A 115,853-nucleotide genomic window follows, 5' to 3' on the forward strand; every position below is an offset into this window, starting at 1 on the left:
GGATTGTACCAGTCTTTACATTTTCCCCTCTGTTGCAGTTCAAGTACTGTAAATGCAGAAACGTATGCAGGAAATGATGTGGAAGCTTGTATATCCCAGCATGCACAGGGGTAACAGGTGGGGGAACAGGCCGGTCAGCAGATAATGTTCAGTTTGTGTTGCTATTGTGTCTGAGAGGTGTTGGTTCAACTCACTGGTAAGTGTTGTGGCCATAATCAGTGCTGCTGTTATGTAAGACGTGAATAAATAACAAATGTGCCAACGCTGCTACAAGCCGGCCCGGTCTAATGTCACACAAGTAAAGCTGGGGATTTTCCCCTGTGCAGAGTCACATGCCTGAAACGTTCCTCCTATTCTGGTCACTGTGGACACGGGCCTGGCCTGTGTGTGTGTGTGTGTGTGTGTGTGTGTGTGTGTGTGTGTGTGTGTGGTATGGAAAATTCCAGGTTTTCTGCAGAAGAGCTGCCGCGTGTGTTTACTTCTCCGTCTCTTCAGAGGCATTAACTAGGTCAGGCGCAAATGAATCTGCCCACAGCCCAAAGAGTAGCGGTGAGAAAGTGTGTGTGTGTGCGTGTGTGTGGGAGAGGGGTGGACTTTCAGTGGACTTTGGGCACAAATCTCCCACTCAGGATGAAACGCTGTCTCCCTAATTTTAGCTCCAGTCTCCCTCATGTCCCGTTAACCGTCCACGGAGGTCTGAATCGGTCTGAGCAGCTCAGCGGGATCCTGGTTAAATTGTTTAATGGACACACAGCTAATTATGTATTACCACAAACTAAAGCCAGTTAAGGACATGTAGCATTCCAGCTGTGTATCCAGCAATAAATCTTCTTCTGAATGATACCACAAAGAGCTCCAAACCGTCCTGAGATCAACTTTTACACGTGGATTCCATATGTGTGTAATTGTAATGTTCCTAGGAGGCAAATTAACAGTTTGTATCGGACGTTGTAATAGTGAAAAACAAAAACTACCTCATTCTGTTCCGTGTGTAAATAAAGATATAAAACATTAACCCCATATTAACCACGTATAGACGAGATTCATGAGGTAATGGAAACCAGTGCAGCCCCTCCGTCTCACGTGCCTGAGCTGCATATGCCGGCCTGGATGTGTGACGACAGGAAGAGGAAATAGCCTAATGTTGACCCTGACAACTGATCCTCCGGAGAACAGGTTTCAACCGAATGTTTTAGGCTAATTTGGGGGGGTGGTGGGTCTGCTTTTCCGCCAAGTCAGCAGGTTCACTGAGTCACAGATGGCTGAGCGTGGAGCAGGAGAGTTGGTGTGTCTGAGTTAAGTCAACCAGAGGGCGGGGGGTCAATGGGTTTGTGTACCTTATGTGTGCGTGCGTTAGTCCACGTGGGTGCGTTCGCATGTAAACATTTATGTAGCACCACGTGCGTCAGTCGAGTCGTTTGCGTCACAATTTTTTTTTAAACACACCGACAAAGCCGATTGTTATTGTTTCAATTTTTTTGGCAAATTATTTAGCTTGAACTTTTGCAGTTAAAGGGATCTTGTGTTGATATTTGTGATGGAGGGACATTTCCTCTGCTGGCTGAGAGGACCTCAGCATATCAGCATGTATGTAGCATGTATGAAACGAGGTCACCAGCTGTGGAATCATTTGTGTATTTTAACAACTTTCTCTGCTGAATCTGAAACGGAAACACTTAAAGTGACTGTGTACTCTGCAGCGCTTAACACAAGTGACCTCTCATTGTCCTTGGCCTCGGCAGACCTTTTCTTTGGGTCCCTTATGAAAACACAAGCTCAAGTGGAATGACTGACATGTACTGAAAACACAGAAGCCGACAGTAAACAGCAACGGAATCCAGTCACACACACACACACATTGTCTTGATCTTGTAGTGGCAATGTATGTTTGTTTTGACCCATTTTGCCTTTGTTGTCCTTGAATTGAAAAGCTGAAATACAATAAGCTACTACAGAAATGAAGCATAAGTCCGTCCCATTTGTGTCATCGAGCAGCTGTTATAGCCTAAAGCCAAACCTGGCCTGACCTTTGACCTCTGCATTTTGAGTAGAACGTAACCAGACACATTGTGAAATACGAGGTCCAGCCTAGTTTAGGGAATTAATGTTTTTAAACATTCATGGAGAGCCGGCTAAAATGTCACCAGCGAGTTAAATATCATCATGCGAAATGAGGTCAGAGGTCAGAGGGTTCACTCTGAAATATGTCCGGCTGTTGAAAGGTGAAGACAACCGGAGCAATGATGGCTGTTCCAGAGATATGATTGCGGTGTCACATTTTGTTAGGCCAAGAGAAGGGACACAGCTGATTCCTTCAGACCGGAGCAGGCCCAGGTGAGACGGGGAGGTTAAGTGCTCGTTCAGGCACAGCTCACCATGAATCATGAGAGATCGTAGCGCTGGAACACAGATTTATAAGGACTCAACAGTCGAGTGTGCAGCCATCATGTGGATGTGTGTCTTGTGCTTGAGTGGGGTAACCTTTGCCACTAACCTCTCAACTTTGACCTCCTCTCAAGCGTTCAAGAGACACTGAGCCTAACTGTCAGTCCGCCCTGCCTGTGTTATTCTTCCATTGTTCAAGGCCAGAAATCCATTAACATGATGAAGCCTTTTTACAAAATCTAATGATTTTCAGGGAAATTACTTCCAAACTAGGGCAGTGACCTTGTTTTTGGAGCATTTTTGGCACCATTTGTCGTTTAGTCTTACCAGGTCTATAAATCTTTGAACGGACCTGGGACCGTGTGTTGTGCTGTAATGATGAACACAACGATGTCACTGACCTAGTTTGGTTGCAATTTCCTGGAGAATCATTAGATTTAAACAAATTCCCTGAGTATCGCTTTCATACTTCTGCGTAACTTTCTTTAGTTTCTCTTGTTCTCAACTGAGGTAATTGACCCTTTCAACTAACTACTAAGAGCAGGTGTTCACTTCTATCTTTAACCTCTTCTACATACAGCAGTCACCGAGTTGAACTGTCAAATTGACTTTTTGCTATGACTATTTTTTCCGCTATTGAAGGTCAGATGCCCATTAAGGCAAACTGTGTTTATTATACATTCCATCGTTGTTCCAAAGCAATTTCACTACAAAAGACTGAGTGCATTATGAGCTTAAGTTGAAAGCCTGTCATTATAAGTATCACTCTCATGTGCTCTGGCTGTGACTAACCAGCATGCTTCAGTCAGCCTCCCACTCCTTTTTGCACATGTCATCTGCTGCTCACTCCTCCTCTACCCATGCTTACATCACAGGAGGCTGTCTGTCCTCCCCCAGCCCATGCAGAGTACGATCCGTTGGGCGCACAGTCTGGTCCGACTATGCAGCCTCTCTGTGAAGGCTGTGATTGACAGCAGACACAGAGGAAACTACAGAGCGGCACTGTAATTATCAGGCCACGTGGGGGGCAAGCGCACAGTACGGCATGTACAATACACAGCTCTGTGTTCTGCTTTCATAAACTCCAGCTCCGGCATCATGGCTGTCCACCCAGGCTCCGCACAGCCTTCCCCTGTAGCGCTCCAGTTACTCCTGACGCTGGCTTTGGCCAAAACTCAGACTTTCAGGATGATCTGACAGACAGAAACAGAAATAGCTCCACAAATAGACCCATCCTGCAGCTCACAGGGGAGCACTAGCCCCACTTTGTGTGCTCTTGCCGCCATCGCCGTGTGCCTCAGGCCAAAACAAGTTAACCACGAACCTGTGGGAAATCAGATTTTGAATTATTAGATTATGCTAGAAGTATCCAGGGAGACAGAGAAATGTGTGAATAAATACATATTGTTGTGAAAATAGGTTGACTCCTAGTTGCTTTGTCTCTGTCTGTCAATAGCAGAGTGCAAACTGGAGCGGTTCAGCTAGCGATGATAGAATAACTGTGAAAGTAGCCGTCAAGCTTTGCGATAAATTGCTTTGGAATCTGCAGCGCTCCAAACCTACACGACAAGAGACAGAATGGAATAATGAAAGGAGCCATTTATCTACTGGATTCCATTAGTGCAGCGATTGGATTACCCGGGACTGTGACCTCTCTTTTCTGTCAGTGACATGTTACATGATGCTTTGTGGGTGATGAAAGCGAGGCGGTGCTCACAATAAAGCGAAATGTGCAGCTTTGTGAGAGTGTGGAGGGGTGAGGGGACAAGATAACAACAAAAAAATGCTGCATAGAAAAGCATATTTCACAGTGTGTGTGTGTGTGTGATAAAGTGGTGAAGTGTGGAATGCCAGTGACTGAGTCAGACCTTCAACCGTGCTGCTGCTCCTTTGCTATTTTGGTGTTTTTGATGTTGTGACAGAGAGAAACGTCTCCCTTACACAGCTGCTGTGTCCTTGAACCAGCCTTCCTCTTCCTCCCATAAGGATGCTCGTCAGCATCTTCCTCTTCTCCTCATCTCCTCATCTGCCACATGACCTGTCTCATTTCAACATCGTGCACAATTCAGTGTAAGCATGGTGTAGAGCTCTAAGCCCTGAGGTTAAGCAGTAACAACCCCCTATTTGACCAGAGGACTTCAATATGCTCTGCAGCTATAAATAGTGATTTTAATTTAAACTTTTTGAAATAAGTAGCCTTGAAAACTCCAGCTCTCTAAATAATTCACCTCTATGGCCTGTGTTAAAGACAGACTCTAGAGAGCGACCGCAGGACCAGGGCCTGAGGCAAGCAGCCTTTGAGTTACTCCAGCTGGAAATGTGGAGAATAAAGTAGACCAGGACAAAAGAGGGGCTTCAAAGAGCTGCTGCATTATTAAAATGTTCCCTCCATCTGTATACCGAGCCCCGAGGACACACACACACACACGCGCACACACACACACACACACACACACACACACACACACACACACACACACACACAGGCAGGTGTACATATGTGTACTGTACTTCAAGCACTACGTACACAGATATACTGAACCCTGCATTATAAAGTCGCATCTACAGTATTTTGAATCAAACTCGGCTATGGAGCTCTGCTATTCTTTTAGCTTCCCAGACATTTAAACTCTCACCAAACCCTCATTAATTCATATATCTTTTATCCAGATATCATACCCAGTTAAGTAGCAGAACGGCCCACAAGCATCAATTAAAGCATGCAAAATTATATCGTGAGTTAATGTGTTAATCGGAGGCCACTCACATACCTCCACCAAGGCTGAACACAGAGACATAGTTAGTGTCCTTTCACAATAAAAAGTCAACAATGTCAAAAACGCGAACAATCATTGGAAAAACAAAACAACAACCACCCAGCTGATTAAGAGCTGCAGTCGACTTTAATTGGTTGTTCTGTCGCCGCCCTTCCTCCCATCCTGTTAATGAATCAACAAAACAATGTGTGAAAACACCACCTCTCAATGAGTGATGGGTAATTAGTGCACAGTAAATTAAACGGCAGGTAACCATAGCAACCATACTTCCGCTTCATCAGGGGTTGCAATTCGTTTGGGCCACTTTGAGGTTAAACGGCTCCACACAAAGTAAAGTGGGTGAAGATTTGTAAACGCTTATTTTTGCACATCAGGGTGTATCATTGTGAAGATATATAAAGGGACTAATAATGTAAACACCAACATCATCATTAACTCTACTCATTATTACAAAAACTCACATTTCCATGGCGCTCATCTCACTTAAACGTATAAATATCATGTAACCTAAAGTGACCTCTCTTTCCAGCAGTATTGTGGATGTATATACTTTAATTTGATTTGTAACATTCATATTCAACACCGGGCTCAAGGTCACTTGCTGAAGAATTTACACCTCCCTGTCTATCATAGAAACGATGGCGACACATGGCTGCCAGCGTCTAGACTTCATCAAACGCCACACTGTAGAGTCCTTAAAGGGGTTTTGGGTTTCCGCCGCCCCAGACTCTGAGACATAAATCTTCTGGGTTTGTGAAAAGCCGCACAGTTGTGTGTGTGTTGGTTCGCATTTGATATCACGCCGAGGCTCAGATGTCCTCTGGAGTGAATGAGGCGGAGATCAGCGCTGCCCCTCCCCTCAGTCAGACCCTGCTGTGTACATGCAGGCATTCACTAACACAAAGTAGTGAAACAGTCAAAAAAAAGAAGAAGAAGAAAAGAACCCCCCCTCCCCCATTCCTTTTCCTTCCTTCCTCTGAAGTCCCCCCCACCCCCCCACCCCCCTCCATGGGTGAGTAATCAGTGGGTGTACTGGAAATGCCTCCCATCTGACCTTATAAGGCTGTCAGGAAACTGGTGATTTCAGGTTTCAGGGCTCAAATAGCTTCTCTCCCTCCATCTCTCCATTCCTCCCTCCCTCTATTAGCGCCAGCATCCTGCCTTTATCATCTCATATTTCACACAGGCAAAGACCTTCTCGCTGCATGAATCCTTGAAATAAAACACTGCTGCCATTTTGTGCGGATCCACACATTATTTTGAGCCTGTGGGCTGTGCCAGCAGCAGGGTGAAGCCTGCGTGGGCCCTTATTCAAATCATCAGTACCACGGTTAATACTGACTGAAGCTATCACACGCTCAAACATGTTTACATGGGTTTACACTAAGCATAACCTGCAGCGGTTCTCAAGATGTGCTACATGTATCCCTGGTTTACAAAAATGAGCAGAAAAAAATTTAAACTGATTAATTTAGGGGAATTCCGGGTTGTAGTCTTGTAGTCACGACTGTAACACAGAACGTTCATTGAGTGTTGCTGTAGCACTGGGTAAATGGAGGGGAATATGATGGGGGGGTAGTTACTGTCCATATCCAGAGAAAGCCCCCTCCCAGCTGTGGTGAAACCTGCCGCCCCGTGATGATGCCAAAGACCAGCTAACAGGGCAGAACATCGGCTCTTCTCTGGACCAAAATTTGACGGAAAGCATGATTTGTGGGGGTTTAGTCAGCAGCTGCAGTGGTAAAGTGGTAAAGTGGTCAGAGCCAAAGCTTGTCGGTGAGGCTGCGGTGTGGAGGATTCTAATAGGTGGGATAACAGGTGGAAAAACAGCAAATCTAACCTTTAACGAAGAACTGTTGCTGCTGGAGACCACCATTCATTATCATTTCCACCATAGCGTTCACTTCTGCTCTTTTAGAAGGTGAAAGTTGAGGAAGCAAAATAACAGGCAGAATTATTAAGACTGGCTTCATATAGGAAGTGCATGAAGGTATAACATGTCCATTGTGATCGCTCATATTCAACCCATCTCTCCTCCTGACTCCACTTGTGGAGAGCCAAGCTGCTAATTAAACCAATTAGACCGTTAGCCATTTCCCTCGACTGATATTTTAATGAAATTTGTTATTCTAATGTAGCAGAGGTAACAAATTTAATCAAAGGCTTTGAAATCATTTTCTGTCTGGGCGATGCCGCTGTTCTTTTAGATCAGGGATATGTGCAGTGTGCAGAGAAGCCTTGATTAAATAGGTCTTCATCTGTTCCTGAAGATGTGTGTTTGGTCTGAAGAAGGGAAAAAAAAAGGGAAGAATCTGAGGCTGATCCAGTTTCTGCTACATTTTCTAACAGACTTTGTCCCACACGGTGCACAGCCACAAGAGACCGGAACCTGCTGGAGGAATTATGTTGCCCAAGCTTCATGGAAAGCATATCAGTAAACAACCAAATGTTAAATCTAAACAAGCCTGCGTCCCCTGTGGGAAAGTTACATAACAGGAGGACAGAAGGAAATAGAACGAGGGGAGGGAAAAGCTCCCAACGTGATCGCCTGGTATGTTTGAAGCGAATCGCTCCTCAGGTGCTGCTGAGAGAACAAAGGTGCTGTTGTTTGATGTCATCAAACAACACGTCGGATCCGCTGAAGCAGGTGGAGACGAATGAAGTCTTTATCAGAGCTTAAAACACGGAGATACTGCTGGAAGATTCTACTCAGGCGCTTTTGAACACGGATTTCCTTGCAGACTGTTCTTATAAAGGAATGATATAATTACTAAGTGTGGTCTTTTTGAAGTATTAGTCCCAAACCCCAAAGGCGGTGCTCTGTCGCCACTGAGAGAGAGCCGTTTCAGCTCCTGCATGCTCCCCTGGGGATGTGGGGGTCGGGTTACAGCCGCCCTGTAATGATAAAGTCATAAATCTAAACAAGAAACCATGGATACAAACATAATCAACATTAAAAGCAACTTTAATGTTACAAGTTCAAACTCCAACAAGAAGCACATTGATGTTATATTTCTAAAACAGCGCTTGATGATCTTTCAAGCATCCAATTCCATTTGCTTGAACCTTTTTAGGGACAAACTGCCCTTTTGTCCATCAGTCCCATCAGGAGTTCCTCGCTAAAATGCCATTAAGAGCAGTGGAGTTGTGCAGCTGCCTCATGTTAGATGTAATGCGGTGCTTTTAAGGACAAACATCTGCGCAACAGGTCTTTCAGGCTCGTCTCTTTTAGAATCAAAACGGTAATAAAAAGTGTGTGTGTGTCCCTTGTGGTAAGAATTAGAGGAATGATGCTTTGATTCAGTCTTGCTGTTACATGTCTACGGCTCATTCCTCTTATCGTGTTGCAGGCAGCCAGATGTGCCTCAGGAGGATTCACACCTGGATCCTATAAGTCATTTACGATTCAGGTCTGATCCTTGATTCTTGATTCTTTTATGGGGCGGACTGAGCGTATGCAGAAGCACAGTTATACTTTGAGCTTTGAGTCTTGTGTTGCCGAAAAACAGCCAGTGGTAATGCTGCTGATTCTGTCCTCACCCACTGTTTGGTCTCCATGGTGTGAGGAGTCTTCTACAGTATTTAAATCCAGTATGAAGACATCGTAAACCCCCCCAAGGGACAAACAGGTGAAGTGAACTGAAGCGCTGCAGCTCTGTAATCGTCAGCGTCTTGTAATTTGTCTCAGTATGTAAATATGTGGCCTCACTGGAAAGACAAACTTACACTTGAATACTCTCCATGCTTGACTAGCCAAGACTGACAGCCAGCCAGAGTTGAATCAGTGAACAAAAACATTTCTTCCTCTACAGTGACCTGTGAGAATACATGGCCGTGTTTCAGAGAGGCAGGCACAGAGCAGGAACGCCCCCACAGCAGCAGCAGCAGCGGCAGCAGCAGAGGCAGCCCACAATAAACTTGTCACATGGCATTTCAAGGCAAACACAGTTGCCTAATCAACCTACTTTCGCCTGTCTCACATTCTTATATAACGTGATACCAAGCGCGGCTCAGGCACGGGGCCACTTTGCCCTTGGAGATCCGTTCTCACAGCGGACTTGTCTTACCGTGACTGAGACAGAACACAAGGGTCAACCTCGCTGCTCGCTCAGTCTGGGCTGTTGCGTGGTGTGGGTGTGTGTACAGTGCCTGTGTGGGATGTACAATACATGTGCTTTAAAATCAAAGGCGTCGTCTCATCTAAGTACAAAATTCATTCATTCGTCAGACGTAGTGGAAGAAACCTTTATTATTATTATTGATCCCTGTGTTATAATAAAGTGAAACAAACAAACAGCAGTAAGGTTGTTTTCATCAACGCCTTGGTATTGGTGTTTTAAAAAATTATAAATAAGGAAATCCATCCGTTGAACAATACATCACATTAGCTGGAAAACATGGAACAAAAACAGAAACTTGTATAAAACGTGAAATATAAAATAGTATCAAAAATGTGTTTCTGTTAAATACAAATAACAAAACAATCCACAAAGCCACACCACTGCACCACAGCAAGTCCTCCAATGATTGGTCCAAACGTTACAGAGCTGCTCCTCCTCGTGCTCGGCGGGGGAGATTTCCATCAGGAGAACTGCAGGACTTTCTGCAGCGTCCTCCTGAGCTGCAGCTTCTCCTCCGGTTTGCTGTCGGGGATCATGCCGCCGCTCCTCTCCGCACTCAACCTCAGACCCGGCCTCCGCTCTCGGACGGCCCGCAGCCCCGCCTGGGTGACGTTCCTGCAGAAGTCCACCGTCACCTCCACCAGACTGACGCCGTGGACCACCGCGGCCTCCAGGATGCTGTCGGTGACGCGCACGCAGTTCTCCAGGTGGAGGCGGCGCAGCTTCCCGCAGCTTCGCAGCACAGAGGTCACATCCCGGTCGCTGATGTGACCGCAGCCGGAGAGGGTTAACGAGAGCAGGTTGGGACACCTGTGACAGAGACAGCAGACGTTCAGGGTTAGTCATCAGCTGGTGTCTGGTCTCCACACGTGTGACGGTGTACAGTCATTGTGAGACCAGTTTAGGACACGGAGGTGAGGGATTACTTTGTTTAGAGAGGGCCTCGTCTTAAGTAAACAATGCCATGTGGCGTTTGAAGATGAGCGCAGGAGAGCTTAAAGAACTGAGCCACATGTGAATGAGGTGTAAGGAACACCGCAGAGAGGCAGCAACCTGATCTGCCTGACAAACGGGCAGTTTAATGCACAGAGCAGCCATCCTTTCTTTACACAACGTCCCAGTGGGAATATAGGTTTCCTTCCCAGCTTTTGTGAATAAAGCGGAAGTCTGAGTCGGACGCTCTGAAGCCCAACAATTGCGAGACGGTTAAATATATATGTCATTCTGCCTAAATTAGTTGTCTTTTAAATGAATGTGGGATTGTTGCAGCCCCCCCCCCCCTCCCCCCCCCTCCTTGCAGCTTGCCGACCTTGACAATCTGATGCAACAGATCGGGGATGTCTTTCACGTTGGCTGATGGAGATTACATAAAGCCTTATATAATCTTCAGCGCTTCACCACACGAGAGCCCAACACATCTCACCGGTCCCTCGCACGGTGGCCCGGGTGTCGTCCCAGTGAGTCCCAGTGAGTACAGCAGGTACAGCACGGCGAGGCCACGCGGCCCTGAGTCTTTGTTCCAAAGGGCCGACGCGGCGCTTTATCACTGGATGGCATTAATGAGAGAGGAAGGCTCAGCGGCTGGAAGGACAACAGCTGATGTTCTCTGTGTGGCGTTGATCAGGGGAGAGAATAGAGGCGAGCATGACGGGAATAAAAACTTCAACCCTGGTTACATAATCCACTCTGCCGTGGCCCCGCCCCCCTCCCTTTGTGCACTCGTTTTTTTGTGTGTGCGTGCATGTGTGGTTGTTCCAGCCGAGCGTAATTACACAACACGTCTTACACGCTATAACCCCTCATCAGATTCCTCTCTCTCTCTCTTACTCTTACACACACACACACACACACAAGTATATGGTGGCAAATTGCAATGATGGCTTGTGTTATCTAATCTCTCTCTCTTTCTCTTTGTCTATCTCTCTTTATCTATCTCTATCTATCTCTCTGTTTCTCTCTCTCTTTCTCTCTCTCTCTCTCTCTCTCTATCTCTCTTTATCTATCTCTATCTATCTCTCTGTTTCTCTCTCTCTCTCTCTATCTCTCTCTCTCTTTCTCCATCTATCTCTCTGTTTCCTTTCTCTATCTATCTCTCTACCACCCCCCCCCCCCCCCCCTCTCTCCCTAATGGCTCGCTCTCTCTTTTTTCTCTATTTCTCTCTTTCTCTCTCACTCTTTGGTTCCCTAACTGTTTCATTCAGTGAATTCCAGAGAGAACGGCGACATGATGTTTAACATTTTAACGTTCATTGCCACTGGCGTCTGAGGTCAGAAGGTTGTGAACACGCTCTCTGTCCCAGTCTATCTGATCTGAGCTGTAAGGGCGTCATTCATAACTGTGCTTGTTCTCATTCAACCAGCATTCTGTGGTTCAGTGGAATCGTAAAGTCATTTTTAATGTTACAATGAAATAATTGAGTTTTTTTTATTGCCCTCATCTGGCAGGAGATTAGCATTCCATTAGAGACACACACACACACACACACACAATCACAACAAACTCAGTGCAGTGCTCTGTTCTGTTGTCTTTTCTATGGAGCAAACAGCAGACACGAGCTTGGCGTCAGTGTGTGTGTGTGTGTGTGAGTCGTATCCAGGCAGGCAGAGACGGACGCACATGTTCATTCCTCCGGCGGTAACAAAAAGCCAATTGTAGGCTCCACCTGTCTGCAGCTGACTGGGAGGTTCTGCAGCCAGATCGCTCTTTATCACACCCCGCAACCGCTCCCCCGGCCCCTCCCACTCCGTCACGTGCCCTGGCTTTCTTCCCCTTTAGATAATTTGGGAGGGTTTGTCAACACGAGCGGCGAGAGACGGGTGGAGGCCGGGGGTGGGAGGGGGAACCCGGGCTAAGTAGGTGGTTCTAGTTTTGACTGCTCTCTCCGCTCTGGCTTCCTTCTCAAGTTTCACAATGCAGGATATCCTCACGGGGTCCCTGTGCCGAGTTTCTTTGCAAATGAAGCCAGTACGCACTCGTCCCGGCCAGCTGCGGCGGCAAGGCTCCTTCACATCACCACTCATTACGTGGCCGACGTGAAGAAATAGTCCAGAGGCCTCATTACGCCTCTCCAGACTCACAGAGGACCCAAAGCCAATAGAACTGACATGTTATACTTTTCAGGAACTTTACCAAATGATCCCCTAATCCGTTTAGCTTTAAGTGATTTGACATCTGAACACACTAAAGTCACATTAGTTAATGTAACACTGTCTTATCAAGCACTTTTCTCTCTGTTATCCAGCTCTGGACAGACCGTCTGTCTCCAAAGACCAGAGAGACAATCAAGGCCGGATGTTAGAAGTGAGTGTGTGTTCGTATCTCCCCTCGCCACAGAGGCATGGAGGTCCAGGAGGAGGAGCCGTCTGGTGGAGGTAAACACCGTTTCAGCTGAATGTTATCAGGCCTCGGAGGCGGATTAGGGATGTGCTACTTACAGGGATGTGTTTGGAACCATTTAAGGTCAGAGCGAGCAGGTTTTATCCCCCATGGTGGGTTTTAGTGAGCCACGTGATAATGAATGACAACAGTTTAGTGTCCTCTCATGGACGCACCAATGACCTCAGAGGACCCATCAGAATTTCTATCAGTACGCTGGACAAAATGCATCGTGGGCCGCCAGGTTCAGCCGGACATTTTTAAGCCAAATTTTTACAGTTTGACACAAAACTGTGAATTCTTCAACTCCAGCAATTCCCTAAACAGTTTGAACATTGTCCTGTGAAAGTCCAGTCACAGGAACCTTTAGATCTCATCCAGGCAATAAATACAACTAGGACCGCCACAGTAAGGTGTCGTTCCAGCACTGTGGTCCTGATTGAGCCTGAGGTCTGTGGTGTTGTTATGCTTGAAGTCATTATATTGTATGTTGTAAGATTTGTTTCTATTTCATCTCTAGCAACCTGGCAGACCAAAAGCAATAGAGGATCACTCAAACACTCACGTGTGGCAAACACGGGCCAGGAAAACGCTGACCACACTTTCATGTTTACTGCAGATGTCCTTCTGGAAGGAGCTCTTCAGCCAGTCCTCGATGTTGCACACTTGCAGGACCCGGCTGGAGTGCCAGCAGATATTTAAATAGCGCAACGAGGGTCCAAGCACAAAGTTGTCCCTCCTCAGCTGACACGGGGAACTGAAGCGGAGTAGAGTCCAGAGGCACGGATCCAAGAAGACCTGACGGAGCCGGTGACAGGTCAAAGACAGGCTCCTCCGGCTGTCCTTGTCCAAGAAGGAGAAGAGGTGGAGAAGGCACTCGCGGTTGAGCTGGGTGACGTGCATGGTGAGCTGTCCCAGGCAGAAAGACAGGCCCGGTCCCAGCGGCGGTGATAGGCCTGCTGGCACCCGGCAACAATGAGCCTGCAGTCTGTATTGTGTGGCCTAGATACATGATGCCTCCTCGGGAGCAGACTGGAGGCCTGCACATATAAGGCCGTGGAGCTGAGGCTATTTTGGGAAAGACAACTGCTAGTACAGTCAAACGTGGAAGTGTTTGAGCCATTCACTGCTTTCCATCTGTCTTATGGCTCCAACAGCCGGCAAGCTGCCTGCTGCACTGCCAGATGTTTACATGGCCCTGGCCTAATTCTCACATACACATTCACTAGAGTATATCTGAGACCTTACTTATACAAATGTAATGAGCCATTTTGGAGCCAGAACGTTCCTGTCTGGTCTATGCATTCTCCTTAAGATCATAATTACAAAACCTAATACTTTCCAAGTCCTGCATGTGAGCCAAACGCACACAAGTACAATAATGTGCAGAACTCTGCCTGAGACGATAATGAACCATGACTCAGTTTGTGTTTGAAATGGCTGTACTGGATGTGGATGTGGACCTTCTGAGATGGTAAATGATCGGTAATATTCCTTTATATCTTTCTAATCAGTCCACGCTACATTACCAGCTATGTTCCGTTTACTTTTATCACCAATTTATGAAAGCGGCACTCTGACAATTTAACAAAATGTCATGATTTTCAGGAGAGCTACATCTAAACTAGGTCACTGACGTTGTGGCGTGTCAGAGTGAAATGTCTCTCAGAGGCAGCAGTGAACATATTTAAATGTAACTAATCTTATAAAGTCATGAATTCTCTTTTGAAAGGTTCCATTAGTTTGCCTTTAAAGCCTTACAGACCCGGTAAGTGAACATCAAATATCTCCAGAATGCTGCAACTTTGGGAGAAAACAATGTCAGAGATCTTGTTTACAAATAAATGACCTGAAAAACATGACATTTAGCAGAGTGTCACAGCCAACGGGAACATGCGAGTGTGTGTCAGGTGATTACAGCCTGACTCAGAGCCACCACGCTCCCAAATGATACCGCCATAGCTCCTAAACCTGATCTGAAGCATCATAAACACGGTGCCATGAAAGCTTATTAGCAGCTGTGATCTAACCCCCCCCAGGGGAACAAGAGAGGCCACTTGTTTCATTAATGGACACAGAGTAGCGAGCCCACGGCCACCTGTGAGCGGCGAGGAAGGGCAGCTGCTCCTCCACATACAGGAGAGCCTGTTCCTGCCACGGCGAGGAGGCAGGAGGCCGACCGGTGCGGCACGTGTCCCCCGAAAGGAGCTCCTGTGTGTGTGCGTGTGTGTGTGTGTGTGTGTGTGTGTGTGTGTGTGTGTGTGTGTGTGTGTGTGTGTGTGTGTGTGTGTGTGTGTGTGTGTGTGTGTGTGTGTGTGTGTGTGTGTGTGTGTGTGTGTGTGTGTGTGTGTGTGTGTGTGTTTGTGTGTGGAGATGCTCACTGAAGAGGGAAAAGGAAAACAAAAACATGTCCCTCTCTCTCCCTGAGGTTACGGTAGGACAAACCAAAAAGCTGTTTACATTTAGTCTGTCCTACATTTGCAATTTGCTACACTAAATCATTCTAAATCTATAATCAGCACTGATGTGACTGATCTGCAATTCATAACTTTGGAAACCTGAGCAAAGTTCAAAGAAAATAACAATAAAACAATGTTTCAAGAGAATACACTTTTGAAACATTGTTTTTGCACGAGCCTCATTTATTTCATCTGAAGTATTTCAACATTTAGAGCTTCTGTCTTTTATAATGTTAGGCTTGACGGTTTGCAATTAAAGGGGAGGAAAGCAATGTTTTGGGGCGATGATTCAGTTTTGTTACGCAAGAGAAAAAACCATCAAAAAAACATTAAACAGGAAAGACTCTTCCTCCATTTCCTCTGAGGCTCTTCAGTCCATTTCCTGGACCTAAAACGCTCAAATCAGAAGTAGAAAAGCCAACAGACAAATATGAATCAATATATTTTCAGAAAGATAATTTTTATTTCACATTGGTTCTGGTAAAGAGGTTAGGACATCTTTTATGACCTTCATCAGCATTTGTCAATCAATATATCCATTGTACTCTAATGCCTAAAATCCCTCCGACTAACCGGAGAACCAAACTACTAATTTCTTCAGAAATGAAAAATATAAAATATAGAACCTTTAAGAACAATTCATCACAATGACACAGCGCTTCCCTCCAGGAAGCTTTTCAGTCTAAACTTTAAACATTGGACCAACTGAGATTTGCCAAGGCTAAAGCTTTATTTTTTATTCTTCTTTATTTTCTAATCGATCACCTTTGGAATCTATTCAATCATCATAAGTCGGCCTCAAACTGAGGAATGCAACATCAAAGAAGTAAATGTAAAAAGAAATCATACTGAACAAATCGACACCGACACGTCCTACAGCGGGGGTCTCCAACCTTATGTTGACCGCGAGTTCCTTTTAAAAAAGACAGCAAAATAGTTTTCTTTTTGTTTTGAGAGAGCAGAGAAGGATAGCTTGCTTGTTTTCCCTGTGACTGGCCCACAAAAACATCACAAATACACCGTACGTTGCTTCCATACCTCAAATTGAAATATCTTGTTCTCGGTTACAATTCAAACATTTCAAGTGCGTTCCACACGTCAGTCCCTGATGTGAGAGGAGGAGCAGCTGACTGTGTCCACATACATGTGACAAGTATGACATGTTCATTCAGTCTGTGTTTGATCCTGATGCAGCTTCTATAGTTCCTCTGTGAGGAGGTTGAGTCACGAGCCGACGTCCGGCAGCAGACTGAATGGATCTGCACAGCTTCTACAGGTGTATGTGTGTGTGTCCTTGTCATCTCCAGCCGGCTCTTGAGCATGGAGACTGAACAATGGTGACGCCCACCTACATAGATTTCATAATGAAACCTGCACGTGGCTCCACTGTGGAGAAATGCGTCATCAAATTCCAGGGGGGGCGTTCCATTCTGTGACCAGAGTGAAGTCCTGCAGTTTCTCTTCCTTCACTTGCTGGAAAACGGAAGCAATTTGACTTTGAAAGCCTTCAGTTTGAGCCTCCACTTTTACCTGCAGGAGCACCTGGAGAAAGCTCTGCAGATTTACTGAAATGTTCCCACACTTTCCTCCACAGCGACGCTCGCCACAATTTAAAATCACTCGCATTCTTTAAAGCCTCATCGTCCCCACACACAAGGATGTAATTGGTCAATCTCCATTATTTGTCATGTCGCGCTATTACGGCTCTCTAACTCCAGGTTTGGGCCTCTTAGATCTGTAGAGACGTCTGAGTATTTCTAAATTTTCTTCACTGATTGGTTCTAACTTCGGCTTCTTCTTCTTCCTTATTTGCTACTTTGTGGAGTAAAACGCACAAACCGCCGCCCCGCTGCTTGTTAATGGAAACTCATTTTGATCATCTTCTCCGTGGTTGCGGTGGCAGCCAGTGTGACTCCTGATCGTCATCTAAGATATGCGGCCTCCTTCCTGCCGCAGCAGCAGCAGCAGCCTGTAGGTCGCCCACGTCACTTCTGGCCTGATAAAGTGCAAATATGTGACTTCACCCTTATCGACAACTACGTAAAGAGCAAGCTGTGCGCTCCCGACACGTGTTGGAGACCCCGGTTATACAAGACGGCGACGCACATGACATAGAAATGGACACTTGCACGTACATTGAATGTGTAAATAACTTTTCAAATCAAGCACAGTGAGAAATGTGACTGAGGTGAGGCAATAAGTGTGAGGCGCTGGTCTGAGGCAGCCGGGGTGTGAAGGCATCACTGTGCGAGGGCCTGGACGGCCTGGCTGCCGTCCTCTGTGGCCGCCTGTTCTGAGGTATCGCTGTCTGCTGTGGCCTCCTGATCCATCGCCTCCGTGGCAGCTTCGTGCATTTCAGCCGTGCCATCTTCCGCATTTCCCTCCGCGGCGTCACGGGGGCTCTCTGCACCCGGGGTGGCCGTGTGTGCCGCCGTCTCTTCCTGAGCTTCTAAGGAAACCCCGTCCGTAGCTGTAGTGTCCATAGCCGGACTGTTGGAGGCGCTTTGCTCGGTGCTTTCCACATAGAAGAGGATGTAGGCCTTGGCCTTCCTCACCGCGTCCTCGTTGGTCAGAGTCACTGTGCTGTCATTGAAGTGGTACCAGCGGCCCTCGTGGCTGCCGTATGCTGTGTAATGCCCTGATCCCACCCTGTCAACACACACACACACACACACACACTACATCACACACTGCTGTACATTTCTTCCTACAGAGGGATGTTTAACATGCCAGCAGTGCAATGTCACCACCTAGTGGCCACATTCAACCTCACAGCACCTCTTCATCTCTCCTGCAGCTCTCACCTCTTTGTGCTCTTCATCAGTTAGTAGCTACATGCAGTACATTCTCAGATTGATGCTTTATTTTCCACATAACTGAGTCTGACTGATTCTCTGCTCAGAGGCAGGCGGAGCGTTTACAGATGCCAGGCTAAGTGTTGTTTTTTTGCTACATAGGGAACCAGATGTCCATTTTGCTACCATGGCAACTAAAGCAGAACTCTCGTGCGTCAGAACACAGAATCATCTGTGAAAGCAACACATTGAGCAAAACTACAGCTGATATTATACAAGATGTGGAAGAAGTTAGACTTAAAGAGAGGAGAATCGATCACAGAGGCGATGAAGACGAAGAAGAGTGTTCGGGGGTTTGACACCCAGCAGAACGTTTGTTTTGAAGGAACATATATTGAAATGGTAAAGGCGTGCGTGACACATGTGACTCATCCACTCACCCAGATCCATGATGCACCACGACGGCAGCGAGGTCATAGAGGCAGCTCTGTGGGAAGGACTTCTCTGGCTGCAAACACAAACAGGCCAGATGAGTGTTTCCTCTCTGGGCTGTACTCTACACACACACCATCAAACCTTTAAGTGCCTCAGACAATCGACTGCATCCACACGTGAGCGTATGAACCCGACATGTGACGGTAAGAAAGGCACATACGGACACTGTGCTACGTCTAAGTGAAAGCATTACTCTGCTCTTGTGATGTCTGTCATATCTGTTTCCCCTTCAGTGTTGGAGAGGGCAGAACAGCGCCCCCTGGAGTTCATGTGGCACGTCTGACAGTGAAGGCTTGAGCTCTGACCCAGGTAGGGAAGGTTCCAAACTATTCTGCAAAGACTTTAACCCCACACTTGCACAGTAATGTATTCAGGCGACTCTGACTCTCAGATTTTGAAGCCTACAAGTATCTACAGTACATAAACGCCTCTGGGGGCTTAGAGGCAATCAGAAAATTGCTCCTCCGTGCATATGATGTTACTTTAAAACGTTTAAGTTCCAGTAAATTGCAAAAACACACACAACAGTCAGCAGTGTAGTTTCCACTGTAATGCTCCAGCTCACCTCCAGTAAGTGGCCCCTCATGTCCAGGCCTCGCAGAGGGAACTCCACATAGGTGTCCACCTTGTTCCTCAGGAAGGCCGTCCAGTGGAACCTCTTCAGGTGCAGACACAGAACCTGCCGGAAACAAAACAAAACCATCACATTACACCAAAACACACACTCTCTATTTTGCCCACTGTTCAGTTTAGGCGTCAGATTTGATGATAAACCGTCTCATGGCCGACCTTTGGGAGATTCTGGATCCAGAACTGCTTGGTGGACTTCTGTCGCTTCTTACACTTGTGGCAGAAGTAGAGCTCCGAGTCGTCCAGCTCCTCCAGATCAGTGAAGCTCTGCAAGCAGTCTGAGGAGAAAGAAGCAAACGCTGCATGAACACGCTCGGCCTGCATCCCACAGGACACACGGTGAGGAGGCGACAGCAGAGGGCGGACAGAGTGACAGTGACAGGACTGACCGTGTAAGGTGCAGGTAGGCCCGGGCTCCTGGTCCTTACTCCTTTTTTGTCTAAACTGGCTGGGAATGTCCAAAGACAGATCTAGAGGGGAAACAGAAAGACAGATCAGTGTTTCCCTCATCCGTGCATCCTCTCTCTCTTAACAAACACACTCGGGTTAAATCATTCACAAGCCTTTCTTAGTTTCCATTTGAATTTGAAATGATTTAGGATGCGTGTTCCCTTAAGATGATCTCTCTTGAATATTCACATGTTGGAGGAGCTGCAGTCTGCACAGTGCCATGATTTATTACACACTGCTGCTGCTTCATTTGAATACTTTAATACTTGAGTTCAGACCTCAGTGACGTTGGGCATTCATTATCTGGGAATGATTCAAAAATGGAAGTTTCTATGTTTGGGTGTGAGAACTTCTTCCTCTGAAACATCACTTTTAGGTTGGATGGGAAGAAGTGAAGCCCGAGTGTGTCTCCCTGCTCCTCTGCAGACACAGAGCAGCGTGGGAACTCAACCTATCTCCTGCTTGTTTTTACAATTGGCTTTATTTGCCAGGATTAACTGGGTGGTTTTGGTTTGTGCCAATCAGCTGTAAAAGCCTCGTTAGCACAACCGAAAATCATCAAGGTTCACAAGTACAAACTACAAGGAAGCAGACTCAGAGTTAGGGAACAGTTACGTGTCGTTCCTTCCGCTGAGCGTATTTGCACGGACAAGTCTTCCTTAAAGCTTCTTTCGTTTCCTCTTTTTCTAAAACTCCTGGCCTCAGTTTAACCTTTGCTCAAGTTTTTTTCTTTTTATTTCCACAAACTTCCTTTTGTCTTTTTCTTTTTTCCTGTTTTATAATTCTGCTCTGCAATCCTATGTTTTCCTCAGCCGTTCCTTTGTTGTGGAGCTCTTTGTTCCTGATTAAGTAACTGCTAAACAAACACATCTTATTACCATGGCGACCGTCTTACCGAGGAATGGGTCAAACTTGTGAGATTCAGTCCCGCATATCAGGCAGTTGACTTCGTTCTGAAGTAAGCCGCCGAATATCGACGTGACGACCGTCGACGTCCCATTTCTGAAAAGAGCCAAACGTAAACACGGATCAAGAACAAAGGTTACTTTGACTCTGTAATCCCCCGTATGAGACAAACTGTAGGGTCAGGGTTTCCTACATGCAGCATTTGCCCTCTGTGGTGGAGAGTCGGAGCGCGTCCCGAGGGGAGACGGCGTGTGGCGCCCCGTTGCGGCTGTGCTGCAGCTCCCTGTGGAGGTGGTCCAGCAGGTAACGCATGAACTCGTGGGCGTCCTGCTGCTGGTAGCCCCTGGATACGCAAACACAACTTTTGTACTTAGACGGCATCAAACAGGAGCAGCAATAAAGGGGACGGCGATGAAACTGTTGTGGGAGAGACGGAGTGAAACCACAGCCCGACTCTCTCTCTAGAATGCTAATGTACCTGAAACTTGGCATGATTTTCCATATGGCGTAAAATAAGGAGTCTGGGCTGAAGGCCGTCTGGTTCCCCTGCCACAGGGAGCACAAGGTTTTCCTGAGCTCCTCCACCAGAGACCTGTGAGGGTCAAACACAACGTTATCACCGCTCAGACATAAACTCAGACATTTACTATCCAAAGCTGCGACTAAACTATCAGGTTAAACTAACAAAGTAAGAAGGGAATGTTTGTGCTGATGTGAGGGACTGGGAGAAGATCGCCCGGTGCCCGTCTGTGATCCCATTCCACATGACTGTAATTATGCATGTTGGGATGAGCGCAGCTTCTCAAACACGTGAGACAGCGCCTGGCTTGAGGGCTCAGCACTACACTGCACACTGAGGGTAACGTTTATGTCTCATTATAGACCACAAGACAGTCAGCCGGGCGCAGATGAGACGTCGATAAGGCGACTCAACCTTTACTATAATGTTTACAGTGCTGCGGCTCAACTTCCACAATTTCCCGCAACATTTTTGCAGTTTTTGTTTTATTTTTCACTGCTATTGGTTTCAGATCAAAGCCTTCAGCCCATAACTCCTCCCTCCCGCCCTCCCTCCTGCAGAAGAAGACCTTACACACTGGTGTCCCCTTGGCTGCGGGTGTGGTACATCCTTCTTCCTGCCGCCTTACCGCTGCGGAGGACCACTGCGGGCAACTCCTTGAAAAAGCAGCTGAACTGCTCAATGTTGCTGTGAAAAGAAAGAAAGAAAGAAAGAGATTTGTGACGCCTGGGAATCGACAGAAACGATCAAAGGCTGCAGCTATTTTGGAAGGACTTGTAAACTCTATCGTACTGTTTATGGTAAATAGAACAAAGCGGTATTGATTCTTTTAGGATTTGGACAAAATGCATTTTAGTGAGAAAATCCGGCCTTTAAGCGCCTCTGGTTTCTTAGCAGCCGGTGTAATCCCCCCAGCTGAGCCCCAGACTGTATTAATAAAGGCTGACTGGTTACAGGGCTCCGCCGTCTACAGGGGCAGAGCTACTGAACCACACTGCACACTCACACACACACACACACACACACACACACACACACACACACACACACACACACACACACACACACACACACACACACACACACACACACACACACACACACACACACACACACACACACACACACACACACACACACACACACACACACACACACACACACACACACACACACACACACACACACACACACACCTCGTGCTCGGCGCCCAGCCTTACCTGAGGGACTGCAGAATGGCATTCATGAAGCACGTGTTGCCCAGGTTCCGCAGGCCTGTAGCGCACAAAGCTGCTCCGTCCTAACAGAAACAGGCAACAAACGTGAAATAACAAAGTCCCCACAGTGAGAACATGTGCAGTGTGTCAAAGTTTGATCTACAAATCCAAACAGTGCGGACAGTTCTGCGGAGAATACAAATGTGGAGTGGCTTCAGCTTACGGTGTCTTTTAACAGTTTGCTGTCTGGAGGGGGACTTTCCTGGAGTTTCCTCTTTCTCTGTCGGTCACCGCTCAGTGCTGAGCTGTAAGAGAGAAACATGTTCATTCATTACTGTGAGACTGTGACTTCATTACTCATAGGTCAGGGATTGTCAAAGTATCAAAGCTGCAGCTACAATGTCATTATTGTCATTTAGATTTGGCGAAGCTACTTTACAGAATTGTACTGTAAAATTATGCTGTTACTTACTTCTCCAAACTCTGAAGATGCTCCCTCACCTTCTGCACCTGTTCAAGTTCGGTGTCATTGACAACAAACTCATCACATCTGTAACTATAGAACCATTCCAGTTAGATTCACACGTGTAATAACAATAACAGACACACACACACACACAGACACACACACACACACACACACACACACACACACACCTGTGAAGCCACTGACACAATGCATTAAGAGCCACTGTAATCATTAAAAACAATCTGATGGATTCATCTTTGATACATAAATAGTTGGTTGCTATGACGACAGTATCAAGTTTATAGCTGTTGCCATTTTATGACCAAAGTGCTTGAAGGTGAGTCACTGATCATAAAGTGAGATAACACACACACACACACACTCACCAGAACACACTGTAGTTGCTGCAGTCCATGCAGACACAGTGATGGCCTCTCTCTCTCTCCTGCTTCTCGCCCTTCTTCTGCCCGGCCGTCTGGCTCTCCTCAAAGTGTTTCTTTGCGTGTCCGTTGACATACCTTCACACAGAGAGATTACTTTAGGACGTGATATCAAACAGTCAAGGGCGGACCTCAATTTATTATCTGGAGTAAAGCTTAAGTGTCCCATGTGTATAGACTCTGACTGACTCTTACCTCCCACAGTGGACAATGAGGCAGGAAAGGCAAACCCACGCACTTTTATTAGATCTGCAAACTGCAAATGGGAAAAGGAGTCGTTTGAATGATTCATTATAGTGTATTTCAAGGAGTTTAGTTTTTTTAAATGTCACATTATAAGTCAAACACAATGCCAACAAAGCTGCTGATGCGATCTACAACATCCTGTCCTACAATATAAAAACGAACAGAATGAGCTACACAGACGCTTTATTGTATTGTAGGTGTAACTGTGTGATCATAACGTAGTAAATAACGTGTCAACAACAATCTGTCCACGTGATGGCTGCGACAAATGACAAGTCTCCCCGCCAGTCGCCTCTCAAGATGCTACAATCACGAGTCTTTATACGAACGCACTCATTTCAATTTTATGTCCATTTCCAAATCAATTAAAGCCGAAGAAACGGCGCATTTTGTCTTACCGTTGCAGCACCAAGAGGACGGAGCGCCATTCGGGAACCGGGTCGCCTCGATGGACAAGCAGACGTTGGAGTTGAGATGAGGGCACTCCATCAATACACACACACACACACACACACACTCACCTCCGTCAGCTAACGTTAGCCAACACTACAACAGGCACGGCGGCTAACAATAGTGAGCTAATTATACTATAGCGGCTAGCAAACGGTTCAGACCAACTAACTACTCAACTGTCCGCTCGCGCACGCTTCCCCCCACCGAGCTAAAGCTAAGACGTTTAATGGCCGTTATAACCTTCTTGTAGATTCAAAGTACACCAGTTTACAGAAAGTATAACTGTGGTTCCTCTTGGACATTATGTGGAAGGGAGGAGGTAACCTACGCTGTATAAGGTGACTGATAACTGCTTGCCTTTTCCACAAACAAATGGAAATAACTTGAGGAAGTGACGTAGCATCTGCCGGTTAGGCCCCCGGCCAAACCAAAGAACGGAGATGAAAGAACTTGCGAGAGATGCTTGTAAAGTACTTCCGTCTTCGCTTATACGACACAGATATGTTGGGACCGGCAACTTTCAATCCCGGACAGTATTCCTTTAGGTTTTGTATTCTAAATTCAATTCTAATGTACTCGAATACATGTACGCCAGTCATTTTTACACCCATAAGAACAACCTCAGACGATGAACACACTCAAAGCTGCGCCCAAGGTTTTTAATTGGCTATAGTTAGCGATATCAGGTGTTTGTTCTGTTCATCACATCGGCTGTTCGCCCCAAAGTTAGGAAGTTTTGCTTTGGTCCTACTAAAAACTAAACTAGTGTAAACAGAGACCCAAAACACAGGTTAACAAATATTATTTTATTTAGCAAATCAATCTGACAATTGTGTACTTACGGTGCTGTCTGAACTGAACCATTCATTAAGCCACTTACATTTTGGAAACAGTGACATCACATATTCTAATCATTTTGTAGTCATTTTGCACATGGTGGGTCCCTGGATGCATAGTGTTTTGAGAGTTTCTTTTTATTACACATTGACAAAGCATTGATGTATTTAAGTATGGGAAGTTATACATGTTGTCGTATCTTTACAGTTTGTTAATATCCAGAATATAGCACACATAATAGAAATGAAACAGAATACAAAATGAACACAATAGTGCTCTGACATAATGTCAGTAAAAAATGACTAATTGATGTTTCATGTTTCAAGGGTTTCAGTTCCAACACTGATATAAAGATAAAAATGACATAATCATACAATCTTCTATGCCATTTCAATCGCTGGTTCCTGAAGAGGCAATTCCGCTGCAGGTTCTTTACTTTTCTTTACTTTTGCTTCCTTGGATTTCTTCCTAAAAAAAACAATCAATATTCCAGTTATTATAGGAAACATTGCCAAAAGTGTAGATTGAAAGGAAGAAAAGACATCTGTCTCTATGACGATGGCTTACTTTGACTTTACGGTCAAGACCACCACAACTGTGATGATGATGGCAGCAATGACACCTATCACAACTCCACAGATGATGCCTGTGAAGATATAAAGGGCAGAAGTTAAAAAAGAAAGTGTGGATTCATGATTACTCACAGAAATTAGATAGACAAATTGTTGTCCTATTGTAAACTGATTCGGTTTAGTCAGTCACGACTTTCAGCTCTCACTGTTATAGTGAATTTGTTAAGAAAGAAGAAATCACATTTCTGTCCACTCACCAATAGGAGTGTCTGGCTCATCTTCCTCCAATTCATCACCTTCATCTTATAGAAACAAAATGCAAAACCGAATGTGTCACACACATTTGTGATATTACTGTTATTAAAATACAATATTCAGAAGATTTGAGATGTGTGCTCACCATGGATGCCAGCACAGGTGTCATTGCACATCTGTTGGTTTAGAAATCTGTTCCCATTTCCGAAGCAGCCAGACCAAATGAAGGTTTTGCATTTGTCATGAATAGAATCGTAGTAGTACCTCAAACTGTTACCCGAGCATTTACCAGGGGTGTAACGAAAGTGGCACGCTTCTTTCACTGTGAAGAAGAGACCACCATCATCATCATCATCATCATCATCATCATCATCATCATCATCCTAAACAACAGCTGCAGCAGTAGTTGATTGTGTAAAGTTACATATGGTGAGTATATTTAATCTTTTCAGACAGCAGAGTGTGTGAGAGTGCAATCGACCAAACTTCTTCCGCCTGCTTTGAAAAGCCTCAGGCACTTGCTCACACACTCCAACGTCTATGTGTTGTTTTTCCCTTTCACCACTTGATGGCACATATTGCTGATGCTTGATTGACTGTGTGTGTCTGTGGCATGTCTAGAAAAAGTATTATTATTAACATCCTCATTTTGCATATCCTCATGCTAATGCAGGGCTGACCCACCACACACACACACACACCGCACCCCTCCTGGTTTTGTCTCTTTGAGGAGGCGGCTCGTTTCCTTTCATAGTCCTTAAGTCATAAAATGCTACTTTAACAGCCAGTTCATATTCCAAAGTCTACCAGACTCCATCTTTTACTACCAGAATGAAGAAATAAAGGGCGTTTGCCAAACTAGACTGTGCGCTTTCATTTATGTAAATACTGGACATCATGTAAGTTCATTAAGCGTTCTCACCATCCAGGGGGTAGATTTGGTTGACCCTTGAAGAACAATTTCTCACGCACTCTATTTCATTTTGGAAGCGGTTGGCGTTCCCTCCTGCTCCTTTGTACAGGAAAGGTTCACAGGTGTCTTCTGCAGCATCATAAAACAAAGAAAATTCGAAGAGGCTGCCTTCACCCGCATCCTGTTTCAATAAACAGAAGTCTGTGGGATGATAGAATACAAGATATATTAGTTAATTGTTGTTAGTTAACTGTAATGTATATTCATAGAAGATAATAAGATAATGATAATATCTAGAAGCTAAAGGGAGAGGTAGATATCATTAAAAGATACTGTATCATACAGTGTCTCTCTGATAGTAATGTTTAATGTTTAACTAACCTCCTCACACCAGGTCCACTCCCTGTTTTTATGACAGCAGTAAAAAAGCTCATTTATGGTGCACTGTTGTTCCACCCGCCATAAATTTAGGAGGAAAGTATTTTGAAACAGTTCCTTGTAGCTCAGAATGCTTAACACTATTCTATTACACCATTTTGGAGGGAATGACAGTGAAGACTGCTGACATGTGTATGCACGGTCAGATTTTTTTGCTTTTGCTTCCCCAATCATCTGCCCAGAAGTGAGACGAGAGCTGTGGAGCACGAGACGAGCCGACTCAGACAGCAATGATCTCAGTTTTTTAAATCGTTGGAATTATAGAGGAAGGAACGATGGAGTCAGCTCGGAATAATCATCCATAATGTGTAAACACCATTCCCCTGACAGTAAACATGCAGTACCATCTTGTTTTTTTGTCAAGTCTGAAAGCAGTCATTGTTGGAGGACATCAAGTTTCAACATGAAGAGAGAGAGATGATGAAAATGTAAAAGAGAGAAGAAAGAAAGAAAGCAAACTATTTCCATTCATTGTAATACAATCTGAATTGTAATGAATTGAATTGTTTTACATTATGACTTAAAGTTTATTCAGTCCATAGTATGTCACAGAAAAGAGCTCTAACGGCCAAACCGCCATTTTGACTCAATGGGCGTGAAAGGACCAAAGGTGAATCTTTATCTTGTCGTGTTAGTTTCAATGAAACTTAAGTAAGCAGATGGTATCGATCATATCAGTGAAATGATAGAAAACACCAAATTCTTATATATTCCAGGCAACAAAAAGGACAAACTCTTCATCATTTTTCCCTGAAGATGAGCATATCCGTGCACGGCCTACTTCAGGCTTCTACATCATCTCAGTTAGGACCGTTGAATCAAAAATATGTATAATATATGTCAAAAGAAATTAGTCTGACGTACCCGGTTTTGTTGATTGGCTGGTGTGGAATGCAGCAAAAGCAAGTCCAAAAATTAGAAGGTGCTTCATTTTGCCGCTGGTCTGGTCTTTGTGCTCAGCTTTCTAGAGTGAGTCAGTGTGTGAGGGCTGTAAACTATCTGCAGTGGGCTGTCAGGCTCAGACTCTTTTTTTGAACTTTGGACCGCTATATCCATATCGCACTTCCTTAGCGTGTGACTCAAATCGAAACAAATTTTTACCACAAGGAGGAACATTACAACCTATGAAGAGCATCAATAATCCACCTACATCGGGAGGACAACAACAACACCAACAATCTCATTCTTAATTAAAATAAAAGCAATCATTTGAAGCTCTTCTTAATGCAGACAGATTTATTTGTGAGTAATTTGCCACTTCAACAGATTTTCCATAGATTTTGAATTGTTTTGATGGCAGATATTTCCAATTATAACACCAGGGGGCACTTCATGTACTATTGTGGTACATACACCACCTTTTGAGAACCTCTGATGTAAAATGTTTGATTTTTTTCTTTAATATATAATATATTGGTATTTTGAATTTAAACAATTTTATTTCTTTTCTAATTTGCCTCATCCCTGCATTCACTTTTATCTGTGATGTAATGGATAATACAGTAGAATATGATATAGTGCGTGTATGCGTGCGTGTATGCGTGCGTGTGTGTTCATATTCAGTGAAAACACACTTGCACCGCACATGAACCATCCCCACTTCAGTCACCGGCAGGAACGTCTGATGTTGCGCCCTAAAATGAGTGATCAGTCTCGGATGCGGTGGCCGCTGTCGAGCTGTCACTCTCCGGCGGAGGCTGGTCTTGTCTGTTGTGGCTATGACGTCTGTCCGAGCTACAATGGAACCGACAACGTGACTATAAAAGCAGTCTGGAGCGCTCACGCCCGCGCCGCGCTCCGAGCTCCAGCGCTTTCACATCAGGATGAAGTTTCTGAGCTTGACACCCATCGCGTTACTTCAAGCGACCCTGTTCACCGCACTGCACGGTAAGAGCTGCTGAGGAGGAGAAAGTTTACAAGCGAGTGCAGTGGGCAGTGAGGGAGATATTAAGCAGGTGCAGAGCTTCACGGCAGGTGTTTGGTCCGACTCCATCCATCTACCACAGGACTTCATCAGCCTAGTTTACATGTGTGGGAAGTTCAAAGTGTATTTTAAAAAGTTCAGTGTGGATGTTTTATTTAAAAAAAAAATGGAATAGAAACAATTTTCCTCTGTGTGTTTCAGGTGCCAGATGGACATACAGTGGTAAGTCTACTCATATTTTCCTCACTATGTGTTCGTTGCACATAATAAACCGTTTTCAAACCTGCTTTTAAACAAAGTTAACACGCAGGCATTTTAGTTGAAATCTTTTCCATCACTTTCATCATTTGGCTCCAAAGCATTGACTCAGGATTAGAATTCACCGCAATAGCTGGATCAGACGGTGTGGCTCAAGTAGTATTGCTTTACAAAGACAAATACAATGATTTGAAAGGGAAAAGGTGATGCGACCCTTTGTGACCTTCAAACTAAAGTGCCCTTCTGTGACGCAGAGTTAATTACAAAGAACTCTTGTCTTTGTAACTTTGTAAGCAGCTCGCTCTCCTCCGATCTGCTTTGATGTGAAGGGATGCCTGTGAAGCATGACAGCCTCTTACACACACAAAACACACAGCAAGACCTCTTACGACTGTGCCACTGCCCCTTCAGAGACGTGTTGCATTCAGGGACTTTTAAATAAAGCCAGTAAAGAAGGCAGGTGGAGGTGGAAGAAATCAATGAATTGCAGTATTTCTTTAAAGAATAAGTCTCACACTCCCATTTGCAAGAATTCTTCTGCACTGACACATCAGGGATGAATAAGGAAAGAATTGCTTTTATGCAATTATGGTTCAATAATTATAGTTGCAGTAAAATTATACTCGCTTAATTTGGGAGAAAGGCAGATCTGCTCTGTTATTATTGTAATTGTGGCTTGGCATTAATGAGCGCAGCGGAGATTTTAAAAAGGAAAACTCACACAGGGAATAAAGTAATGCAATTCAAGGTTTATACCTTATAAATATTTAACCGCCATAATGGTGTACACACAATGATTCATGCTGTGCAGAATACTTAAGTGGATCCTTCCAAAAGTACACAGACGACATTATACATAATAAATACAACAATGCATCAAAATGGCAAAGTTTGTGAAGAAAAGAGGGTTAGCGCATGAAACAGAAGCCCTGGATCCTCCCCAGGTCATCCTCAGAGTCAAATAGAGACGTCCGTTGTTGTCAGGAGTCTGCATGACTGATGTCCCTTTCTGATGACGAGGCACAACTGACTCATAAATCCCATCTTCACCTCAAGAAAATCTATAAAAGAAGATCATTCATTACTCACACTCATTTGTTTTTTAAATAAACGCCTTGGATCATCAAAGGCTGCTGATAATTATGAGAGAGTGAACTTAAAAGATAAGCAGATAAGCTGCACACTGAGGTATTATTGCCATCAGAGTCATTTTCTTTCTCAACCCTATACATACTTTGCTTGGACTACAGTTTTTGAGTTTTCTCTCCAGTAAATATTCAGTGACTCCACAGCCTCACAGCCTTTTGAACGTTTCTCTGGCAGGTGACTGGTGACGGTTAATGCTGCATTATTCATGTTTGAGTCATCTAGATCATGAATAGTCATCATACATTAATGTCATCATGATAGGCAGACAAATATGGATTGATTGATTGCCATTGCAGTGAAAAGCACGTTGCTACATTCAGCATCTCTAAGGTGTTTAAAATCTCAAGTGTTTTGTGTCACTTTATACGAAGCATCAGCTGGAAAGCTCTCTCTCTCTCTCTTTGTCTCTGTCGCCCTCTGGTTTTCCCATGTGCCCCTCATTTGATCCTCACACCCACTTTTAAGAGACATAATGTAAAGTGCACGACTCGATCTGCACTTGTGGCCGTTCTCGGTGTCCTGCACTTTAACAGAAACCTCTCATTTGGAGAAAATTATCAGCTCAGGGGTTCTCCTCACTCACAGCTGCCTGGTGCTGCACACAGATTATAATATTAACTCAGATTACATATGAATATGCAGTACAGGGCAGAAAAAGCCTCCTTCTTCTGAATGTATGCATCCAAAATGCTTGAAAACCAACTTGATGTTGATGAATGATGATTACTGCTGTTTGGCTGTACATTGTTTATATTAATGACTCAATGTGATGCTGCTGCAGGACTGAATGGACAGCAGGAATGGGACAAACACTACCCTTATTGTGGCGGGGCCTTCCAGTCTCCAATAGACATCCGTTCAAACCTGCTGAGATTTGATCCAAAGCTGTATCCAGTTGAGGTTGAGAACTACAACCTGTCACCTAACCAGCAGCTCACCCTCGGAAACAACGGACATTCATGTGAGTGCGGACGCATCATAATAAACGTACAGTACAATGCAATGCTGTTTTTGTGTTGCATGCTTTGAAATCACATTGTATCCATGCATTCATTAGAAATGGACACTCTTAAATGTGGACTAGTCCGCCGTTACGGTAGAGACCTAATTTCTGGGTCAACCCTGAAGAAAATGAGGGGAGGATCTTATTTCTACATCAAACACTGCAATTTTCCATAATCACTCTCTTATTATCTTAACTTGTCCTTTCACCCAAAGACAGAGCTCCGAGTTTAGTCTGGGAAAATGTGAGCAGAGATTCGTCATCACTTCTACTTGGTCAGATGACAGACAGACGCAGGCGACGTTTCTATTTACCATCTATTATATTTGACTATATGTATTTGTCTAAGGTTACAGAACACACCTTTATAACCCTCACAAAGCAAATGATCATATGAGGTATTCCATCACTTGATTATTATTATAATTATGTGAAATTGCCTCCAATTTAAATGTTTCTGGCAAAGGGAAGTGCAGTTAACTGTGGCACTGAACAGCAAACTTTAAGCCATTTCTTGCCTGTTTCTTGAAGCATTACATGAGATGTCTGTCATGTGTAGCCTACCCTGCTTTTATCCCTGCACTGACGTGAGTTGTGAGGACCAGACAAACGCTTACACGCTTGATGGGCCACACACTGTGGTAAACAGAGTGGCATCATCGGCGTGACGTGTGACTGAAATATGCTGACCGAGGCTGAAGAACATGAACGTGCTGCAGACTGGAACATAAACACAGCATCATCACTTTTAGAACTGGAGGACTTTGTGAAGACTGGGACATGTTGGCCCAAATCCTTCAAAGATTCCTTGATGTTAAATGAAATGACACCTTTGATCCGCAGTGCAACTCTCTCTGCCCTCCACCATGTACATCTCCAGCCTGCCTCATTGCTACACTGCAGCCCAACTGCATTTCCACTGGGGCTCCTCCGGATGGCCAGAGGGCTCAGAACACATGGTGAACAGTAAGCGCTATGCAGCAGAGGTAAAGAGCCTTCCCTTGACTCATGTTTGCTCTTCATCATCAACCTAACTGACAGGTTTCTGTTCTCCGTGTCATCTCAGGTCGATGAATGTTCATAATATTTGTTTGTTACGACTTCTTGCCTGCAAACACATGATTGAATGACTTATGGATGTAATTAAAGTTTGACATTTAACTGGCAGAGGAACCAAAGCCTTCAAAGCTGGCTGGAGGTGAACGCGTCTCTGTATCCGCAAATTCTAATCACTTAACATTTAACCTTTAAGTACAACTCAAACATACTGTACATGTCGCTGCGATGTGTTGTCATCATTTGGATGCGGTCGTTGCCGCTCAGTGTCGTCTTGTAAAAGGAATCCATCACATTACCAAACAAATCTACACATTTTGTCTCATTGCTGCAAAATGAAGCTGAGATGTACGTTTAGTCTGCCTCAGTGCGTACGTCTGCATGAGTTGTGTTCTTCAGGGTTTGAAGGGATCACAGTAGCAGGTTGTTATAGGCTTTGGTCTGGAAAGGAGTGCCTGTCTGTGCTATTAAACGCCTAAAGCCATCTAAGCATTTTTAGGCACTAGTTAGGAAGGATGGAAGGATGGATGGATGGATGGATGGATGAATGGATGAATGAATGGATGGCAGTAAAGCTAAACCGGTCCTAACCTGGGACCTTTCTATGACCGATCCAGAGCCACATGTAAGGTGCTGTGGTTTGACCTGCGTTGTCATTGGACACGGGAGAGCACTTCTGTGTTTTCAAGTCACTCCAGAATCCAGAACCACAGTCCCTTGCTTCTCCTTTGATGACATGTTTTGGAGGAATGGAATGATGGGAAATTGAGCATTTCCCTGAAAGGGTATGGATCTGCCTTAATCCACTGGACAGACCATAGCCCATAAGTACAATTACAGCATATTTGTCATGAATGACTAACATGCCACAGCAGGGGACTAGAACATGTAAAAGCATCATGAAACAACTGACAGTCTGCGGCGTTTCTTTATGTGTTTTTGCTATTTTCCAGCAGTATGGCATCAGATGAACCCTTCCATCTGTTGACAACACTTTCATGAAGGACCTGCTGTGATTAGTGACTGCAGTTAGCACAAATATCTACTTATAAAGCAGAAAAATGGCACAAGCATTCACCTGCGGGACAAACCAAATGTTACAACCTCTAAAAACGACACAATATCAGTAAGACGGAGCCAAACAACTGTAGGCTCTTGACTTATTTCTGATTTCTTTTGCAGATGCATGTGGTGCACTTCAATTCAGACAAGTATCCTAACATTTCCATGGCTGTAGACAAATCGGACGGCCTAGCTGTGCTCGCTGTTCTGATAGAGGTGAGATGCCGTGTTAGACGATGAGCTGTGAATGCATGTAGAGCAAAACCGTCTCACTCCCATTCTCACACAGGTTGGGGACTTCAATCCGGCTTTTGAAAAGTTTCTAAGATTCATTGGTGGCATCAAATACAAAGGTGAGACCAATATGAACGTTTACTATCAGATAACCAATGACGATTGCCCTGGAGATTCTCTATGATTCTCTACGATCCACTCTTTTAGAGCTATAACAATGTTTCGTTGATTACCTTGCAGGTCAGAAAGTGAAGGTTCCAGGCTTCAACATCAGAACGCTGCTGCCTGCACGCTTGGATCAGTATTATCGCTACGACGGCTCCCTCACCACTCCCCCCTGCTATCCGAGCGTACTGTGGACAGTGTTCAGCAACCCTGTTCAAATATCCTGGAGACAGGTTAGCATCATAAAAACATAAAAACATATTTAATTAATCAAACATTTAGCATTTTCCTACCATGATTTCCCCTTTGCTGTGTCACCTCAGTTTCAGGCCTTTGCCACAGCGATCTCCTCCTCCTATGCTCAGGACTCACACTCCCACATGCCTCTAAACGGCAACTACAGGAAACCGCAGCTCATCGACAGCCGAGTTGTCCTGGTGTCTTTTAAGGAGGGTGTGTATGGTCTTCACATTGGGCATCTTTTATTTTTGGTGCATGAGAGCAAAGGTCACACTGGCCGGAGCGCCACAGTCACTGCATTGCTTCAAGGCAGCTTTACTGTGTGTTTGAATGAGGCGTGTAGTTTCTGTTCTGTATGACTGTTTCTTACGCAAAGCTTCATGGTTTCACCTGCTTGCGTTTTTTTCTCTTCTACATCCACGTCACTCTTTCTCTTCACAGTTAATTGCATTTGCTTTGTGGGAAAGCAGGCCATCCTCTACCATGACAACAACGCCTCCGGTCCATAAATATGTTTTCAGTCTGCAGCAGTTTCCCACAGTGAATCTCAATGCATCTGAATGAATCTGCATGTTTTCCTTTTTTTCAATGCTTCCCTGCCAGACGTGGCTTCTGTACTTGTGGATCTAGTTTGACATGGCAGTGTGGATTCTCCTGCTGGCGTTCATCAGGGGCATTCAGCAGATGATGGCATGTGCTTTGAGTTTAGAGCTCCAGACAGCATGCTGCTGCATGCTGGGCCTTAAGATCATCGCCGTTTCCAAGAAATATCCCATGGATTGGGTTGTTTAATAAGCTGTGATTGGCTCTGTGTCTGATGCAGGCAGAGGACTGCATGGTACTCTGACAGTCGCCAATTCAAAGATGAGGAAGCAACTCATTCAGCAGCTTCTGGTTGGTGACCTAGCAGACCTGGCTGATGAGCAGCTCTACCAGCTCCTACCAGGCGGCTCAGAGAGGCTGAATGCTGGCAAGAAGAAGAGCCAGCAGAGTCACACCCCGTTCAAATCCAGACAACAAACATGGAAAGCATCTCTGAGAAGGAAGAGCCAGACATCTGTGGGAAAGCCCGGTCTGGCCGAGGAAACACTGTGCTACGTCTCACTTGAGCAAAGCCTTTTCCACAAGCTCAAACAGTCGCACAGTGGGAACCATTTGGCTCAAAGTCTTAGAGATCTCGTTTTCCCCAAGCTCAACCTCAGAAGCTACCTGGACTGTAGGTCCGACTTGGATCTGGCCACCATCAGATACATTCTTCGTGGACGGCCAACTGACGAGGCTTGGGAGTTGGATCAGTCTCTGACCAAAGCGCTGATGATTCAGAGGAAAACCGCCGCAGCCACAAAGCCGAGCGTGCCGACGGAAGAGTATGATGGTCCATCCCGTCCCGCTGTTCTGGAGAAATCAAAAAACCAGGTTGATCTACATCCCTGGCTTCTGCCAATGGAGTGGGAAGATTAGAGAGATTCCGGATGACATCGCACATAACTGAGGCGCAGATTAAGTCCATTTCTGTAGCGGACATCCAGTGTGTCCAGAATGAAATACAACTTTCCTTTCCAAACTTTCCAAATTTACAAAGAAATATATTTATATTAAGTTATTCTTTCCAGCATTGGGCACATAATCAGGGTGTATTTATGAGAATAAGATTGTGATTTTGCTTTATGTGCCTGCTGCTCTCTGTACTAATCATCAGTGACTTTGTTCAGTGTTGTAAATGATTATAACCTTTCTGAACCGTTACATTAATCTGTGTCATAACAGTTAAGAAACAGAAACAGACTTCAGGCCTGTTTGGACACTTTTGCCAGCCATAACTTTACTTTACTTACATTACCTAATAATAAACTAGGATCAAGGCAGAATTGTTCCTTTTCATGCTTATAAATCTATTTGCATTAAGCTCCATGTAAACAGAGAAACATAAAGAGACAAACGGGGCCTTACAAGGAACATTTACATGGCGAGTCTAGTTATGTCATATGTTTATTGTGGAGCAGCGCTGTTGTAATTATAGTTATTGTCTGGAACAATGGAGCGAAGCAGTGACACCAAAAGAATCTAAGACATTCTTAATCATGCGTGCATCCTGTTACAGTTTACAGTTTGGTCTCCTGTTTTAGGACTTTGTTGTGTGAAATGAGCAAAGAAAATCCTGCGTTTCTCTAAATAAAGATCCTCTATATCAAGCATACACAACAGGCTTCTTTGCTACTAAATCTGCACCTTTGATTTAAAAATTAAATACTGATTTTTCTCCACCTGCTTTAGCGTCTTCGGGGTTAAGCATACAGTTGGCATGGAAACACCCCTGACAGACACGCCCCATAATATGATTGTTATACAGAATCATCTTTTTTGATCATAAATGGTCTGACAGTGGATCATAATTCTGTCCCTTGAAAGTAAACGGTGGTGATTTGCTGAATAACGTCAGCAAGAGAAGACGTGGTGCATTTAAGCACATGAGCAGATTTGGAAAATGACAGCATCCTTGTCCAAATATGTAAAATAAAAATAGTGGAGAACAAAGGAAATGAATAGGTATACGCGCCATTTGGTATCGCAAATGATGAAAAGAAGGACAAATTAATATACCTGAGGGAAGAGGAGGCGGCCATATTGTGTTTCCACCCACAAGCTCGGCGAACAACAACACAGCAACGCATGATTTTGGTTTTCAGATTCCTTTGGCCCTCCTTTAGATGGCTGAGTTTTTGTGTGGTCAGGAGAGGATCGCCGTGTTTTGGTAGAGATCATGGGGTCAGCATCTGTGACTGTGGCTCTGATTACACGAGATGGGACGTGAACCAACATGAAGGAGGCGGAGGGGGGCGGCTGATGTGGCTGACATGATGCTGAGTATGGCCATCAGTGATTTGGAATCTTGTTCGTGTTCGAATCGTGTTCTTTTGTCTTTCCTACTTCTACCTGCACCTCTTCCTGATTGGTCCAAATATCACACAGCTACTGGAGCCTCACCAGTGACACAGCCAGACCATTGGTGAAAATATCCAAAAATATGATTCTAAACTAAAGTGTTCCCTTAAACTCTTCCTCTCAGGATGGAGCATCAGCTGAGGTGTGTTTTCATTAAATTCCTGCCTTGTTCTCTCTCTGTTTCTCTCTTACTCAGCTGTTCTATCTTGGATCAGCGTTGGTATGTTCCCTTTTGGTACATTTTTGTACTTTTACACTCCCTTTTGTGATTCTCTGTCTGTGGCCTGTTAACATCCTTCTAACTCTACTGGATAAATGAACTTAACCTTTAATGCATAAATGTGTACAGCATTTATGTCTCCACATGTGGATGTTTTATGTGTTGCAGTTCAGATTTCTGTGATGTTTCTCTAAGCCAGTGACCTCCAGTGACATTTTCCCCACCCACAAATTGAAACCACACGCCTACTTAACCGTACTTAACCGTACTTAAACGTACCGCAGAACGTCAGAGCGAGACCCTAATTATCTCATCATCCATCCTATCTTTTGGTGACGAGTGCTTGTATCGCTCCCGTGCTCTGCAGGTGGGCTGGTTTCCATAGCGCTGGGCTCTGCACTGGGACTTGCTCTCGTTGTTCGTTTAATATGCCGCATATTAAAGCCAAAAAGGTGGGTAAAGCAGAAAAGCAAGACCATAATTATAGACTATTTCATATGAAATGCTGTTGTGTTGAAACTGATTGACCATAGCTGGTAAACTGGAGGATTTGACCCTTATGACTTGATTCAAAGGCTTTTTTTGTACTGATTTGCCGTGACAAACGTATAGAGCTCTGCATGATTTATTTCAGGGCTGAGATGTATTTGAAGCAGAAGGTTGCAGAGGTTGTTTGAAGGGAACGGCTCGTCTGGACTGAGCTGAGCGTCTGTCTGGTGGTCACAGTTTTGAAAAAAGAGTGATGGAGTTTTAAAGGGATGCTGCTGCCTGAAGTGAGATGGATGCTTTAGGGGAGGAATGCACTCTGACTCCTGCCACTCACAGTCTCACTCCACACTGTGCCATCTCATCACTCAGGAGCCCATTTTGTATCATTTTCAGATTAGAGGTCTTCCTGAGAGTGATGCTACCGCTATGCTACTGCACTATTCTGGTCTGGGCACTAGACGTTCAGTCAGATCCAGATTCCGGCCAAAGAGTTCAGACTTGGTTTCACAGAGCTGTGTAATTGTTTCTAAAAGCCAGGAGTGGCGGGTGTCTAGTCACGCTACCAAAAAGGCCTGATCGGTTTTGGCCTAGATGGTTGCACTTCTTCAGCCATCAGCTCAGAGGATCTTAGAGTCGCCATCAGCTGTTTTCTTAATTTGCCGAGGTCAATGTCGTCTCGGTGGGTCCATATGTCTTCACTGTGCCCTGACACGGTCGTCATATGTTTAATCTGACATATATTGTGTATCTAATTTTGTTTAGGAGATGCAAACAACTTCAATCAAGTTTGAGATATGTAATTGACAATTTTGACTCATTTCAAGGCTGCTTAGCAACCCCTAAAGCAAACAGAAGAATATTCTGTAGCAGGAATGGTGGACTGTTTTATCTAAAGTTTTGTAAGTATGTATGGCTGAAGGAAAGATTGAGAGTCCTCCAGTGTCTCTGCTATGTTCTACCCATCAATTACATTTACATCCAACTGGAAGTAAATGTAGAAAGGCTGAAAATGTACATGTAGGCCTTTGTATGTAATTTTCATGTTTTTCATAGTTCCATGGCTGAGCTGTTGAATTGATGGTGGATTTAAAGTTTTCTCTACACAGGGAAAACAATTTACCAGCACTATGTCTAGATTTGTAAAAGGTAAAACACATTCTGATATAAACTTTTAAAAACATTTTTGATGGTAACAGCAGATGAAAATCACAAAGACTGTCAGAGCTTCTTTTTATCATAAATTTTGCTCTGAATTTACAATGTAGACAAATTTGGAAGTTTGTGACAGAAGGGGACAAAGTCAAGGAAGTGAAAAAAAATCACAGAATCAAAGCTATGATGTATGACATTTCAATTAGTTGAAATTCTCATTACATCCTGATTGAATTCCATTTATTTAGTGGAAGTGGATGATTTGTCATTGTATCACTTTCTAATGATGGAATCTGATTTGGGAAACACCTTTGATCTTTCCCAACATACCACTGTTTAGCTGCAGGAGTGGGTTAAATGTTCTCCTCAATTTCACCAGGAAATCATGAATTAATAAATGAATTGTGGTTGTTTTATTCCCTTAGATCTGGTGCTGAACAGGACAAAATTGAGGGATAATACAATCAAGAGGAACAGAGATTTGACTCCAGAACGTAGCGCAACAGACTGGACCTCGGCTCAAGGGAGTCAAACAGAAGAGAGCTTTTATATTGACACTTTGACATCAACAAGACCATTGTCCTTGGACTTCACTCATACTGTATTTGTGTTCAAATGAATACATGCAGAGGAACAAGGGTTAATTCAATCAGAGATCAAGTTTGCATGGAACACTGGCATTTTGGGAGCCATGCTATTTCCTCAAACCTCATTCTAGCTGGACTTCCTTTTCAGTTTGCTGTTGTGGCAGGCAGAACACAGTCGGCAAACACGCTGGAAGTGAAAAATGGTGCTTATGCTGTATGGCCATTTCCTCAGATCAAGACCAACTGCTCGTCCTGTCCAAGTTCCCATCATTTTGAACATAGTGTGCTGAGTTTCTGAAGGAAGAGAGCTTCCAAGTGCAGTCCTGCCAGAGCTGAACTGGTGAGAATCTCGGCCCAAATCAAACTGTGGCATCCTTCCCCTCCGGTCAATCCGTAGAGAGCCCAACCGCAGTCCAAACAATTGGGGGACAGGAGTTGACAGACATCCACTGATGGTAGGTTGGCCGGAGAAGGATGGGCTATGCCACGCTTTCACCAACCCTGTACTTAGGGCTGCTCTATGGATTTCATAATAAAAGGGCGCTTAGGTCCATGCAAACACACTTACACACAGCTCCTTCTCTCTGAATAATGCTGAGAAAAAAGGCTTTTGTGTCTTCAGGCTGCACGTGGGCTGACCCCTGACCCCTCTCTGCCAGTCTAATCACAAGACTGCCTCCCCAGCACTCCTATGAGACTCTCTGTTACACTGAAGCTGGTGAGAGTAGAATGTGCATATTATCATGTCGGCTTCACAGGGTTTCTCTTTATCTCCTTGTTTTGATTGTAGTCATACATTTGTTAAGGGCATTCATAGATTCTTGTTCAGTAGATTCACATGCATATAATGTAGAATGTCATAGTTTTAAAGTGATAGTCTGGCCATTTCTAGATATAAAGATATTTGCCTGAGAGAACGTTGAATGAACTTTGTACAGGGTGAACAGGGTGAATGTCTTAGCAATAAAAAATGTATTTCACATGAGAGAATTACTTACCAGTCGTCTAACATTGGAGCAATGTGTCTGTGGGCCCATTTCTCTCCCGTTTCATGTGTCTTCAAACTGCAGTACAGTAAAGTACAGTATTTGTCAAACTGCAAGTGGATGGATGTTTTATGTTAAATGTAATTATGTGTAGGATCAATGTGTTTTAACGGTTCGTGTTGTGGACGGTAACTTAAAATATTAAAATATTGATGAAAGTTGATGGCGAGTACATGATTTTCTTTTCCAGGCAGTCCGCCGGTTACAAAAACTCTTCTAATTTATACATCAGTGCCATCTAGCGGCTGCCTTCTGCAGGTACAAAAATAGTGAGTTGTGTTTCCGGGTAATTGGCATTCTACTTCCGGCGTTTGATAGTGCTTTGATAGTTGGATTGTTTGGCTGTCGACAGACCGTAAGTGTGTGTGGCCGCAAGTGTGTGTGTGTGTGTGTGTGTGATGTCCCGCCAGGCTGTGCTGAAGAACAGGAGGACTCTGCTGGAGCGAGCAGAGAAGTTTATATCAGACATTTATTTCACCGACTGCAACCTGAGAGGACGGTGCGGCTCTTTATCCATTCATTCATTCATGCTCAGACTAGTTCGCTTTTTTTTCTGTCTTAATATTACACACAACCATCTTCTATAACCACGGCAACTGTGCTTCACACGGTTCGGTGCACATGTAACAGTGTTTGTTATGACGTGGCGTTTAAGATTTTAGCTTCTAAATGGTCGTCAATAATAATATATTTTTTTATTTCTATTGAATCTGTTGTGCTGTTGTTTTTCACTTTATTATGCGTACAGTTTTGATCAAACTCGTCATTTTATAGGATTTGAACAGTTCATTATTTGTTGCTGTGTAGTTTCTGTTTGTGTAGTTTGATCTGAATTATAATTTGCAGGTGTTTACTCTCTGCAGGCTCTATGGAGACTCTTGTCCACTTGAATCCCTCAGCTCTTTCTTGTCCTCTAAACGGATCTCATTCTCAGAGGCGTCCAAGCAGAACTTTGCACCTCATAAAGTGGGCGACACCTTTGGACCAACGTGAGTGAATCTTTTATTGCCCCGTCGCTTAATAAAACAATTCCTTCAGATCTGGATGATACTGTCTGATGTTTTGTTGCAGGTGGTGGACCTGCTGGTTTAAAGTGACCCTGAAAATCCCAAAGTCATGGAGAGGAAAAGAGGTTCATCTCCTGTGGGAAAGTGATGGGGAAGCCATGGTTTGGAGAGACGGACAGCCAGTTCAGGTAACGGCCTCATCTGTTTCCAACAACCGATGTTTTCCTTCAGACTAGATTTCCTTCCGCCACTGTGGTTCTATTCCCTCATTACATTCATATGTCCCATCTTGACCTATAGGGGCTGACTAAAGAAGGTGAGAAGACCAGTTACATCCTGACTGACTGTCTGACAGACGAGGAGCCTCAGAGGTCAGTCAAGCAAGAGTTATGAATGCATTGCTTCTACTGTAACCAATGGAGACCTACTGAGCCGTCATGTTCTCTGCTTTCCTAGCATCACTCTGTATGTAGAGTTGGCCTGTAATGGACTTTTTGGAGCTGGTAAAGGGTCCATGATTGCAGCTCCGGACCCTAACAGGAAGTTCTCCGTGCAGAAGGCTGAGCTGGTGGTGTTTAACCGGGACGTGCAGGAGCTGCTGACTGACTTTGAGATGCTGGTTGATATTGTGAAGGTACAGTCATGGAGAGATTTAATTTCACTCTAGGGAATGGAAGGTTGAAGAACATTGAATTGGATCTTAATCTCCATGATCACAGGATCTAGGAGAGGGAGAGCAACGAGGCTACCAGGCTCTGTACACCGTCAACGAGATGGTGAACATCTGCGACCCATCTGATCCAAGCTCCTTTCCCAAAGCTCACACTCTGGCTCACAAATTCTTCAACCAGCACAACGGACAGAGCCAACACACCGTCCATGCAATGGGCCACTGCCACCTAGACACAGGTCTCAGCTTCATCTCTTCATTTTAATACAAATTCATATCTTTGCATTATAAGATGATGCATTTGCAAATCTTGTGATGTTCCCTCTTTTATCAAACAAATTCATAATTCTGCGTCCTGCATCCACAGCCTGGCTTTGGCCTTACGAAGAGACTATACGCAAATGTGGCCGCAGCTGGGTGACGGCGATCCGATTGATGGAGAAGAACCCAGAGTTTGTGTTCACATGCTCTCAGGTTATTTACCTCTACTACATATGATCACTACAGATCTACAGCTTCTATATCTGGACATTTCACCCCAATTGCTTTGTCATCCAGGCTCAGCAGTTCCAGTGGGTAAAGACCTGGTACCCTGGACTCTTCTCCCAGATTCAGCATTACGTCAAGAAAGGCCAGTTTATACCAGTTGGAGGAACGTGGGTGGAAATGGTAAACTGATCTTTGAACGCAACAATGTTTCGTACGTCACATGAGTCCAAGTGTGTTCTTGCTGGTTGCTGTGGCCTTTCATGGCCACTCAGCTCTTCTAAAAACAAACTGTGCTATTTTTGTGCATGTTGATATTAACAAAGTTCATGTTTACCTTTCAGGATGGCAATCTGCCCTCAGGTGAGTCCATGGTCCGGCAGTTCCTGGAAGGCCAGCGCTTCTTCCAGAAAGAGTTTGGAATCTGTTGCAAAGAAGTGAATATTCATTCATTCATTCAATTCATAAAACTCATTCATCTGCTGCATTTATGTGCATTTTAATTTCCCTCTGTCTGTCCTCTTTTAGTTCTGGTTGCCAGATACCTTTGGCTACTCTGCACAGATTCCTCAGATCATGCAGGGCTTTGGCATGTCCTTCTTTCTGACACAAAAGCTCAGCTGGAACCTGGTCAACGCTTTTCCTGTAAGTAGGAACCCCAGCACTACACACACACACGCACGCACACACACACGCACACACAAACTGTAAATGAAATGGTTTTGATTTTCATTTCTGATTTCTCTCTCCTTCTCAAAGCACAACACATTTTTCTGGGAAGGTCTCGACGGCTCCCAGGTCTTGACTCACTTCCCACCTGGAGACTCGTACGGAATGGAAGGAAAAGTGAAAGAGGTGAGTGTGTTTCCTGCATTGTGCCTTGTTAGTCTCTGTGTGGGGGCGGGGGTGTATTTACAAAGGCCTTTTCTCTGCCATCAGCTGGTCAACACAGTGAGGAACAACAAAGACAAGGGCAGAGCCAACTACAGTGCGGTGCTGTTTGGCTTTGGTGACGGTGGCGGCGGGCCCACTCAGCTGATGATAGACAGACTCCAACGAGTCCAGGACACAGATGGACTTCCCAAGTCAGTTCCAGTCCTACCACTTTAACTTGGAGCTCATCAGCATTACTCACAGCTCCAAACTAACCCAGAAACGCCTTCCAGTAATATCAGTCATGGATATTACATTTGCTTTTCCTTGGGCGTGGGATTTGTTTGTGACGCAGGATCCAGACACGCATGTTATCCACCCACATGTGGCGGGCATTGTTAAATACTAGAGGATATGAATGATCTCTAGTGATGTCATGGTCTTATGTTGCCAATTCATACTCTCACCACAGCCGCTTTGTCTTTCAGGGTCCAGATGTCGTCTCCGCTCAGGCTTTTCTCTCAGCTGCAGGCTGATTCAGCTCTGCTCTGTACGTGGAGTGGAGAGCTCTTCCTGGAACTACACAATGGAACCTACACCACAGAGGCAAAGGTGGGCCTGAAGTCTGGACAAATGTGCCTCCACAGCCATAAAAGGGAATAAATATGTGCACACAAATATAATAAATACAGTATAGTATAAATAATAGATAGTAGATTAATAGAGAGGGGAGCTATGGGACACAGTATAGATCCTTTACATGCCCTCAAATGTGGCGTACTTTTTGTTTCATATTCAAAAAAAGTTCAGTCTTCAAGCCTGCTGTGTTGTTTTCAGATAAAGCGTGGGAACCGCCAGTGTGAGACTCTGCTTCACGACATTGAGATAGCCAGCAGCTTGGCACTGGGAAGCGACAACACCTTTAAGTATCCTGTGGAGAAGCTCCAGGAGCTCTGGAGGTACACACACACACACACACACACACACACACACACACACACAACACAACACACAAAAGTTTGATGACAGGAATTTGATATGTGTTCCACTTTGCTTCTTTGTTTTCCTTGCAGGTTGTTGCTTCTGAACCAGTTCCATGATGTGATCCCTGGCAGCTGTATAGAGTTGGTTGTTGAGGATGCACTGAAGTATTATGAGGGCAAGTTTCTAATTATAGTTTCTGCCCATTAAATCAAAGTCCTATTGAGCTTCTCCAAAATGAAGAAGAATCACACTTTATTTTAGATATCCGCAGTGCCGGTGCCAGACTGCTGCAGGATGCCTGTGAAGCTCTGGGGTCAAAGGGCAGCGGCTCCCCTGCTGTTTTCAATTCTCTGCCATGGGAACGCAACGAAGTCGTCCAGATTCAAGATGACAGAGGCCAGGCTGGTCTCGGTATGTTTGACATTCACGTGTTTAGGTTACCTTCCGTACAACACCTCCATGCCTCTGTGTGTGTGTGTGTGTGTGTGTGTGTGTGTGTGTGTGTGTGTGTGTGTGTGTGTGTGTGTGTGTGTGTGTGTGTGTGTGTGTGTGTGTGTGTGTGTGTGTGTGTGTGTGTGTGTGTGTGTGTGTGTGTGTGTGTGTGTGTGTGTGTGTGTGTGTGTGTGTGTGTGTGTGTGTGTGTGTGTGTGTGTGTGTGTGCAGCTCTGGTGAGAGTTCCCAGTATCGGTGTGGCCCCTGTGAAAGACACAAAGCCTGCAACTCAAGTGTCTGTCACTGTGCAGGTATGCTGGCTTCCTGATTACAGAGATCTGTGAGTCAGTGCTGCAACAAAATCTCTCTAACCAAAGTGGGGTGTAACATTACAGACCGATACCGTCGTCATGGAGAATGGGATTTTCCGAGCTGTGGTAAATAAGGATGGCAGTTTGGCATCACTGCTCTTACTTAATGCAAACAGGTACGAACCACATGTGAGAGGCCTTTGTGTTGTCCACTGCAGTAACTACTGGCCCTGCTCCTGTGTCACAACTCTGTTTTGGTTTCAGAGAAGCAATCTCCGATGGCTGTCATGGAAACCAGTTTGTCATATTTGATGATGTCCCTCTCTACTGGGATGCTTGGGATGTAATGGACTACCATCTTCAAACAAGGTGACGCTCATCACTGTTACATGAAACCTTAAGGTCATCAATCAATAAATAAGGAGAATGGTAAACTGAGCTGCAGGCTTGATTCCACAGGAAGCCGGTGGTGGAGGTGGAGCAGCCTGTTGGTGTGGTGAGCTCAGATGGGCTCAGAGGCAGCGTCAGCTTCACCCTCAGGATCAGTGACAAGAGCACCATCACACAGGAGATTGTCATGGATGCAATGTGTCCTTACTTAAAGTTCAACACACAGGTAGATGTGATCTATGTGCAGTCATCACTAATCTCAAACAGAGAATGGAACACATCACAAAACAAACGTGTTGGGGAATCTGTTCATTGCAGGTGAACTGGGCAGAGTCACACAAGTTCCTTAAGGTGGAATTCCCGGTGCGAGTTCGTAGTCCCAATGCCACATATGAGATCCAGTTTGGCCACCTGCAGAGACCCACACACTGGAATACTTCATGGGACTGGGCCCGCTTTGAGGTATGACACTGGGGTTATGGGCTTGGGTTCACTCTCTGTCATTGGGGCCCTGAACACATCATATGCTGGGATGAGCTCTCTCAGAATAAACAAAAGCAATTCTGCCAAATTCTATTTGAAGCTCATGTCACTCACACCCACACACCCACACACTGTGTATCCTCTTTGCAGTTTTGGTCACATTGTTTGTTTCTCAGGTTTGGGGTCACAAATGGGCCGACCTGTCAGAGCACAATTTTGGAGTTGCACTGCTGAATGACTGCAAATATGGCTACTCTGTCCACAAGAACGTCATGACACTATCATTGTGAGTGTTCCCAATAAAACATCTATACCACAAATCAGTAAATAGGTCAAATATAATGACACTAAATTAGTAAGTCTCTCTGTCTCTCTCTCTCTTAGACTGCGATCACCAAAGTCTCCAGATGCAAACGCTGACATGGGGACTCATCAGTTCACCTATGCAATCATGCCACATACAGGTAGAGTTTGATATATAGTTAATACATTTATCAAGTTATCCTTCTTGATGGTTGATCTTTGACAGTGTGCACAAGCATTTCCGTGCAGCAGAAGACATCGTGGGGAAAAAACATCCTAACTATCCTCGGGGATCTTTGTCATCCCCTCTAATTGTCTGTTGTCTTGCAGGATCATTCCAAGACGCCTCCGTCATCCAGTGTGCGTACAACCTGAACTTCCCTCTGAGGCCGCTGCGTCGTCCGGCCGACGCCGCTCCATGGAGCGCCTTTACCGTCAGCGCTGCAGCGGTCGTCCTGGAGACCATTAAACAGGTCCACGAGCTTGACCTCATTTAGGATAATCCACTTTACTCTGTCAAGCTGCTTACATGAGCACTGTTTGCCACTGTTTAGGCTGAGGACAGGAAGAAAGCACTTGTTGTCCGCCTGTATGAGTCACATGGGAGCACTGTGAACGCCACTCTGTGCCCCTCCCTCCCTGTCCGTGAAGCCTGGCAGTGAGTATTTTGGTTTCGACATCAGTCACTTTGGCTTGCCGGCTGTTGCGCTGTATTGTGTGTCTGAATCCGTTTCCTTTCCTTTCCAGTTGCGATCTGATGGAGAACCCAGATCTCACTCGGCCTGCACTGATGACATCAGAGGGAATCACCTTGAACTTTAACCCATTTCAAATCGTGTCACTCCTCCTCACTTTGTAATGCATGTGGCTCAAAGTTGTCACATGTGGGACTTTGAGAGCCGGGGGAATTAAAATGGAATACAAAATTACACATTATGAAAGTAGATCTTTTAAAGAGTATAAACTGTTGATTGATTGATGTGGTTGACAGTAAAGAGTCATTTGGGAACCATTTTCTACTTTCCTATTTCTATTAATGGGCAAACATGTAACAGCATTACTGGCTTTGCTTTGCATGGATCTGATCATTGGGTGAAGAATTAACAAAACATTTGTTTTCCCCAAAAAACTTTTATTGTATAAAAACATAAAATGATCTAAAATGGCAGTGGCCTTCCGTTTACTTGTTGTTCTGTCTGCTCAGTCTTGCACTCCGCCTCTGTGGACCTGTAACATGGGAGGACTCTGGTTAGATCTGTCAGCACTTTTTTACACTTCAAATATGACTAACAATTAACAATTGCCGTTTCCGGGTAAAGAAACCAGCCAGAGCTTTTGTTTGGGTGACTTATTTAAGCTTTAGATGGGGAACTCACCTCCAGCTGCCTCAGCATGACTGTTCTTCCTCCTACGTGCAGCGGAGGATTTCTTTTCAGCCTGAGGTTCATCGACTTCCTGACGCTTTTTCGGGTTTCGTCTCTTAAGTCCGGTTTCCTTCAAAAGTGCATCCTTTTCTTTCTTCGACTTTCTTGCAACAGTTTCCAGTTGGCCCGCCTTTCCCTTTGTGCCACTTTCAGAGCGACGTCTGGCCACCTGAAATGAACCCAGACTCGTTATAACTGTTCCCTTTATTGATGTTCAAAGAGAAGAACCACATTGTACCTTTGTGTCCTGTGTGTAGTCGTGGTCAATCTCCTTCTTTGTCCTCTTTTTTGCCGTGGGTTTTTTTTTGGAATCTGTGGTGTTAGAGGTTAGGTGTCAGATATCGGTCAGTCAGATACATTTCATCTTAAGTTACTCGTTTCATGTATTCTGTTCTGTTGAAAGTGTCCTTTACCTTTAGGCGCCATGGGACCTGGATCTCCCTGAAATGACAGCAGTAGTTGTAAGTAACACCGATGTAAAAACAAAATCTACAAAAAACTGTTTTTTCTGTCCACTCACTTTGAACCACATAGTTCTGCCATTGTGGTCTCGGACAGATTTCATTCCATCCACATAGTAACACTGCAGCCACGCCTGAAAGTCAGAGTAGTCTGCCTTCTCCGGATCATAGCCTTTTCCACCTTGGAGAAAAAAATAGAAGATTAGAATAGAAGATCATCAAGAAAACTAACAAGATTCAAGTTGGAGAACGAGCCTGTAAACGCCCAGTAGCCCACCTAGGTTCACCACCTCCAGAGGAACCGCATGACACTGTCTGAGCAGATCCCCTGTGTCCTCTTTCTCTGTTTTCCTTTTAGTTCTCTGGAAGTTCTTTCACCAAACAAAGAAGGATCAGTGTTAAAAGATGCAAACTGAATGGAGAAAGAATCTAATGAACTGACAATGTATCCCTTGCCTTGTCTTTCACCTTTGTGTCTGTGATCTCCTCCTTCACAGGCTTCTTATTTTCGCATGAATCTTCCGAACCGAGGCCTTCCAGTACAGACCGGGCTGGGACAAAGGGGGGGATGTCCAGTCTAAAACAACACACAAGCGTAAGGTCCATTCTTTCATTACAATAAGCTCTTGTGTTGTAGAAATAGGTCTCAATCACATAATGCCTTCCATGGAACGCAAGGGAGTGACTCCAAGTGAAAGAAAGTCATTCATTTGGTATCTGTAGGAAGCTCATGGAACTCGTGAGAGCTGTTGTTTCTAAATGCCGTTCAGAGGAAAATACTTAACATTCACATTTGTCTAACAGCTGCTTTTCAGTCCTGCTAATCCAGGTGTGTGCTCACTCTGTTTGCATGCATGAATATCTTTGATTCAACTCTACTTAATGGCCACCTGATTCATGAACACATCTGAATTATTTGTATTGTGCACCATGTGTGTGAAAGGGTTAATAATATTCCAATACAATATCCCAGAATACTTTTGAGGTTGGCTGCTTTGTGTTCATCACCTGAAGAGAATTTCGGCCCTCAGGTAGTTTCCGATGCCGTTGAAGTACTTCTGATTGAGCAGAGCTTCACAGATGGGCCGGTCGAAGGCTCGGTCTGACAGATGGGACAACACGTTCTCCCTGTGAAAGGACGCAGTGCAGTGATTGAGCTGTGAGGAAACCGTCTGGGTGAGTAAATGACAGAACAAGACAAGGCAGCGTTCCTAACCTGAAGCTTTGGTAGTCAAACATGATGCAGGGCCCTCTGCCCGGCTGCCACGTCCCGCTGGGCTGCCAGCTGCCGAACCTGCGTGTGTCCACAAAGCTCAGCACTTTGCACGGCTTCTCGTTGGAGTAGAAACGCAGATGGGCATGTTTGGGGACTTCGTCTTCTGGGGTGAAGCGGAAATATCCCGACATTCCAAAGCGGAACACAACGTCCATGGGCTGGTCAGCTTGCCCTGTCACAACTTTCCGCTTGGACTCATCACTTTTCATGGGCGTCAGTGTGAGCTTCACCTCCTTCCCTCTGGAGGCGGCGGTGATGCGGTAGGCCTCACAGGTGAAGGGCACATCTGGACTCTTGCTGACTTCCGATTTCCTGACCTGTCCCGTGAAAACAACTCCAGCGCACATCCTGTTCACATACAGACTGGCTAAGTGGAGCTCCGGGCCTTCAGGCATGTTATCAGATGAAGCTGTGCAGAAGAAAGAAAACATTTAATCACTAAATATATCTTGAAAGCACAAATGCAAGGCCTTGGACCTCACAATTCAACCTCAGACCCAGACAATAGGCTTCCACGTGTGTTAAGTGAGTCATGAACGCGTTAAATCAATCATGAATGGGGGATAAATACACAAGTGCGTGAAAGTATGCTGAAAACACATGCACACGAATTCAACACATTGAACAAGTGAAGCCATTGTTGCTTCATGAGTTGCCATAGAAATCAGCTGAGCGACTTACCCCCACACACACACACGCGCGGAAATGGCCCTAGCACGGGTTTCGGGTGATTTTTAAGTGGCGCAAACTTAATGTAGCGCTGAACTAAAAGTAGTTCTCTCTGCTCTTCTGCAGTGTTCTCACGATGGGACGCGCGCGGTGATTCAAGCTACGTGCGGCTTACTAAACAACTTGTGTAACAGCGCCGTAAAACTCGTTCATTCGTTACGTAAATATCGCGAGACTAGAAATATCAGCGAAAGACGCGTTCATTATTTACGGTAATATCGCGAGAGAACCTCAACCTCAATTTCTCCACGCTCGCGTCTTGTAAACATGCACACGCGTAGGACTGCACTTCTCTCTGTGATATCAAGGTCATGGTAACTATGACGACATGTTTCTGGACAATGTCGACATAAAACCAATTTGTTCTTGAGCAGACTTCAGCACTACAAGGAAGAAAACGGCACCAGGTGAGCGTCGCGCACAAGGTGCATTATGGGACTCGTAGTCATTGAGGAAAGTACAACGGAGCGGAGTTTTGGTCTTTTATGTTTTATTTCTGGATTTGTAAACTGTAAAACACAAGCATATCAACATAGTTCGCTTTTTACAAACTTATATACATCGTTTTACAAAAATGGTCCATTTAACATCTTTGCTTTAGTGACAAATCACCAGGGAATACTGAGTTTGAGGCAAAAACCACATATCAGTCAGCCCAAATAAGGGCACTGCCTTTAACTCATGGCCAAGCTTTGACATTTATAAGTACACATGAAATCGTCTTTGTTCAGTATGGCACAGTCGGTATCTATCTTCATTTGAATGAACTTTGGCAGTGGACACTCACTCTTCACTGCAGTGCATTCATCATAGTCTGGGCTTGTTTAAGCTCTGTAGAAGCAAGAAGACAAAAACTGAAATTATAACAAACATAAAATCACCAATTTGTTGTTGTCATTTGCAAAATACGTTGAACTAACCTGCGAGCAAGACTTTAAACTTATCAGCAGACACAGTAACGACCGTGGTCTCAGTGGAGCCCGACTCTGCCCCCTGTGCCTGCAGTTTAAGCTGAACCACCGGCTCGTTCACCGTCCTCAGCTCACTGGAGCTCAGTACGTAGTCCACCCGCCATGACACAGCCTCAAGGCGACCCACTGAAATTCATTATGGAGCATAGAGTTAATGGTCTTCATTGATCTAAAGAAAGCAGCACTCAGCAGCAGCTATTTTTATCTTCCTCACTTAAAGGGTCTAATTAATTAACAGGACTACTTACATCTCAGGCTTGTTTCTCTTAGTTTGTCTTGCAGTGCAGAGTGTTTGTCTTCATAGGATTTGCACAGCCCTGTTGTGTGTTCTGGAAGAATAGGTGTATAATTAATAACTCAGTGGTGTTAAAATAAAATGCACATCATCTTAGAAGAGAATTTACAGTAGAGGAGACAACAACAACAAGCCCTGTTTAACTGCTCCTTTAAGTGTTTTATACGGAATCTGTAGGTCCTGCTGTGTAAATATACATTCTACCATAGACAATCATAACATAGACATTACATTTTGTGTGGAGGGCCTGCATACTTATAAAAAGTAGACACTATTGGGGACAGAAGCTAAACTTTGATCTTATCTGCATTAACACTTGACGCTTCTCAACCTTTATATTGTGTCCATAAAGCAGCGTGACCTCACTTTTGACTCTTAATTGAATGCGGGAGAGGTGCAGTGCGCCATGCAAACACAAAAGAAGTGACATCAGGTGACCTACCCTTTGGCAGGCCGAGCTGCTGCAGCTCACTGGACAGAGATTCACTGTCAACATCGTGCTTTGCCGCACTGCTGAAGATGAAGCTCAGCACTGCCACACTGGCTTTGATGTCTCCACTCTCTGCAACACAAAACAAAGAAGAAATACCCAATGCTTTGTTTAGTGGGGGGAGTTTAACTTTAAATGTCTTCCAATACAATAAATCATTACGAGCAATGTGTAGTATGATTTCTAACTTACCAAACTTTGCATCTGCAGTGAGCTTGCCAACTTTGTCATACTGAGAGAGAGGAGATGGCACAAACGAACCGGAGTGAGTATAAGTTATAATATTATATGAATTACGCAAATTCTCCCTCACAGATCGGTTAGTACTTACATCGATGCCCTCACCAAGCAAATCCTTTAGCACTTGAGCACAGAGTAGCTTCATCTTCACACTTGACTGTTCAGATTAGTGAGGAAGGGGGGGAAGATTGTTTTTGTAAATAAACAACAAATGAAGTCGTCATCATTGTGGATTTCTTCTAACATCTGGTTATTTGTTTATTACTCACAATTTTTGCTAGCGTGCTAATTTCAGCAAGCACCCAGTCTGGGCAGTCCAGGTCTCCACAAAACCGGAACCGCTAAAAAATAATAGCAGACTATGATTAAACCCCTTAAACGGCAAGAAATACATTCATCTACCATCAATGGAAACCACCACATTAGCACGTCAGCTAGCGATAACCCGTGGTTAACACACACATCGCGAGGTAGATCAATAATCAATGCATGAATTCTTTACGTGGTTTAAGTGTCTACATAGTCTGCTTTATTCCAAACAGTAAAACGTCACATAATATCATGAAGGATCGCGTATTTTACCATAGTTGTGTCTCGTTTGTAGCGGTGTCAGCTGAGGAGGAGGGATAGCAATGAGACGCGGAAGTAGTTTCCCTGATTGGACGAAAAAATAGTGGGCGGGGTTTTAGTTGAGGCTGCAGATTTAGATAGGGCTAGGAGCGAAATGGCACTAATACTTTCTCACGGTGTTAAGCAGTTATCCTGTTCGCTTTCACGGTTGCTGAATATCGAGAAACGGCAAGGTGGTGGGATAGAATAAAGAAAACGACGACTTTATTGACAGTTTGAAGCGTGAAATTGACAGTATTGGGAACCATATGATAATCCTGGAGTTAATATAAGTATCAACAAGGACACGACTCGGTCAACTTCTGCAGCCCCATTTCTATCGACCCACTAGACACACAGTCTGGTTTCTGAATGATAGCGCCTGTTTAGTCTCTTAAAAACCTTTAAATATATACCTAAGATAACCCTCAGTGTTTACAATGGCCCTAATAGCCATTAGTGATGGGTCATGCGCACAAGCATCGGCTCTGGGAGCCGGCTCTTTGTAGTGAATCAGAAGAGCCGGCTCGCAATCGAGTGAGAGCCGGCTCCCAGTTTTTTTCCATTCGCTGCTTAGGTTTCACCTTCAGTGCTCAGTCCCAGCTCTGGTTACGACAGAGCTTTGTTATTATTGGCCAGCATGGCGACCAGCATGCGGCATTCACGAGAATTGATAAAAAATAATAATAATAATAATAATGATAATAACTTAAGGATGTGTAAACAGAGAGGGGGGCGGGGCAGACACACCACTTGACTCTAGAAATGGGCGCTACCTGGTATTTGGTATCGATCCGATACCAAGTAACTACAGGGCCAGTAGAAGTGTGAAGTGTGAAGTGTGAAGTGTGTGTGTGTGTGTGTGTGTGTGTGTGTGTGTGTGTGTGTGTGTGTGTGTGTGTGTGTGTGTGTGTGTGTGTGTGTGTGTGTGTGTGTGTGTGTGTGTGTGTGTGTGTGTGTGTGGGCCAGGCTGAGCATACCTGCAAGTGACAGGGCAACGTCAAAAGATGAGGAGGAAGGGGGAGCAAGGTGTGATGCTCCGCAAAGTGTGATGCTCCGCAAAGTGTGTGTGTGTGTGTCGAGGGGAGCGCGCTGAGTGGGCGGGCCAGGCTTAGCGTACCTGCATGCTTACATTACGAGCATTTGGCAGACGCTTTTATCCAAAGCGACTTACATTACATTACATTACCACCCTTCGCAGAGGGGGGAGCAATTGAGGGTTCGGTGCCTTGCTCAGGGGCACCTCCCTCGGCAGGCGACCCTCCGGTTCCCAACTGGAAGCTCTATCCACTGAGCTACTGCCTCCCTGGACGAAACGGATGAAACCAGCTTATTTATTCAGAGTGATTTACCGCCGCGTTGTCTCCTGAAGGAACGTCAAGGGAACAGTCTGCTTTCAGATAGATGTTGATGGGAAATCCAGGAATGAAATGGACGGCCAGGAAAGGAAAAGGGAAAACAATTAAGGTTGATTGCAGTCATGGAACATTTTTGAATTTGTTTTTTATATACAGACAGAGGGGGAGAACAGATAAAAGAAAGAACAAGGGGAGAAATATTGATTGGAAAATATTGATTTGATCTAGGAAATGTGATTTACATGTCGACAAGATAACATAAGGAGATGAAGAAACGGTGACTTGAGCTGGTGACATATGTATTCTGTGTGTTTAGGTGAGTGACGCCACATTGTCATGGTTGTTAGCTGCTCATGTAATAAATACGTTTTCGCTCCACCCACCCACCCACTACCTTCAGTGCTCACGCTCACACACTGGTGATTTGACGAGCTTGAGACTCCGCGGACACACCGGCGCATGAAATGAGGCACTTAGTTCTTCTTCACCTCTGGCTCGCTGCGCATTTTCAGCCGATTCTTATTGTTGGATGCAGCAAGACGCCATTTCTGGGAGAGGGAAACATACCCAGACTTCTTCTGAGCAAAGGTAAGAGTTTCAAATCATTTCTAAATTAAACTGAATACGATAAGGATTCTGAGAACTATTGGACATAAATAAATCTAGCGCCTCCGTGACGAAGAAGAGTTTACAGAGGAGTTCAAATCCTCCTCGGTCTGCGTCTCTTCATCTAATGTTACTCTCTAATGGAGCGAGTTGATTTTCAAAGTACAAGGTTCCAGTTGCATCTTCTAGTTTTTTCCTTTTCAGATGGCATCAATACCGCATTGGAATATGATGTTTATCAGGACCATACGGTGTTCTTTTATGACGAGGAGTCTGAAGAGTTGTATGTTGGAGTAGCTGGCACTTTGTTTAAACGTGGGCTGGACAAATTTGATGTTATAGAGGTGAGTCATTCAAATCTATGTTTTATTATATTAGGTTGCAAAAAGTTGATATTATTCTCAGTAAACAGTTGTAGGTCCATGAGTCTGACATGGGGGGCAGGGGGGGTTGCATTGCAGCCCACTCATGATTAGTGGGCATAGTGTACCAGCTGTCTGATACAATGGGGTGGTAGGCAACTGCACACAAAAAAGCGCTGAAAGCTGCAACCTTTCAGTGCCAGATGATGCTGATTAAGAGCAGGTGGAGGGTGCAGACAAACAAACCGCAAGGGAAACATAAACTCTTAATATGAGGGTCCCTGCATTAGGAGGAAAATTGTGTAATGTTTGATGAAAGTGATGTCATTATGTAGGTCTTTGTGGATTTTAGCTGCAATTGCATATCTTCAGCTTTTGGCATTAACTTCAAATAAATAGTTAGACGACTGTTTTCCATTAAAGATAAATCCATTTGAATAGAAATATTGGGTGTGATGAGAAATAACATTGGCTTCATTTTAATCTCAAATATTTAATGAGGTCCAAAATCTCCATGTTTCTGGCTCCAGTTGTGATGCGAAAGTCCTCACCGTCTAAAACAAATGATAAGAAAGCTTCCAGCATCTTTTAAAACTCTAAAGAGAACAAGGATTTGAAGGTAACACAGGAGTTAAGGCTGATTTGTTTATTGCAGGGATTTCCCCTGGAGCAGAAGGAGCAGCAGCTGCCGTGCTCACAGGTCGGTCCCTTCAGAAAGACGCCTTGTGTCACTCTTCCCGAGAATCTGATCATAAGTGTGACTTTTTTCTAAATCTTCTTAACATCGTTGTAGGGCAGCTGTGCAAACGTCATCACCGTCATCGAGAAGCTTCAGGGCGACCTGTTTGTCTGCGGTACGAATGGAGTCAACCCGTGGTGTCGGAACCTGGTGAGTTGACGTGGCTGAATATATGTTGCACTTAATGTCTCTTCTGTTAAACATTTACAGAATTTATAGACGTTGGGGCTTGTGGGTAGCCTGTTCGTCTTCCTGGTAAGGGCGGATAGGATCTCATTAGTGTGTGGCTTGTGTTCAAGTTCCTGTGGTCTGATTAAACTTTAATTTAGGGGTCTTGAGTGGTGTTGGGTTTTCTGTTGTGAGGCATTTTTCCTTTACCTCTTCCAAACATGTCTAGACACACTAACAAACACGCTGCTTGGATTTCCGTCCTTTTCTGCTCTTTTTTTTACCTCATCAGACAGTCGTAATCTTAATCTCATAATATAAAACGTCTTTGTTGTTCCGTCTGCAGCCTTCCCCTGAAAACAACCAATCGCAGGACATCAAGATCTACAAGGCGGAAGGCATCTCTCCGGTTGTCCATACGCACAACTCCCTCTCCATAACAGTAGGTGTGTAAAATACAGCTTCTGGCACAACCGTGGAGCCGCCGCCGGTGTTGTTGAGGGCCTAAAGATCAGTTTCATGGAGGAGGTGGCACGCTTACGTAACACATCCCCTGCACACTGATATGCTAAATAATAGAACGTGTCTCTGCTATTTGTAGACGGGGTTCTGTATGCAGCAGCACCTTTGGATGGCGAGGGCAAAACAACACAGTTCAGAAGGAAACTGAGCGACACTGATGTGTGGATGGATGTCAGCTGGGTCTCAGGTGAGTAGATGGTGAAAATGAAATGGTTGTCATGCATGGAGGCACATAATTAGCTGATGTGTCTACGTCCACTAACACTGATTCATTATCTGGTTTGTTTTCCTTCTCCCTGCACGGCTTCTTGCGTGACACGCATTAATCAGAGGGCAGGCGGTGCAGTAAATTACCGGTTGGTTCAGTAAACATCTTCTTCATCCTCCTCCTCCTCCTCTTCTCACAGAGCCCACGTTCATCTCCGCGGAGTGGGTGAAGCGTAAGGAAGACCCAGACAATGAGAAAATCTTCATCTTCTTCCGCGAGAAGAACGAGATATCCAAGGATCGCCCAGACACCTACCCTTGGATAACCAGAGTGGCCAGAGTTTGCAAGGTAAAAAGACGCAAAGTTCATAAACAACCTTCTCATATCGCTATCAAGGGAACCCCACCAGACTCACGACAATTTAACACTACGCAAAAACAAAACGATCAGTTTCCCCTCGATTGATTGACGGTTATGCCTATGATGCGCTCTGCAGCTGCCTGCACTGTGGTATGATGTCATCCTGTAAAAACTATACCTATGAGATCATCTAACTAATTACATTACATTACATTACGATCATTTGGCAGACGCTTTTCTCCAAAGCGACTTACATTACATTACCACCCTTCGCAGAGGGGGGAGCAATTGAGGGTTCGGTGCCTTGCTCAGGGGCACCTCGGCAGGGGCTCCAACCGGCGACCCTCCGGTTCCCAAGCAGAAGCACTACCCACTGACTCCCTAAATTTTTTTTTTCTCTTTTGTCGATGACATCATCACTAACGACACTGATGTCATCCAGAGCTCTGTGTCCACACTACTGTGTCATTGCTACATAACCTTCAACGGCCGTGGCTTTCTGCCGTCGCCCTGTTTGTCAACCTACTGTCTCTTCAGGGGTTCAGTTTCTCTCTCTCTCTCTCTCTCTCTCACACTTACTCTCTCTCTCTCTCTCTCTCTGTGGTGTGTGTCTCTTACTGCAAGAAAGACGCAGAGTTCACTCGAGGAAACCCAACAAGTGAAGTTCATCCTCAGCAGCCATATTCTTGGTCTCATATGAGCTCCAGTCAGCAAATAATGAATAAAAATAAAAGCGGTTAACCCAAGAGGTTATTAGATTTTAGAAATGTCCACTATTGCTTAACGTTGAGGGCACACAAGTTCATTGAAGTTTTCACTGGAGCAAGCAAAAGGTGCGGCTGCAGAGTTCAGCATCTCTGTGTGAGGCACCGTCTGCTGTTTTTCTGCTGAATTTGCATGACATGCAAACACAAATGAACACCGGTCTAAATGGCGTCCTTCTGTTCTTGACCTTTAATCATTGTTTCTTCCTGAAACACTTGCAAAGATCAGCCACTATTTACCGGCAATCTGTGTTTTTACTGCTGCTACCATTACAGCCTCTGCCATTACTCACCACCTGTGGGATCGGTGGTGGCTCAGCTGTCTGTTGCAGGTTTCCTCTCACACTGCTAACCTGGCACAGCATTGGCTGCTGCAGTGAAAGAGCTTTGTTAGGCTTATTTGATATCTTTGCAGCCCTGTAAGGAGGGCGAAAAGCGCAAACTATCAAATGACTCTCCTGAGATTCTTCCTGCTCTAATTTGCTGATGATCATTTTGCAGGTAGACGAGGGCGGACCAAAGCTACAGCTCCAGCAGAAATGGACGAGTTTCCTCAAGGCTCGGCTTGTCTGCGGGTTTCCAGACGAGTGGCTGTACTTTAATCGCCTCTTAGGCGTGTTTGTCCTGCACGCCGAAGACTGGAGGGAGACCAGGGTCTACGCTCTCTTCACAAGCAGCTGGTTCGACACTTTCTCTTCCCTTATTATCAGAAAACAGAAGCAAACTTTTGAAAGCTCAGCATTTCTTCATTTGGGCTTGTTTACCCAACATAGCAACTCTGCCTCAGGGTTTGATATGAACTCGTTTATATACTGCATCAACCAATAACATTGAGGGTGAAGACTTAAATTAGACTTAGATTTCAATGGCAAATTAAGTAATGGAGTTTTAGTGTTGTACTTGTAGCTTTAAGCTGAGGTCTGTGTGTGTGTAGATATAGCCGTCTGATGTTTGTTTTAGATTGCAAAGTGATGAATCTGAGCGCGACGTTGATGAAGCTCACGCAGATTGATTTTTGAAAGCGAGATGCCAGATGTCAACATTTGGATAATGGGTTGCCGTGGCAGCATCTGCTCTATATTGAATGGAGCAAACCAGATCTCCTGTTGGAAGTAATTCATTTACAAAGGTGATCAGATGTGTGTTGTTGCTGTGGCTGATTTGACACTTGTCTTCTAGGAAATCTACAGCAGTTTGCGTTTACTCCATAGAAGCCATTGAGGACGTATTTGCGACCTCAGACTTCAAGGGCTCCAGCGAAAACCCTCCAAGAACTGTAAGATCGTTATTCTCTTCAGTTCAGGGGTGGTGGGGGTTTGATGCAGCTTTGTCCAGATTCTGACAAAGACTTTCCTCTGAGGGGGTTTTGGTTTTTCTTCCACAGCTTGATTTAGTGCAGGCGCATTTAGTCTGCCACATGGAAATAAGGTTCAAAATAGCAAGAACATTTACTCCATCATGCTGAGCTCATTGTGTCCTGATCTCACATAGTTGTGGTCCACCCATAGTAACGCATAAGTGTCTCTAAATATCCTGCCCTGTCCTGTAGTCATGAGATAAACTGTTCCCCTCTCCTCTCACGTGTCCAGCACTTCCAGCTTGAGCCCAGTCTGTATATTCTGCTTGTAAACTATAAGCTCTTTCAGCTTTATACACCTGGAACACATTTTTCCAGAGTAGACCTAAAACTGTACAGTTTATATTCTCACTTCTTGCCCCTGTGCCTGAGCCAAGCGACCCTCTTGAATGTTTTGCTGCGAATCACAATGAGTCGTTTTTGTGCCAAATCTTTGACTAATGCGATGAGATCTGATCTTCCTTTCTGGTCTGCCTTACCTCACCAGCACAATGTATGTTTCCAATCTGTGAGGGTCAAGAGAAGGACAGTAGGTGTGTGATACTCCACTCTGAGAGTAAAAGGTTTCTCTGTGTGTATTCCAGTGCCGCAAAAACAGCAAAGCTACTCCGACTGCCACTCTGAAAGTGATGAAGGAACACTTTGAGATGAGCACCTGGGTTCACTCCATCCACCCTAAGGCTCCGTTCTTTGTGAGCAGCAGCAGCTACACCAGGATCGCTGTGGACAGAGTTCAGGCGGCCGACCAGAATACGTACAACATCCTGCTCCTGGCCACCGGTATGTCCTCGCCCGGAACCCAGACTTTATTCAACACGCAGACCTCAGTATTGTTGTAGTTCTATTTCTGTGCTGATCTGGCTTGTCAACATGCTCTGTTTGTAATCTCCACAAAGGACAATGGGCTAAAAATATAGCAGAATGTAACATGTGCAAACTGAACTATATCATAACAAAACATCACTATCCCAAAATTACAACCGATACTACAAATCAACAGAAGGATGCAAGAATTATCAACAAATATACAATTAAACAATTAGAATAAAATAGATTCTCGAAGTGGGAATAGACCGGCCCTGCTGCTGCTCTTGTGCTCAGAAGTAGCTCAGTGGGTAGAGCTTCCGCTTGGGAACTGGAGGGTCGCCGGTTTCGAGCCCCTGCCGAGGTGCCCCTGAGCAAGGCACCAAACCCTCAATTGCTCCCCCCTCTGCGAAGGGTGGTAATGTAATGTAAGTCGCTTTGGATAAAAGCGTCTGCCAAATGCTCGTAATGTAATGTAATGTAATGTAATGTAATGTAATCGAACAGATTCTGGAAAAATCCATAAAGTGTTAGAGGTCGACTCCAAACCTTTCATCATCTCTGAAATGCAACTCTTTGAAACACAACTCCCCAGCCAGTCAGCCATACAGTGGATGCATCTGGACTCCAAAAAGGTGCGGCTCATTGAAAACGACTTCAAAATGCAATGTTTCACTTTTGAATTCAGATGTGGATGGGAAGCCTGTGAAGTGCTTTTAATGATCTTTGATTTGTTCTTTCCCTTCTCGCTCTCGTGGTCAGAAAAAGCTAATGGTGGGCTTCCCGGAGAAAATCATGGAGGTGGACCTCCAGAGGTGTCAGGAGTACAACAAATCCTGTGAAGATTGTGTTCTGGCCCGTGATCCATACTGTGCTTGGACTTCATCTGGATGCAACCCGACTGTCCCGTAAGTTTGCACAAACAGGAAACAAGAAGCTTGCAAACGCCTATTTTCTATATTCTTCATTATTATCTTCATCCTCTGCCCATGTGTTTCCACAGCAGAGGCATTCAGAATATCATGGTAGGAAACACAAGTGTGTGCTCCACAGCACAAGAAGGTAACCAATGATGTGCAGCTGCTTCCAAATCCTGTTGGTATTACACACAAGCACTTTGTTCAAATTTGGTCACATCTCCATTTTCCTCTCTTCCTTCCCTTCAGACTCCATGAAGGTCAACAGGAACAGAAGAGGGACCCTCTTGCTATCATCAGTGGGTTTGTGGAGGAATCACAGCGTGCCCCTGGATGTCCCCTTCTATCTGTGGTGTCCTATAGACTCTTATCACGCTAACTACACCTGGGAACACCAAGGTGTACGTGACGGCATCCCTTGTCAGCAAATGCAATCGAGCTGCCTGCACCTCAACCCTGCCATGTCCGAGGAGGACTATGGAGAATACATGTGTGTTTCCAAAGAGAGAGACTTCACAAAAGTGGTGGCACAATATCGAGTGACTAAGCAAATAACCCACAACCCTGACCACAATGTAAAGAGTAAGACCAATAGTGCCGCAGCTGTTGTGCCGCAGCTGTTGAGGACGTTGACTGGACCGCTTCTTGTTCTTGTTGGGGAATTTTTCACGTAGGATTTCTCAAATCTAACTCCAGGCCATTTGTGATTGTAGTTTGTTCAGGCCAGCAATCAGTCCATACCAGAGGAATACCAGAGGAAATCCTGCCTAACACCCGTGAAACAGGAAAGCTGCTCATATGAAGTTAAAACAGTAATTGTATGAGCGGTTACTCAGCTGTGTTTGGTGGATTGGTTGTATTCTGGAATTCTGCAGACACACAGCAGGAGTGTCCCTTTAAAGAGGAGCCAAGCAGAAAGAGGCCTCCTGGTAGGTCAGCAGAGCAAGCAGAGATGAAAGGGAGCAAAACAGGTTGAATGGTCTGTTTGCTTTGAAGGGTGTGTTCGTGTGTTTGTGTGTGTGTATGCGTGTGTGTGTGCTCATGTGTTTGACTGACCAAATCCCACCATCAAAGCATCTTGGTAACTACCTCACATTCCCACGCCTCACTTTTCTGGCTGTTTAGGGAAGGGTGGAGCGTTCAGCGCCCCTTCCTGTCCAATGTTCTGCTCTGCACACACTCCCCTAAGCTCCAGTGTGCATTAATTGGGGGAATTCTTGGGCGTGATTCATTTAATCAAACACCCCATATTGGTAATGTCAGCATGAATCCTCAAAGGCTACATCCGCCCCAAACCTGCAGAAGAGCTGATGTGCGACGGTTGCTGAACGTTTCCACTGTCAGGATGCATCTGTGTGTCTCTTAACATCTATGATGCCTTTCAATCTATGCTAATGACCTTACAGTGGCTTATTTATATCAAAGCACATTCAATCCTTCCATGTGTAAAGACAACTACTCTAAATATATTTATTATTACTATTTTGGTACTTTAACTTATATTTTCCTATTTCAATGGAAGTTGAGATATGCTTTGCGTTGTTCCTGTGATTAAAACAATGATTGATCTGAACCTAATTTGTGTCTCACGTAATTTGAAGGATTTGTAAACACTGAACAGATGAAAAAAAATGATAAAAGATAAGACTAAATGGTTCTTAGATGTATACAAGATTAAATTCCCCAGCAATTCCTCAGCATGCAATTAACCACACAGTCTGTTAAGGAACCTTTCAGTTTGATTCCACTTTTAACACTTAATACTGGCAACTGCAGCGTGAGCACATCTTGTTTACGGGAGGATGAACTGTAAATGAGAGACTCCCTGATCATAAGATTCCTAGACGGAATGGGCTGTTGTCTTTTGTTTGTCTGCATATAACCCCTCTCGCTGCTGTGCTGTGTTGCTTGTATACAGTTGGTTGGTGCTGTTGGACCATTTACCCTAAGTAAGGACTGAAGAATAACAATTTTTACAGTGATTTGAGTGTAAGAACTTAGAACATGCTCCCCACCCAAAACCACTCCAACCAACATTGCCCAGCCTACATTCCTGTTGGTTTGGTTGGTTTTCAATTACAACACACTTCTGCTTTTGATACTGAGTCCCTACATTAAACTGAAGCGTAGACACAAGTTGAGACACAAGTTTTGTTGTCTCAGCAGTGTAACACACCACAATAACAGAAGGCCACCCACAGCTGTTCTCTGAGTCCGATCACTTGGAAGATTCTGCAGTCTGGTGCTTAAGCTGGAGGTGACGCAGCACCTGTCTCAACAACACTCTGGTCTGGTTGGCTGATCCGCTGATGAGGTCACTGGTGCTTCAGGTGGAGCCCTAAGAGGTTTAAGTGCGCTTGTCTGGTGAGCAGCCGAGCTTCCCTACTTAGTCATGAGATGAACTCTCTGCTGAATCTGCGGAATGAAAACAAAAAGGATATATTTTGTGTGGTGACAACCTTTTAGTTTGGCTTCTTACGTTTTCATGCGGTGGTTTTCCATTAGGCCAGGCAGCAACTATCAGCACCACCGAGACAAGGCGCCATTCAATCGGCTTCATTGTCTGGGATTACAGTGACCGTGAGCCCTTGTGTGTGTTTCCTGGCAGGCTGCCGATATGAGTGCATCAGACCTTGAGCCCCAGAGGTCTGGGAAATGTAGCTCCTGCTTCAGCATCTCCTTCCCGTTGTGCAACCAAGGTCATGGGAGCAAAGCCAAGATAGAGAAACGTTTGAAAATAAATCAAAACCCAGAAGTTGAAATTGTATTTATTTTGATTGGGCTTTATGACTTTTGGCTGCTTGGGTGGAATATGACGATGTACAATGGGTTTGAAATATTCTGTAAGTTTCATCACAATTGAATAGCAGTTATCGAAGAGAAACCTAGACCTTAAAACTCAACACAAGTAAGGAGAAATAGGTGATTAATTTATAAATGTATTACATTTACACACAGCATGTTGAAGAGTGGACTCCAGTGCAGTCCCAATCCCACAGGGTTTCTATCCTGTAATGCGTTCTCCCAGATTAATTATATAGAACGATATAGAACTTGGAGTGTTTGGGGCTCAAGTTGGACTTTTAAGATCCTGAAGATTCTCAATTTACAAGAAGGACGCTGTGTGTAATTACGTCTCCTTCACGCTAGAGGGCACTATCCTCACACAGGACGTTCGTTTCCGGGTAAAATACATTCACAAGAGATAACAAATGTGTACAACTACTATTATTATTATTATTATTAACTACTATTAACTATTATTATACTTTTAATAAAAGTCCTCCATATTATACTTGCTGACAGACAGTAGACTGTTGTGAATGTGAGAGAGAGAGAGAGAGAGAGAGAGAGAGAGAGAGAGAGAGAGAGACTGACTGACTGACTGACTGACTGACTGACTGACTGACTGACTGACTGTTCTGCAGATGCACCACAGGGTGGCAGTATTTGTACAGCAAATGAGGTCGAAGCGCCTCCTGTTGTGACACAAACGAAGAACAGGAACAAACTACAGTGATTCATGATGAACAACGATGAGTGATGTTGATTTTTAAAATAGGCTTTAAATTAGGACGACGTTGTGAATTTTAAACAAATCTTAGGGAATGTTTCCAGTTTGGTATCATTTGTCCTGAGGCCCACAGCTCCACGGATTTCAGCCTGGGCTTCTTCCCGTTGTGCTGTGGCTTTTCCGTTGTTGTTGTTTTTGTTGTTGTTGTTGTTGTTATCGTTTATCGTTACAGCCAAAAAAATTAATCCAGGCGTCACGGTGCTAGCAGAGAATTCACTTAACGAGGATTTGTTGCAGTCAAAAGTCCAGACAGGTGGATCGTTGCATTGTGAAAAGACTCCATGTCCATGTTTTTTCTGCAGATTGTTTAATTCATCCTATTTTTATTCTCTCAAATGTAGCCTACATAAAATCCAGTTCTTTTTCATTCTTTCGATCCTTTTCATCGCGTTTTGAAACTTAAATCAAAGACAATGAAGCCAAACCGAATGAGGTCAAAGATGAGACTTTGGGCTGAGGTCACTAAATTAATCATCAGATCCTAAATTATGAATATTCTTTGAGGGAAGGACCCGGAGCTTCTGTATCTTTAATACTGAGGAGAGAGAGAGAGAGAGAGAGAGAGAGAGAGAAAGAGAGAGAGAGAGAGGGAGAGGGAGAGGGAGAGAGAGCAGGGAGAGCAGGGAGAGGCTGCGCGTTCACGACCCCCCTTTCCCCCCCACAGCTCGGCAGCGGCGGGAGCGCGCATCGCATCTCCACACACTCCTGAGCGGAAAACACGCCGTCGGACCGCAACAGCGACTCACCGGGGGAAAATGTGCCCTCCGCCGCCCCGCACCAACGCCGCAGAGCCCCGCCAAAGTCGTGCGAAAGAACCCAGCACATGCGACGACTCGATGCTTTCCGGCCATTAAAAAGTGTTTTCAGAGGACTTAAACCCGCGGGAGTGATTTATAAAACCTCAGGAACTGGAAGTCAAACCCGGACAGGTAGGATGCTTCAATAGTTACAGGAAACAGTTTATATGATGGGGAGGAGATCAGCCGGATAGATCTAAAGTGGGGGTGGATGCGGTGTTTCCATGAGTGCAGCCGGGTTTGATCCGATGTGAGATGAGTTGGAACACTTGGACGCAAAAGTGAGAGTAGAGCGTTCTGAATACGGGTCACGTCAAACGTTTCAGCACCGCGGACAGAGACGGGTTGCCCGCAAAGATCTGAGCTCGGGACAGCGCCTGGTCCTGAATCTGCTGGAAGTGTGTGTGCGTGTGCGTGTGCGTGTGCGAGAGCTTGTGCGCGTGCGTGTGCGCGCGCGCGATACAATGAAGCGCATCAGTGTCCAAAAGTCGTAAAATGTGCGTGTTTATATGTGTACGGCGAAAAAGGGAAGTTTTTATCATCTGATACTTGAAGTCAGACTGTGTGGCAGCAGCAGCAGCAGCAATAGTGTTAAATAGAGTTAAATATGATATAATGCAATGCTCTGATGCAACATTTCATTGTTGAGCCTTCATAACCTATAGAAGCATCACACACACACACACACACACACACACACACACACACAAGCCAGTAATACACATCTGAAGTGGCAGTGATATGAAATGCATCAAGGTGTCCTGTTACATTACTGCTGGAGTCTATGGGCATAATGGATGTAAACTGCAAACCTAACATTTGGTAATTGATACTTGCAGGTGCAGAAAATGGCGAGAAGGCTCCTGCAGCTCCTGGCTTTGTGGACGGCCGTGATTAGCTTTGTGCAGTGCTGTCCAGAGCCCTGCATCTGCTTGGATAAATATGCCCGGCAGTTTGCTGATTGTGCGTACAAGAATCTACTTGATGTGCCTGTAGATCTGCCCTCCAACATCACCACCCTGAGCCTTTCTGCCAATAAAATCAAAATACTGAAAAGCAAAAGCTTCGTCAATGTCACTCAAGTCACCTCCCTCTGGCTTGCCCACAATGAGATAGTTACCATAGAGATGGACACCTTGTCCCCCCTGGTCCAGCTTCGCAATCTGGACATCAGCTACAACAAAATTGTGAACTTTCCGTGGGAGGATCTGCACGACCTCGTTGCCCTGCAGCTGTTGAAAATGAATAACAATGAAATGATTTTCCTCCCCAAGGACGCCTTCTCCAACCTCAAAGAGCTGAAGTCAGTGCGTATCAACAACAATAAGTTCACCACTATAGCACAGGGAACCTTTCATGCTCTCTCCTCCATGTCCCACCTTCAGATTTGTAACAATCCCTTCACCTGCTCCTGCAGCCTGGAGTGGCTGAGGGATTGGATCCCAACAACCAAGATTTTAGCCCCTGACTCAAATTGTGTTGTATGCGACTCCCCTGCGCACCTGAATGGCACAATGGTTACAAAGATGCCCAAGATGGACTGTAAGGCCCCTACTGTCGCCATAACCTACCAGCCCAACATCGAGAATACAGAGCTCTACGAGGGGTTCATGGTCATCTTAAACTGTGAGACAAAGGGGAGCCCCAGACCACAGGTCAGTTGGGACGTGACAGCCGGAAATCAGAAGTTTGAGTTCATATTACCATCCAACGGCGTGAACAGCGATTTACCAATCAACGATATAACAACTAACAATCGATTCCTCGTCTTTCAAAATGGCACACTCATCATCCCCCGCATGAGCAAAAAGGAAGATGGGAATTATAGCTGCTCTGCCATAAATGATTTAGGGAAGGCAGAGAGCGGTGTTAAAGTGGTGATGGCAGGCACCCAAAAACACGCCAGCAACTCAATGCTGGATTCCACCGTGGACAAGATCCAACCGTCTGTTAACAAGCCCTTGGGGCCAAAGACCTCCAAAAACAATGTGATCGACTGGGCAAAGCCTGACCAAAAGCCCATGAGCAATCCCACAGGCTCGTCAGCCAAAACCGGAGGCAAAGACCAGGCGGCGGAGAATCCCACAGTGTCAAACAACTGCGGCATAAGAGACGGCAGTGAATACATCTCCAACCACGCTTTCAACTTGACCTTGGACGACCTAAAGCAGTACACGTTCGATTTTGGCGTCATTGCTTTGGAAGTGTCGGAGACGGAGGCCAAAGTTCAGCTGAACCCGCTGCAGCTTCCCAAGTCCAACCTTCACCTGAGTCAGAGTCAAAGCTTGGAGACGGTGAACAAGGAGCCCTTCAGTCTGATCCAGGCCTCGTCTGATAAAGCCCCACTGGACATGCTCTACCTCTGCATAAACACTGGTAATGGACACTCCATGGTTCAGTGGTCCAAGATAGAGGATGGAGTTAATGCCTACCGCTTCCACGGTTTACAGCCTGGCACCAATTACACACTCTGTCTCACCTATGGGGGGCAGGACTGCCAAGTCCAAGTTGTCTTCACAACAAGGAAGAAGATCCCCTCCCTTCTTATAATCGTGGTTGTCAGCACTTTCCTGCTGGCTTTGGCCACCGTCCCTTTACTGGGAGCCACCTGCTGCCATTTGTTATACAAGTACCAGGGGAAGACATACAAGCTCATCATGAAGGCTCAGAATCCGGATCAGATGGAGAAACAAATGGCCGGAGATTTCGACCCCAGGGCGTCTTTCGCAGGGTCGGAGAAAACCTTCAACCCCAGTGAGTTAGGCGAGGGGTTGGGCGAGGGGGATGGAGAGGACGCGGAGGGCGAGGGGGAGGCCGAGGGCAGCGTGGTGACGGAGTCCATCCCGGGGTCTTCAACCAAAACCAACCCGGAGGAGTTCGAGGTGGGCTCGGAGTACAGTGACCGGCTGCCGCTAGGGGCCGAGGCGGTCAACATCTCCGAGGAGATCAACGGCAACTACAAGCCGCCGAGCCGCTGAGCCGCTGAGCCCCGCGGACGGACGCCGGCGGGCGCACACACTGTAACATATACTTCTCTTTTAAGTAGCCAACATTCAAGCAGGTAACTTACCCAACATTACTGCACGGGAAAGCGATGGCTTCTGAAAAAAAAGGTGGATTTTTTTTTATTGTTTACCTCAGAAAGTACTCCGTCTGTCGTGTGGCATTTGTAGTCGATGATAAAATCAGAACAAGCAGCACTCGTCAACACGTGTTTACAACGCAGCACAACTCTTTACTATTGATCAGACCTCAAAACAAGGAGAATGTGGCGTTCAATTGTCTCCTTCACTCACACAGGGCACAGACTTTTAATGCTCATTTTGTGACATCGGGACCGATTTCTTTGCTTAAATGTGTTGTTAAAAGTGTATAGTTGCGGTATTGGAGCACAGAGAAGCTATAAGCAAAAAACAAAACATACGACTGCCAGAAACGTATTTTTGAAGCCATATGATTAAAGGAAAAATCAGACATCAGGGAGCAGTTACATCTTTCCAAGCTGTGAGCGTCTGTGCGAAACTGTCTTTAGCTTCTTGTACAAAAATAAATAAAATAAAAGACAAATAAAATAAAAACAAATCTCAGACCAATTATCTTCTCAGGCAATCAACCAAGATTTATAAATAAAAAAAATAAAAAATACTAATATTGAAAAATTAGTGACGCACACAGCAGCGCCCTGTTTGCGGTCCTCTCACATCAAAAAGGGTTTTTTCTAACTGTCGTAAAGCGTGTGGTGCTTTGCTTAAAGGGGTGAGATATTTACCAACAGATGTTATTACATGTAACGTATAAGGCTTTAAAAAAATGTGCGACTTTAACCTCTTAATCAACGGGTGCTTGCTTTGCTCTCGCTTTTTACAATGGTCCTTAAAGTGTCCATGGCATGTCACACGTGTTCCCTTGTGTGCTTTGATGAGTGTTTAGTCTATAGGGGCTGTAGGTGTTTCTGTCAGTCATGTGTTTTAAACATTATTCTCTTTTTCTACGACGGTCAGTGAGTTTCTGTGAAGCCACGACACAGTGGACGTGTGTGAGCGTCCGGCGGCTTCACTGTCTTGTAATTTGATGCTTAGTGAGTTTTTTGTGAACTGTTGTAAAATAATAATAAATTAAAAAAAATTAAAAAAAAAGTAATCGGTGATCTTTCGGGATTTTTTTGATATCATTTTATGTAAGTGGAATTAATAAAACATCTGAAACTTTATAGGTTATTTTTCTGGTTTTCTCTTTCACCGCCGGACACTGTTTAAAAATAAGTGAAATTATGTGATATATATATTTTGAAAAATGAATTTGTTAAGTCGACTCAATTTCACAACACAGTCAATTTGTTAGAAATGTAGAGCGTAAAATATAAACGTTTTATTTATCTTTTTTTTTCTTTTAAAGAGAGAATGACTCCTTAGTTGCTTCACTGTCCATTTATGGACAATGTACAGAAAAACAAAATGTCTGCGGCTTTTTGTCTCCTTTCTGTCCGGTTAATTCATTTCGCTATAACGAGCAGATCGTTGCACATCTGCATGAATCTACATTAGAAGGACGTATTTAAATCAGACAAATAATAACAAATAAAAGACGTGTTTTGTTTCAATTTTATTTTCACAGTAATCACAGGGAAACATGTGGGCGTTCACCTTTTTCACCCCAAATTGCTGCCACTTCAAATAAGAGACAGAACTGATGAGTAATTAAGAAAAGCATCAAGTGTTTTAAGACGTAAAAGGTCTACAAACGAAACAGGAAATACAAACCGTTTAATTTATATGGCGGCTCCTAGTCTGCTGCTGCCTGTTAATTACACCAAACGTGAGTGGAATTGAAATTGAACATGACTCACATTCTCTGAGCATTCATTCTGTAAGTTCATAAATAGTGAAATATTCTATATATAAATACTCTTTGAAAGATGATGCTCCTCCTTCCACATCCATGCTTTTACTTTGGGGGAGAAACACATTTGATTTACTTGCACTAACAACACATCGGCAAAGTGATCATCTTTCACAGTAATGCAAATGTGTATTGTCCCCATATAAGCCCATGAATGTGTTGAAAAGGACGAGTGTGGTTAGACTCATACACAAACAAGCACAGACAACGTGAAGAACCACCTAGACACGAACGTTCTTGACCCACGGCTGAGCTGTAAGTGCACTGACTGAACATCTACTGTGAGTACAGACTCTTAATATGACTTAACATTCACAGACCAGTTCATTAGATACACCTTCAGTCAAGCAAAAGCCCCACATATAATCCCATACTTGTGAGGTTTATAATGTTCAGATTGTGTTAATCCAACTCGACCCTCAGGCAGCAGTGTGTATTGTACTAATGGACACACACTAATACACCGTGTCACAATGGAACCATCACCACTAACCACAGCCTGAACGTTAGAACCATCATGAAGTTAGAATTGTCTATATTGATGCAATTGAATAGAAGTGTATGATGTGTAGGTGTACCTTATGAACTCCATGTATCAATTGTGGAAAAACCCAGAGAGACCTTGCAGCTGATCCTTAACCAGGGTCATGTTCACTTTCAGTTAGTGGCGTCGGCCTCAGTCTCCTTGTTCCCGGCCTCTTTTCTGCTCCCCTCCTTGGCACTGCGGTTCAAGCTTCCATTCACCAAGCTCTCTGCGGCCTGACGGTGGAAGTGCTTCCTGGTGCCCACCAGGGACGGGTTGTTGACCAGCGTGTAGAGGAGCTGCCAGTGCCGACGAGCCCTCTTGGCGCTGGACACTTTCTGTTTCTTCTCCTGATGGACCAGCTGAATCCCTGAAGACATGCAGATGTCATGTTAGAGCTAAACACGTGTGTGTGTGTGTGTGTGTGTGTGTGTGTGTGTGTGCTCTGCCAGCAGACACACACGAGGTCCTTTAACAGGCCAAGATAGGCTTTTCTACTTTAAACTGGCATGGGAGAGGGATCTTTTGGACAAAGGCCACAGAGGGCCATTGAGATACTACAGAAAGAGTAATAATAGAAAGCAATCATATTTTAATCCTCCGAGCATGGTTGGAGCATACTGGGCTTGGCATTAACACAGTAAAAGCCTGAACCCCCTGGGCAACATGAATATGAAACAGGCAATTAGAGTAGCTCTTCTGTGTAATCAGCTATTCCAGCACTAATCTTTGTAATACAATAGATTATCAGTGATAATGCATTGTTCTCTAGATGAAAACAAGCAGCATCACCATCATTTGTAATTGGATTCAGCTGTGCTCAGATACAGCAGTGGATTTCACAACAAACGCTGAATCCGGATGCATTTGCCTGCAAATTGCTCACCATAATGTACATCACTCGAATGTCCATCACTCACTTCCTGCTTGGATCAGTGTAACCTCTCTATACTGCAGATGGCACAGAACAAATCTGGGACAGTGACCTACAGAACTTTAGTGTCTAGAGTTCACATCAGTGTGCATATGCCAAAGGATGGGTGATTAGATGTGACAGATGTGATGGACACCAGCTGCAGGACTGTAAATGATTCCACACCCAGACTCAATGTTCCTGCGCCATATTAAATCAGAGGCGCTAAGCTTTCATCTCTTCGCTCGTGACAGACAGTGAGATGATCTCATTATGTTTTGGAGTGACCTGAGACTCTAATTCAAAAACATCTCTGGAGAAATCAAAGAACCCCGCACTCCTTTTGATTGTAGAGCTGAATCGTTATCGTTTACAATCAACACAAGTTGTTTTTGCAGATTACCAAGCTTGAGGTGAGTCATGTGATACATGATAAAGCATGTGGTCTGTCATATTGAGCTTTGTGTTACAGACCCTCCTCAGCGTCCCGCGTTCTCTGCACTGTGATGCCCTCCTGGCCCGCAGACTGCAGCAGCAACCCACAGAAGGCCTTCATCACCGGGTGAGACTGGCTCACCTCAATCTTCAGATAATGAGCATAGCAGCGGTAGGCTGGAGACAGACACAGGAAGGGGGTGGGGATTGGAAGGGGGGGGGGGTCACTCTCACTGGGCAAAAGCAATAAACACATAGGACCGCACCCCGTGTTGGCTCTGAGGCAATCGCACATCCTGGCCTTACAATCACACTTCTATTTTTTTTTACCCACCTGCTTTTCCTGACAACAGATGCCGTATAACTACAGCCATTTCGGAAATCGGTGTGTAATTAGAGTCCCTGGCATCGCACAGAATACAGATATCATGTGAGCTACACTGAGCTTGAAGCATACTTAAGTGGGTGGGATACACGTTTATGGCCTTTAAGTGAGATCAGTAAAAGTGCATTTGCTCATAGAAAATTGCTTTACTTTACGCTTTTACAGCAAAAAGAACCCACTGGCAACTGGAAAGGTGAACATTTTTGTAGGCTGAGGCTGTTTATATCAATGAATACACTCACATTTTGACTGAAACACAAAATTGTACCATCTATTGCACTTTTTACATTTTGTAGGAAAGGGAGCTAAGGTGTAACATTTGTATTGCAGTGAACTACAGTATATTTTCTATGCACAGGACAGTGAGCCTGAGCCGATGGGAGCGTTGCTGCAGTGTGATTGTATTGATCACGTGTCTACCTCACCTGGGTCAAATGCTTCCACGTTGCGGTTGAGCAGACTGATGTCCATGCGTCCCATGTGGACGATGTTGAACAGGGACGTGATGATCATGCGCCACAAAGCGAGCAGCACCCCGATTAGAACGTTGGCTGGAAACAGCAGGTACGTCAACAGAAAGAGGCAGCTCCTGTAAAAAAACAGATTAAAACAGATCAAACACACACGCTGCAAATGTGTTTGTGTAACTGAACATATAACAACAGATTCAGTGTGTTACCTGTTGTCCAGGTCTCGTGTGCCTGCTGTTTTTTTGATGAAGCAAAATCTGGCAGTAATGTGTTGAATCAATACAACCAAGACGATCATCAGCCAGAAGGGCCTGGAAGGACAAAATCAACACTTGTTTCCTTTGGCAATATAAGGAAGAGAGAAGGCAAAGCAGTTCTATGAGTGACAGGACAATATAAGGTCCAAATGTATTTCTACACAGCATGAGGGAGGGAGAACAGCGGCCACAGCTTTATGACCAGAACCTCTTTTGAGAGTTTTGCATCACGTCAAATCAGTGATGTCATTTTATCAAACCATAAAAGATTCTGACTTATTCAGTTAACAGATGTGTTATGGTTGGGAAAGTCATACAAGCGTGAGAGCAGAGACGTTACAGCAGGGAGTGACAGGAGTGAAACAGGATGTGGATGTGATCACACCCACCACATTCTCCTCATCATCTGAAACAGCAGCAGATTCTGTCCATGCAAGACAGGTACAATAATGAGGAAGACGGCGACCAGAAGGCTGAGGAAGAACACCATGGTTTGGACGATCATGCCTGAGGGGTGAGATCAGAGACACTTCAGACACTTTGCCCAACATCAATCAAAAGGAGACACTTTACATCGCAGCATTTCTGGCAAGAGGCAAACAACAAAATCCCATTAAAAAGCGAGAAATGGGGAAAGATTCTGAGGAACAAAAACGTGTCTCTGTGTTACAGCTAAATGCGTTAGGAGAGCGTACCGAGGCAGATGTGAGCTGCAGAGAAGCCGGTGTATCCCATCCAGCAGACCAGCGCTGGCCGGGACGCCCTGATGTTCCTGTGGCAGTTGTAGACGTTGTAGATATCTCCTCTGTACAGCCCCTTCAGGTTTGACCTACGGCGGGAAAAACGCCATCAAGTCAACGAGACGCAAAGCAATATGACATAAATTAATCCATAAAATTGTGTAGTCAATTAAAGTTGTACATTAGAGTGGGATTAGATACAAATGCAACTCATTTCTTATGATACGGCACTTTGTAGGATAAAGACACAGGATTTCATTTCTTATCTTAATAGGCATTTTCAATTCTACTGCGGTTCACTCAGAGCAAATGCTATTCTGTCCGTCTGGATGATTAGCCCTCTATTATGTTACAATAACTCAATGGTGTGAATCATTACAGTATAATGAAAGAAGCATCATAATGGAGCTGTGCGGTGTGGATGTTCTTGAAAACATTTATTGGAGAGAAAAATAAGAGAAATGGAGGCGTTTATTCTGTTCTAGTCCTCAGACTCACCGGTGCAGAACCATGGAGCGCATCAGCATGGCCAGGTTGACCAAGCAAGACAGGGTCATCGCTGAGATGTAGCACACTGTCACAACACAGAGCACACGGCAGCCTGCTTATGTTTGTGGAGATACAAGCTTCTCTCTCCTCATATGCAGCTAATATGGATAGTGGGTTATGGTGAATATTCAAACGTATGTGAGAGAATGGTTAATGTTATCAGTATGTGTGTAGTCGGTAAGTACTTCTGTGATGATTCTACACATCTGCTTTGCTTTCACTCACCTTCTACACACCACATGTAATAGACCACTATTCGGACCACTTCGTCCCGATCAGGAGACAGATTAATCCTGAAGCCAGCTAAAACGTTGGCGATATCTTGATCCACTCCCATACGGGCGATTTGTAGACTCGGCACAACCCCCATGATCAGTAAGAGTCCAATCTAGAAGTGAGAGGGGCATCTATTGGAAACATGTCCAGCTTATATTCTCCATCAGCACCATGGTGTGTTAAGACTGAAGGTTACCTGATACAGGGATATAAACGATACTACAGCAGATACTGCCAACTTCAGTGGGAAACGGAAAGCTGGTGGAAAGAACAGGAAATGTTATGGAATTTTTAAAAGGCAGACAAAACATGAAGGCAAAACCAGAAATGGAACAAAACCAAGAATCCTATGTACCGTCCTCTGGTGTGTAAATGTACGACTTCACAGCATCAGCCATTCTTTGAGTGATTTTGGGCTTTTCTGTACTCGACGGGCTGAGGGGAAAGAGACACACACACATACACCCACATAGTTACAAGTCTGGATACTGTATAAGCGCAGTAATCATGATACTGACCAATCAGGGGCGACCAGTCTCACCTGATCTTGCTGCTTTTCTTCTTCAGAATTTTCTTCACGTATTCTCTGTAGTAGCTGCTGCTTAGATCCTGACAGAAAAACAGAAAAGAGAACATATGAGGGTAATTTGAAGGGAAATCAAAAGAGCCAAAGACAGCAGCAGGTATGACGAGGCAGCGATTTGAGTTTAGTATTCATCATCTCCTACGTCCGTGTGGCAGCTTCGGACACAGCAAATAAACAATCAGAAAGTCTAATGATGACTAGTTCAAAGCTGTGATTGCAAACCATGAATCCTGACTAGTAATGAGATCTGGTTTAGTTCCTGTGGGAGGGGACGAGTCAAACCCAGGGGTAATGGCCTCGCCTAGCATCTCAGCACCCACGCTGAGCTTAGCATCGCATGAACACAGCATTGTGTCCATCAGAGAGAAAGCAACGCGACCTTTTCATAATCTGATCATGAACATAACGTAAACCAATTACATCAAATCTACTTAAAATGATTAGGCCGCTGGCATGCTGCAGTGGAGTTTCATACGCTGCTTTGCCTGCAGCGTATGAACACACAAAGCCCCCGGATTAGTGTGTAGTGTACAATGGCCTCTCACATGCACGAGTTCAGACCAAACGTGTGATTTTTTTTTTTATATCTCCCTTTTGTGTCCGAGCTTACAAAATAAGAAATCTGTACCGGCAGTCTTACTCGTGTGTTATGTGTAATCAGCAGGACGCACAATCAGTGTAATTAGAGCTTTTCGGGCCGACCTGGGACATGAAAGAGAACTTGCTCTCCGATCCGAACTTACCTCGGTGGCATTGTTTTCCTCTGTGCCCTTTAAGCCTTTGAATAAGAGAAGTGGATACTGGAAACTGAGGAAAGCCAAGCAAGCGATCTGGGGCAGGCTGGAGAAGAGGGAGAAGTACGTGTGTATCTGCAAGGCAAAAGGAAAGAAGACTTTAAATCACACAAACTCATCAGTTTGGTATCAGGCAGCTGACGGTGGGATAAACAAAATCCACGTCATTATTCAAGGAAGAATTACCGTTAGACAATGTGTCTCCTTTACCTACAAACAATAAACTGATTAAGTGAGACAAAGGCTCTTCACAAACAGACACTGGAACTAATTGTTTTGAGTCTGAGCCGTTCATTGCACAGAATATCCAAGCAGCTAAAACTTTGGGTGCAGCCAAGGATTTCACCTTAAAAGCTCCACATTCATCTATTCAGCCTTCCTTGTTTTGGTAATGAATGAGCATCCAAAACTTTAAATATCAGCATTCCACCCGCTCTCCGTCTGTGCTTTAGTGTCATTAAGAACTGTTGCAGTGTTATTATTATACCTGAGTCGTTTTAGGGCAGTCGATTTTCTGCCACACCAGAACGACAAAGTGCGTCCAAGACAAGAGGCTACCGAGAACATAGCCAACTTTGTTATGTAAAGTGCCACATGCCAGGAGAGGGTAGTATAGAGCGGGGTAGTAGAACAGGCCCAGGATCATCCAGCTCTCTGCAAATAACAAAACAGTGTGAAAACCCGCAAACATCAAAGCAATACGTTCACGTTCCAGCGCCACACGATCCTTAATGCCAAATTACAAAAGCAAACTTTATCTCTAAAAATAACTTCAGGATCACAGAGTGTAAAATAGCTGGAATAGATTTCCTCCTCTGCTGAACTTTCTTCTGTTTGGGGATTGTGTGAAGTAGCAGGGGATCAACTCCTTAAATTCTTATGTAATTTCATTAAAAAAAAAAAAAAAGCTTCTTACCAATCTTACAATCCCACGCCTAAGTCCAAAATAGCAGAGACACGTGGAAACAAAACAATCCAAATACATAACACGCATGTTTAACTAAATGATGTGAATGGAGGTGACCTCTACCTGTAATGACCCCTATGTCAGAGCCTTAATGTCGGACATGAGCACTCAAAACAGGGACAAAAAAATGAGCAACTGATAGTAAAACAGAGGAATCATTGTTTACATTATATTGTCAAAAAACTAAAACTAAAAAAGCAAAAAGAAACATAAAAAAGCCTCTGCTGCAAAAGCCAAAGACTACAGGACCAAGATGAGCTCCTCACGTTTGTTCTCCGAGTTGGTGGAGAAGGGGAGGGGATTTGGTGACATCACCAGGCCGCATAGTTTGCAGAAGAGCACTCCAAACACAGCCACTGCCAGGCCCTTGTGCTGTGTATGGTCCAGGAAGTTGACTGGACTGTGAAATCAAGCAGCAGGTATTTAGAGCACACGCGTTACCGGCTGTGTGTTTGACAGAAATTGTTTTTCAGCAGGAATGATCGCACCGGAGGGCCGTGCTGGTGTTTTTTTTACGTTTTAGCACACAGGCTATAAATTGCGTATTTGTCAAAGTTATTTTAAAGTTTTATTTATGTGTTTGCAGAGTATGAAGGCTCATACCTGGAAACTTCCTAACACAAATCACAGCAGCTCCACTGGAGCAGAGTCGGGGAAGTTTCTTGCTCAAGGGTAAGTCAGTAGAGGTGGTAATGAGAACCTTGATGTGTTATGTTATTATTGTGCAATAATGTGCCAGTGTGGTAGCAAGCAATCACTTTGTTGGTGTGTTCAAGTGCTTCTGGGAAAATCTGACATCCTTGTTTTGAAAGTGAGCTGCCAAATAGTAATAGTGTCAATGAAAGAAACTACAGGATTGAATTCAAACTACAGCACACAAGGTGGTGGTGCTGGTGGAATTCCTCCCTGCACTACAAGTGAATGTGTGAATGTGTGACAGTTGATTTTCACGCTGTAAGAAAAATAAATGAAAGCTGAATGAAGGCAGGGAATCTCCCCATAATCTGTGATTTGCTTCGGAAAGTATTTGTATTTAACTTTCTTAAATATGGAAAAGCACCAGCATGGCCCTGTGATAGTCCTGAGCTACTTAATGTCACCTTTAACGACACGATTGTGCAAAATAAGAGCTAAAACAGGGGCTCACCTGAGTAAACCTGAGAGTCCTATCTGTCTGTCTCTCAGCTTTGTACGCCTGGCTAAGATTGCCAGGATCAGCATGACAACGAGCTGGAGGAAGAGACCTCCGTTAGCAAATAGCAGGGTTGAGACAACGATAAATAAATAGAGGGCAGGCCACAGAAGGCCGCACTCATCAGTGAGGATCAGTGGTCAGTGACCTGCTGTGACCTGTGACACATTCAGGAGAAGAACGAGGCATGCGGACCACCTACTAAAATCTTTAACAAGTCAGGAAAAGAAGAGAAAGTGAAGAGTCTGTGGGTATTTCTGTGTTACATATTGGATTAGTGATACCTTGATACATCATGAAGCAATCCATACTTCTGGTAGTAGTAGAAGTGAGTGATTGAGTGATAAAGCACAAAAGGAAACTCACAGATATTGCGGCGATGCATATATGGTAGAGCCTGTCGTCAGCGGTGGGGTCGCATGGTGGGATTATTCTATAAGGAGAAAAACATTCACGTTTCAGAGGAATAATCTCAAACTCAAGGCTGTTGAGTCACCGAGCATACGTGTACCTCACTAAACCTCTCACGCGTCTAAACCTCTCACACGTCACGCTCGGGACCATTTGTTGCTGGAAACTTCGCTGTAACTGAAATCCGACAGCAGAGATTTGTGTTTTAAACGGATTGTGTCAGCGTGACACGGGGGAAACAACAAACCTCCTGTACACTGGAGGAGCAGGAATGTACAGTCATGGGGTAATAATCACAAGTATTATAAGTCTGATGTAAGTAATTAGGGGAGGCTCGCAGATGTTGTAGATGTACGACCTGGTGCACAGAGGGAGGAACTGCGTTGTGGTGCCTTATTTCAGTACAGTTCCACACACACACACACACACACACACACACACACACACACACACACACACACACACACACACACACACACACACACACACACACACACACACACACACACACACACACACACACACACACACACACACAGTATATGGCCTGTAGATGCAGAGAGGATGTCATTGGAGTTTTCACAACAGCGTCTCACCTGCCCAAGCCAATGTATAACTTGGCGGTCGGATAACAGCCTGGCACAAACACAGGCCATTTGTAAAACTTAAGGCACAGTCAAAATTCATATATTTCAGAGCTGAGGAGGAGGAGGAGGGGTGGAGGGACATTTCCACTGTTTACACGAGCAGCAAAAACAGCATCAAAGCAGCCAGTTAAGCTCGGTAGTGACCCACAATAATGGCCACTCTACGCAATGAAAAAAGCTTTTCAACCCCAGCTTTTCCAACTATAACTCACTACAGTGGATTCACTCACACGACAGCCAGATGGTTTATTAGTTAAACATGGCTGCTGGTGATAAACGATGACACAACATTAAATACAATTTGTCGTATCAGTAAATAAGGCTGTCCAATTGTAATTTTAAAATACACGACTAGAACTAACTGAATATACTTTGTGTGCCCTGTTGCATTGTGGGATGGGCCAGAAGAAGAGAGTGATGCCCGAATGACTTTCTCCTCTACTGGAATTGGCTCAGAACCCAGTTTTTATCTAACTTTATCTACTAACAACAAAAGAACTGGTCGCTGAGTTATCAGTTAAACTAAAACAATCTGTATTTTGTGTGTGTTGGCTTTTGTCACACTCTGTTCCCCCATGTTATTGTATTATCTGAACAATGAGCATTCCTGGAGCAGTAATATGACATGTGAAATGAAACTGATGCCCGGAGTGAACAGAGGCAGGGACACACTGGCATTAGACTGTGAGGCAGTGTGTGCCAAGTGTCACCTTAAACCTCTGAGGGAAACCATTATCTCACCGCAGAATTGTTCAGAAACAACAAGGAATTGAGCAACCACTTACACACCTTAAACATGAAACAATAGACACATTCATTGTACTATTACCCTGATTACCCTGTTTTTCAGACAAATGATGACACTTTTCACAGATTCTCTTTAAAAACATTCCTGAATAAACTTAACTTAAACTCAGCAAGTCAAACCTGGAAACATCAGAATGTTAAACACACATGAAGAATGTACTTACTCGTGTTTAATTTTGGTTGGCAGTGGATCTAGATCGGGGTACTCATAATCCACTAGTGCATCCTTATCCATGGTGCTGTCTCTTTGTCAAACAGATCCAGATTTACTAAGGGGCTAAATCACTTCAAACGACTCTACTAGTCTCTGCAATCTCCTGAACATAAAAGCAAAAACAAAAAAAGTGCCACTGAAGTTTCCCCAAGTTGCACTGTGGTACGGCGGCAGTGCCCCTCTTGTCCCCCCGTGCTGGGTCTCCTCTTACTCTCACTGTTACGCTCCTACTCAGCCTGTATTCAGGTGTCCTGGTCCAACAGTAGGGCTGAGAGTAATGTGACAGGTCCTGGCTGCAGCTGGCTGCCTCCACCCTGCAGGCCTTTTCTCAGCTAAGGGTTACCACCACCACACTGGGAGCCTGGAAAGAGAGAGAGAGGGGGCAGTGTGTGAAAGGAGGCAGAAATGTGGAGATCTGGGCAGCCAATCTGTAAAGCCACCTGCGGCTTACTGGGATTATATCTACTTTTGGGGTTGTGTTAGTGGACCTGTGGCTGGTGGTGAAAGGGGTTAGGACTGTGTGGGAAGCTGGGAAAGATGAGTCTTCCCTATCAGAGTGGAGTTCCACAATGATAAGAGGGGAATATTGTTCCTTTTGGTCGTGTTGCACTTATCTTTGGGGAAAGTTACTAAAACTAAATGAGCCAAAATAAAAAGGTCAGGGCAACGATGTGAAGCCAAACAGAGGAAAATGAAAGAAAAGACAACAAAACAACAGCATACAGAATGTTACCTCACTGCTCTGCATGTTCACCTTCCACCTAGTACGTTGTCTTCAGCAGATAAAGCAATTTAGATAGAGGTTTGCATCTTTGTCCGTCTCACTAATGATTTATTTGTTGTACTTTTTAGCCTGAGAGATTTGTATCCATATTTCCAAATATATATAAATGCAAGCATGCAGGTATTCTCAAATACGGTTTATACTTTAGTCAATAAACAATAAAATGAGAGACCCTTAAACCAAAAGGGAAGCACAACCATGTGAGTCCTGCCATGACAGGCTGGGGTGACGGGGTCATGGCGACACCTCGGCTTCATTTAGTCTTTGTGCATAGATTGAGCAAAGCTAAAAAGATGATTAGTTCAGTGTTTAAGTGATTCATCTTTCTGAAACAAACTGATCACTGAAAAAGTGAGCAAGCATTAAATATCTTGTTCTGCTTCAATGTGCTGAAACTCGGGTACTTTTTGCAAAACCGCCAGCCTGTCAGCCTACACTCATTATGCTGGGATTATAGTCAAGGAACACTCAGAAGCAACAAGAACTTCACCCCTCACACCCCTCACACCCCTCACACTCCTGAGAAAACACAGTTTCTCAAGGTTAGTTAGCCACCACATCAAATACACGTCCAAAAAGAAAAAGCAGCAAATAAAGGGGTCACTGAACAAAGAATGCTTTGAACGGCTTTATTACATCAGAGACGTGGCACTTTGATTGTGCCAGATGGTCAACTTGTGTCAGGTTTAGCTATGGGCCTTAGATGAGATGACTCTAGAGCTCTTAGAGAGGACACTAACAATGACTCTGTTACTTTAAAAGGGACCTGAATCTGGCTGAATTCAAGTGAACATTTTAGAATCAATCGGCACCGTGGCTCACAGCGAGTGGGTCCTGGGTTTGATGCCCGGCTTTTGCATGTTCCCCCTGTGTTTGTGTGGGTTTCAAGCGTGTACTCTGCCTCTCGCCCACTGACCGCTGGGATAGAACCCAAGGATGGGACCAGGAGAAATGTTTGTCATCCTACAGTGTTATAATGTTCACAATCTATTGCAGCAAAACAGACGGATTATTGTCGTCCTACTTCCCACAACAACTGATCCTCAGACTGTCTCATTTTCAGTGAACAGTCTCCTGGATTTGGTTTCATATAGACATCACGAACAAATTTCAGGCCTTTGAAGTTGAGCTTGATCTTCTGCTCTTGGTGACAACAAAGAGGCTTTCAGCCCAAGAGCTACAAGTAACTGAGTCACCTGTGCTCTGTTCTCTGTGTGCTGGTCTAAAACGCACTGCATTAGAAAAGTACAAATACAGCAAGAATGAAACTGAGAATAAAATTACTTTTCACTAAATAAAATCAAGGTTAAGGATTAATCAAACAATCTTTAAATCAACCAACAAATAAATGGATTGATTGTTTAAATCATTTGTTGGTTGGTTGTTATATGTGACTATTTGCTGCTTTGATATTTCGCAAATATATTATAAGTTGATGTAAACATAATTTTGGATAATGGAGGCGTTTTTATCAAATAATACCTTACTTAAACACCCGCACAGTCATTTCAATGTCATAATAATGATTAACAGGTGAGAAATGCACTTGACCTACTACTGAGTAACATAGGTATCCTGGGCAAACAACTTGTTTTATTATGAAAGTACTAAAACGGAAATCACAAGCAAATTATGCTAATCATGCTGCTACGCTACGTGTGGACATCTGCAGGTAAGGATAGTCCATTAATGAGCTCAATTAAAGAACAACTGTCAATAAGTTTAGTTGTTACAGTTCTGCTAAGAGCGAGGGATGTTTATTTTTTATGTTTAATTAGATACAGGTGCGTCTAAAATGACCATAATTGACTCAGTAAGCCCAAAACAAACCTGCAGAAATGTTTTTACCTGCGGCTTCTTCTGTGTCTGTCTCTGTCTGGTTCCAGGGAGCTTGAAGTGACGCTCTTCTTCATCACTTTCCTCCACGTTGGTAAACACCCACTTCAGTAAGGTTCAATAATTACACGGACACATCAACAGGCTTACGGGCGTGAGTGTGTGTGTGCTGTTATCTGACCTGTGCGGTGTCTTGTGAGGACTTTGCACCGTCTGTAGCTGCGGGAACATCATAAAAGTGCTGTGAGTGCAGGCCGAGGAAGAAAAGTTGTGAAATATTCTGCAGAGGCCAAAGAATGTGGTCAAGTCCAAGGCAAAGACCAAGATGTGGACACTTTGCAAAACGTTTATTTCTAAAGGCAAATGATGTGCATTTTGCCTTTTGAAATGAATTAAAGTCATATTTAAACCATTTTATCACAAAAGTACATCATTTGTGTTTTTAACTTGACAGCCTATTTAGTTATTGCTTTCCTGTAGCTGCAGCAGAGTAACAAGTGCAGTGAGGCGGTCTGCACCTCCACCAAAATACAGATTTGTCTTCACTTTACTCGGATACCGTGTACAATTGTCCACTGTGAGGCAAGATTGAATCATGATCATGTTTTAGTCTGTAGGATTTTGATGAAATAAAAAAGAATACGTTGGTATAAAGGTTGGGTATCTTGTGTGATAAAGGGCTTTATACCAAAGCGTGTACTCAAACCCACAACACCAAAGAGCTCAACACACCGTCTCTTACTGTCTTTCAGCATTTCATCCCTCCAGACCTTCACTGGCATCCCCGAGCAGAATCTGTTCCAGTAACGCCGCTGATTGAAAGACAACGACTGATGTGGTGAGGATCCGTGACGTTGCTGCATCTGAATCTGTCTACATATGATTCAAAACTACTATAAATTAATTCAGGTCTGTGATACAACAATACCAAAGTCAGCCTGTTAGTACATAAAATATACAGCAATAGAATTCATGAGCGCACAAGATTAAGAATAGTAATCCATGCCTTTCGTGGTAGGTTGGGGAACTTTAATAGGCTTTCCTCAGCTTTTTCTATCAAACATCTGAGTGCTGCTGTTCTAGCCAGAGCAAAGATTAAGAAAACTGAGCTCTTGATCCACTTCTCCAAACTGTTCATAGGCGCAGCATTGTGTCAAAGATATTTCTATGGTTTAGGCCCAAAATACATCTGTGATCTTCTGTGAGCCCACTCAACCTCTTACATCTGCTGGCACTGGTCTGCGGCGCTATTTTTAGCTTCTATATTGCACAAATCTGAGGCAAATATCCAGAAGGTCTCAGACTGGCTTCAACACTTATTACATATAAGCTGTCTCAGATCTGCTCCCTCTGTATTGTTTATTATGATATTCTTACATTATTTTATTTGGGGCCTTTTGTAAGTCTTTCATTTTATTGTTACTTATTCTGTTTCTTAGTCTTGCTTTTCATTTTGACTGTGGTTCCAGAGATTTGTTTGACCTTCTGGCTTTGGCAGAGACCTGTTCAACCTCAGACATCTTATCAGACATCATATTAGAGGGTACATGTTCATATGATTAACATGAATATTCTATTTTGGGCTGGATTTTACATTCACTGCTCATACAGATGGTAGAAATATGACCATACTTGTTTCTGTCTTCCCCGTCAGCGATAGGAAAACCCGAGTGTCCACCCTGTGTGTGAAGCTTGGGAAGGTTTCTAAAGACAGCTGAGACCTGCACATCACGACAACAAGCCAAGATGACCCTGTGACCTTTCCCTACGGCTGAGTGAGTGCAAAGCTTGACTTAATTTTGTTAAAATTTGACTCTTGATTAAAAGGTGTACCTGAATAAATAATTAACCATAAGAGCACACATCATTACAAAAACAAGTCAACAACATGACCAAGTTGAAAAATAAGGGGCCAATTATTGTCTTTAATAATATGTTAGGATTTGTCCATTTTCCCCATTTATCCCATTGCAGTTTCTAAATCACTCCCATCCTTTTTTTGTGGTGCAGAAATATCAGCTTTCTATTGTTCCCATTGTCGACTCAAATCGAATATTATTATTGCCTCAGTATTTAATCACGGCACCTTGAAGGCCTCCTGGGTTTTGGGACTAATTGCGGGGTAAATTTTGCTCCGGCTCAGGCTGCTGCAGCGCCTCTGTCATAATCAATGAGCCTTGTAACAGTCATTAGAACGTAATTGGATTTGTGTGTGTTCGCGGTGGAAAAACGTGTGTATTGAGGTGACATGAACGAAAAGCTTATCTCTGTTGACAGCTGTAATGAAGCTGGACACATGTAAATCTCAGAAATATTCAGTCATCGCGTCCCTCCCACCTCTCCTCTGCCTGCTTCACACTTAGACGCGCGGATGTAAATCTCAATTAACTATTTACACTTGGGCACACTGCCAAAAATAAACAATAATGGCTGTGTTTGTAGCTTTCGCACGGCCATCATTTATATTACTATAGACTGCAAGAAAGATTTAATATAGGCTGAAAAGTTCACCTAGAGCAATCCAATTATGTAACGCTTCTTAATAAAACAGTTTCATTTTGACTTCCATAAGACGATTAGGCCGTTGCCATTGGTAAAAATCATTTCCCGGCTCGCGGGTCATTTCTGTGCTGATTTATGGCCGCTGTGGTGGTGGGCCCGGTGCGAAAGATTGATCTCTGCGTTTATGAGGGCTCAGAATGGTGCTGCGATATCTAAGGAGCCGCTGACAAGTACAAATCTTCCTGATGGTTATTAAAGTGGTCGTGATCACTTGGCTGCAGACGCGCTGGTGTTCGACTCTCAGTCTGTCACGTTCCCGCGTTTGCCTGACAAGTGCTCTGAATTTATGCCGTGCAGACGTGCTGTATCATAATCCTCTTTATATAACAGCCCACCTTGGAAAAACACACTTACTCCAGAGTGTGATAAAGATCTTTATTAAGTGAAATGCTGGTTTTAACTCCCTTGTTTATAAAAAAGTGGGTTGTATTTCAGCAAACTATAATCATGTAGGTTGTCTGCTTGTAGCGGCAAAAGGAGCTAAATTACAGAGTTTAAGAAATCCAAACAAAAGAAGAAACAGAGCCATTCTTTGAAAATAAACAGTTGATATTAATATAATAAGTTATTGCTCTTTCAGATGTGTGTGAGTTTGTGTAGTAATCTAGTACATGTCGGTGTGATAGATAGTGTTCTTCCTGTGGCCTCTGCTCTGTCGCTGTGAGTGTGTGTTTGTATGTCTTTGTGTGTTTATCAGGGAAATGAAATTGTTATTTTGGTGGTGTATGTGCACACTAACGCGCTTGTGTGTATCCCCTTCCACGTGTGCTGAACTGATTGCTGTCCTCGCCTTATCGTTTGACCTGTAATCCTACAGGTTATGATGTTCCAGCATATTGATGTGTTTTTCACAGCTGATTGTTGTTTTCATCTAATCAGTAGATTTGTTGTTTTCCTTCCCTCTAATGTTTCTGTTTATTGCTTGGTTTTACATGCGTGTTTAAGAATGATGTCGCGTTATTTAAGTGTTAAGTTGGCTGTGTCCTTAAAAAAAAGAGAAAAGGAAACAGTCTCATGTCTGGAGACGATTTCACGGCTGCGGCATCAATTTGCACTAAACACGATTCTCATTTACAGAGCCCGTCCGGGGAAAAACACGCTGTGAATTTAGATATCCGTGTCTTAGCAACGGGTTCTGGGATTTGCATTTCTCGCAACTCCGGCTTTTTCATCGCGAACTGGAAATGTCACCCGAGCACGCCCAACATAATTGCTATGAAAATGTGAGATTTGCCAAAATGTCCCAAAAGAGCTAATTGAGTGCAGAGACTACTGATTAGCTGTCTGAGTGTGTTTGTGTGTGTGTGTGGTATTTCAGTAAAGAGACGTTACATATATGCCTTGAAATATTTACTACCATATGTGTATTTTAATGTAATGTAACTTTAATATCTCATCCTAAATGCAGATTCTGCTCATGTCTGATGCCCGTGATAGTTTGAGTCAAAGTGTCTTTTCTGTTGGGATTCAATTCATCCATTGTTTTTGCCACAGGCCCGGAGTTTGACGCCTAGCGATCGTCTTCCTGGTCTGGTATCCGTTATATTTCTCAGATGAGTAACGTCTTGATAATCTGAAGGTCCAGACACGTCTCACTGTGTGTTCAGGGATGCTTGGCTTTCACACGTCTCTGCTGGAATGAGGCTGAGTCAAGAGCGCAGTTATCAGCGGCGGTGGGAGAAGATCCAGATCCTGCCAGGCACAAAAGACTGAATGAAAAATGTGGGCCATTGTTACGTCTTTGGATTGAAGATATTTTCTCCTCCATGCTTTATAAGAATAAGGGTGGGACTTGTGTCTTAATAGAGAAATTTGACTAAATAAGCCAGCAGCAGAGATTTTACCGGGGAGACGTTGCATAATGTCAATTGGTACATTCTAATGCAATCCAATACAACTATAAACCTATAAATCCTACCGTTGTACGGCTCATAATGTTAACTTTTTGCCAAAACTCTATCAGAGCTATATTGGGTCGACTCTGTAATTGTTTTAAGCCCTTATTGACCATTTGCTCCAGTAATTTTCCAATTTTCTATGGATGGATTTTGAACCTGCTCTGTAGTGGAGCCAGATCAATATTACGGATTTCATTGCCTCCACCGGTTACAGAAGTAATGAGATCACAGGTATTGCGGCATAAGAGTGGTTTTCTTATCAGCCGGTCCAATGTTAACTGAAGGATTTTGACCCACAGTCATAAATGTTTGCTAACGCTGGCTTACTTCCTTTGGTTACTTCCGCACAACGTTGTCTAATTATCTCACAGAGGTGATAAGACAATATGGCGCTGTTTATGTCAAAACATTTATGACAAATCAATGTAACCGCTAATCTTTCTGAACACTGTATGTTTATGGCCCTTTGTCAAATATATGACATCATATGTAGCTATACATAAGACATTGTTACTGTTCTTCAGTTTTCCTTTCATGCTAAGAGAGAAAACAAATCACACCGTTCCCGGCGCACCTCAACTCCCTGCAGCGTTCCCTTTGAAGTCAGAGGGACGGTCGACGTGGTGATTTGTAAAAGTCGGCGCGGTACAAATGGTCGGAGGATTGTGTATCTTGGATTCCTGGGAAACTAATGAGAAATCTCAGTGAGACGCGGGTGCCGTGGCTCTGTGTGGGTGCCCTGTAAAGATCTCTCATGCAGGACTCCATTAGCCCCCAAAAAAGCTGTTCTCCACATGTCAGTGCATGAACAAAGACACACATTCATCTGACATTAAAGGACCCACAGCCATTAATAAGGAGTCAGTAAACACAGTTTGACACAAGAAAAGACTAGTGTATGTATTAAATAAACAGAGATCATACAGGCAACTCAAGTGCTTGTGTTTCGCATAGCCCAGCTACATTCCTAGCTTGATCCAAACTAGCATCGGCGCCACAAACTAGCATTGTTTGACTGTGACAAGAAGACTTGTTTTTCTAACAGAAAAGTGATAAGCTATCAACGTCCACATCCCATTCACTATGTTACATTTCACAATTAATGGTAAGGTGCAATTTAACTATAACTCTAAATATGCTGCTGCGATGTAGCTAGCCCTGTGTTGCTAGGCTGTCACAGAGTAATGGAAGCTTGTAATGAGTTATAAATCTGTTTGAAATGTATTTATTTTGTGAAATAATTTATAATAAGGGGATAATATATTACCAGCGGGTGATTATCGTTGAATAATCCCCTTTTTGGATGATTTATCCCAAGATAAACCCATAACATATTGTGTAACATTTACATTAGAGTTTGAAGGTGTGTTGAATTTATTGTACAAGGGCTGGATGTGAAGCGATGCCTGGATTCAAATGGCCTTGCTGTAATCTGAACTGACGTGTTTCAGAGTCCGGGGGGCCGTGATAAAAGGCTGTCGTGATTCTTAAAGACGGGAGTCGATTATAAAGGCGATACATCTCTGTCGTCCCCTGCTACTGTGTGCGTTTCTCAGAGGTCGCCTGCTCTCTGCATTTGTAGTCGGCGATGATCCGTGAGGCTCTGTAGCCACTCGGGACAGGGACGGCCAATCAAACAGTCAAATTAATTAATTTTGACTGCCTTTTTTCGTGGGAAACATCTGCTCAGTATTATGTTACCACATTTGTCATAGCGCTTTCGACTGGTTTTGATATCCACCCTCTGTCACGGTGACATCATGCTATTGATTGCTCAGATGAATATCCCGGCAAACTGAGTCATGTTTCCCGGAGAGGATAACACACTGCAGCCAGTAAGGAAACCCCCCTGTGGGCTTGGCGTGGAACGGGGGACAGAATCCATCCTGTCGCTTCAGACCAAACCAAACGCCGAGCTCTGAAAACACAGCTTCAAAGCGGATTCCTGATCCTGATTTATTAGTGATGGCTCTAACCTGCTTTCCTCAGTAGGTGCTCGCCGCGCTTTCATGTGAACCTAGCCCTTAATTAGCACTGCAACAGATTGTCATTTGCATGTACGTGCCCCCCGCCAAGTGGAAGGGAGGTGGCTTACATGTGGGGGGAGGATAGCAGCACTTCAGGGCCAGTTTGCTTAACAGACCCTAAAGGCAACAGTCAATTCAGAACTGTTGTTATTGTAGATAATTACTGCAGTGGTTGTAATTATCTTTCTTTTGGCGGGCTTGATGGACTTCAAAATGAGAACATGAGCACTTATAGGCTGTATGGATCCAATATTACATATGATAGAACTCTTTTATTTGAAGGTTAGTTGTGTGTTGAATAATTAAGGTACATTGTCTTCTGTTCACCATCATAGCAGCATTTGTTGGAATCTGATGTATACAGCAGATAAGAGTCTCCACAGAGCATTCCTCATTGTTCAAAGAGCGCCCCGTGTCTGACGGAGGATCCTCTCATTCCTGCTGGGAGTTTGTGCTTCTGAAGAGCGGAGCTGCTGCGGCACCGTGCGACTCCTCCTTTTGTTCAGACATAACACGCCTTCGGCTGTGTGCTTTAGTTTAAAGCAAGAGAAAAACCTCCACCTCCGCTTTATTCACAGACGGCAATTTGTTCTAACATTTGTACACATTCCCGTGGAATATGAATGTGGTTTATAAATTGCAGCGCTTATTCATGAAATGTGTAGAAATGTGCTTTCCTTTCCAAAGACTGAATTAAATTAAGTTCTAATAGTAATAATACAAAGGAGCCAACCTGCCCAATGAATCCAGATACATGACCTTTAACTTTAAGGTGAAATCCAGGACTCATTTCAACCAGTATGCACTAAATAGGTGGTTTCAGCCCTCCACTGCAGTTATTGCGGGCTAAAATCATTTTTCCCACAGCATTTATCCTTGCCAGCCCTTATCTGTATCATTCGTCATGGGCGGTTCTCAGTTTCAAACGTGCCACTGGCCGGTTTAATATCGCACATCATCACTCATGCTGCTATTAAGCCGCTAACGACTACGCATGCAAATATTGTCCGCGGCGATTTGCATTTCCGCAACAGACGATGATCAATGCTCCATTGTTCTGTTATCATGGACATGTATATTCCAGCCTGTATTATCTGCTAAAACACATGTTCTGCCAAAGCACTACAGCTCCAAACACTAGAAGGAAAAGCTTCTCTTCACATCCTCCATATTGGCAGTTTTTACACAGAGAATGTGCTTGATTGACAGGTCGAATCCGCCAAAGCCTCTGCTGACATGTTATTGCTCTGGGTCATAGGCAGACAAACAGGAGTAAGCCTCCACACGCCCCAATATATCTCCTCCTTATCCTTTATTTCTTTCCTCACCATCCACTGTCTTTCTGCCTCCTTATAAAATTTCTCGGTCTGCTCTGAATTATTGACTAGTCTGGAGTCCTGTGAGACTGAGCCGATGCCGCGCCGGTGTCCATCCTCGGCAGCACGGAGCTTTGCCTCGTCTCCCCCAGACAAAAGTGAAAATATGCTGGGGTTTATCCTGCACATACACACATGCAGCCATGTAACCACGGCAGCATATCGTACTGAGGCTCAGCAAATGTTCCATTTTGTGTGTACTGAACACATTTGACTGCTTTAAATCAGGTAAAGAAATATATTATTGTAGAACATTGAGCTTAAACGTATCCAAAACTATTTTATGACGTATAAAATTTACTTAATACATTTCCCATTTTATTCAAAATGGTGTAAACAACAGTGTTTTCTCTCAGCAGAGGTGTAACTAATGATATTAATAAATGGCTGCATTCCATTTAGGTGTCCCAGTGCTTTAGGTCTTTTTCACAATGATTCACTGGTGAGCCTAAACAGGAAGCCCTTAATGTTTTTAGTTACACTTTGTTTTTTTTGTCCCTGCTATAAGAAATCCACATTTCAGTTGTGAAACATATTGGTTCGTGTCCGGCCTATCTCTCTGTATGTATTGATTGGCTGCTTGTTTGCATTCACAATCCAATATTCACGCCGTGTGAAGGTCAGCGAGTTTAGTGCGGGAAATAGATTTCAACATTATCAGCAAATTTTTCCAGGAAAATATAGAAAAATAAGCCTGAGTTGATCTGAATGAGATGAATGAATGTGTCTTCAGTCGAGTATCATGGGTTAAAATCAGATGAAAATATGTAATTCCACCTAATATGCGATAAGTTATTATATTATGGAAGAAAAACTTGCTATGTCTTCTGAATGCCCACATTAGTGTTTGTCCTAACGGTCAACCCAAAGGCTCGATGGCCATTTATTGGAAGCTGCCTGGAGTGATTTGATCTCCATCATAGTCATCTGTGCTGGGAGACCGCCGGTTGTGCGGTGGAATGTTACTGCACGTGATGCTGGAAGAAGTCCTTGTGCTGAAGATGAATGCTGCCTCATTTTCTACAACTAATTATTTCAGTGACACGCGTGACGTCGCCCCCAAGCTCTGAACAATAGCGAGTGGCTCAGGGTTGCCATTTGATGTGACTTTAGCCTGAAGTGCGATGAAAAGCTACCGCGCTCAGTGCGTGTTGTGAAATTACCTGTTGCTTAGGAACCAGAGCGACTTGACTGACTGTACTGTGTGTGAAAGGGTTTGCCAAGGTCTGGGAACAGAAATTCTTTCTCAATCTTTTGTTCAGTGTAATCAGAATATTTTTATTTTACTTTTATCCCAGCATGTGTGCTAGAAACTCAAAGAAGCAAACCTAAACTCAGCAGTCTTCTTATCCTGCAGTGGACCTCAGAAAAGATTCTTTCCTTCTTTTAGTAAGGTAATATGGCATATACATGGTTGTTAATGGTAACACCCTCAGCATCTTATGCACTGTTATTCATTCACTCCTTAGTATCAAATAAACAAAGCATGCTGTTTTTATTGTTTCCTCTATTTGACACCCCGTCAATAGGATGTGTGAAAATATCTCCTTCGGGTTGCCGGGGATGCGGAGGATGGGAAGGAGGCTGGCACGGAGGTTGTCATCGTCACTGCGCGAGGTGCCAGAAATCATCCCCCAATGAATGAGACCCATGCTCCGCAGGCATTTACTATAGACTGAGTAACACATTTGTTACCATTGAAGGCATCACCTGAGTGATGCAGCAAGTACAACTATGAGAAGCGTTCCCATCAAGATGTTCCACTGACATGGGAGAGTATAGACATAATATGATTGTTGTTTTTGTGATGGGTGTCTTTTGAATTTTGTTTATTTTATTTTTAACCTGTGACAACTAAAGGAAACCAGGAATTTCTAGTAACACAATGATCACAGTAATATTTAGATCTCGTCTTGCAAATATAGAATAATAATCTGAAAAGAAAAAAATCCTTTTAGTATTTGTGGTCAAAATTATACGTTGAGTATTTTGCACTTTTATAATGAGTGGGTTTTGAACAAAATAATGTGTTAGTGAGAGGAAAATAGATAAGATATAAAATATGAGTATTCAGTATCTGAAATATGAAGGAATTCTGCCCGACTGCCTACTTTATAAGTGAAACATGTGAAGCGTTGCCACAGAGGTTTTGCTAATATTTCCTCTCAAACTGTAAAATTCCTTTCAATAACAAACACATTTTTCTGATATGATACTATCCAAACATAAGAAAATGCAAACAGATTCAAGTGCTGTTAAAAGAAACAGTGTGTGGGAGTCGGTGCCTTTTTTAAAAACATTTAATCAATATCCAATTATTTCATACAAGCCAAGAAAAATGTGTCCTTGATTAGTGAGTCCACCATCCCACCCTGTCTCCCTGATTTGCACCCCCGCTGTGAGGGAAAGCGCCGCTCGAATGAAGAGAGCAGACGCAGTCTCCATCAGCGGGGGCAGCATCAGAGGAGCGGCAGCGCTTCAAATGGGGTGTGAGGGCGTTTTCAAGGCGCGCAGTCATAAATTTTTCATCTGTGAGCGGCTTTGAGGCGAGAGAGGGGGCAGGAAAGGCAGGCTTCTGACAACAAACCAGGGCTCTCAGAGACAAAAGCTAGACGGGGGAAGGGCACTCCAACCAAAAACAACAAAAAGCCTTTGTTTACAACAGATGAACAAAAAGCTGTAAACAAAGTCAAAGTTTAGCTGCATTTATCTGGAGACACGCCGACAAATATCACAGCGATTATCACAAAGATAATGTCACGACAACAATAGTGCGTTCTGTGTGACTCAGTCAACGACTTCTACAACAACAAACGGAACAGAGTCATTCATTACAGTTTGACTTTGGTTTTTGCTGATGACATTATTTATAGAAATACACTAAATATTGAAAATGTCACAATGCATTTCCTGTGGGGGTTTAAATAGCAATGAATCCTGTGTGTGTGTGTGTGTGTGTGTGTGTGTGTGTGTGTGTGTGTGTGTGTGTGTGTGTGTGTTTGTTTGTTTGTTTGTTTGTTTGTGCTTGTTCTTACCATTTAGCAGTAACTTACCAGTAATGGTTATTTAGATAAATTAAATACATACATTTCATAGATAAATCAATCTGTAATTACTCCCTCTGTGTCTAAAATGAGCAACCGGGCATCTGTAATATATGAATGTTCAAGCAATATGAATGTTTTGTCGCACTAGTATTGTCCTATTTGTTAGACTGTAACATATTAGTATGCAGTAAATATTTCATGGGCATTGTTCAAGCGCCTGCTGTGCAAAGATGTTTCTCTTTCTCTGTCCGTCTCTGCACAACTAAACTTCACCACAGTCTTTTCATAACTAGGCCTGTCTGTATCATTTATTACCAGCGACTCTTTATCTGAGAGGTAAATCAGAAATCTGAACCGTATTGTGGCAAAAGCATCCGGACCGTGAAATGCTGCGCTCGTCCCCGAAGCAGACGGTCGGAGCGCCGCAGAATGGCTGCAAATTTAATGACTGATTTCCCGGCACAGCTGAATCCTCTGGGTGCACCGGCTGTCTGGAAGCTAATGCAGCCTGACATCTCCATCCTTGTTTAAGTAAGCCATGTGGTCCTGAATGGGACGCTTACAAAGGCAAATTAAAGGCACCTTAAAAAAAAAATCCATCCAAGAACTACTGCTCCACTTTTAGTCCAGGTCAGATGACACCACTAAAGACAACAAACAAGACTGAACTGTACCAGTATTATGTGTTCATGTATAATTTGTGGAATATGATGCATTACAGTTTGATGTCTCATGCAAAACCTTTCGTAACTATCTTCTAAGCGGCCCGTATACCTTGGTCCATCTACCTTGGTTTCATACATTCTGTTACTAAACTCTTGGTTGTGGGGCCTTGGGTGGCTTTGGGTTCTCGTGTGGCACTGAGCCAGATGATGTGCAGTCTCCCATTTGTCTCCTTCTGTGTATTATCTGCAAGTTATGTGGGAAAACTTCCATCATTACACTGACTGTTAATTGTCAGCCTCACCACATACCTCTAGAGGAATTAGATGTTATGGGATGGAAGGAGATGCAGACCAATGCAGTAAACGGCTACCACATCCATTCTGCATGTAGAGAGGACAGAGGAGGATTTGGCAAAAGAAGGTACCAGCACGGTGTAGGAGTAGTATATTATATTTACATCTTGGGTAATCAAGCTAAATTGATAGAGAGGAGCGTTCTCGCATCAACACAACTCATTAGAACAAAGTTTCCAATTCAAAAAGTGCAACATTCCTTCTGTAATCATGTGTTTGTCTAAGCGATGCCTAAACCTCAGCTACCTCTCTGAGCGTAGCGGCATCTGGACCAAGCTATGCATTTCCACACCAGATTAAGTGCGGCGTGGTGTCACAAGGGCAGCCGGGCCTCAAAGTGCATGAATGGAAGCAGGTGGCACGTTTCATACATCCTCACTAAGAGGGATTAAGACCTCGAAGGAGAGAGCAGGAGAAGGAGCGCATTTGATTAGCTTGTTCAAAGGTTGGGAGAATGGAGGGCTGTTTGCGTGATTAGCCAGGCATTTTGAGCTGGATTCCTGCATTCTGTGTGTTTAATAACAACTTAGGAAAGACGACAGTGGCATTGTTTTGAAGGAAAGGTCACGTGTGAATGCCTACAGTCTTTGTGCTGGATTGGGTTTATTTATAGAGACATTGTGACAGTTAATTATCACTGGAAAATGAGTCTTTGTTTTCTATGCAACGTATTTTAACTGCCAGTATCAGAAAAAAACATTATATATATGTGTATTTAGTTAATTACATGACTTCTTTGTGGTTGGGTAGGGCTATTATACATTTTTTGCAAAGATTAAAAGAGAATTCTGCAACATTTCTGCATTCATTTCTCAGTCCAGTCCAGCGTAACCATGCAGCTAAGCGATTTCCATGTCATCCACATCCATATATTCTTTTTCAGCAGTAATAATTCACTGCTAAAAGCCATGTAGGTACTAGTTTGTGTGGTTGTGTTTGGGTTTCCACTTAACTGGAAGGAATCAAACCTCCGCTTCATTCCTCTTCGTTGCAGGGGCGACGACCCTCTTTTTTTTAGAGAAAAACACGCGAGTGCGATCTTCTCTGCACATTACATATGCTTACATCTTTGCATTTCCAGTAAGTACGGATTGGAGGAGTCATGTGGGTGGTGAGGTGACCTGTTGCACCCGCCTACGCACGCATGCACCTCCTCTCCAGGGAGAAGCGAGACTTCATAGAGCTCCATGAGCTGCAGGGCCGCAGGGAGGGGGAGCTGCTGAGGACTAACGCCACCAAATAGGATAAAGTTGGGTAATGTTGTGTGGGCTTGGCTCCATGTTGTACAAAGAACAAAGAGCACAGCCATGAGAACAATGGAAACGTATCTGTCCAGGTTGAGTTTCTGCAGCCTGTGTGATAGACGCTCTGACTGATGTGCAAATCCTGGAATCCAAACTGGAGGTGTCTCCTTGGTGATTTGTGGAAAATGTTTGCAACAAAATTAACATTTCTGTGAATCCGCTTGCCCTTGATCTGCTCATCAGCCCGGCAGAAGATTTCAGCATTGATGATAATTATTGAGCTTTTGTGGAGCGCGGTTTCTGCCCGTCAAGAGACAGAATAATTACACACTCCTCTCATGAGTGTGGGTAGTGATGGCTGTGGATGTGGAGGGAATACTGATGGTCCAGAGAGAACGATTATGCAGCCTCCTCCCTTTGTCCGAGCCCACGTTTTATTTGCCTGTGGCTGCCTCCTCCCCTTTGCGACGAATCCAGTTCATTGGCGGACAGCAAAGTCACGGGTTTGGCGATCACGTCTGCAGTGTGAAGGATTCTGTTGCTAAGGTATATTGAATGATTAGTTGGCCATTATTCGAGTTTATTTGCAATCTATCTACACCTGCTAAATGCTAGGAGACGCTGTGGAATGTTTGAAACTGTCAAATCTCACTTTCTCAATCGTGGCACAGACGGTTTACACTGTCTCTCCCTGTCTGGAGTGTTGATTGCTTCAGGCTACATGCGTTGGTGAGATTTGACCCACGACGTGTTGGGTTTCTTTATATTGAATGTCTTTAAATACCCTGCCAAGAGAAATTTGGCAAAGACTCCTGCTGTCTGCAGACGGGCCTCCTTTAAATAGAGAGAGAAAAGCGAAGGTTCATCGTCAGTTCAGCGTTCACAGAGAGGGGAGGCTGCAGACTGAGCTCATCACTCAATGCAGCAGCCGCAAGGACTTTAATCCTGCATGGATGCATGTAGAAAAAGAATGTCTGATGTTTAACATGTAACAGCCTCGCAACAGATTCATTTGTTATTTGTTGTTTTCGTTCTGTCTGTGTGTGGTGATGTTTCATGTTCCTGATGCTGGGAGCAGAGAGATCCAGACTGGCTGCCGCCTGCCTGTATCTCACCTGCAGCCCTCACACAACAACCACTTGAAGCGAGGGCAGGTGATCTTACCCGTCCACACACAGACTCTCCAAACACTCAGTCTCAATAACAAACTGGTGCAGAACATGGTGGAACACAGTCTGTACGTACTGTAAGTGAAGGTGCTAATGCGTATGCGTACCTTTCACCACCTCTCTGCTCCCCCATCTGTTAGCTGGGATGACACACTGTCAGCCTTAGTTTTTATCCTCCAGTTACACCAAAGTACACTCAGGCAAATGCTGTCAGAGCGCGTCTCCTGCTCGCTCTCTGCTCTACTACACTTTCCTGGATACCCTAGTTTAGATTTAGGTTCACCTCAGACCACACAGCATCATTATGTCTGACTATAAGGAGAGGAGGAGAGCCCCTGGCCCTGTCTGTGATTGTGGGGGAGCTCATCACGGCGGCTGAGTGGAGCAGCGTGAGCCTGAGCTGACTGGGACTGTTGGTATTGAGCAGGCAGGAGCGCCCCGGGCACAATCCATCAAAAAGGAGCTGTTTGCACTGTGGGAATAGACATGAATAATCCATGCTGTCTTTACCCTTTTCCCGTGGATCTCTGCCTATCCCATTACATTCACTGTTGCCTTTCCTTTCAATATCCACTCGCTGTGTTTGTCTTTAGCTTTTCAAAATTTACCTTTAAAAAATTATATTGATGAAAATCCCTTCACAAGGTCCATCCATCCTACTGACTTTACACATTTTGGGGTTTTTGGTTTGTGGGATGAATTTCTTCCACATTTTCCAAGCTCTCTATTTAATTTTTGTGTAGTTGCAAATACACAATTTAATCACAATACGTTAACTGTGCACTATAAACAACACTCCCAGTAGACTGTATTTTATGATGGCATGCATACTTCCTGTATAAACAGCCATATATGTGTCATTTAGAGAGGAAGAGTAATTGCCTCCAACATTTATGTACTGTTACCGTATGTGTACTTTCCTGTTGTGTGTCCTCCTCTAGTCTCTGTTCTTCAATGACTTGACTCCTCCACTTAGTTTAGCTTCTACAGTTTAGCGTCTACTACTCCTCTATGTCTCCAACTCCAAATTAAACTTTATATTGCCCGATTGAGGTCAGTATCACAGGTTATGAAATTTCAAGCGTTTCATAACCATTGCTGCCTTGATTGGGTCTAAACGTGAGGCTGAGCTGAAGCAGGTACATGAAGCCCTGATGTGGTTTAGTCCGATCGCAGTGTGTTAGGGCCCGATTTTATGGATGAATCGTGCTTTGGGGGTTTGGTAGGTGGCTGTTTTTTTATGGGGGTCATAAACATTGATTTGTTGCTGTGTTAATAATGGAGGACCCTCTTGAGATGTTTCAGCCATAATCACTGTTTGTGAAGTCTTTTTTCTAGCTCTCCAAAGATGCGAGCTGTATGCATGTCACACTTTTTCTTGCTAGATGAGTTAGGCACTGAATGTTACAGAATGGGATTCTAGTTTAATGGACTACTGCCCCACTGTGGCAGTAATGTCACTCTGCCCAGGTGCCACATTGGGCATGTTCCTCCCTGTCCTGCAGTGGGCTGTGATGAGGAAGACCCTCCATTATTCAGATTCTGAGCCAAGTCTAAAATGTTTTATTCTTATGACCATGCCAATATGTACCAGTATAATTCGTCTAGCTGTGCTTGTAAACGGATTTAAACACTCTGTTTTGCCAGCAGGATGTGAGGAGGAATTTATTGGCTGTGAAATCAAGCAGTTACAATATAGAGAAATAATTAGATTTGAGATCAGATAAGATTCCCAATCTCAGTTTTCTGTTATCAGAGCTCTGTGTCTGCAAGATGAAAAATAAAGTGAGAATATGATATGAAGTCAATCTCCTCATTGATCGCCTGCCCACCAGGAGGTAAAGAATAGGATGCGTTCACATGTCTGTGTGTGAGACTGCATAACTTAAAGAGACTGGCGTACATGTGTCATGTTTCAGATTTGCTGGATGTGTGGTGGGCACTCACTTTCTCCTCATATTTTCTTTCTGGCTCAGTAAATCAGCTTTGCTCCAAGGTGCCCTTGTGGCTTGTAGAAAAGCCCCTGAAGAACCCTTCCAGCTCGCTAGTGTCCCACATTTTCTCCCACTACCACACAATTGTCCCCCTCCTTTCTTCTGCCCGTAGGAGCAGAAAAATCAATGTGTTCTGGCTGTATTGTGCAGCTGCTGGGCGAGGCTGGGTTCCTCTAACAGCCAGGGCAAATGCACACCAGCATGGGCGCGTCCTGTACCCCACTAATGCACCGCAGGGCTTTGACATCAATTAAGAGAAACAATGGACAAGTGTCTTGTGCGTCTCGTACTAAAAATAACATCTTCAAATCATGTGGAGGAAGCTTAGGTGTGTTTGAAAGGTGATTAGGTTGGTGTTAGATCTGTGTTTTATGTAATGATATTTTCACTTTTCTGTTCTATCTAACATTAACGAAAGCAATGGATGGACAACAATGGAGTGTGGATTGTGGATCCCTGTGGAGTGCCTAAGTGTGCAGGCTGAGTTTTGGCCTGTCTGGACACAGATGGATTTTTACGTGTCTCCGTCTGCACGGCAGTCGCTCCCTTTCTGCCCATCTAATAATAGTAAAGCTGTTGCCACGGTGCAAATGGTGGAAGTGGATGTTTTATTTATTTTGTTCACTCAAATGGATTCCCAGTGTCAGCACCTTAATCTGTTGGAGGGTTGGTGGTCGACACCCACATCATGTTTTCATTTATGCTTTTAGTGAGAGGGGGTAGTCATTACATATTCTTATTATTCTGGGAATGGAGGAGCGGCTCTCTATTTCCATAGCCACCGTGTTTCCATCACTCTGTGTAAATGACATTTTTCGGCGGTGACAATTGAACATTTTTTGTATATTTGAATGATTTTGTATCCAAACGTTTTTGTGCTCTACAATGAATGAATGTAATCCTATAGTGTTGCAGGAAAGATTATAAGATTTAAAAAAAATAATTTTAATTTTTTTATTATTATATTATTATATTGAATATTTTTTCAGCAGCACGCTTTCCGCCCCTCCAGCAGCAGAAAAAGCCACAACAACAATCTCCCCTCCAGTTTCCACACCTCACCGCACAAAGCTGACCTCAGGTAAGCTTATCAGTCTCTCTTTGGCCCATTTTGATTGGGTTTCCCCCTGAAGTACATCCAGAAAGAGGGCAGGATTATGCGGCCAAAGCTCCCGCTCAAACCAAAAGCTCTGTTTTCTTCTGGTGGCTGCAGTCTGTATGTGAGTGGGGATGGGCAGTGCAGGGATGGCTGACGTCCCAGAGTCATGGCAGGGAGCTGGAGAGCCGGCATGTCTTCCTCTCCTCTCTCAGAGAGCTTTGTTTGTCGCTCCCTATCACCGTCTGTCACGCCACAGAGTGCCGTGGCCACACACTCTCCTCTCATGCGTCTTTCCATCCTGGCCATTATGGAACAGCCCCCCCCTCCCATACTCATCACCTCTAAAGGGGAACATGTCAACATTCCCTCCTCACACGGTGCTAAAAAGGCCCCCCCTCCCCTCAGGGACCCCCACTCTGCCTCTGCTGATCGATCGGCTGAACCTTCGCCATCATTTATCTACCTGTCCATCCGTCTTCCTGTTTTTATGCCTCTCCATTTATCTCCTGTCTTTACTTCCTGTCTCTATATCAACCCGTTCACTGAGGATGTCTCAATACTTTTTGCGACTAATCAATTTGTTTGTGTTGCCTCAGGATTATATTAATAATAAATAGTAGTAGTTATAATGTCAGCTACACATCCTGCACCCGCCTGCACTTCAACCCGGTGAGTGGGATCCCACCTCCCTCATGTAAATCTCTCACTTTGTAATGCACAGCGCCTGTTGTGAATTCTGCTTGCCCCTGCAGTTCTTCTCTTCCAGCTGTTCCTTAGATTGCTCTTTCCTCTGCATTCAACCCCCCACATGAGAAGTATTGATCGTTCCAGTGCACTAATTATCCTGCCTGGCCTTGGATGTTTCTGTGAGCCGCAGTCAGCGTTCGGTCCACATGTCCGCTTGTCTTGCTTTGCCGTTCAGAAGGCGGAACAAAGTGACGGAATCAGGAGTTAAGTTAGGTTTTCTCTCTTGGTCTTTATACGGCTTAACAGCTCCTGGCTTGGCTCCTTGTATGAATACATTACATACATATGCATGCATGCATTTCTGTGCGCGCGTGTGTGTGTGTGTGTGTGTGTCTGCATGAGCATTTGGGCAGAGGAACAGGTCGGTACATCCTGCCCTGCTGCCATCTGTGCTCAGGCAGGCAACAGGCCACTTTACACTCACCCTCTCCATATAGCCTCTCCATATAGCTCTGCTCTGCTCTGCTCTGCTCTGGTGTGTCTGTTTCTTCTGTTGCATGTTTATGATGTAATGGCTCTAGATTTCCAATCCGTATACTAAGATGAACACTTGGCCATTGCAGCAATTATATTTCTACTGCTACTGATGGATGCTGACTTTAATCACACAAATACATTGATCTAGTGATGGTGTATTCTGATACTCTGAATGAAAATAATTTAATAGTAACTCAGTGTCCATGTTTGAGCAGAGGAGGACGATGCTGAAGCGTTTGCCATCTTACCCAAAAAAGCCCGACCTTTGATTGAATGATGGCGTATTGGCACTACTTTACTATTCCGCGGCCGTCCTCACACTCTGAATGTATTTCCATAATTAGAATGTGAGTTTGCTCTGTAATTGCCAGGCGTAATGATAGGAGATTGGGAATCAATACGGAGCTGTGGACGCAGTGTCACCAGTGACCTTTGGGTGAGGCTCAGGAGGCTCAACCAATGACACTTTGTGCTTAGTTGTCCCTGTGGATCAGCCATCAAGTGGCGTGTGTGTGTGTGTGTGTGTAAATGATGCTCACAGTGATCATTATATCTGTCTAAGCATTGCTCGCCCTGGCAGGACATTGTGATGCTGTAGAGCAGTCTGCAGTGTGTGTGTGTTCAGACGAAGCTGCACATATGCGTAGTAGAGTGTAAACGTCGCACAACCTTACAGACGGAGACATTTTAATCATTCATATGTTCAGTAAAGCATGCAGAGCAGCTCAGTGAGCCCTGATGAGCTGAAACATCTGCCTGCCTGCAGCATGCTGTGACCCTTCTTGCCCCTCTCTCAACCGCTCCACTCAGCCTGACCTGACCCCCTGTCCTCACTTTGGCACAGCTCCTTCCTCCTCACCTGCCTGTGCCCTCCCACCTTTTTTTCCAGTGTTGGCTCCCAGGGAGAAGGGCTTATTCCTGCTTATTGTATGAGGAGTCACACCCCAGTAGTGCCATCTGCCAGCTCCCCTCAGGACGCCAGCCAGGAGCTGGGTACGCTCTCACTCCAGCTATGCCACAACAGCAATGCCTGCTGTGATCAGCCTCACTGTGCCAACTGTTGATCGTCATGTCCTCTTATTTGTGCCCAGAGACTCGCACACTGACTCAAGGACGAGCTGAGCTTCATACAGACTCACTGTAGACTCCATGGTATGGTTTCATATTCGATTAATCTTCATTTCCCGAAGCTGAAATGAGTTTTTGTTGTGTGTTGCTGAGCTCCTCCCCTCTGTTTGCTGCAGGTCTCCAGGGTGATCTCCCCAAAGAGCAGCAGCTTTCTCTACCATGTTTTCTGCCGCTAAAGAGCTGCTTCATACTCACTGGCCAAAGTCAAATGTATCACTATATCACTAAATCAACAGTCTTTTCATACTTCTAATGTCCTCTGAATCCCTCCAGTATTGTGAGTGTTGTTATTGTGTTTGTCTGTCTGGTTGTGATAAATGAACTCCGCCTTCTGGGTATTTCTGTATGCAACAGGAACTCTACAGGAAGCTGATGTAAGAGATGTGGATTAGGGGCGAGGCAGAGGAGCTCTCCCTAAGAGTGTGGAGATAAAAGAGCTCTACTCTAGAATATTCACAGGTGCTGTGTAGACATTTTCTTTTCTTCTATCCATTCTTTTCACTGTACAATGTATAGATGTGAGAGTGTTAGAGTGTTCTGTCACTAAGAGCTACAAGTGACTGACACACACAGAGTGGTTTAAATATCAGGGCCGTCTATTTGTCCTCCTCATCCTCTGCCTGTGTAAAGCATCCAGCTTTACGACTCGGCTCAGTCACTAAAACCTGGACGGAGTGCCACATGCCCACAGAGGACACTAAACATACTTTATGGCTCTGTAATAATTGCGACGGAGCATTATTATCTTAATGCAGCTTGGGATAATACCATTTAGTTGCTCAGGGGAGCAGAGGGGCCGTCTCAGATGTGATGTCTCCACCTGGTCTGCCTCCTTCCTGCCGTTTGGCTCCTTCATGAAGCTTGATTCATTGGCAAGCTGCAGCCATATGATATTAATAGATCTTTATACGGCCGGGATGGCTCTCCTGTGTGTCGTCCACTTCATTTCACAAGTGCTATGTTCCTGTACCGTGACTTTAAGAAAGTATTCCCCAGACGTGTGGCATCAGCATGATAATACAAATAACCATCACTGTAGGGCCGTATTCCTTCAGTCGCTTATGGGGCTTATGAAAATGAAGAGTTTTTGCAATTACAATCTAAAGTTGACCTTGTGCTCAAGGTCGCAATGTATAGCTACACCCAAGGGAAATGCATACATAATGTATACATAATATCATTCTTTCCTAATTAGCACTAACAGGAAAGGATGCCCCCTGATTTCCCCCTGATTTGAGTTTAATTTGCATAAATATAATGGGGCACCGGAGAGTGTCAAGCCCAACGTCTGTCCTCCCTCAAGGGAGGAGAGGTGTGACTTGGATCTGGGTGCACAAGTGATAATTGTCAGCTGTTATACTGAGGCTCAGACCAGAAACGGGATGGTTTGAAGCGAACAAAGAGACGGCACCGGCATGAACTTGGTGTTGACTTTCAAAGTCCAGATGAAGCTCTAACTCTGCACACTTAGATTCAAGAAGAGGTGTGAATGTGAATGAGCCAACACTATTTGCACATTTTAATTTGATCAACAGACATATTCCACTGCATGCTAAGAAGTAATTAAATGTAATGCTTGTTTTAATTATTACAGAGGGTGAATGGCATTCCTGATGAGAGAGCAGATTGAGATCAAACATCAGTGGTTTATCTCTGCATCCTCCGTTTAGAAGCCTTTGATGGAAGTTAGGAGTCATAAATGGCCTGAATAATGGCAGCGATTTGGGGATGGGGGTTGTGGTTTGAGGGTGATACATTATTCACAGGGGTGGGGCCCTTAAGTGCCAAATTAATTTGTTTTTTTCCTTTCCAATTGGACGGCAGAATAAATGGGTGCTGTCAGTCGTGCAGTAAAGTGCCGTGCGTTCATTTAGACGAGTGTTATTGCTGCGCTGGAGCAATACGGCTTTAGTGAAGCAGGCCCAGGCTGGTGGGTGGAAGCTGTGTAATTATCTCTGGTACCCATGATGGCAATGATTGCTAAAGCAGCCAAGTGGTCCCAGAGCACAGCAGGTGTGACTGTCAGACTGCAGGTTGGTGGGCTTCTCTCTGGATATGCTGCTGGTGCACATGAGCAGTTGGGGTTTGAATGCATGAACATATCCGACACACAGTCTGTTTCACATCATCTGTAATGGAATTGGCACTCTGGAGGAATATGTTGAATTTGTTCTGTTGTATTGTGGTTAATTTAGCTACAAAAAACAAACATTTCCCTGTGTTTCTTCCATTCCGTCAGTAAACGATAGGATGACTTAACTAGACGTCACCTACATCACCTAGATTGTATAAAATGCTACATTATTCTTCCCCCCTCCCGTTAATTCATGTTATCTTTCATATCTCTAATATTTGAAACATTTTGAACACATCGATGCTGACAGGTAATGGTGGGATTCTGTGTAAAAGCGGCTCGACAGATGTTTCCCCCTTTTTCTGCTTTGAAATCCCACCTTTGCTGCTAAGCTGCTCTGACAACGTGCAAACGCAGAAACACAGACATCTGCTCCGTTTCAAAGCTAGAGTGGAACAGCGTATGAATACTAATGCTGCCGGGCCTGTTTATCTGTCTGACATTCAAACCGTGGAATTGTTCAGTTTATTCTAGGCGATACAGAGGAAACTCTGAGGAACATTTGGTTGGTGTGACTCAGATGGTAACTATAGATCTGGCTTATTTTCACATTTAACTTTCAGTCAGCGGACATTTTATTTATGAATTCATACAAATACATATGGAACTTCTTCAAGTAGTATACACACAAGGTCATAACAGTGTTCTTGTCCTCTCCATACCTTCAGTAAGTCTATGTAGTACAGCTTCTTACCTAGCGAATGCAAATCCAAACATGTTTTTATCTTTTACTCTGTTGTCTCTCTTCAGCCTGTCAGGAGTCAGAAGGAGAGACGTTCCTCTCTACACAGTGGGGCGACGGGGTTACTGTGTGAGATGATGGGCACTTGCTCGGCTGACTAATGAGGTGGACTCAGTACAGTGGGTTGAACGTCTTTGTTAGACAGGTCTGCCGTCCCCCTCTATACAGCTCCGTCCCAGGGGAGGCCTCACAGGCTGCCTAATTGAATCAAGTACACGTGGTTCCTCCCCCTTCACTGCTCGGCCCCTCCCCATATGAGGAGCAGAGCTCGGCGGAGTGCTCCAGCTTTGATGCTTTTGTTCTCCTCAGCACCATGGACAGCAGCACCAGGGGGCTTTGCTGCAACCGGTTGCCTCCTGCAGGACGGGGACGCTCACTATCACTCCACTGACACTCACTGTCTCTGCAGCTGAAGTCACTGACTGTAAGACCTCTGCTGACAGTCAGCACTAATGTATTGGACTCTACCACACAAGGCATTGTTCTTTGCCTTCCTTTCCTGTTTGAAGGGCTACATTTACATTTTAATGTGTATTTGATAGAATAGAAAGTCACATCCTGACAATATTATTGATGTGTGAGTGGGCAGGGGGCCCAGACGAGCAGAGCAAACAGAGAGGAAGGAGACAGATAGGATTGTGTGACCACGCATACCTTACAGCCTCCGATCCTGCCCGGCTCAGTGCTCTCCCTCCGTCCACAGACACAGCCTGACATGAACAACATGTCCCCCGTGCTCCTGGCAGCCCTGGAGCCTTATTTCACTCAGACGTATTGCATTGTCTCCAGATGCCGGGTTAATGACGGTTTCATTTATTAGCCGGAGCCCTGAGATGCTGCCTCCTTCTGCTGACCAGGCTGATGTTTGTAACGGGCTTAGATAATATCTTTATTGACATGAGTTCGGTTTGGTTTCTTTGTTTTAAAATGCAAAACGTTGACCGGCTTAGGACCACGGTAGGCTGGAAGAAATAGAAGAAATTGACAAATAAATACAATTGTATCTGACCAGATAAATCCTTACTATACACTACAACAACTCTAATAATAGTTATTGTAAAGTAATAATAATATAACTACTTTCTATAATGATTTAAGTAACAAATTCAATTCATAAATCCAACTGTAGAATGAATTGTTTGAATTTGAGATGTCAAAGACTTCTAAATATTTGACTAGATTAGTTTTTCCCCCCCCATTAATTAATCATTAAGTCTTACCGGAAAGCACTTCTGCTATGAACTTGGGTCAGATGTGTCTTAGAGGCTAAAATGTAATTGTGGGCAAAAGCTAGATTTATCCTCGCGGTGTGTATCCGCTCTTAATGAGGTTAGATGGGGGTCTGGAGAGTTACCTTCCAGCACACGGCTCTCATTTTGATGAGGAAGGCTGGGCTGGCCCACTGACTCAACCTCACGCCGCCGCATCATCTCAGACTGTAACTCCTGCCACATCTGTCACTTCAATAGGCTAAACCGGATGCTCACAGCTTCTTCCTCTTTTCAAGGTTATCAAGATTAGATAAGCAACAATCTCCTCCTTTAGTTATCAGAGAATAATTTCTGGATCATTTTTATCTGTTGCACTTCCAGTATATGTCTGTATTGATAAACGTGATACCCTGAGCGTCAGTGCTAATGCAGTGTGTGGTCTTGCTATGCGTCCAGAATATCTATCAGCTGTGGTGAACACCAAGCCGGCTGCATTCCTCAGACCCAGAGACAGTGCAGGAGACGGCGGCGGCGGGGAACCTCGTGGCCAAACCACTTCCTTCCGGCGAGCAGACCAGGAGTGCATCACTGATCCCATCCCTTCCAAGCAGCAGTGCCACGCCCAGCCTCTGCTCCCTGTGAGTGTCCATTTTCTTTTAGTGGCTTGCATTTCATTTCACCACCACGCACGTTGCAGAATCTGTGCACCGCCGACACATTTGAGCTCTTTATTGTTGTTAGATTATAGGAGTAGTTACAGTTTTAAACTGCGTATTGATTGTAAATCTACATGGGCTTTCAAAAGTCTTTTGACTGAGACTGATCAATACTCGCTCTGAGTACAAATTTCAAATTCATCAGGGCTCCTTATATGGTATTGATTTTGTGTGATGGCTGCTCTGAGAAGAATCTGATTAATCTGATTCAAGTCAGAACAAATAGAAGGGAGATGACAGCAGTCAGGTGGAGCTGCTGTGCATTATGAGCTCCTCTTTGTCTTTGGTGTTATTCAGGAAATGTGGAAGAAGTAGAGACAAATAGCATCATTTAGTCTTCTTTATGTGTATTTTTTATTAGATTTAGATCATCTTTATTTATATATATACTTTTTTAATCTAAGGTATATTGTCCAGCCTCCTCTAAAGTACTTTAAGCTCTAAAGGAGTGTCGCCTGTTCCGATCGTAGCGTCCTCAGCATTTCATTATCTCAATATTAACAGTAAGCGTATGTGATATCTTTTATGTATTTGTTATTGTCAGGGCTGCGTCGCTCCCCACAGGCTGGACCTGTGGTTCAGCTGTAGCATAATGTATGCAGTCTTACTCCAGCAGGGCAGTGCAGTGTACAGTCATTTCCACGCTTGCCGCCGCCGGCTGTTTGTGGCATGAGAGTGTTGCAGACGGAGGGACGGGAAGAAGTGGAACAGGTCCTGAATAGTAATGGCTACCCGGACACTTTCCACGCCGTGCAGCTGTGCCGTTTAGACACCGCAGCTGAGCATCCCATTACAGAGAGCGGCCCTCTTCTCTCTCTCTCACACACACACATACATAAACTCACAGAGGTTAGTGTCGGTCACTCAGATGCTTGGAGCTGCAGTGGGGCCACAGTGACATCTAGTGGTGTTGTGTTACTCGTAGGTGTGTGAGAATCTGTATAGAATGTGATCAAGCGTTTACCTTTTTACTGTAATTTAGCATCATTTGCATTGTTTAGTCATTTGTAGAAGTTTCTCTTTGTATAAGACTTCAGCCTCTCTGCCTGGTATGTTGTGGTCTGTCAGGATCTTTGTCTCGTCTGTGCTGACATGCAGAAGCAGATTTCTCTCCTCTTTATTTCATTTTCCCTTGAAATGAAAACATAAAGAATGTAATCAACAGCGGCGTTCAGACGTTGAAAGGCCTTGCAGCTGTCTCGCCAAACAGAACATTCTTGGGACTGGAAAAGTGTGGGTAGAAACCAATGTCATCCGAGCCGGCCTTGGAAGACAAAAGCAGAGAGACGGGCAGGCGTGGGGGAGTCATGAATGTGGGCGGTTCAGTCTGACTCTAAAGACCCGAGCTAAGAGCTTTAGAGACCTTGAACACTGAGGGTCATCATAAGCCAAGGCTCTGAGGGCTGCTGCCTGAAAGGGCCCCGGGCACCGGTTTATTTTTAACACTTGGACTGACGCCAAGGATCCCAGGAACCAAAAACACAATGAAAAAACATTTTAATTGGTGTTTCTAGCAAATTAATGGCTGCCGAAATAACAGAAAGAGAGGTTTTTCTTTTCTTCTGGGACCAAACCTGTGTACATTCCTCCCCGATCCCACTTCCCTAAATGGACTCCACACTCATTAAGACAGCTCTTATCAGGCTTATTTACTGCCACTTCCTCTGCTGTGTTTACCTTGTTCTGCTGTGGTCCTGTGATAAGGGAGGCGCGGGGGTGCAGGGAGCTCCGGTGTGCTTGTTTGCCATGCAGGCTGGGTCGGGGCCGCGTTGTTTGAAGTGCAGTGCAGAGTCTGTATCTCCGCTCCACAGCTGGAGGAAGGCCGTGTAGAACAAATTTACTGCCATTCTCACTATTCACCGCCTCGTCGCCGGCTGAATGCGTAACCCCGCGCTCGCCTCAGCATACTGATGTGCCGCCTCACAATGAAGCTGTCCCCACACTGTGAGCTATTGTCTAACTGTCTTGTATCAGCTCAGCTCCGGCTAATGGCCAATCATCCATCTAGCTACGCTGCGCTGTCTATCAAGAAACCCCGGTGAATAGCCCGGCGCGCTCATTAAAGAGCCGAATATGGTCCCACACAAAAACAGGGTTGAAGGGTTAACTACTTCATTCCACGTCCTTATCTGATTTTGGAAATGTAAATGGTGTAAGCAGAGTGCAGAGCAGCCCATCAGTCTCCCTCCCTTTGATCCTCCGGGTCGATACGGGGCTAATGTAAGTCTTTAACCCTCTGATGGACCCCCGGCTAATACAATTAATTCCACCGTACTCGTGATAAAGGGCCGTTTCCAAGGTTCCATACAAACTATGAGTGATAAATGCGTGACAAACACCGGTTTGAGCCGTCTTCTGCAGAGTGCACATGCTGGAGTGGGAGGGATTTATGTGCTCGTCATTCGGTCCATTGACCCTCTCTTTTACGGCCGTTGCTCCACTGACCGGGGGAATTGAGATGCAGGTCGGCGGCTGTCAGACGCAAAGTGTTCCTCAGCGCTCCGGCCTTACTGCAGATATCCATCACATCACAGGAGACGGGATTAAAGTTGTGCAGTAATCACATCAGCTGAGTGTCTGACCTCAGACCTGTGTTTTTGGGAGGAAAGGGTGTGTGCCTGCGTGTTGACATCATTTGTCCGCCTTCTGATTTAAATTCAATCCCGGTGACAGCGCTGCCAAAATAGGAATGATGTATTACTCCACAGGCGCGCCCGCCGCCCTCTCATCCGTCTTCCCGCCCTTTCCACAGCCTCAGACATTTAATCCTCGTGTTGAATTAATTTGGATGTGTTTGTCTTCATCACATTACCGACAGACCACAGAATTCACTTCAGGGTCTGTTATTGCAGCAAGTCCTCATTTTCATAATTTAGATTCTTCTTCTTACAAACATTACAACTAAACTTCCTCTCTCCACTTCTTTCCCTCCCTGGGGCGCGGGTGGGGGCCCCAGTTGAGTTCCAGTAACAATAGCGTTTTCATGTTTCTGTGAGCGACTAGGCGGCAAGCTGGCTTGTGTAAATGTCAGCTGATGTGTAAGTCATTACGCTGGGTTTGTGTAGCATTTTGGAAAGGTCACATCAAGCCGACGGGGAGCGGCACTTGCCGATACCGCTGCGACTGTGGCTGAGTGCGGCCTGGCTACCGGCCCGACGGTGCTAAAGCTTTGAGGCTGGCTTTAGATTGATTCTTTGTCCCTGGAGGCTCACTCGTACTTCCTGTGCATGTTTGATTAGGATCGGGACATCTGCTGGTTCCACAGCGGCTCTGCAGCCTCCATTAGAGACATCGGAGACGTCGGCTCGCCGTTTTGCTTTCCTTCATAATTGTAACACATTTCAGTGAGCTGCTGTGAGAGGAGTTGGTTGGATGTCAGAGATGGCGTTCGGCATCGTCGGCCATTATGGGATTTTGGGAGGACTCCACAAATTCCTGGGAAACAAGCATTAATGTGATGTCACAGTTTTGACCTTTATTTATATTAAAAACACAGTTAGAATGAACCTAAAGAGCTCTGAAAAGCCTTTAAAAAATGTAATCCATTCATGATCTTTAGTAAGATTGACTTCTGTACATAGTGTGTGTGTGGGGGGGTGTTGAGATCTGGAGTTCATCCTTTAGTGAGCTTTTATGGTGTATTTTGCTTTGTGATGAATGAATGATTTTGTTGGCAGCCTCTCAGTTTATGGCTCTGGCGGCCGACCTGCTTTCACATGCAGGCCCTATTTGTTTATGGAGGTGCGGCCTCACTGCAGCATAACTGTAATTGACAGGCTTTGATTTACTGATAATCCTTGGCTCTGCTCTCCCTGTGAGCCTCGTAGGGAGGGAGCGGCACGGGCTGACAGCCTCACGCGTCCTTGAGTCAAGGCTGCACGTTGCCCTTGACTCTCTCTCTCTCTCTCTCTCTCCCCCTCTCTCTCTCTCTCTTCTCTCTCAGACCCTTTTACTCACCGTCCCCCTATTTCCTCGCCGCAGATGTGTGTGTATATTGTGCTGACAGGGCACAGATATCATTACAAACGAAGCAAGAAGTCAAAATGTCATATTCCCAGCGGAGTCCATTAATCACATTTCTAGGTGCCACAAACACATCTCAGTCCCAGCAATTAGTTGAAATCTGATTAAGTGCAATGTGATGCTGTGGAAGGTTATCTGATGAGGCCTAATGCAGATCAGTTATTACCTAGATAACTCAATTTTCCCAGATATAATTAAACACCAGAAGAAACGAAGGATTTTATTAATGACAGCAGTGAACGGTTTGTAGTTCAGACACTGTGTTTACTACAGAACAGAATATAAAGTAGAAGAACATATTAGCTCTATTCTATTGAAGCTCGGCTCTGCTGCTTGAGTCTGCAGCAGGTTGAAAGTAGTGCAGCCACTGACTTCCTGTGGTGACGGAGAGATCAGCTGTGTAAACCGTCACTTCCCTCTTTTCTCAGTTTTCTCCCCACATGTAACCCTCCTTCCTTCCTCTCCCAGCACCCCTTTCCCTCCCTCACCATTAGCACACCTCAGGTATTTCCGCTCGGCTTGGAGAGAGCTGTTGGCAGGATGGAAGGATGGAGAGTGACTGTGATTTGAAAGAAAAAAGAGGGCAAAGAGGAAGCAGGGGAATGGAAATGGAGCTCAAATGGGGGGGAGGGAGGGAGGGAGGGAGGAGGGCAAAGTGAAGGCTAGGTCAAATAAAGGGATGAACACGAAAGAGAAATAAAGAGGTTGTGTTGGGGAAAGGTGTGATGTGTGAGAGCTCCTGGGAGCTGCCTGGCTCTGGCAGGCTAATTGAAGCTGTGTGTGGCGGCAGGACTCAGCGCTGTCACTCCACTCCAGGAGCACATTTGCTGCAGTTTGCAGGCTGTGTGCAGAATTTTGATGATGTTTCAGAGAAGCCCGACCACAGGCCAGCCCGGGGTCACGGGGGAGACTGCTTCCTGCCACAGAGGGCCACTGCACACACATCTCACCCCCCCTCTCCCCCTCCCCACCCCCCAGAGTTCCACAGATTAAATTTAACGGGGACGGAAGCATTCAGAACACGAGCGAGCGGCGAATGCTGAGCACAGCGCGTGAAAATGAATGGTTTTGTTCTGAGGGTTTTAGAAAATTGTGAAGCAACACCATGCATGATAATGTGATATTAGACTCTGCAGGGTGTGTTTACACTTCCACGCCTTTCCCATGTTGGATTAGCAGAGATTATGCCTTCTGCCAAAAACACACAGCTGCAAGGATCCAGTCAATAATTTATGATGAATTAAAGCAGACGGTTATGAAAGTATTTGAGCTTCAGAGATGTGCATGCACCTGGTTCAGCAGCATATTGTCCTAAAATGTGGTTTTGTTGGGTGTCCAGTTGAGTTGCTAAGTAAATTTTTGTCGAACACAAGTCATTGCTTTATCTACAATGTGAATCCCCACATTGTTGTTACCATAGAGACTTTTCCTCCCTATTTAAAGTGTAAATTCAGCCTCCACATGTTGCTGTAGCACACTGTCTTACATCCTTGATGACTGATCTCCCTGCCCCCTCCTTCTATCAATTAGACTGTCTCAGATCAGGTCTCATCAATGATTGTCTGTCCTGGCCTTCAGCTCTAATGAGGAAGCCAAGCAGCTGAGTGATTGATCCGTTGCTCGCATAGCAAATGAGTTCTGTGTTTGTGAATTTTATTGTTGCCGTTCATCCCGTCTAAGCGGGTTGTGATGTATCATGCATATCGTACTCAGTCACAGTGCTTTGACATCACCCTTGCTGAGTTGAGAGAAGCTGGCAACCGATGCTCAGAGGAAGCCACAGGTGCCGCTCAGCACGCCACTTAGACATCCTCACTCAGTCATCACTGATCAGCTCATGGAGGCTAAGACACCGTTCATCAGGGGACTGAGCAGGAACCTCCCTTTGATATCTACATGCTTTCCAGCTTCACTGTTTGATTCTATTTTAACAATGCTGAGATATAAAACATGGATTTAAACTGCAGGATTTCTTTAGTTTGTTGATTTTCTTGTTGGATTCGGTGTATCAAGTATCCAGTGCAGCACACGAGTCCTTCCTATTGGCCTGGAATGTCGCTAAGCCCGGCTTGTGTTGTGGATACAGCGTGATTGTTCTGACTTTACAATAGAACCCAACCTCAGTTATGTGTTCGTTCCTCTGGTGAGGACGGTGACATTTTCTATTTGATGAAGGCCTCAAAAAAGACAAAGACGCTCTGCAAACCTGCAACTATCAAGGTAGGCTGTTACACCGTGGACCTACAGGAACAGGGTCTGATAAGAGGACAGCCTCTATATTTTTCATCTCCTCCCTCAGAATTCATGCTACCTGGCAACCGTGATCACCCAGTGTGCATTATGTATGCAAAGGCTCTCACACCGAGACCTTTAGAGCTGCCGGCTAAGAGTGCTCTTGTTATGGAGTGGGTAGTGTGTGCATAGCAATCTAACATTGTTTATATTCAGGAGATGAGGAGGTGTAGCAGGTCAAACACAAGTACAGAGAGAGGACTGAGAGGTGGGGTAACATGTTTTAGTTTCTACTTTTACCTTTAAATGTATCTTTACATGCACGATTTAGTCCTGAGACAGTGTGCATGATTTGTCATCAGTGTGTAGCGTTTGATTTCCTCACCGAAAGCTGTGTGAATTCTTCAGCTTCAGCAGGAGAAGTACGACCTCCCCTCCCACGATGCCCTGGCACAGATCTTGCCAGATTACCGGCATTTCTTCGAAGGAGCGAAGACGCAGCTCCAGGACGCAGCGAAGCAGCAACAGGCCGGAGCCACGGAGCGGCCAGAGGCTCCAGGGGGAAACAAAGCCAGCCTGAACCACACGTATCAGATACATCAACCACACAAACGGTACGGTGCAGCAGTATCCTCTTTGGGATGTTACTATGTAGAGAAACAGTGATTCATGTTCGAGGCTGTGTAAATTGACCTACATTGCAAAATCAGCTGTTTCTGACGAGGATCCTTCAAATAGTGTTTTAACAATAAATCAGTTTGGCTCTATTTTATATCATCTCATCAACATTATTCCCACATGGACGCAGTTTTCTTTATATTAAATGTGTTTGTGTTGTAAGGCCTCCTCTCCACGACTTCAAAGACGACCAGCACATGGCAGAGATCACCGACCTCCAAACAAAGGTGATCAATTCATCAACTCTGAATCAATCACCGCCTCAGTCGCCGCCGTCATGTTTGCTTAGCGAGTGACGCCTCGGAAAAGGCCAGCGCGACGCGGACACCCGGCGTGCTCAGCGTGAGACTCGCCGCTCCGTCAATGGGCTCCTCACAACACGCCTGGGAGACAAAATGGCGACCGGTGGAATAGATTAACATTTGTTGATAAAGGTCTGCAGAGTGTTGTTTATGCATGCGTGTCCACAAGGATTCTATGTACGGATATGTCAACGTTATTTGAAGTAGATTTCGATCGATCATTTGAAAGAAGGACAGAATTCTGAGTTCTAAGTGGGCAGTTTCACGCTCATACATTTACTGTGAATACCTCATGCCCGCATTGGTAAATCAGAATTTAATAGTCTGGCTGCCGTCTGCTTGATGCCACGGCCCCAGAGTCTGACAGAGAGTCTGACAGCGAGGCCTCTTTAATGTCCTCAAATCACAGAGTGGGGACGGAGCCCTCGCCGTTCACAGGCACAGCCCTTTTTTTATTTCAACCAGATGATTTAAATTTCCACACTCATCTGGGGGAGCTGTCTTTCCCATCATGCCCCTGGGCCCCACCTCATCTGCCGTCATGATTGTCACCTTGTCCCTGCCCTTTCAATTAGACGCTCAATTTCACCCCAGAGTCCCGCGGGAGTCACAACCACACCATCCTAGATTGGAATCTCCTTATCGTCACCCCCTCCTACACGCAGCAGGACCCCGGCTCTCGCTCGCCATTCAACTCTGGCTATTCAACCTGATGTTGAAGGATGTGACAGAGCAGAGAACAATGCGCCTACATGCTGCTAGACAACATGCAGGCGCTGTGCACAGAGGACATCACAGAGGAGAGGAATCAGAGCAGCCATGCAATATTGGTTATTTGGTTTATTTTGGTTTAAGGCAAAGATGAACAACAAAATATGTGTGAAAAGTAGGAAAACCATTTTTTTCCGGTTTTCATGGTTCAATGTTCTGTTTTGGGCCTTCTGTTAGGTCCTAACCGCTGAGTTTGTTGTGTTATGTGCTTATCTTTAAAAAGATTTAAGACAATTGGTTGTGACTAACTGTTCATCGATATTTTTCACTAATCAGCTGTTCTTTATTGACTTATTCACTCTTCTGCTGCAGTGTCTTTG

At 44.5% G+C, this 115,853-nt stretch overlaps 10 protein-coding genes and 1 long non-coding RNA gene across 13 annotated transcripts; 5 read left to right on the forward strand and 6 right to left on the reverse strand.

Moving 5' to 3' along the window:
* Positions 1–9,260: 9,260 nt before the first annotated feature.
* On the reverse strand, positions 9,261–13,671 carry fbxl22 (F-box and leucine-rich repeat protein 22). The gene is given in 3 exon segments (XM_076138748.1): positions 9,261–10,093; positions 13,225–13,578; positions 13,580–13,671. Coding segments are annotated over 3 exon segments (795 nt in total). The 3' UTR covers positions 9,261–9,744.
* A 2,401-nt stretch (positions 13,672–16,072) lies between these two features.
* usp3 (ubiquitin specific peptidase 3) lies at positions 16,073–24,113 on the reverse strand. The gene is made up of 15 exons (XM_076140150.1): positions 23,685–24,113; positions 23,236–23,296; positions 22,987–23,118; positions 22,604–22,687; positions 22,355–22,436; positions 22,135–22,214; positions 21,488–21,601; positions 20,873–20,986; positions 20,588–20,737; positions 20,384–20,490; positions 19,428–19,508; positions 19,198–19,316; positions 18,974–19,087; positions 18,354–18,421; positions 16,073–17,767 (listed from the first exon to the last, which is right to left on the reverse strand). Exons 1-15 carry the CDS (start codon positions 23,773–23,775, stop codon positions 17,359–17,361), a joined length of 1,806 nt encoding a protein of 601 aa, XP_075996265.1. The 5' UTR covers positions 23,776–24,113; the 3' UTR covers positions 16,073–17,358.
* Positions 24,114–24,526: 413 nt separating this feature from the next.
* LOC142989315 (inter-alpha-trypsin inhibitor) lies at positions 24,527–27,784 on the reverse strand. Its single transcript, XM_076138796.1, has 6 exons — positions 27,619–27,784; positions 26,326–26,517; positions 25,549–25,725; positions 25,406–25,450; positions 25,144–25,222; positions 24,527–25,044 (listed from the first exon to the last, which is right to left on the reverse strand). Exons 1-6 carry the CDS (start codon positions 27,683–27,685, stop codon positions 24,957–24,959), a joined length of 648 nt encoding a protein of 215 aa, XP_075994911.1. The 5' UTR covers positions 27,686–27,784; the 3' UTR covers positions 24,527–24,956.
* A 793-nt stretch (positions 27,785–28,577) lies between these two features.
* On the forward strand, positions 28,578–35,306 carry ca12 (carbonic anhydrase XII). The gene is made up of 9 exons (XM_076137822.1): positions 28,578–28,641; positions 28,880–28,900; positions 30,867–31,046; positions 31,932–32,074; positions 33,327–33,422; positions 33,496–33,559; positions 33,681–33,838; positions 33,929–34,058; positions 34,669–35,306. The coding sequence occupies exons 1-9, from the start codon at positions 28,578–28,580 to the stop codon at positions 35,304–35,306; spliced, it is 1,494 nt and encodes a 497-aa protein (XP_075993937.1).
* A 5,291-nt stretch (positions 35,307–40,597) lies between these two features.
* Positions 40,598–47,461, forward strand: man2c1 (mannosidase, alpha, class 2C, member 1). The gene is made up of 26 exons (XM_076137388.1): positions 40,598–40,781; positions 41,146–41,271; positions 41,354–41,477; positions 41,590–41,660; positions 41,746–41,923; positions 42,009–42,198; positions 42,327–42,433; positions 42,518–42,628; positions 42,790–42,882; positions 42,974–43,090; positions 43,205–43,300; positions 43,385–43,530; positions 43,807–43,930; positions 44,156–44,277; positions 44,392–44,477; positions 44,564–44,713; positions 44,966–45,045; positions 45,130–45,221; positions 45,310–45,414; positions 45,505–45,661; positions 45,754–45,897; positions 46,095–46,204; positions 46,303–46,382; positions 46,552–46,694; positions 46,776–46,879; positions 46,969–47,461. Exons 1-26 carry the CDS (start codon positions 40,681–40,683, stop codon positions 47,078–47,080), a joined length of 3,069 nt encoding a protein of 1,022 aa, XP_075993503.1. The 5' UTR covers positions 40,598–40,680; the 3' UTR covers positions 47,081–47,461.
* On the reverse strand, positions 47,341–50,394 carry neil1 (nei-like DNA glycosylase 1). The gene is made up of 10 exons (XM_076137399.1): positions 50,064–50,394; positions 49,323–49,791; positions 49,115–49,234; positions 48,575–48,683; positions 48,384–48,477; positions 48,166–48,287; positions 48,059–48,086; positions 47,884–47,957; positions 47,598–47,814; positions 47,341–47,448 (listed from the first exon to the last, which is right to left on the reverse strand). The coding sequence occupies exons 2-10, from the start codon at positions 49,775–49,777 to the stop codon at positions 47,402–47,404; spliced, it is 1,266 nt and encodes a 421-aa protein (XP_075993514.1). The 5' UTR covers positions 49,778–49,791; positions 50,064–50,394; the 3' UTR covers positions 47,341–47,401.
* On the forward strand, positions 48,029–49,230 carry LOC142988295 (uncharacterized). Of its 2 annotated transcripts, none has more exons than XR_012960579.1 (3): positions 48,029–48,106; positions 48,604–48,701; positions 49,142–49,230. It is a non-coding gene; the product is annotated as an uncharacterized LOC142988295 (long non-coding RNA). The 2 variants fall into 2 exon arrangements; XR_012960578.1 differs by having other exon boundaries at positions 49,138–49,223.
* A 166-nt stretch (positions 50,395–50,560) lies between the features above and the next one.
* On the reverse strand, positions 50,561–52,795 carry commd4 (COMM domain containing 4). Its single transcript, XM_076137409.1, has 8 exons — positions 52,690–52,795; positions 52,377–52,448; positions 52,199–52,264; positions 52,060–52,099; positions 51,820–51,939; positions 51,331–51,411; positions 51,032–51,208; positions 50,561–50,942 (listed from the first exon to the last, which is right to left on the reverse strand). The coding sequence occupies exons 1-8, from the start codon at positions 52,690–52,692 to the stop codon at positions 50,902–50,904; spliced, it is 600 nt and encodes a 199-aa protein (XP_075993524.1). The 5' UTR covers positions 52,693–52,795; the 3' UTR covers positions 50,561–50,901.
* Positions 52,796–54,100: 1,305 nt separating this feature from the next.
* sema7a (semaphorin 7A (JohnMiltonHagen blood group)) lies at positions 54,101–62,459 on the forward strand. Of its 2 annotated transcripts, none has more exons than XM_076140515.1 (14): positions 54,101–54,662; positions 54,885–55,024; positions 55,698–55,742; positions 55,836–55,931; positions 56,296–56,395; positions 56,551–56,658; positions 56,879–57,027; positions 58,305–58,483; positions 58,983–59,079; positions 59,745–59,940; positions 60,472–60,599; positions 60,727–60,872; positions 60,971–61,026; positions 61,131–62,459. In XM_076140515.1, the coding sequence occupies exons 1-14, from the start codon at positions 54,539–54,541 to the stop codon at positions 61,553–61,555; spliced, it is 1,989 nt and encodes a 662-aa protein (XP_075996630.1). In that variant the 5' UTR covers positions 54,101–54,538; the 3' UTR covers positions 61,556–62,459. The 2 variants fall into 2 exon arrangements, with proteins under 2 accessions (XP_075996630.1, XP_075996623.1); XM_076140508.1 differs by having other exon boundaries at positions 54,103–54,662; positions 60,968–61,026.
* Positions 62,460–62,784: 325 nt separating this feature from the next.
* Positions 62,785–69,443, forward strand: islr2 (immunoglobulin superfamily containing leucine-rich repeat 2). Its single transcript, XM_076169519.1, has 2 exons — positions 62,785–63,245; positions 66,092–69,443. The coding sequence occupies exon 2, from the start codon at positions 66,101–66,103 to the stop codon at positions 68,228–68,230; it is 2,130 nt and encodes a 709-aa protein (XP_076025634.1). The 5' UTR covers positions 62,785–63,245; positions 66,092–66,100; the 3' UTR covers positions 68,231–69,443.
* A 1,365-nt stretch (positions 69,444–70,808) lies between these two features.
* Positions 70,809–80,338, reverse strand: stra6 (signaling receptor and transporter of retinol STRA6). Its single transcript, XM_076139910.1, has 17 exons — positions 80,268–80,338; positions 78,605–78,671; positions 78,194–78,276; positions 77,313–77,446; positions 76,567–76,733; positions 76,029–76,154; positions 75,241–75,308; positions 75,055–75,134; positions 74,896–74,957; positions 74,649–74,811; positions 74,373–74,448; positions 73,830–73,963; positions 73,524–73,641; positions 73,087–73,188; positions 72,833–72,996; positions 72,062–72,199; positions 70,809–71,044 (listed from the first exon to the last, which is right to left on the reverse strand). The coding sequence occupies exons 1-17, from the start codon at positions 80,336–80,338 to the stop codon at positions 70,809–70,811; spliced, it is 1,989 nt and encodes a 662-aa protein (XP_075996025.1).
* Between the last annotated feature and the right edge of the window lie 35,515 nt (positions 80,339–115,853).

This window comes from Genypterus blacodes, unplaced genomic scaffold, assembly GCF_046128005.1.
Source record: "Genypterus blacodes isolate CSIRO-AG114 ecotype Tasmania unplaced genomic scaffold, CSIRO-AGI_Gbla_v1 ptg000015l_1, whole genome shotgun sequence".
Classification (NCBI taxonomy): Eukaryota; Metazoa; Chordata; class Actinopteri; order Ophidiiformes; family Ophidiidae; genus Genypterus; species Genypterus blacodes.

Coding starts and splice junctions, on each gene's coding strand:
- usp3 (XM_076140150.1), bottom strand. CDS start 23,775: ATGGAGTGCCCTCATCTCAACTCCAACGTCTGCTTGTCCATCGAGGCG. Junction 22,688..22,986: donor AGCAACTACAGTGTGTTCTG/GTGAGTGTGTGT, acceptor ATGGTTCTATAG/TTACAGATGTGATGAGTTTG. Junction 22,437..22,603: donor CATCTTCAGAGTTTGGAGAA/GTAAGTAACAGC, acceptor TCTCTCTTACAG/CTCAGCACTGAGCGGTGACC.
- LOC142989315 (XM_076138796.1), bottom strand. CDS start 27,685: ATGAAGCACCTTCTAATTTTTGGACTTGCTTTTGCTGCATTCCACACC. Junction 26,518..27,618: donor CAGCCAATCAACAAAACCGG/GTACGTCAGACT, acceptor ATCATCCCACAG/ACTTCTGTTTATTGAAACAG. Junction 25,726..26,325: donor CCAAATCTACCCCCTGGATG/GTGAGAACGCTT, acceptor TCTTCTTCACAG/TGAAAGAAGCGTGCCACTTT.
- ca12 (XM_076137822.1), top strand. CDS start 28,578: ATGAAGTTTCTGAGCTTGACACCCATCGCGTTACTTCAAGCGACCCTG. Junction 28,901..30,866: donor TGCCAGATGGACATACAGTG/GTAAGTCTACTC, acceptor ATGCTGCTGCAG/GACTGAATGGACAGCAGGAA. Junction 31,047..31,931: donor CGGAAACAACGGACATTCAT/GTGAGTGCGGAC, acceptor TTTGATCCGCAG/TGCAACTCTCTCTGCCCTCC.
- man2c1 (XM_076137388.1), top strand. CDS start 40,681: ATGTCCCGCCAGGCTGTGCTGAAGAACAGGAGGACTCTGCTGGAGCGA. Junction 41,661..41,745: donor ACAGACGAGGAGCCTCAGAG/GTCAGTCAAGCA, acceptor CTGCTTTCCTAG/CATCACTCTGTATGTAGAGT. Junction 43,531..43,806: donor GACACAGATGGACTTCCCAA/GTCAGTTCCAGT, acceptor TTTGTCTTTCAG/GGTCCAGATGTCGTCTCCGC.
- neil1 (XM_076137399.1), bottom strand. CDS start 49,777: ATGCCTGAAGGCCCGGAGCTCCACTTAGCCAGTCTGTATGTGAACAGG. Junction 48,478..48,574: donor AGGAGATCACAGACACAAAG/GTGAAAGACAAG, acceptor GTTTGGTGAAAG/AACTTCCAGAGAACTAAAAG. Junction 47,449..47,597: donor TCATGCTGAGGCAGCTGGAG/GTGAGTTCCCCA, acceptor CCCATGTTACAG/GTCCACAGAGGCGGAGTGCA.
- commd4 (XM_076137409.1), bottom strand. Junction 52,265..52,376: donor TTAGCACGCTAGCAAAAATT/GTGAGTAATAAA, acceptor TAATCTGAACAG/TCAAGTGTGAAGATGAAGCT. Junction 51,940..52,059: donor CACTGCAGATGCAAAGTTTG/GTAAGTTAGAAA, acceptor TTTGTGTTGCAG/AGAGTGGAGACATCAAAGCC.
- sema7a (XM_076140508.1), top strand. CDS start 54,539: ATGAGGCACTTAGTTCTTCTTCACCTCTGGCTCGCTGCGCATTTTCAG. Junction 56,396..56,550: donor CTCCCTCTCCATAACAGTAG/GTGTGTAAAATA, acceptor TGCTATTTGTAG/ACGGGGTTCTGTATGCAGCA. Junction 59,080..59,744: donor GCGAAAACCCTCCAAGAACT/GTAAGATCGTTA, acceptor TGTGTATTCCAG/TGCCGCAAAAACAGCAAAGC.
- islr2 (XM_076169519.1), top strand. CDS start 66,101: ATGGCGAGAAGGCTCCTGCAGCTCCTGGCTTTGTGGACGGCCGTGATT.
- stra6 (XM_076139910.1), bottom strand. CDS start 80,338: ATGGATAAGGATGCACTAGTGGATTATGAGTACCCCGATCTAGATCCA. Junction 76,734..77,312: donor CACCAACTCGGAGAACAAAC/GTGAGGAGCTCA, acceptor TGTTATTTGCAG/AGAGCTGGATGATCCTGGGC. Junction 74,958..75,054: donor CATTTACACACCAGAGGACG/GTACATAGGATT, acceptor TCTTTCCACCAG/CTTTCCGTTTCCCACTGAAG.